General features: G+C 40.1%; 2 protein-coding genes across 2 annotated transcripts; both read left to right on the top strand.

Moving 5' to 3' along the window:
* Window positions 1–7437: 7437 nt before the first annotated feature.
* Window positions 7438–33357, top strand: FMO1 (flavin containing dimethylaniline monoxygenase 1). Its single transcript, XM_068537620.1, is given in 12 exon segments — window positions 7438–7746; window positions 8147–8284; window positions 18042–18154; window positions 18212–18305; window positions 21417–21579; window positions 21877–21886; window positions 24854–24986; window positions 28165–28364; window positions 30157–30512; window positions 31033–31105; window positions 33014–33098; window positions 33100–33357. Coding segments are annotated over 12 exon segments (1932 nt in total).
* Window positions 33358–46912: 13555 nt separating this feature from the next.
* Window positions 46913–81564, top strand: FMO4 (flavin containing dimethylaniline monoxygenase 4). Its single transcript, XM_068541234.1, is given in 10 exon segments — window positions 46913–47125; window positions 50433–50572; window positions 52777–52965; window positions 53594–53756; window positions 64035–64177; window positions 65068–65267; window positions 66340–66692; window positions 72452–72521; window positions 78640–78994; window positions 78996–81564. Coding segments are annotated over 9 exon segments (1677 nt in total). The 5' UTR covers window positions 46913–47125; window positions 50433–50440; the 3' UTR covers window positions 79068–81564.
* Window positions 81565–144179: the final 62615 nt, after the last annotated feature.

Consider the following 144179-nt stretch of genomic DNA (forward strand, 5'->3'; position numbering starts at 1 on the left):
AGTGTATATGTGTATGCTTCTGGGTGAGATTTTGTCTGCATAGCTTTGCTTTCACCATTAGTCCTAGGGTTAGGTCTGTCCGTTTTTGTTTTTTTTTTCTTTTTTTTACTTAAAAAAATTTTTTTTCCTAATAAATGTTTTCTTAATAATTTTTTCCTTGTTTTCTATTTTTAGAAATTAAAAAAAATTTTTTAATAAGTTTTTTCATATTTTTTATTTAAAAAAAATTTTTTTCTTAATAAATTTTTTCTTATTTTTTTTCTTATTTTTTATTATAAAAAATTAATAAATCTATTTTTTTAAAAAATTTTTCTTAATAAATAATAAATAATAAATTTATTCTTAATACTTTTTTTCTTATTTTTTATTATAATAGCTTTATTTTATTTTATTTTATCCTCTTTCTTTCTTTCTTTCTATTTTTTTCTCCCTTTTATTCTGAGCCGTGTGGATGAAAGGCTCTTGGTGCTCCAGCCAGGCGTCAGGGCTGTGCCTCTGAGGTGGGAGAGCCAAGTTCAGGACACTGGTCCACAAGAGACCTCCCAGCTCCACGTAATACCAAACGGCAAAAATCTCTCAGAGATCTCCATCTCAACATCAAGACCCAGCTTCATTCAACGACCAGCAAGCTACAGTGCTGGGCAGCCTATGCCAAACAACTAGCAAGACAGGAACACAGCCCCATCCATTAGCAGAGACGCTGCCTAAAATCATAATAAGGCCACAGACACCCCAAAACACACCACCAGACATGGACGTGCCCACCAGAAAGACAAGATCCAACCTCATCCACCAGAACACAGGCACTAGTCCCCTCCACCAGGAAGCCTACAAAACCCACTGAACGAACCTTAGCCACTGGGGACAGATACCAAAAACAACGGGAACTACGAACCTGCAGCCTGTGAAAAGGAGACCCCAAACACAGTAAGATAAGCAAAATGAGAAGACAAAAAAACACACAGCAGGTGAAGGAGCAGGGTCAAAACACACCAGACCTAACAAATGAAGAGGAAATAGGCAGTCTACCTGAAAAAGAATTCAGAATAATGATAGTAAAGATGATCCAAAATCTTGGAAATAGAATAGACAAAATGCAAGAAACATTTAACAAGGACGTAGAAGAACTAAAGAGGAACCAAGCAACGATGAAAAGCACAATAAATGAAATTAAAAATACTCTAGATGGGATCAGTAGCAGAATAACTGAGGCAGAAGAACGGATAAGTGACCTGGAAGATAAAATAGTGGAAATAACTACTGCAGAGCAGAATAAAGAAAAAAGAATGAAAAGAACTGAGGACAGTCTCAGAGACCTCTGGGACAACATTAAACGCACCAACATTCGAATTATAGGGGTCCCAGAAGAAGAAGAGAAAAAGAAAGGGACTGAGAAAATATTTGAAGAGATTATACTTGAAAACTTCCCTAATATGGGAAAGGAAATAGTTAATCAAGTCCTGGAAGCACAGAGAGTCCCATACAGGATAAGTCCAAGGAGAAACACGCCAAGACACAGATTAATCAAACTGTCAAAAATTAAATATAAAGAAAACATATTAAAAGCAGCAAGGGAAAAACAACAAATAACACACAAGGGAATCCCCATAAGGTTAACAGCTGATCTTTCAGCAGAAACTCTGCAAGCCAGAAGGGAGTGGCAGGATATACTTAAAGTGATGAAGGAGAAAAACCTACAACCAAGGTTACTCTACCCAGCAAGGATCTCATTCAGATGTGATGGAGAAATTAAAACCTTTACAGACAAGCAAAAGCTGAGAGAGTTCAGCACCACCAAACCAGCTTTACAACAAATGCTAAAGGAACTTCTCTAGGCAAGAAACACAAGAGAAGGAAAACACCTACAATAACAAACCCAAAATATTTAACAAAATGGGAATAGGAACATAATTATCGATAATTACCTTAAATGTAAATGGATTAAATGCTCCCACCAAAAGACACAGGCTGGCTGAATGGATACAAAAACAAGACCCATATATATGCTGTCTACAAGAGACCCACTTCAGACCTAGAGACACATACAGACTGAAAGTGAGGGGATGGAAAAAGATATTCCATGCAAATGGAAATCAAAAGAAAGCTGGAGTAGCAATTCTCATATCAGACAAAATAGACTTTAAAATAAAGACTATTACAAGAGACAAAGAAGGACACTATATAATGATCAAGGGATCGATCCAAGAGGAAGGTATAACAACTGTAAATATTTATGCACCCAACATAGGAGCACCTCAATACATAAGGCAAATACTAACAGCCATAAAAGGGGAAATTGACAGTAACACAATCATAGTAGGGGACTTTAACACCCCACTTTCACCAATGGACAGATCATCCAAAATGAAAATAAATGAGGAAACACAAGTTTTAAATGATACATTAAACAAGATGGACTTAATTGATATTTATAGGACATTCCACCCAAAAACAACAGAATACACATTTTTCTCAAGTGCTCATGGAACATTCTCCAGGATAGATCATATCTTGGGTCACAAATCAAGCCTTGGTAAATTTAAGAAAATTGAAATCGTATGAAGTATCTTTTCCAACCACAACGCTATGAGACTAGATATCAATTACAGGAAAAGATCTGTAAAAAATACAAACACATGGAGGCTACACAATACACTACTTAATAACGAAGTGATCACTGAAGAAATCAAAGGGGAAATCAAAAAATACCTAGAAACAAATGACAATGGAGACACGACGACCCAAAACCTATGGGACGCAGCAAAAGCAGTTCTAAGAGGGAAGTTTATAGCAATACAAGCCTACATCAAGAAACAGGAAACATCTCGAATAAACAACCTAACCTTGCACCTAAAGCAATTAGAGAAAGAAGAGCAAAAAAACCCCAAAGCTAGCAGAAGGAAAGAAATCATAAAGATCAGATCAGAAATAAATGAAAAAGAAATGAAGGAAACAATAGCAAAAATGAATGAAACTAAAAGCTGGTTCTTCGAGAAGATAAACAAAATTGATAAACCATTAGCCAGACTCATCAAGAGAAAAAGGGAGAAGACTCAAATCAATAGAATTAGAAATGAAAAAGGAGAAGTAACCACTGACACTGCAGAAATACAAACGATCATGAGAGATTACTACAAGCAACTCTATGCCAATAAAATGGACAACCTGGAAGAAATGGACAGATTCTTAGAAATCCACAACCTGCTGAGACTGAACCAGGAAGAAATAGAAAATATGAACAGACCAATCACAAGCACTGAAATTGAAACTGTGATTTAAAATCTTCCAACAAACAAAGGCCCAGGACCCGATGGCTTCACAGGCGAATTCTATCAAACATTTAGAGAAGAGCTAAAACCTATCCTTCTCAAACTCTTCCAAAATATTGCAGAGGGAGGAATACTCCCCAACTCATTCTACGAGGCCACCATCACCCTGATACAAAAACCAGACAAAGATGTCACAAAGAAAGAAAACTACAGGCCAATATCACTGATGCACATAGAGGCAAAAGTCCTCAACAAAATACTAGCAAACAGAATCCAACAGCACATTAAAAGGATTATACACCATGATCAAGTGGGGTTTATTCCAGGAATGCAAGGATTCTTCAATATACACAAATCAATCAACGTGATACATCATATTAACAAATTGAAGGAGAAAAACCATATGATCATCTCAATAGATGCAGCGAAAGCTTTGAACAAAATTCAACACCCATTTATGATAAAAGCCCTGCAGAAAGTAGGCATAGAGGGAACTTTCCTCAACATAATAAAGGCCATATATGACAAACCCACAGCCAACATTGTCCTCAATGGTGAAAAACTGAAACCATTTCCACTAAGATCAGGAACAAGACAAGGTTGTCCACTCTCACCACTATTATTCAACATAGTTTTGGAAGTGTTAGCCACAGCAATCAGAGAAGAAAAAGAAATAAAAGGAATCCAAATCGGAAAAGAAGAAGTAAAGCTGTCACTGTTTGCAGATTACATGATACTATACATAGAGAATCCTAAAGATGCTACCAGAAAACTACTAGAACTAATCAATGAATTTGGTAAAGTAGCAGGATACAAAATTAATGCACAGAAATCTCTAGCATTCCTATATACTAATGATGAAAAATCTGAAAGTGAAATTAAGAAAACACTCCCGTTTACCATTGCAACAAAAAGAATAAAATATCTAGGAATAAACCTACCTAAGGAGACAAAAGACCTGTATGCAGAAAATTATAGGACACTGATGAAAGAAATTAAAGATGATACAAATAGATGGAGAGATATACCATGTTCCTGGATTGGAAGAATCAACATTGTGAAAATGACTCTACTACCCAAAGCAATCTACAGATTCAATGCAATCCCTATCAAACTACCACTGGCAGTTTTCACAGAACTAGAACAAAAAATTTCACAATTTGTATGGAGACACCAAAGACCCCGAATAGCCAAAGCAATCTTGAGAATGAAAAATGGAGCTGGAGGAATCAGGCTCCCTGACTTCAGACTATATTACAAAGCTACAGTAATCAAGACAGTTTGGTACTGGCACAAAAACAGAAATATAGATCAATGGAACAGGATAGAAAGGCCAGAGATAAACCCACGCACATATGGTCACCTTATCTTTGATAAAGGAGGCAAGCATATACAGTGGAGAAAAGACAGCCTCTTCAATAAGTGGTGCTGGGAAAATTGGACAGGTACATGTAAAAGTATGAAATTAGAACACTCCCTGACACCATGCACAAAAATAAACTCAAAATGGATTAAAGACCTAAGTGTAAGGCCAGACACTATCAAACTCTTAGAGGAAAACATAGGCAGAACACTCTATGACATACATCACAGCAAGATCCTTTTTGACCCAGCCCCTAGAGAAATGGAAATAAAAACACAAATAAACAAATGGGACCTAATGAAACTTAAAAGCTTTTGCACAGCAAAGGAAACCATAAACAAGACCAAAAGACAACCCTCAGAATGGGAGAAAATATTTGCAAATGAAGCAACAGACAAAGGAGTAATCTCCAAGATTTACAAGCAGCTCATGCAGCTCAATAACAATAAAACAAACAACCCAATCCAAAAATGGGCAGAAGACCTAAATAGACATTTCTCCAAAGAAGATATACAGATGGCCAACAGACACATGAAAGAATGCTCAACATCATTAATCATTAGAGAAATGCAAATCAAAACTACAATGAGGTATCATCTCACACCAGTCAGAATGGCCATCATCAAAAAATCTAGAAACAATAAATGCTGGAGAGGGTGTGGAGAAAAGGGAACACTCTTGCACTGTTGGTGGGAATGTAAATTGATACAGCCACTATGGAGAACAGTATGGAGGTTCCTTAAAAAACTAAAAATAGAACTACCATATGACCCAGCAATCCCACTACTGGGCATATACCCTGAGAAAACCATAATTCAAAAAGAGTCATGTACCAAAATGTTCATTGCAGCTCTATTTACAATAGCCAGGACATGGAAGCAACCTAAGTGTCCATCATCGGATGAATGGATAAAGAAGATGTGGCACATATATACAATGGAATATTACTCAGCCATAAAAAGAAATGAAATGGAGGTATTTGTAATGAGGTGGATGGAGTTAGAGTCTGTCATGCAGAGTGAAGTAAGTCAGAAAGAGAAAAACAAATACAGTATGCTAACACATATATATGGAATCTAAGGAAAAGCAAAAAAAAAGGTCATGAAGAACTTAGTGGCAAGACGGGAATAAAGACACAGACCTACTAGAGAATGGACTTGAGGATATGGGGAGGGGGAGGGGTGAGATGTGACAGGGTGAAAGAGTGTCATGGACATATATACACTACCAAACGTAAAATAGATTGCTAGTGGGAAGCAGCCGCATAGCACAGGGAGATCAGCTCGGTGCTTTGTGACCACCTAGAGGGGTGGGATAGGGAGGGTCGGAGGGAGGGAGATGCAAGAGGGAAGAGATACGGGAATATATGTATATGTATGACTGATTCACTTTGTTATAAAGCAGAAACTGGCACACCATTGTAAAGCAATTATACTTCAATAAAGATGTTAAAAAAAAAAAAAAGAAGGCATCATGCCTAATTCATCTTTTGTTTCCTTGATACCTTGCCTAGGGCTTAGCAACACAGAAGCCCCTCATAGGTGTTTGAAGGCTAATTAACCAGAAGATGAATCATAGAATATGGCTTGATAAGACCCTATAGGGCATTTGATTCCCCTTTCTATATAACCTGTTAATTTCCTACTTACAAAGTCTCCAAAAAAATCATCTTACAGACTCTGCCTGTAAATATCAGAGCTTGAAATGCTGGAGAGTGCTTAAATTGACCTAAAATTTGCCTGAATATAACATCTTCGATTCCATGATTGGCCATAATTCTAATCTTTCTGTCCATGATGATTCTTCAAATGTTTAAAGGCAAATATATATGGTAGTGCATTGGCCTTTGGAGTAAGAGTCAGTACAGATATCCTCTTTTGCAAAGGAGCCCAAGGCAATTCTATCAGGATCCAGAGCATGACTGCTCGCAAAGGGAGGCTAGTAGCTCTTCCCTAGTAAATAAGATCCAGTTGCCACAGGGAAGCAACTGACTCTATAACACCTTTACATGACACCTGAAAAAAAATGGACCTTTTCATTTCATTCAAGAAATATTTATGGGTGTTGAGCTTCAGTTACATTATGTTCCAAGTGCAGCCCTAGACACTAGGGCCACAGCAGAGAACAAAGCAGAAGAAGTCTCTACAGTTGAACTACTTCTCTGTTTCCCAATCCTGGAAAACAAAAGATGTATATTCAGTTTTGTGGAGAGAGCTCATCTGTGAAACAAGAAAATGCAAATGTTCAGGAAAAAAATGCCTTTGCGGTACCTTTTGCATCTACTCTGTGACCCATGTGGTTTAAAAACTTACTAACTTGGGGAGAGAAAATTTTTCACAAAAAACTATTTGAGAACAACACCTAAAATCACATGATATAGTGTTAAAGGTGTACGTATTGACCTAAGTGCTATAGGAATTAAAAGAACAGAGGCTCATTGATGGGAAAGGCAGAAGAGGAAGCCAAGTTGGGGAAATGTTTTTATAGTTAACAATAGCTTCTATTTATTGAGCATTTTCTAAGTGCCAGGAGCACTGCTAAGCCAACTGTCATGTGTTGATTCACTTGATTCTCACAAAACACTGCAAGGAAACTCCTACTACTTTCTCCATTTTTATAATGCACAGAGGAGTTAAATAACTTGCCCAAGATCACAGAGCAGTAACTGACAGAACTGAGCTTTAACCCAGGGAATCTGGTCCAGAGTCTGGTTGCTTAACCTATACACTATATTGCCTCTCCGCATTCTTACAAGTTCATGTTAACTCATGGCCAGGAGCAGACAATCCTCCACGTGTGCCAGTGATGACACAGTGGTTTCCTAGAAGTGAATCAGGAGCCAATGGAGACAGGAGGGACGATTCTCCATGCCTACCTTTCCACCACACACCCTCTCTCTTCCACTGGCAGCAGGTAGAAGGATGGACAGCAGAGCCGGAGCCCTGGCAGGATGCTAGGGGCTGCGACTGGCCCAGGGCAGTGCTGCACAGCCCCCGTAGGGGCCGCAGTGTCTTGGCTCCTCATCCCAACTCCGCTCCACCAGCTGCTGTGCGGCCTCGTGTCCCATCACTACACCAATCTGAGCTTCAGCTTCCTATGTTTATGAAACACCATGTTTGACAGGGTGATCGTTTCCTGGTCTGCTGCTCTATGCCACTCTATGGGTAGTGGAGGGAGGCTAGAGGTAGAAGCACAGTCCAGAATGCAAAACTCCATCCACTAAAGGATCCGATTTCAGCCACTCTGCCAAAAGCTACAGTCTTGACAACAGTTGTACTACAGTTTAGAACCAGCTCCGAGTGAGGGGGTGGGAACATAACAAGCACGGGGTTAAACCAGTGACCTGAACATTTCTCTTCTCACATTCACAACACCAGAGACCAGCCTCAGAGGATTCGAGTGGAGCAAATCCCTTAATCTTTCAAATTCTTTTTCCTAATCTGCTAGAGCAGCCAAGGATGGGGTGGGGCTTTCACTTGTGCATAAATGGTTCTGCTTCACTGTCCCCACGCAGGAGAGCACGGCCAAGCGAGTTGCAACTGTGGGAGCTGGGGTCAGTGGCCTGGCCTCCATCAAGTGCTGTCTGGAGGAAGGACTAGAGCCCACCTGCTTCGAGAGGAGCGACGACCTTGGGGGGCTGTGGAGATTCACCGTAAGTGGGGCTTCGACAGCTTTGTTGTGTGCCTGTTGGAAAAGGGCTGGACTGGTGCAAAAAGAGATTGAATTTCTTCCACAAGGGCTGGCGCCCATAGGCGCCAGAAACATCTGCTGAACAGGGGGACAGAAAGGGTCATTGAAAATGATTTAAAAAAAAAAAAAAAAAGAAGCAGGGAATAGCCTGAATTTGGGTGGGAGGTGCATCAGCCACCTTGCAAACTTCATCCGGGGCCAAGAGGAATAAAGATGCCTACGAAGCGTAGAAGAGGATGGAGTGGCTGGGACAAGCCAGGAAAGCTCAGGACAAGCACGGCAGGAGCAGAACCTGGGGGTCAGAAGCAAGAGACTCCAGTGTTGGGGGCAAAGGTATAAACACAGCACAGGAATTTCTGCCTCTGCCTGAAAGACTGAGCTGCTTATACACGCTTCTTTTTCCAGCTCTGCTCTATCTGAAGCAAAGCGACACAAGACTCAGTGTAGGGTGAGTCCTATACTCAAGGTCTTGCTGTCCAGGCAATTCCAATCCATGTCAAGAACAATCAGAAGTGAAGGATGTGAGGAGTTTGGAGACTTTTTTGTTGCCTGAGCAAAAAATAATAATAATATTCTCAGGACTACAGTATGGATTGGAGAGGGAAAAGGGGTGAGGTAGGAGGAAAGGCAACTATAAAGACCACCCTTGATTGGCCTGGGCTCCAGGGAAACCACAGGGGTCCTGCTGGAGGCCACGGAAACCCTGTGAGCTCCACGGCTCAGCCAGGGAGTCATTTGCATCAGATCTCCCCAAACCTCCTATTTCCCTTCTTCTCAGGAGAGCAAGAACATATCCCGTGAGCTTTAAAGGTGCTAAGGAGAAAGCAGTCAGGAAGAGTGAAAAGGAGCAAGGTGTCAGATATCCTGGCCTCAGAGTCCTAAGGGACTAAGAGAAAGCAACACTTAGCATTCCCTTATTATAGAAGGGTAGAACTTGGAACAGGAATAAAGTAATTATTTTCTAATTCAGTGATCAAAGCTCCAGAGAGGCCAAGGTTCCTAGTTTAGTCCCAGCATAAACCAGCTTGTCACATAAAGAAGAACTGCATATCTTGAAATGTGTCCAACCACCAAATGTGACCATCAATGCACAGAGACCTCCCCAAGGGGCCTAGGGAAAAGAGAACATCTGTTCCCATGAGTCAAACCACATACATTCCGAAAGGGGAGCAGAAACCTGACACAAATGCCATAACTCTAGCCTCTCATGCCCATTGAAAACATTGCTAATCAAACACTATACCCTTCCCCTAATGAGCCTCAGAATCCTTCTTAACACAGTATTCCAGATAAGTACTACTACTCCATTGGGGTTGAGGGTTAGCTTCCAGGATAAAACTGCCAGAGTAGAGTTATTTGGTTAAAGTAATCTCAATCAAAGCAAAAAGTAAGCCCAGAGACCTTGGCATACCAGACAAAAATGCTCCTTATATAAATCACAGATACCCAATTATTAACACACACACAAAAAAAACTATTGATGTAAGAATCAAGAGAAATGAGTTCTAGATACAGCTGTGCCCAACTGGCTGTGTGATTGGGCAGGTCAAACACCTATGCACAAAGCGCTGTGAGGGACACAAAAATGAGAAACAGTCATCCTGCCTTAGGGAGCTGTCAGTCTGATGGGAAAAGGGCAGGATCTTGTAAGTCAGAAACAGTGCTATGGGTATTTAAGTGAGGTCAGGATTACATTCACTTGAGGGAAGCCAAGAAAGGCTTCATGGAGGAGATGGTGTGTGGTGGACTTTGAAGGATCTCAACAGGCAAATGAGATTGAATGGGAGATGCCAGGGAGGAAACCGTAAAGAAAAAGTACTGGGCATGCTTGGAAAATAAAAAGAGCTTATTGGTGTGTGTGGAACTTGTAAGAGAAATAATGAAAGGGGAGGACAGTGGCTGAATGTTTGGGTAAGGGATTCGTACTCAATTTAGAAAGCAACGGATTATGAGCAGAATTAAGATGTCTTTCTGTTGTTGTTGTGTTTGTTTTGTTTGCATGATAGCGAGGCCCATATATGTTTACAGGTAAAGAGAAAATATCTGTATGATAGGAAATGATTGAATATGTAAGCCCAAATTGAGACAAGATCCTGGCAGAAAAAGGAAGAAGTGGAATTGCAGGCCCAAGTGGAAGGATTAGCCCTGGAAAAGTGGAGAGGCACACTTTTCTCAGAGACAGGAGGGGAAGGAAAAAGAAAATTAGAGGCCCTTGTGAGGCACGTGATAGGACATCAAAAGGATGAGAAAGAGGGTGACCCAGCAGTAGCCTAAGTAAAATGGTACCCAATTAACAAGTTGTTTCAGTCCCCATTACCTTATCTGTAAAGTAAGAACACAGAGTCAGTTTAAAAAATAGATAAAAGCTAAATTACTGGGTCCTGGGAGGCAGGAAAAACCATCCCCACCTTCATTCAGCAGCCCTCTCTTGACACAGCAGCCTCTTTAAGACACCTCTGTACTACCTTGAGATTCCTCTAAAGCCTGATTGAAAATCTCTAAACTAAGTGACCTTAAAGGGGACTTCCAGCTCTAACATGCTATGACTCTCCTGGGTCTTTCTAGAGACATCCCTTCCCCCTTCTACCCCAGCAGATACACACACACACACACACACACACATGCACGCACGCACACACACACCACGAAAGATTGTTAGAGATGTCTTTGCAATCAAAGCAAGTGGCCCATTCAAAACCTGCAGAATTAGAGAGTCTGCTCAGGCAAGGGCTGTGCTTACCAGAAAATGTACAAGGGGGATCCTTAGTCCCTGTTCTGGGTGAAAGGGGCCATAATGCAAAAATAGACAGGCAAACTGCAGAAACCCAATAAAACACATATGGAGAAGGTTTCCATTTACAAATAGAGAGATGCCCCCAACATTACAGAGATTATAAACTACTGCACTTAATTCGATACTCACATGGGCATAACTCTGGACTCTTCCAGACCACAGTCTTAAACTAAGAGGAAGCAGACAAAGGTTGCAATGGAAAAGAAAGTCCATCCTGCATTGGGGGGGGGAGGGGTTGGCATTGTTTAAAAGGAAAAGGGATACATTGATAAAGAACCCACCTGTGACCACCAACTCAAGTGGCAGCAGGAGGTAAGTGTGGAACATCTGTTCCACAACCAACTCTCTCAGGCTCTTGAGAGGAAAGGGAGGCTTAGAAGAGTAATGCTATTGGCTGATTATCTCGACTGTAGAGGAATACTTGAAGAAATAAAATGTCAGGAATTGTTCTGTCACTCATAACTAATATTACTCTTAGAGAATTTTAGTATAGGAAGGAGCCTTGAGAAATAGCCTTAATGTAGAACCACACTGACATCCTCTAGAAGTAATTATACTATGCTGATAGAAACACATTCTGCTTCACCCATCACATCTCTGTAACAATAACCCTCCCTGGAATGACGTGCTTCCTTACGCGCATCGAGGTCTTTTCTTCTGCACATGTATCCTTTCACTTATTCCACATTTATTGAGCACCTACTATGCGCCTTATGCACCAGATATTTTTAGATTCAGTGAGGGCAATGATGAAGTGTAATACTTCACCCCCTTAAATCACTAAGGAATTCTTCTTCAGCTATTTCTTCTTTAGGCACGTTAAGCCTGATTCTTACAGGGGCTGAAATGATTTGTTAATTGGGTACCATTTTACTTCTTCTTAAAAGCCTTATTTCTAAAAGTTCAGTAATCTTAGTAGGTTTCCTTTTATTCATATATTAAACAAACATTTATTGAATTCATATTATCTTGGAGGGGATACACCTGACAGGCCCCTAACCTCTTGGGGGTTCCTCAAATCTCCTCTGAAGTTTCCACAGCTCTCCTGTGCTGTAGATCTGAAAACAGATCTACAGACTGTGGACAGATTGTAGACAGTCTGACTCTCCATAGGGAGAGGAAGTGCCAAAGTAAAATGTGTTCCGGCTGTTCAAAGGAGAAGAAAAGAAGGAAATAATTGTTCTTAAGAACAAGAGCTGAACTTCCCTGGTGGCACAGTGGTTAAGAATCCACCTGCCAGGACTTCCCTGGTGGTGCAGTGGTTAAGAATCCGCCTGCCAACGCAGGGGACACGGGTTCGATCCCTGGTCTGGGAAGATCCCACATGCCACGGAGCAACTAAGCCCGTGCGCCACAACTACTGAGCCCGCGCACCTAGAGCCTATGCTCTGCAACAAGAGAAGCCACTGCAAAAAGAAGCCCGTGCACCGCAACAAAGTAGCCCCCACTTGCCGCAACTAGAGAAAGCTCATGCGCAGCAACGAAGACCCAATGCAGCCAAAAATAAATAAATAAAATTTTAACAAGAATCCACCTGCCAGTGCAGGGGACATGGGTTCGAGCCCTGGTCCGGGAAGATCCCACATGTCACGGAGCAACAAAGCCCGTGCGCCACAACTACTAAGCCCTGCGTGCTGCAACTACTGAAGCCCACGCGCCTAGAGCCCGGGCTCCACAACAAGAGAAGCCACCGCAATGAGAAGCCCGCGCACCGCGACGAAAAGTAGCCCCCACTCGCCACAACCAGAGAAAGCCCTCTCCCAGCAACGAAGACCCAACGCAGCCAAAAAAAAAAAGAACAAGAGCTGCAAATGTCGTGCATTGAGAGAATGTCTCTATGTATCTATATAGGAGTGACTTTTATTATCATTTTACATCTATTTTTTAAATGAGAAAGGAGAAACCTCTGACCTGACAAAGGTTTCTTCCCATTGCCTATAATCCTCTCTGGAGGACACAAAGCTTGAGAAAGTAAATTTCCACGGTAATTGTAGAAGAAGAATATTACAAGTAACAGTTAACACTTTTTGAGAGCTTACCAGGCACTGTTCTAAATGCATTAGAACTATCATTTCATTTTATCCTAGGGGATATGTAGTATTGTTATTCCTATTTATAGAAGAGGGAACTGAGACACAGAGAGGTTAAGAAAATTCCCAAGGTCACCCAGCTAAAAATGTAGAGCTTGAATATGAACCCAGGCTGTCTGACACCGTGGTCTGTGCTAACAAGAACTATACTCCACGCATTTCCAGAGTCTGTGCCACAGCTCAGGAATAAGGGCAGGCAAATCCTGGACTGTCCATGGAATCCCATGAAGTATTCTAGTGAATATGATGTCTTTCCCATTGTACTGCAGGACCAAGTGGACCAGGAAGCCAGAAACCCCTCCATTCTTGCCTTTATTATTTTTCCCCTCTGTACAATCCATCTCCCTTCCCCTCTCATTCAGTTTTACCGTCAAGACAAAAATCTTTCCCTTAAGTGCCCCCATCAATTCTCAGGAAAAATGTGCTTCCACATACAGAGTGCCACACAGACGGTAATTGGCACACACACAGAGACAATGCCAAGAGTGCCTGCAGCCGGGGGTCCCAGCAGGGCCTGAGAATCACTGGGGCAGTTTGTTCACTGAGGTAAACACTGGAGGGGAGGGCTCGACCTGCAAACCCCATTCAAAAGTGGCATGGACTCGTACTCTCTGTATATATCTGAAACACTCCAGACCTTGTATTTTACCAGGAGAAACAATCAGTGGGAGGAAAGAGAGACAGAGCAAAGTGGTGTTGGATTCCATCCTAAAGGCCAGGTTTCCATGCTAAGCTACAGTTTCTCCTCAGCTGGCATCTGTGATACATTACTTCACATTAGGCTTCAGGGTTTCCTGGAAGGTTTTCTTCTTCCTGCCTTTACAATTATTTTCCAAAATTTTGCGCAGCAGAGTTGGTTTTTTTTTCTATTTTTGTTTGTGGGTTCATTTGTTTTAAGGTCCCCATGGTTCCCTGACTTATCCAATTCCAATGAGTCTCTACTACTCTTTGATTTTTAAACATGCCATTATAAAATGTTTTAAATTTTTTTGAACTACGTTTATGGAAATCTTTACAACATGATATTATGCACATCTCTACCCCCCTTTTAACAGTATGTATTCCAGATTGAGCCTTTTATTGTTGTTAACTAGAAATTGGCGCTCTTAACAAAGTATTATTTACAATGTGATGCTCTCAGATGCCAGAGAAAAGTGAGGGAGCTTTGGTCATACACAAACTGACCCCAGAATGTTTATAACTGATGTTTTTCTCCTTATACTATAGTTTCTTCCCCTTCTGTTTGCGCTCACTTCTCAATATTACAGCTCTTTAGAGCTATTCCCATTCTCTTTTTCCTATAACCCAGAGGAAACTTGATCGCTTTTAACTACACCAAACCAGCACTAAATTTAGTTCTAATACCCGGCTTCAAGTTTAAGGATGTTCTAAATCTGTGTTGTCCAATAAGGTAGCCACCAGCCACATGTAACTGTGGAATGCAGTTGATACGACTAAGGAACTGAATTTTTTATTTAATTTAGTTTTAATTCATTTTAATTTTAAAACCAATACTCAATTCAGTTACTGGAGCATTTTTAAGTGTATTTGTTAACAATTTGGGTATGTAAATCCACTTTTTCAAGTGAAAACTTAGCATTTGGATTCAGATGTGTAAAATATATACTAGATTTAGAAGACTTAATATGAGAAAAAAGTTTTAATACTTCATTAATAATTTTTATATTGATTACACGTTGAAATTATAAAATTTTGGATATATTGAGTAAACTAAAATATACCATTAAAATTAATTTCATCTGTTCCTTTTTACCTTTTTTAATGTGGCTGTTGGAAATTTTTAAAGTGCATGTGTGGCCTGCATCACATTCCTATCGGGCAAGACAGCTCTAAAGTCTTGTTACTCAAAGCGTGGTCCGTGACCCAGCAGCATCTGCATGGGAGCTTGTGAGAAATACAGAGTCTCAGGCTCACCCAGACCTACTAAGTCAGCATCTACATGTTAATAAGATTCCCCAAGCAATTCTTAACAAGATTTAGAAGCACAAATCTAGAGAGCTGTGCTTCTCAAACTGTGGAGAAGAATCAGGTTTGTTTTAATTTCCAAGAAATTATAGGCAATCATATTTTTAAAATACAATAAAATGAACTATTAGAAAGGTGAAAATGAAACAAAGGAAAATGTCAAAACATAAATTCAAACTCCTTTGAAAGTGTGCACAAGGCAAATACTATAGAGAATCTCTATTACGCTTGTAACTTTTTGCTAAACAAAACCATATGTGTGAAATACCAGTTCTCCGTGTTAAACACCTGTAGGCACACTTTCACTACACATTGAACATATTAATACTTAAGGTTTATAATGTGATAATTAAGCTTGCTTCTTGTTTGTCATTTTATCTAATCTGGGCTGGATGGATGAGAGCACTCCTCCCAAGAGATAACATATATCTAAACTGTTTCTAAATTTTGCTTAACAACACACATAGTAGAGAAATGAGGCCCACAGAATATAAGAATGGAATGGAAGAAAAGATTTTAAAGAAACCTCAGCAAGCTCAAGATATTCATTTTTTTAACTGCTATCCAAAATGAAGCAAGTAGTGCTGTATTTTTAAAATTTAACTTCAGTCCTTTATCAGTAGCCAGTTCTGATCATTTATTCTGTAAAATTATAAATGAATATCAATTATCTTTCAATGAAAGAAAATAATTATAGCTTTTATGCACTTTTGGAAAACAGTTTTCAAACTAACCTTAAAATGTTACACATTGGGGACTTCCCTGGTGGCGCAGTGGTTAAGAATCCGCCTGCCAATGCAGGGGACACGGGTTCAAGCCCTGGTCCGGGAAGATCCCATGTGCCGCGGAGCAACTAAGCCCATGCATCACAACTGCTGACCCTGTGCTCTAGAGCCCGCGAGCCACAACTACTGAGCCCGTGTGCCACAACTACTGAAGCCCACATGCCTAGAGTCCGTGCTCCGCAACAAGAGAAACCACCACAATGAGAAGCCCGCTCACGGCAACTAGAGAAAGCCCACACGCAGCAACGAAGACCCACACAGCCAAAAATAAATAAATAAATTTTTTTCAATTAATCAAAAAACAAAGTCGTACACTGTAATGTAGTCTTACCCGCATTACTAGTACTCAGTTCAAATCCCATACAACTCATCACGTGACTTAGACAAAACCAAGACTGATCTATGTCCCGTTCATCACGAAGGAGTCCACATGCCTGGATACTGAGCAATGTCAAATTATTGCTATAAAAGTTTCGAGATGCTTACTCTCACCTTCTGTACTTATATTTTCATAGACTGGTAATAAAAAGTTCATATCGGTCTGCCTCTGCTGACTACATCTTTGCTTCTTTATTTTTTTTTAATTTTTTTTTTTTAATTTGGTTGTGCCGGGTCTTAGTTGAGACGTGCGAACTCTTAGTTGTAGTTGTGGCATGCATGTGGGATCTAGTTCCCTGACAAGGGATCAAACAGGGCCCCCTGCATGGAGAGCTCAGAGTCTTAACCACTGAGCCACCAGGGAAGTCCCTACATCTTTGAGTAGCACTGCTTTAGATCTTCCTACAGAATGAAAGATCAGGATTTAAATAGTCATCTTTCTCAGAAGCCATTTAGATTCCAGTTTTCTAGATTTATTCTGGATAAATGGGACTGTCAGATGTGGAGTCACAAATAAGCAAGATAAGGTGAACTCATCAGTTGATGAGATCGGTATCATTAATTCAAACTACAAAGGTATGTTTATCATTTTATTTTCTGTTATCACTACATATTTCACGCAGATCTAGACTCAAACCTTTTGAGGGAACAAAGTAAGTCCTCTCCATATGTGAGGTTTATGTTCACATTTCTACTTGTTCACACAAATAAAATAATTTTTGTTTCACAGGAAAGAAGAACTATACATATACAAGATGGTAAACAATATTAAAATACTAAGGACTTTCCCACTGAAATTAGAACAATTCTTTATAATACATCTAAAAGACAGAGGCAATGTACATACCTAAATGAATAACTAAAACTGCCCACTCTTCAACCTTGTAGTAGTTGTCTGAGATGTTGCTATTTGTTAGTTACCCAAGTCAAAACTGGAGTGGGAAATTGTTTAGTGTTTTGCCATGCTCACAGTTGTCCAATCTGGAAACCTTTGACCTGCTTCCTCTCCCAAACCTTAAATCCAAACAGTTTCACAATCCTACGCATTCTACCTTTCTGCTACCTAACAAATCCCATCTCTCTCAGTTTCAACTGCCACTGTCTTTGCTCAGGCCCTCATTGGCAATCGCATGGATTTGTGTTTCAGGTTCTTAACTAGCCTCATTTCCTTCCTTTCCAGATCCCTCTAAGTTATCTGTTGCAGAACCAGAATTATCTTTTCAAAATTTAATATGAATCACTTCCATGAATTTCTATGAAATTCAAATTCCTTAACTTCAGACACAAAATCCTTCAAAATCTGAACCCCCTTTCTCCATAATCCTTTCAACAATGCCTCATGAAACCAAAGCAATCGTTCATCATCTAGATACTACTTCCTGGCTCTGGCGTATTTCCATATTCTCCTGTATTTTGCGGTGATACTGTGTGAATCTGGACAGGTGAGTTTATCCCAGGTTTGTTAGCATGTAATAAATGAAACTGTAATTCTGATCATGATATTCATAGTGGGGTCCAATATTCATCATCTTTCAAGTAAGTGCAGGATAGCAAATTCCATTAGAAAGTAGCAGGTAGCATACGTAAATTGTATGGTTCAACGTCTAAAAATTAACATCCATTTCATGTGTGTGCATGCACATGCACACATGCATACACACTCATGTGCATGCACTGTTTGTACAGGAACATGTTGAAGAAGGCAGAGCCAGCCTCTACAAGTCCGTGGTTTCCAACAGCTGCAAGGAGATGTCTTGTTACCCAGACTTTCCATTCCCAGAAGATTATCCAAACTATGTGTCAAATTCTGTATTCCTCCAATAAAGATGTTAAAAAAAAAAAAAAAGAATTCAAAGAAACAAATTATTAAAAAAAAAAAATTCTGTATTCCTGGAATATCTCAAAATGTATGCAAACCAGTTCAACCTTCTGAAATGCATTCAATTCAGGGTAAGAAAGGCACAAAACATCAGTTAGTAGTCAGGAAGTGTTTCCTACCTATTTTCTATTATCTCTCTCTACCCTAGGTTCTGTAGATGAGATAATGAACTGGCAAGATTGCTGACACCAGGTTGGATTCCTTTTCCCCTTTTACTTACAATCACCCTAAGTAAATCTGGAGATACTTTGTCTAAGGATTTGTATGTATAAACTTTTAGTTTGCAATGCTTACAACCAAGTATCCAAATGGACCTTAAAAATGTCAAACCAGATTTTCAGTTTGGGCCAAATGCCTATACACAGGGACATTGAGAACTTCCTATCAGCTCCTGGGTACTCTCTTTTTACTATCCCTTTATATGAATGGATGTGTGCACTGGCCTATACACAAGAGAATGTCACTACTTGAAGGAAATCTTTTCTAGATATCTTAGGGAATAGAAAAATCTTTGATATTTTCTTATTGGCCATACCCACCTTCCTTCCCATTTCAGAGGACAGAGACAGGAGGTAGGTAGAAGGACAAAGGCAAATAAATATATCCTCTTTCTCCTCTTTCTTTCTTCCTTTTTTCCTTCCTCTGCAAGAAACACATGAAAATCCATGTGTTTCCCTTCTATTACCCTCCCTATCAGAGATGGGGATGGTAAGGAATTCATGGAGAATTACAGAGAAAGTAACATGAATGGAAAGATTGACCAAAACAAGTACCATATAAGATTCACATTCACAACCTTAAAAGTACTCCTGATCAAAATGAAGTCACTATCTCGAAGAGATATCTGCACCTCCATGTTCATTACAGCATTATTTACAATGGCCAAGCCATGGAAACAACTGATGGATAAATGGATAACGAAAATGTGATAGATGATGGATAGATGGATAGATAGGAAAATGGAATATTATTCAGCCATGGTAAATAAAGAAGAAAATCCTGTCACTTGCAAACACATGGATGAACCTTTAGGACATTATGCTAAGTGGAATAAGTCAGACAGAGAAAGACAAATTCTGTATGATCTCACTTATATGTAGAATCAAAAAAACAAACAAACTCATAGAAACAGAGAACAGATTGATGGCCGCCAGAAGTAGACGGGGGATGCGGAAGGGAAATGGGTGAAGGTAGTCAAAAGTAATAGACTTCCAGTTATAAGATAAATGAGTTCTGGGGATGTAATATACAGTATAGTAACTACAGTTAACAGTACTGTATTGTATATTTGAAAGTTGCTAAGAGAGTAGACCTTAAAAGTTCTTATCACAAAAAAATAAATGATAACTATGTGGGGTGATGAATGTTAACTAAACTTATTGTGGTAATCATTTTACAATATACACATATGTCAAATCATTAGGTTGTACACTTTAAACTTATATGGTGTTATATGTCAATTATATCTCAATAAAACTGGAGAAAAATAAAAGTACTCCAGTTGTCCAAAGAATATTTCATCCCACTTCCTTATTTTCCAAGGGACAGAATAAAAATAAAACACTACCATAGTCAATGGATACAATCCACAAAAAATATATTTAATGCATCAGAATTTCTAAGTCTGAAGCATTTCCTTTACTACCTGTTTCCCAAGCCTGTTTTAAAATAACTTTAAAAAACTAGATGTTCACCAGAGTTTTAAGAAAGTACACACAGCAGCTGTCTGTAAGAGGTTTTGTTTTTCCTTCCTCTCTATACATTCCAAATTTTCAATGATGAACACACTATTTTCAAGATAAAAATAAATTTATTTTGAAAGTTGTTTAATTAACTGAAAGTTTATATTTTAAAAAGACAATTGCTAATACAAATGTAGAACCCAACAAGCACTTCAAATATTATAAACCAGACAGTGAACCGTTAGGAGGGACTTGAGAAGTCTGTCTTCTTTGAAAACTGAAGAGGAAAGCAAGGCAGCAAAATCTCTTGGTCAGTGGCTCATTTATGCTTTTAAACTTGACCTGTAAATTTCTTTTATATATTTTCTGAATCAGAATCTAGTACCCATGGATATACATGTACTCCATGAGAACAAAAATAGACCACAGTTGACCCTGGAGCAACACAGGGGTTTAGAGGCACCAACTCTGTACAGTGGAAAATTCCCATTTCCTCCATTTCCCAGGTGCCTCTGTATCCACAGTTCCACATCCCTAGATTCAACCAACTACAAATCCTGTTGTATTGTAATATTTACTGTTTTTAAAAATCCACGTATAAGTGGACCTCCGCAGTTCAAACCCATATTGTGCAAGAATCAACTGTAGGGCTTCCCTGGTGACGCAGTGGTTGAGAATCCGCCTGCCAATGCAGGGGACACGGGTTTGAGCCCTGGTCTGGGAAGATCCCACATGCCGCGGAGCAACTAGGCCCGTGAGCCACAACTACTGAGCCTGCGCGTCTGGAGCCTGTGGTCCGCAACAGGAGAGGCTGCGACAGTGAGAGGCCCGCGCACCGCGATGAAGAGTGGCCCCCGCTCGCCGCAACTAGAGAAAGCCCTCGCACAGAAACGAAGACCCAACACAGCCATAAATAAATAAATAAATAAATAAAATTTTAAAAAAAAGAATCAACTGTATTTGAAATTTAGACAACTCCCAACAAATTCAGCCATAAAGTTAGCACTTTTCAGTAGTTCTCTAGATCTGGGAAAACTTCAACATCATAGTCTATAAGACCTTTCATAAACTAAGATACTTGGGACCAAATTTATATTTTCAATTACATATTCAATATTATCCATGTTTCTATTAAAGGAGCTGTTGTAAAGGAACTGTTGTGTACGAGAACTATACATAACAGAAAAATAATTTTAAAAACATAGAAAGACCTAAGTCATAATCTTGGTTATATCACTCACTGTGAGAATTTGAGGAAATCACTTAAAAATTCTGGACCACACCACCTCTCTTAAATACCTCTCTACAACTCGAAGCTTAGAATACTTCCATCAGGAAATTACGATCAATCTGATAGTCCAATTTGATTTCTAGGGTTATGCTTATTAATTATGTTTCGTCTGTGCTCTAGAACATTTGAAATGTCAATTGGCACGTCAGCCAGCAGGCCCTTACTGGAACCTTGAAAACTATTAACCATGTCTATGATTCTTTTTTCAGACTAAAGTCTGCAGTGTAACAAAACGCCCAGATTTTTCTGTTACCGGCCAATGGGAGGTAGTCACTCTGCATGAAGGGAAGCAAGAGTCAGCCATCTTTGATGCTGTCATGGTCTGCCCTAGTTTTCTTACTAACCCATATTTGCCACTGGACTCCTTTCCAGGTATGGGCTTTTTTGCAACTGACCTTAGTTTGTCTCATGGGAGCCATCCTTAGACTGGATTGGTCTGGAAATAAATTCCTATTGATTCCTCCATTAAACAGTTAAAGTTGTGAGGTAAGAGGGTTTTTTCCCTAACCAGCACTATCTGGCCAGTTTTTGGCTTTCATCTGTTTCAAACAACTTATGAGTACCAAAGAGCAGAATGAATAACTACTAAGCAGTTTTAGGCTTCACTGAAGTTCAATGTCCCTCCCTAAGTGACTGGCAGCACTCAGAAAGTCTTCTAAGACTTGGGAGGCCTAGACAAGTTGTGAGCCTCAGCAGTGGTGCATTGACAAAAATGAGTGTAGAGGCCACAGAGGTCAATCGGTTAATAAAGGAAAAAGTAACTTGATTTTTGTTTGTTTCTATGAGTCATAGCAATTACCTAGATCAGAGGTTTATGGCACTGGATTAATAGTCAGTAGGGGCATGAGCCTTAGGAGGCAAGTTAAGACATCTTTGTGTCTCAGTTTCTTTATCTGGCTTTTGTAACCATGATTCATGGTAATCTATGTCAAATTTCAATTGGATTACAACTCAGAGGGAAAAGAAAATTCAATGGTTTGGTTTATTTCATCTGCAGTAAAGGATTCAAAAAGTTAAAACTTTAGGAAATTTTTCTCTGAATCATCTACATATGACTTGTAGTGATCCCAAGGCTTGGTTCACAATTAACCCATGTACCTCTGATGATCCTTTGTCTGCCCCCAGAGGTTACTCAAGTCAGGTCAAGTTAAGATAAAGCATATCCTGAAAACTGCCATAGACTATAATCATTGAATTGGAATGCAGTTCAGTCTTCTTCCTGGTGCAGGAAACTCTTCACCATCCCTGAGAAAGACTCAACAGCCTCTGCTTGAACACATTCAACAATGAACTCTTACCACCCTACCCTTTTCTTGCCTACAGAGAAAAATCCCTGAGCAGGCAAGGTACTCCAGACTCCCAGGAAGGAGTACCTGGTACAGGATCACTCCAAGAATCTGGAAAATTTCATAACATAGAGAGTACACTGCATTTATTAGGCACCTACAGTATACTGCACAAGATGCTAAGAATACAGAGGTGGATAAGACAACACATAGCCTGCATGAAAAGAGTTTTATAGGAGTCCAGTGGAGCAATCACATCTACACATGACCTGGAGTGATAGCAATGCTCATTTTACAACAAACTCATGTACCTCCAATGATCCTGGATCTGCCCCCTAGATGTTACTCAAGTCAGGTCAGATTAGGATAAAACGTACCTTGAAAGCAATGGAGTCAATGTACTCAGTTTAAATAGGATGAGCTTGGGACCCTGGAGGTATACATTCTAGGCTATACAATTAACAAGCTACACAATCTTGGGCTTTCCACTTAACCTTTCTAAGCCTCTGTTTTCTCTCCTAGGAACTGAGGGGTTTGGACCACCTTACCCAATAGCATACATCACAAATCAAGCAAAAAGAACTCTACAGTACTTGCCGTCCTTCTCAATATCCATCTTACCAGCCACTACCAATTGGTCACTTAAAATCCGTGGCTAAATTATTGTTAAGGAGCCTTTGAGTACTAAAATTTCATGACTTTAGACTTGAAATGGAGTCCTCCAAATCTCACCATCTCCCTCTCTGCCCCACAGCAGACTTGCTTAGTCTGTATATACTCCCTAGGGTCGTTGTTAACCATTACAAAAATTAAATTCATTGAAGTTATTCAAAAATGCATGTCGTGAGTTCTGGAGGCAATTCCATAAAAGGTGTTCCAAAATGTCTTAGTAAAAATAATAGGTATTACAGCTGGAATAAATATATAATTTCCCAAGGTAACTAATTTTATTAATTCAGATACCATATACATTCAGCTGTGTTTACTAACACAACCACTTCACCTCATAAAAGTTCTTGCTCTGTTCTCCTGTAATATAAGTGGGGAAAGTATTAGCCTGGTAGAAGACTCAGCTACAGAGTCTCATTTTTGTCCATTTGTGGTCCAAAACAGCCTGATCCAGTGAGAATCTAAGATAATCTAACATTCAGGGATAATTCTATTGTTCTCATTAAACTTGTCCGGCTCTCCCTTCCTGGCAGTTCTTGGATCCAGATTGGGTCCCTGTGCTGAGTTAATATTTAAACTTGGTTGCATCATTGTTAAATTCTAAATGATCTAGATTGTGGTTGGGCTCTAACTGAGATTCATGTTAGATTTCTAATGATTTAAGATGAAGTAAAGAGCTACTGGGCCTTGGTAAGGCTACGTGACACAGCATCCATACTCATCCCCTGAGAATCTAGATGTCTTATCACATTTTCTTTAAAAAAAAAAAAGGGTTCTTTGTACAGGATGTATTACTTTTGATTGTGTTACACAACCTTGAGTATTTTCCAAAACTCTCCAAACACACTTGATGTTTCAATGAGATTTGGCATCAACTGTTTGAGATATCTAGCTGGAACAGCGGCTCTAATCCCAGTGTAACTAACATAATCCCTTTTTCTCTGAGCCAAATCTGGCTGACTCAGCAAACCCAGTTTGAGTTACTGTCAGTCACCAAGATGAACCCACAAGGATCTTTTCGAATAGGAACCATATTTTTATTTATTTCCCATGTCATCTAGCACAGTGACAGGAACATAACAGGTATCCAGAAAAGCTTGCTGAATAGAGTGGAAGCACTGACTCATAGTTCCCTTTAATTTCTCTGCTCTTGCTCCTTACTTGTGAAAAGTTCTATATAGATCAAATATTAGTAAATAGAATATTTCTGTCCCGTTGATTTCTGTCAAACTTTGAAAGGTAATGACTTCTTACACTTTAGTTTAATAAGTTTTTATGCCATGATTTCTTTTTTTTTTTTTTTTTTTTTTTCTTGATTAGAGGAAGGTTTATTGCAGGGCAAAGCAAGGATAATGGGTGGCTTATGCTCCAAAACCTTGAACTCCACAATGGTTTGGGGGGAAAATTTTTTATAGTGCCATGATATTTTAACTTAGTAATCATCTAGTAAGTAAAACTAGAGGCCTATCTAGTGAGATGGAGTAAGTATTTCCATTAAATAAATAATCACCCATTAATTTCTGTACCTTGTAAAATTATGTATTCATGTTTCAGATTTTCTTAAAATTGAGTATGCTATGAAAACAACCTAAATCATCTGTCAAAAGGATGTTATTAACTGAATAACATGTATATTTCATTCACTAGTCTTATAAATTTTCTATTTGATTTCTTTTTTTTTTTTTCTATAGGTATAAAGGCCAGTACTTTCATAGCTGAGAGTATAAACATCCAGATATATTTAGAGACAAGAGAGTTCTTGTGATTGGAATGGGGAATTCTGGCACAGACATTGCTGTGGAGGCCAGCCACGTGGCAAAGAAGGTATCATTCTTGATGTTACCTAATGAGGAGCTTTATCTTAAGACACATGCCTCAGGCAAACAGTATTTGACACCATGATAACTGATGAAAGGAAAAAAATAACTCCTAAAACACACACACGTACACTAAACATATTTTTTTAGGTATGTTTTTCTTGAATGTTCATAAATATTACTGTGAATTCCAGGTGTCATTTTTCTCCCAAATCCAGCTTCTCTGACTTCCTATTTTTGTCATTTTCTCAGTCAAAAAGAGCCATAGGGGACATCTGTTTCTTACTCAGTCCCACAGGTCAGAAAATTCTGGCAATTTTTCTTGCTAAGATCTCCCATGTGCTCCTTCCTTTCCTTATTGATTGCTACCACCCTCATCAGGTCCATACCACCTCCCACTGAGTCTATTGCATTGTCCTCCTAATAATAATTATGGAAATAGTCAATATTTATTGGGCTTGCTTACTCTGTGCCAAAAATGGCACTAAATGCTTCACTGCATTACCTCAACCAATTATCAAAACAAGCCACAAAGTAGGTACTAGTATCCTTGACTACAGATGAAGAAACTGAGACTTAGAGAAGTTAAATAACCCGCCTAAAGGCGTACCACCAGCAGGTGGTAGAGCCAGTCCTCAAATCCTAGTCTCTTCCATTCAAAACCCCAGCTCCTAATTCTACCCTGAGCTGCACTCCTACCCCAGTCCAACCCCCCACACACAACAATCCATCCAGACCCCCAACCACCAACAATCAAATCCTCTGAAAAGATTGCTGTCATTATGACACTCACGTTAAAAAAACTAACTCCCCCTTACCTAAAAAAATAAAAATTACAATTTGCAGATGTATCAGCCCTGCATTATAGGGGTCTCCACAATCTGGTCCAAATCTGCTGTTTTAACTTTTTCCCACACTATTTTCCCACATGATCATCAACTGCACGCTGACAGGTCTACTCTGTGCCCTTTCCAGTTCCCAAGTCTCTCTTTTCCTCTTTGTTCACACCATACCCCTCCCTTCTGCAGTGCCCTTTTCTCTTTTATTACAATTTAATTTACATTCCCAGATACCTCAACCCAAGACAAAATGATCTCTCGCTAGTATGAATTTATGTAATAATTGTAATTTACACTCCTCGGTCAGCACTTTTAATTCTTACTATTGCTAATTACCTTTTTTTTAAATTAATTAATTTATTTATTTATAGCTGTGTTGGGTCTTCGTTTCTGTGCGAGGGCTTTCTCTAGTTGCGGTGAGCGGGGGCCACTCTTCATTGCGGTGCGCGGGCCTCTCACTATCGCGGCCTCTCTTCTTGCAGAGCACAAGCTCCAGACGCGCAGGCTCAGTAGTTGTGGCTCACGGGCCCAGCTGCTCCGCGGCATGTGGGATCTTCCCAGACCAGGGCTCGAACCCGTGTTCCCTGCATTGGCAGGCAGATTCTCAACCACTGCGCCACCAGGGAAGCCCTGCTAATTACCTTTTATGGTATGTATTTTCTTTCCAACTATGCTGTAAACTCATTGAGAGCCATTCAGCCAACAAATCAATATTTGTTGTTGAATTCCACTATACCGAATGTTATGCCAGGCATGGGGGATACACTGGAAAACAGAACAATCAAACAAGATTCCCTCTATCATAGAGCATATACTCATGGGGAAAACAGATGTCAAATAAATAAATATAAATAATTAGATCAATAATTGCAAGAGTGGAAATAGCTCTGAAGAAAAAGAATTGGGAGTGTGTTCCCTTCTGGAATTTTCAAAAAGGAACTCGATTGATTGATTGACTAACTGATTGATTTGGAGAGACTTAGCAATTTGGTGGAGTTATCCTAAAGGAAGGCAAAGGAGGTTCTGAAGCAAAAATTAACACAGGCCTATCCATGATGACCACCACATGTGGTCATGCTTCGGCACACATCATCTCTATATCGACAAAGAAATTCCCCTTGCTTCAGGATATAATTCATATCTACCAAAATGCCATATCTGATTCTGAATCATGACAAAGAGAGGCAGGTGCATACTGGAGAATGGACTTGAGGATATGGGGAGGGGGAGGGGTGAGATGTGACAGGGTGAGAGAGTGTCATGGACATATATACACTACCAAACGTAAAATAGATAGCTAGTGGGAAGCAGCCGCATAGCACAGGGAGATCAGCTGGGTGCTTTGTGACCACCTAGAGGGGTGGGATGGGGAGGGTGGGAGGGAGGGAGATGCAAGAGGGAAGAGATATGGGAACATATGTATATGTATAACTGATTCACTTTGTTATAAAGCAGAAACTAACACACCATTGTAAAGCAATTATACTTCAATAAAGATGTTTAAAAAAAAAAAAAAAAGAGGCAGGTGCAAATATGTCTAATGTCAGAATCACTGATGTGCTCATAGTTCTTGCCACCATACTGCTCCATCAGGTTATAAGGTCAAACAGGTGTATAATAAAAACACTAACACTGCAGCTGTGGTCACCCCACAGCTGTGGATACCCCAGTTTGTTGGGAGAAAAACCACGTATTAAATCAGTTGTTTTGTATCTGCAAAGCAACAGATTTTTGACTAATATTTTTTAATTTTTAATGTTATACAGACAACTCCTTATTGTATAGGTACCAGAACAACTATTAGCTTAGTGAACTCGGTCAGCAGGTAAACTCAAGTAGCCAGATAATCTGTCGAAAGAACAAAAACAAACAAAAAAACCCCACCAAAACTAGTTGTATTACTGAATTTTACTGTCAGTTCTAACAGTGGTTTGTGTCAAAACCCTTTGCGGACAACTTTCAATTGCATCCATGCCCTGTTCTCGTTTACAGTTATTAGCATACAAAGTTGTTATCACCTGTTCACTGTCTTCTCACATGAGATTCTAAGCCCACTACAGCCAGCCTCGATACATAATTCACCATGGTGTCTAGCACTGAGCCTGGCAGATAAAAAGTGCTCAATAATATGTTCTAAGGCATTTTAATACTCTAGATATTCAAACCATTATCTCAAAAGAATAACTTTAAAGTGGGAGTTAGAGGAGTCAAAACTGTCTTGTCAGGGATGTATTTTGAGGGTGGCTGACTTTTTGGTGCCTTTCAATTCACAAAACTTCTCGAATCTCTGGCAGAGCCAGCCCTGTTCACTGTGTCAAACTGAGTGACCTCTTTGATTGCTTCCAGGTGTTCCTCAGCACCACCGGAGGGGCGTGGGTGATCAGCCAGGTCTTTGACTCAGGCTACCCATGGGACATGGTGTTCGTGACGTGATTTCAGAACATGTTCAGAAATTCTCTCCCAACTCCAACTGTGAATTGGTTGATAGCAAGAAGGATGAACAGCTGGTTCAATCATGAAAATTATGGCTTAATACCAGAAGACAGGTAAATATGGACTGTCTGCTGAGAGCTATCAGGGAGAAGGGGCCTCGATCTTTCCAGTGGCGTATCCAAACCAGGCAATAATGTGACAACATGACTGAATGTGAAGGAAACTTTCATACAAATTACTTAATTTAATTAATTTAATAAATTTAATTACTTAATTTAATTACTTAATTTGCTTACTTAAATAACTTAATTTAAACAGTTAATAGCTAACTGTTTTTGAGTGCTTGGTAAGTGAAATTATGTAATACGTAATTGTCAACAGTCCTTTAAAGTAAGTAGTATAATCTCCCTTTCATGGTGGGTATGCTAAGGCTTAGGGAAGTTCAGTCACTTGCCGGAGCTCATTTAGTATTAAGTGGGCTCTGTGACCTTGGCAAGTTACATAAACCTCAGCTGCAGCAATCAAAAGGGAATAATTTGTCTATGACTCTTCTGACAAAAGCAACACACTTGCCTGTTTCACTGTGTTGGAAAAATTGAATCCTTCCCCATGTCTCTCTAAGGGCAGTGCCTTCTCCTTGTCAAGATGACCTTGATTTCAGTCTTGTTCTTTCAGTTACAACCCATGACTTATCCCATTAACAAGAACCTACAGTTTTACTTTCTCATTCATTGAGTCTGTACAATGACATTCCATTACCAGGGTGGCACCACAGCCTGGAGATCCTGTCTGATCTTCCTCCAGATTCCACTCTGCACCAGCAGGGATCAGGTGGTACCCAAGCCACAAGTGATGGCAGGCAGCCCCCTTCCTACTACATGTACTTCATTCCTCTGGTTCTCTTCATCCTTCTCTCGTATACCTTGCTCTCTCCCTGCATTTTTTCCTTCCTTTTTTATTCCTACCCTGTTCTACTTCTTAACTCCAGGCCTCTTAGGGGTTTAACTCTTTTCACCAGAGCTTTTTCTACCATAAGTTTTAGAATGGCAGCCTGAATGGCAGCTATAAAGAATTTTATTTACTCCCATAAACCCTAGAATATATAAAAGGAGCCTGAGGAATTGTAATCTCTTTCCTCTCAGATTTAGCTAATCCTTTATCATTTCCAAAGTTCTTAAATATATACGATTTCATATGTTCTTCATCCTACCCAATGAACTAAGGATGGCAAATGTTAGTGTCCCTATCTTACAGATGAATAAAAGAAAGCCTACAGGGACCCAATGACTTTCCCAAGCTCTAAGTATAAACATTTGGACACAAAGCCACCCTTACTACCTCCTGCTCCAATGCTCCTTCCGTTTTATCATATTGTCTATTTCTGTGCATTCACCATAAGCCAAAAATGGCTCGGCTTACTTAAAATCATCTTGCTAAGTGTTTGTTTTGTGATTCCAAAAGCATAGGCAGAAAAAGATAATTCTGCCCTTATTCCTCTTAAACACATGCAAGTTTTCCTTGTACAGTTGCTTCCTAGGAGGAGAGAGTTTCCGGCAGTTCTCAGCAGATATAGAAGTCCCCAGTCTCCCCTGTGGTCCTTCAGCATTCAGCTATCTCTAAAGTGACAGTGATAGCTGAATGCTGAAATTCAACAAGAGAAGCAGGAGTTAGAGAAAGCTCTGGCCGCTTTCTCCTCAGGCTTCTAAACTCTGGTAAATGGTAAGCATATCCCATCATCCTTCTTAGTCATTCATGAATCCACTCCCACAGAGGTAACTTCTCCCAAGACTGGCACCTCCTGCCTAATGGAGGGGAGAGTCCCAGAATGAAAAGAAGGGAAGGAGGAGGGAGGACTGGCTGCACTGGTCCCTGGCAGATCTCTTCCCCATCCATGTTTATGTCTAGGACACAGCTAAGAGAGCCTGTGCTAAATAATGAGCTCCCAGGCCGTATCGTCACTGGGAAAGTGCTCATCAAGCCAAGTGTAAAGGAGATGAAGGAAAACTCTGTTGTATTTAACAACAACCCAAAGGAAGAGCCCATTGATATCATTGTCTTTGCCACTGGATACACCTTTGCTTTCCTCTTCCTTGATGAGACTGTGGTGAAAGATGAAGATGGCCAAGCATCACTGAAAAAGTACATCTTCCCTGCACATCTGCAAAAGCCAACCCTGGCTGTTAGTAGCCTCATCAAACCCTTGGACTCAATCATAGCCACAGGGGAAACGCAAGCTCGATGGGCTGTTCGGGTCCTGAAAGGCAAGTGCATGAGCAATAGAAGGACGTATATGTTCAGTCTGCCATATTATTTTGGATACTGGAAATTTCGAGGCCTTCCCCAGGTTCTATCTAAAACCACAGAATTTTTAAAAGCAAAGTCATCTATTGTTCACCAAATTACACTATCACAGTGAATTTGTGTCGTGACCAGCACAAAAGATAAATCATGGATCAAAAAATATCAACCTGTTATTTTGCCTGAATCAACTGGTTCAATTAAAATTAAAAAGTTCAATCAATTGAATGACAAAATTCAGTCAAGCCAGTTGTGAGGGTCTGTCACATCAAATAAGTAGTGAGATGTTCTGATACTTATCTCTTCAGCTGATGGCTTTATCACCACAGCCATCCACTTAGGCTGCTAGTATTTCTGCAAGAAGAACAGATGACTAGCTGGGTACTAAAAATAAAATATGAGCGGTGGTAATGTATCTTTACCTGCTAAGTAACCACTGAAACCTAAAGTTAAATTGCATTTTTTATTTGTTTTGCTTTACAGGTGTTAATAAATTACCACCATCAAGTGTCATGATAGAGGAAGTTAATGCAAGAAAAAAAAACAAGCCCAGTGGGTAAGTTAAGTACTATGCATTCTTTTTGAATCATAACTAAAACTGGTAAAGTAATAGCAAAGAAAGGTGAGAGTTACATTGGAGAAAAAAGAAGCACCTGAGATTTAGAGAAGAAAAAAAAAAAAAAAAACTAGGCCTGTTTAAGGAGAGAGAAGAGAAAGGGAAATTGAGGTTTTAATGTCCCAGACTATCACTTTAGACCATGGTCATCTAGCACCACATGGAGTTTAGATTCTAAACCAAAATATAATTAATCTCATCTACCAGATACTATTCTATATCTCTATCCATAATCAGCAGGCAAGCTGTTGTGTTTATCCGCTCTGACACCAGAAAGTTCTGCTCATTCATTCATTTCAAAAAATCTGTGTTCAGCTCTATTGTTTTTTTTTTAATTTATTTTTATTTATTTATTTATTTATATATTTATTTATGGCTGTGTTGGGTCTTCGTTTCGTTGCGAGGGCTTTCTCTAGTTGCGGCAAGCGGGGGACACTCTTCATCGCAGTGCGCGGGCCCCTCACTATCTCGGCCTCTCTTGTTGCGGAGCACAGGCTCCAGACACGCAGGCTCAGCAACTGTGGCTCACGGGCCTAGTCGCTCCGCGGCATGTGGGATCTTCCCAGACCAGGGTTCGAACCCGTGTCCCTTGCATTGGCAGGCAGATTCTCAACCACTGCGCCACCAGGGAAGCCCAGCTCTATTGTTTTTATTCAGATGACTACTCTAGTGCAGGAGTCAAAATAGGGCCTACGGGCCAAATCTACCGACTATCTATTTTTCTCATTTACAATTTTAAATCATTGGAAAGAAGATTTCTTGATATGTGGAAATTATATGAAATTGAAATCTCGGTGACATAAGTAAAGTATTATTAGAACACAGCCACACTCATTAACTTACAAATTGTCTAAGGCTGCTTTCGTATTACAACAGCAGAGTTGAATAGTTGAGGTAGAGGCCCTAATATGGCCCTCAAAGCCTTAAGTATTTACCATCTAGAACCTTTTGCAGAATAAGCTTGTTGACACCTTCTCTAGAGGAGAGGTCTCCACTTGTGCTCTGCTCTTTGGCTACCACCAAGGGCCAGGGATAATGGAAGGGAGATGGCCAGCGAAGAGGGAGTCTTGCCCCTTCCCAACTCCTAATCCTAAAACATCTCTGGTTTTATCTGTTTTACTGTTTATCTGTTTCAGACTTTGATATAAATTTTCACTTAAAAAAAAAAAGGGTCTCTGTGGCAGAATAAAAAAATTTTTAAATCACTGCATTTAAGAAACATCACTTTTCTCATTCATACGTATTTCCAAACTTCAGTGTTGTTCTACCCTTGTCCAAGTGCTAAATACCAAAACAATAAAAGCACTTTAGGGGTCTCTTCTTCATCCTCAACCTGGGATATGACCTGATCTCCATTATGGAATTCTAGTATAACATAAATCATTAATTAGAACTATGTGATGTAAAAGCTTCTGTCACATAGGTCAGTCAATGATATTAGGGATTAATACCAGCATTACAGGGAATTCCACCCTATGATTTTTGTGGTTTTTCACATTATACAAATCAAGCAATAATTGAGTTCTAGAAAGATTTAGGAATAGTAAAATCATATAAAATCTTTTTTTCTAGAAATTGCTAATCATTTGACAACAGAACTAAAGTAATACGAGATCCATTATCAGCATTTGGAGCACCATATGTACAGAGTATATTTTCAAGGAATCCACCTTGTATTTAAATAATACTGTAAGACCATTAGACAGCTATGGGCATGGAGGGAAGAATACAGAAGCCAGTCCAAATTTTGTACCATCATTGTTTACTTCTGGCACTTTTACTTGTTCTAAGGTTATCATTATTTAATCTTTTTGTCTTCCCCTTTATCCCAATCCTCCTTTTATAAAGGTTTGGCTTGTGTTACTGCAAAGCTTTACAATCCGATTATATCCTATACATAGATGAACTCCTGACCTATATCGATACTAAAGCTCAACCTGTTCTCTCTGCTCCTGACGGATCCACACCTGGCTTTGACCATCTTCGTCGGCCCATGCACACCATACCAGTTCCGTCTGACTGGCCCAGGGAAATGGGAAGGAGCCAGAAATGCTATCATGACCCAGTGGGACTGAACATTCAAGGTCACAAAAACTAGAGTTGTACAAGAATCCCCTTCTCCCTTTGCAAGCTTACTTAAACTCTTCAGCTTTCTAGCTTTGCTTGTGGCCATTTTCCTGATTTTCCTATAAATAAAAGATTACCTAAATGGATTGTCAAATGCGCAGCGTAGATGGACAGTGCTTTGGTTCCCCCATTGCAACAGCATTGCCTTCACGGCTATAAACCATATCTGAGTAGTGAAGGCCACCCCCTGCCCTTCCCTGGCTGCCTGGAGGGCCACCGCTGGTATTCCTGAGGGTCTCCCAACTCCACCTGCTTCTAATGCTAGAGGAAGATAACCAAGGTTTCTGTGCATTTGAAGGCGGCTGGAAGGTTCAAGTTTCATTTTAGAAGAGAGAGTTGTCCCAGACAGCACTCTGAGCATTCAGACCTCTTTTCTATTTTCATAGATCTCAACTGAAACTCCCTATTTCACAAAAGATTTGGTTGTACTAAAATGGTGCTCTTATCAGCTGATTAAAAATAAAAAGAAAGAAACAGCCTAGAATTATTTCAAGCGGTCTTTTATTCTGTTTTTAAGAGTTGGGGGAAAGAGAGAAGGGGATGAGGAGCCTATTAATAAAGACCATAAAAGGATGGGAGGGTTCAATGACTTCGTTGGAGTGTTTGTAGAGGAATGTACTTGCCTGGGAGTACTCATTCCCCTAGAATGCACTCTGCAACAAAACTGGGCCTCCAGCTGGAGTAATAACAACCACAATCAGATCTACTCCACAGAAAACACCCACCTCCACCTGCTCTTGGAGCTGGCCTCCAGCACCCAAAGGAAAAACACCTCCTGCTCACATACACCTTTACAACTTTGCTTAAAGAGGCAAACAGCTGCCTCTACTCAGAGTCAATGAAATCCAACTGGAATTCATTACAGAAAAGACACAGCTAGGAAGTCTTTAATAGAGAGATAAGAAGAAGAAAGAAAAGACAGAAAATGAAGAGCAAAAGCAAACATGTCAAAAGCAGTTTTTGACCAAACTACACCAACCCTGGATTCTCTCTCACAGCTACACATGTGAGGATGTGACTCAGCCAGAAAAGGTTTTGCCTTCACTTCACCTCACTGCTGGGCTTTGATGGGAAACTTCACCTCACAGAGAGGTCCATGATTTGCATAACGGAGGGGATTCAAAAACTATGGAATCAGGAGAGAGTGAGCTCTGTAGGTAAGTGGAGATGCAGGTAACGACTCCTCCACTCAGATCTGCTCCTCAAGCTCCTCTGTTCTGTTCCATATTTTAACTTTCCCCATGACCTATTTCACTTCTTAACACTTGTGATATTGTGATTTATAATAACGATATATATTGATCTTCCTCCTCATTTCCAGCACAGAGCTCTTAAAACCCTTGAAATCTCCTAAGTGATGAGAATATAAAGGTGTCTTTTGTTAACGAGGAGACTTTTGGAAAACACCTAAGAATGGGGGCTGATCACCAGAAGAACAATCCATGTGATTTGAGGATTGGAACCTTCCCACCCCTTTGATCTCTGGGGAGGGGAGAGGCGGGCTGGAGGTTGAATCAGTCACCAATGGCCAATGATTTAATCGATCATGTCTATGTAATGAAACTTCTGTAAAAACTGGAAAGGATGGGGTTCAGAGAGCTTCCGAGTTGGTGAACACATAAAGGCTCAGGAAGAATGGTGCCCTTGGAAAGGACATGGAAACTCCACTCCCTTCCCGTCTACCTTGCCCTGTGCATCTCTTCCATCTGGCTATTCCTGAGTTATATCATCCTTTTATAATAAACTAGTAATCTAGTAAATAAAATGCTTCTCTGAGTTCTGTGAGCCAAATTAGTTCACAAAGCTACTGATTATTTTAGCAAATTAACTGAACCCAAGAAGGGGGATCATCGGAACTTCTGATCTATAGCTGGTTCTCAGAAGCACAGGTGACAACCTGGGCTCACAATTGACAACTGAATTGAGAGGGAAGGCAGTCTTGTAGGACTGAGCCCTTAACTTGTGGAATCTGATGCCATCTCTGGGTAGATAGTATCAGAATTGAGTTCAACTGTAGGACACCCAGCTGGTCTCCAAGAACTGCTCGACAGTGCGGGGGGAAAAGCCCACACACACGTTGGAATTGGGAGAACACTTAACATAGGAACTCGTAAGGAAAAACTGTTCCACTGAATATAATCTGAATGACTTCTTGAAATGCTTTTCTCTCCCGTGAAGCAGAACTGACACTTTAGTGGTCCTCACGAAGCTGGCTGGGGAGGTTCAGTGCCCAGGGTGAAACAAGGCAAGGTAAACTACCCAGGCAGCCACAGGGGCAAACCATGAGGACTCAAGCTGGAGCCTGAACCTAATCTCAAGTACTGAATATATTGTGCCAAGAGACTAAGTATACAAACAGACAATGGCCAAACCATCTACAACAATAGAACTCTGACCCGTAACCTCAGCAGCAATCAGATTAGAACACTCAGGACCAGGACTTGGTCAATGAGTGCCAGCTTCTCCAACTGTTGTCCCCACTCCAACCCAGGACCAACAAAGAAAATCAAATATACTCCCCAAACCAGTCACATGTGATGACTTGCTTCTCGTTAGCCCGCCTCCACCTTCCCCATGCCAACAACCTCCAATAAGAGTATAACCGAATCATTCCCCTTTTTTCACTCTTAAAAAGAAACTCCCCTGCCTGCCTTTAAATCTCTGCCAAATGCTAGTGATGGTAGCTGAGTTTCTTGCTATAGCAAGCTCCGTCCTCATGGGGAAGGCTGTACCACAAATTTAACAAACAAGAAACAGGCAAGGAAGTATCAGTTGATGAGTCCAAGGTAGAAGAGCCCATAAGTGGCCGAGTCAGGACATAGATCTGCAGAACATACATCCAGGGCTCTTAACTTCACCATTTAAGCCTGTGGTTTCCAATGTTCAAATAAATGACTTCAGAAGTCTTAATAGTGACATCATGAAAGTCATATTACAAGGATATTCCTCCATGAAAGCATCCGTGTGTCTCCCTTTCTCACTCTGCCTATGAGTGTGTATGGACCTGCCTCTCTATCCACACACATCTTTCCTGCTTTGTCTGGGATTTTGAAGCTCTCTTCCATCATGCAGACCACTAGTTTCGGAATCTCCACGTGCATCCTTTTCCGTGTTTATCCCTCCCTCTTCTCTGACCATGACTATTCTAGATGTACTCTGTGGCCATAGCGTAGAACAGATTCAATAGAAAAAAGGGGCTCTCATTCCTCACCTTGGAATTATTCCATAAATCATACTGGGAAACAGTTTTGTCCCATTCATAAAGATGAATGAATTTAGTTATGTCCCAGAAACCTGGCAAAAGAGAAAACATATCATACACTTCGGCCTCTTGTTCATCCTTTAAATCCGAAGGACTTCTAAGGCATTTCAACTTCAGAGTAATTTTACATTTTCAGAAATTCTTTTTAGTGTATACAAATAATACCACCTACTGGGCCTAACTTTTTTTACAGTCCAACACTCTGGATCTTTCAACATGCCCCGCTGTGGGGGTTGCATAGAGAGCTGAAACCAGGGCAGAAGTTCTGCCACTTACTAGCTGTGTGAACTTCAGCAAATTATGTACTTTTCCAAAGCTACAGTTTTCTTTTCTACTGCATAGAAGTTATAACACATCCTACCACGTAGGGTGTTATAAGGATTAAATAGTGTAATCCACATAAAGTACTTAGCATAATTCCTAGTAAGTATTTAATAACTGACAGCTATTATTACTATTAGTACCTAAGCAGGATGCGCGTTTTATTGCCTGCCTTATTTTTTCTGAGCCACAGACCTAGCGTCTCAATGCACATTTCAAACAGAATATGCCATGAGCTTCTCAAATGCAATATGTACAAAGTTAACCTCATTATCTTCCCCAAAAGCTCCCTTACTCAGTCCCTGATATCCTCCTTATCCTCTGCAGGGAAAAAAATGTGTTTCAATAAGTAATTATGTAAAATTGCACAGTTTAAAAATAAATGGTGTGTTTATTAATAAATATGTGTTTTCTTCTTTCATAGTCAAATAAATAAATAAATAAGCATTGTTGAGAGCACTCCTTTCGGGGTTATCTTATTTTGATTCTGAGAGCTATTTTGAAACTGTAAATTATAGACAATTAATAGCAATGCCAAATAATTCTTGTCTATAGACATGTAAATTATATCCAATAGAGGTTTAAGTGGCATTCCCCACCGTGGAAAACATTAGTTTTGCCTTCATTTGCATGTTCATTTTAATATTCCTGATCTGTAAATGTAAGCTTCTTTTGAACTAGTGGTAACATCTTACCAATTCCCTCTTTAACAGCAAGTTAAATAAAATCTTTAAACTGCGTTCTCTTTATATTTGTATAAGAGGTATGATTTTGCCTCCTTTGAAAATTATCTTTTAATACTTCTCTCAAGGAATAACAATACTATTCATCCACAGTTTTCCACTGAAACACAAAAGAAGTCACCTTGACGCTCTGACCCTCACACCCCACATCTAACAGTCAACAATTCGATCAAGTGTGTCTCTAGTTCAGAGAAGGGATCACGGGGAACTGCCTGTAAAGCATTTAGCCCAGTACCTAGTGTACAGTAAATACTCACCTAAAGGTAACTATTATTAAATCTCACAGACTTGTCTGTCTCTTACCCTCCCTCCTTCCTCACTGGCTAGTTCAGGCCCATTTCATTTCCTGTCTAGGTCACTGATTCCTGTTCCACTTGTTCCCCTGGCCCCATCTCCCCTCACTTCTCCATCCTCCCCCACAGAATAATGTGAGGGTCTTCCCATTCCCTGCAGTGGTCATTGTAAGAGGAGATAAGCTTAAGAGCTTCTATATTCTCCCAGTCCTAGGGCCCACTCCCAATCACCGCTTCCCAATTTAGAAAGTTTCACATGTAAGCTGTAGACAACCGAGAAAAACAACACCCTTTACAGTTGTCCTGTCCTTGATAAGATACATTATTATTTTCAGTCTCTAACTTCAGAACATTTTGATTTTTTTTTAAGTCTACACTTAGTTTGTTCTCTTCAGAAAAACTTGATTAGTGATTTTAAAATAGACCTAAAAACTCTAAGCCAAAAGGAAAAATATAATGAGACAATTAGCTTGTATCAATAGGATAAGACTATTGAGCACATTTTCCTACAGAGTAAAAGTTATACTATTTAACTATGCAACGTTTTTATTTCTGACATCTGTTTTCATGGAAGTGCCAGCAGCCTTTATAAAGAGTGTGACAGTGATTAGTTATGGCCAGGTTAGTAAACAGAGAAGGAGCTAGGGCAACATGTGGATGGAGAAAGAAACTAAGCCTCGACGTCAGCAGAGGAGAACCCATGTCACCAACACGCTACTCTACAAAATCAAGATATAAAAGGAGTCAAAGGGAGACATTCCAGAACATTAGAGAAGGAGGGTGGTGATTGTAGAAGGAAAATGTTACTAAACGCAGATTGGGGCAATTAGGTGGTGTTCACCAAAATGTTAAATGCACACATCCTCTGGCACAGCAGTGATACATCTTAGACTCTATCCTATAGAGATAGTTATGTGTACAAAGTTGTTTATTGCACTGCTTACAACAACAACAAAGGGAAATAGCGTTAGTAGTGGAATGGTTAAATAATTTGTGAAACATCCTAACTTTAAGAAACAGAAACTCAACGAACTGGCATAACAAGGAAACATTGTGGCTCATATAATTGGGAGTCCAGTGGTAAGATGGGCTTCGGGGTTGCCTAATCCAGTGGCTTCAGTGCCATTTCTCCACAGTTCCCTTGGATTTGCCCTTCTGCTGGGACCAATGTCATCCTCAGCTTGCAAAGAGAATAGTTGCTGCAATTCTAGGCTACAACCTGTAGAAAAAGAGAGAATCACTTCCAGAATTCTTCCAGAAGCAGATTATGGCAGACAGCAACTTGTATTTAAAAAGTCTGTTTACCCCTTCTTCCTGGTCACATGGCCACCTAGCTAGGGACAACATTTCCCAGTCTTTCTTGCAGCTGGTGTGGCCACGTGATCACTTTCTTGCGAACGGAATGTGAATGGAAATAATATGTGTAATTCCTCCTTCATTTACTTAAAAGGAAATTGCTTACTCTGGATTTCCTCACTTTCTCCTTTCTGCAAGCTGTATTGTGTTCATGGCAGCAACCCAGCTTCAACCATGCAGAGGACAAAGTCCTCAGAGATAACAGAGTAACAAGATAGAAGGAAAAATGTTCTCTGAGTGACCCAAGCAGGAAAGCTTCCTTACCAGCTTAGAGTGGTCAAATTGTTGCATGACAGAGAAATAAAATTTTGTCTTATTTGCTCCACTGTATTTAGGGGTCTCTGTCACATCAGCTTCCCTTTTACGCTAATAGAAATATCTTAAAATCTCCAGTGCATCTCCCCTCGTGTCTCAAGTCCTCATACATAAATTGAATCAAAGCCTGCTTCTAAGGCAGTCATGTGCTAGGGGGTTGGGATTCTCCTTTGACCAAAAGACCCACACATGGAGCTGGGGGTGGGGTCAGCTGTCTCTGAGAGGCTCAGAGCTGCATGGAGAAGGCATGAATCGACCTCTAAATCAATTTCTCTCTCTTCCCCATTACTCCTGTCATAATTCTCAGTGGTTTCTTTTTTTTTTTTTAAAGATAGATTTTATTCATTTTTAAATTTTATTTATTTATTTTTGGCTGCATTGGGTCTTCGTTGCTGCACACAGGCTTTCTCTAGTTGCGGCGAGCGGGGCCTACTCTTTGTTGCCGTGCGCCGGCTTCTCATTGTGGTGGCTTCTCATTGTGGTGGCTTCTCTTGTTGTGGAGCACAGGATCTAGGTACACAGGCTTCAGCAGTTGTGGCTCACAGGCTCTCAGTAGTGGTGGCGCACGGGCTTAGTTGCTCCGCAGCATGTGAGATCTTCCTGGACCAGGGCTCGAACCTGTGTCCCCTGCATTGGCAGGCGGATTCTTAACCACTGCGCCACCAGGGAAGCCCAATTCTCAGTGATTTCAAAATCAACTATACAATCCTTCCATATCATGTCCTCTCAGTTCCTTAGTCCGCTCTCTCTAATGATCTTATCCTCCACCTGTCTCATCCACCTACTACTATGTTCATATGCTAGACCAGTGCTGCCCCACAGAACCTTCTGCCATCATGGAAACATCCGATCTTCAGTCTCCAATGTGGTAGCCACTAGCCACGTGTGGCTGTTAAGCACTTGAAATGTGGCTAGTGCCAAAGAAGAAATGAATTTTTAACTTTATTTACCATTAAGTAATTTAAATCTAATTTTAAAAAGCTACATATGGCTAGTGGCTATTGCATTAGACAGTGCAGGTCTTGACTGTGTTATTCTCAACAAGTGTAATTCTCCACAATCTGAATTACAAACATCCTACTCTCCACCAACATCATCATATTCTTCCAGATAACTCTTCCAATGCAATATTCTCTTCAAACTCCTGGGACTTGCAATCCAAACAAACACTCTATCATCTTTCACTGTCCCACCTTCCTTTATTTCTCATCTCCCTCATTACCCAGCTTAGAGTTCATGATCTTATAACATCACATTTGCATACACTCTCAACTCCATTCATTCACACTTGGAAGGCAGGACTCCAACTCTGGCCAAAATCCAACTCTCCACCTACTTCAAACTCCACCTGAGCACTTAACCTTAGGTGGAGGAAAAACACTCAGCACCCTAACTGATCACTCTTCAACTCATGCTTACCCTACTGCCCCCCAAATCCTGCTAGATTTTTCTAATTCCTTCACGCCCCAATCTCATCTCCAAGATGACTATTCTATATCATCCCTTCTCACTACAAACCTCTACCATTTCCTTCTCACCTCTCTCTCAGATGAGAAAATAGTAGCAATTAGCAGATAACTTTGACGGATTTCCACCAACTTCTCTCTCAAATTGTTGAGTTTTCCCTTTCTATTGGATCATTCTCCACAGTACATAAAAATGCCTTACTATTCCTGTTTTTTAAAAACCCTCCCAAACCACACATCTCTTTCAGCAAACGCTTTTATACATCAGAGTAACATGATCTGATTTATGATTTAGAGAGATAGTTCTGGAGAATGGATTATAAGGGAGCAAATGCAAGTAAGAAACCTAATTAAAAGACTATTTCGGGACACTAGTTCCAGCAGTAGCAAACTCAATAATGTTGATCATTCTTAAACTGGACCCTTTGGAGGCTGGAAAACTATCACAGAATAGGACAAACTAAAGAGACCTAACAGCTAGATGCAATTTATAAACTTTGATTGGCTATTTTTTTAATGTTTATTTAGTTAGTTAGTTAGTTGCGCTGGGTCTTAGTTGCAGCAGGCGGGCTCCTAGGCTTGCGGGCTCCTTAGTTGTGGTTCACCAGCACCTTAGTTGCAGCATGTGAGCTCCTTAGTTGTGACACGTGGGCTCCTTAGTTGTGGTCCACCGGCTCCTTAGTTGCGGCATGCGAACTTTTAGTTGCAGCATTCATGTGGGATCTAATTCCCTGACCAGGGATCAAACTCAGGCCCCCTGCATTGGAAGCACAGAGTCTTAACCACTGCACCACCAGGGAAGTCCCTCAATTGGCTCTTTAATCAGGAGAAATATAACCATAAAGAATGGCGTGTGGTTCAATGTATGCAAATCAATTAATGTGATACACCACACTAACAAAATAAAGGATAAAAATCACATGACCATCTCAATAGATGCAGAAAAATCATTTGACAAAATTCAACACAGTTTCATGATTAAAACTCTCAACAAACTAGATGTAGGAGGAATTTACTTCAACATAATAAAGGTTATATATGGCAAGCCCACAGCTAACATCATACTCAGTTGTGAAAAACTGAAAGTTTTTCCTCTAAGATGAGGAACAAGACAAGAATGTTCACTCTTGCTACTTATATTCAATATAGTACTGAAAGTTCTAGCTAGAGCAATTAGGCAACAAAAAAAAATGAAAGTATTAAAATCAGAAAGGAAGAAGTAAAATTATCTGTTTGCAAATGACATGATTTACATATAGAAAACCTTAAAGACTCCACAAAAAATAAAATGTTAGAACTAATAAACAGAGCTATGGTGATTAGAACAGTATGGTACTGGCATAAAGACAGACATAGAGACCAATGTAACAGAATAGACAGCCCAGAAATAAACCCATACATATACAGTCAGTTGATATTTTACAAAGCTGTCAAGATCACACAAGAGGGTAAAGGGAGTCTCATCAACAAATGGTGTTGGGAAAATCAGATATCCACATGCAAAGTAATAAAACTGGACCCTTCTCTTATACCATGCCAAAAAATCAACTCAAAATGTATTAAAGTCTTAAATTTAAGAACTGCAACTATAAAACTCCCAAGAAATAACATATGGGAAAAATTTTTTGGCATTGTTCTTTTTTTTTTTTTTTTCACCTGCTTTTAATGCTAATCTTGTTAAATTAGGGAAGAAAATAATGTTAAAAATGCCGTGTTAGGAGAATGCAACTCGAAGTAGTTTCCTTCAAATCAGCTTAATTTTTTTTAACATCTTTATTAGAGTATAATTGTTTTACAATGGTGTGCTAGTTTATGCTTTATAACAAAGTCAATCACCTGTACATATCCATATATCCCCATATCTCCTCCCTCTTGCATCTCCCTCCCATACTCACTATCCCACCCCTCTAGGTGGTCACAAAGCACCGAGCTGATTTCCCTGTGCTATGCGGCTGCTTCCCATAAGCTATCTATTTTTCATTTGGTAGTGTATATATGTCCATGCCACTCTCTCACTTCATCCCACCTTACCTTTCCCCCTCCCCGTGTCCTCAAGTCCATTCTCTATGTCTGTGTCTTTATTCCTGTCCCGCCCCTAGGTTCTTCAGAACCTTTTTTTTTTTTTTTTTAGATTCCATATATTTGCGTTAGCATAAGGTATTTGTTTTTCTCTTTCTGACTTACTTCACTCTGTATGACAGACTCTAGGTTCATCCACCTCACTACAAATAACTCAATTTCGTTTCTTTTTATGGCTGAGTAATATTCCATTGCATATATGTGCCACATCTTCTTTATCCATTCATCTGTCAAGGGACACTTAGGTTGTTTCCATGTCTTGGTTATTGTAAATAGAGCTGCAATGAACACTGTGGTACATGACTCTTTTTGAATGATGGTTTTCTCAGGGTATATGCCCAGTAGTGGGATTGCTGCGTCGTATGGTAATCCTAGTTTTAGTTTTTTAAGCAGCTCATGCAGCTCAATATCAAAAAAACAAACAACCCAATCCAAAAATGGGCAGAAGACCTAAATAGACATTTCTCCAAAGAAGATATACAGACTGCCAACAAACACATGAAAGGATGCTCAACATCACTAATCATTAGAGAAATGCAAATCAAAACTACAATGAGATATCACCTCACACCAGTCAGAATGGTCATCATCAAAAAATCTACAAACAATAAATGCTGGAGAGGGTGTGGAGAAAAGGGAACCCTCTTTCACTGTTGGTGGGAATGTAAATTGATACAGCCACTATGGAGAACAGTATGGAGGTTCCTTGACATTGTTCTTAGCAATGATTTCTTGAATTTGACACCAAAGGCACAGGCAACATAAACAAAAATAGACAAGTGGGATTCATCAAACTAAAAGGCTTCTGCACAGCAAAGGAACCAACAGAATGAAAAGGCAACCTACAGAAAGGGAAAATGTTTGCAAACCATACATCTGATAAGGGGTTAACAACCAAAATACATAAGGGACTCCTACAACTCAATAGCAAAAAACAAATAACCCAATTTAAAAATGGGCAAAGAACTTGAATGGACATTTCTCTAAAGAAGACATACAAATGGCCAACAGGTATATTAAAAAGTACTCAATTTCACTAATTATCAAGGAAATGTGAATCAAGACCACAATGAGATATCACCTCACACCTGTTAAGATGGCTATTATCAAAAGCAAAATAAAAGATAAGTATTAGAGAGGATATGAAGAAATTAGAACCCTTCTACTTTGTTGGTGGGAATGTAAAATAGTACAGCTGCTGTGGAAAATAGTATGGAGGGTCCTCAAAAAATTAAAACTAATATGATATTGCTTATACGTGGAATCTAAAATAAGGGTACAAATGAACTTATTTACAAAACAGAAATAGAGTCACAGATGTAGAAAACAAACTTATGGTTACCAGGGGATTGGGGGGGGGAGTGATAAATTGGGAGATTGGGACTGACATATACACACTACTATATATATAATAAGAACCTGCTGTATATAGCACAGGGAACTCTACTCAATACCCTGTAATGGCCTATATGGGGAAAGAAACTTAAAAAAAAAAGAGTGGATATATGTATATGTATAACTGATTCACTTTGCTGTACACCTGAAACTAACACAACATTGTAAATCAACTATACTGCAAATAATTTTTTTTTTAAATTAAAACTAGAACCACCATATGATCCAGCAATCCTACTTCTGGGTATTTGTACAAAAGAATTGAATCAGGATCTCAAGAAGATATTTGCACTACCAGGTTCATCGCAGCATTATTGACAATAGCCAAGATATGGAAACAACCTAAATGTCCATGATGAATGAATAAAGAAAATGTGGTATATACATACAATGAAATATCATTCAGCCTTAAAAAAAAGGAAATCCTGCCATAGGTGACAACACTGATGAACCTGGAGACATTACTGTAAGTGAAATAAGCCAGTCACAAAAATACAAATCTGTATTATTCTATTTATATGAGGTATTCAAAATTGTTAAACTCATAGAAGCAGACAGTAGAATGGTGGTTGCCAGAGACTGGGGGGAGAGGGAAATGGAGAGTCCTTGTTCAATGGATATAAAGTTTCAGTTATGCAAGATGAATAAATTCTAGAGATCTTCTGTTCAACGTAGCGCCAGTAGTTAACAATATATTGTGCATTTTAAAAATTTATTAAGAGGGTATATCTCATGTCAAGTATTCTTACCAAAAACAAAGGGGCATGAGGAAACTTTTGGAGGTAATGAATGTGTTGATCACCTTGAGGGGTGATGGTTTCACAGATGTATGAATATGTCCAAGCTCATTAGATTATATATATTAAATATATGCAGATTTTTTGTATATCAATTATACCTCAATAAAGCCATTGAACCTAAAATGAGTGGTATATGGATAAATGTTTAAAAAATGGCTGGGGGTGTGGGAAGATCCCAGATTTGTAGTGTTTGCCAGTTTCCATGATGTAAATACCCCCACCATGAACAATGTCAAGGTATTGTGTAGAGCATTACTGTGTGTAATGCCAAGCTATCACTGAACTTAGAAGAGATGCATATTCTCACTCTGCAAGCCAGCTCCAGTACGCCACTAGATAAGAACATTTTGGGGACAATTGGAGAAATTTGAAAGTGGACTGTATGTTGGATGACGTTATTGAATTTATACTGACTTTCTTAGTATAGAAAGGGAGAATGCCCTTACTCTTGTGAAATATGTGCTGAAATATCCTGATGGCATCCTGATGTTTGAAGACTACTTTCAGATGTGTGTGTACAGGTGTGTGTGTGTGTGTGTGTGTACGTGTGGAGAAAGAGAAAGAGAGAGAGGGGAAGAAAATTTCAATGTGTCAAGTGGTTGCTAGTTGATGAAATGGGTGAAGGATACATTATTGTGCATTAATACAATTGTTCTTTCAACTTTTCTGTGGGCTTAATATTTTTCAAAAGAAAAATTAATTTGTTGCCAATAGAAGATTTTATATAAAAATCTGAATTTGCAGTTTCTACTGAAAGGAACCTAAAACCTTGCAATTTGGGGCTTATGCTCTCAAATTACACCATTTAGCTGAACCTAATAGATGGGGGATGTGCTTTCCAGTCAGATCTTATCCCGGCCCTCTTCCCTCATTTGGGTTACCTTCCTGACCCCTGTGGACATCTGCATTTGCTCCCCTGGTCTAGAAACTGTTCAATGAGCTTAAGATGGTATTTTATACTTGTTTCCAAGCACTCAATGGAGAAGGAAAAAAAAAAAAAAAAGATGTTGCCTATTATTATTATTCCAAGTGCTTGCTTCTGTAATTATTCCTCTTCTTAGATATTAGCCCTAGGCTAATACCTAAAACCAATTTTACACTTTTTCAAACAGGTTTACCAGTTCCCTCTGCTAACCCTTTCCGAAAGGATGAAACAGCTTAAATTCCTTAAAAGTTCTGAATTTTGAAATCACACTTCTGGGGTTAGGGAACTCTAGACTTGGGAGAACTTGATGACGTGATAGTCACCTAATTGACTTTCGCCTATGGACAGTTCCTATGATGGTTCAAGGGACTAATTCAAGAGTCAGAATTTAGTAAGTAGAACGTCTGTTTCACTGGGGATTGTGGTTTGGAATGACTTGGCGCCCTCTAAAGGCTACAATGAGAAGAGCAGTCGCTTACCACGTGCTCCCCTTTAAGTTTAGGGCTCCGTCGGAACTGTGACGTTTAGGAGGGTGGAGAAAGGGGCAGAAGTCGCTTGTGGCCTTCGAATCCGAAGGCTTTATTCTAACTCGTCATTTAGCCCTCCTTCGAGAACACGGAAGTATCAAGCTGGTGCCCTACACAACTTTTTTTCCTCGGTGAGTATACTTTCTGCTGTCACTAGCATGACAGGAAAAACGGATGGTTTTTGTTTTAAACCGAGAGCACTTTGATTAAAGTCAGCATTAGTTTATTTTTTATTTTTCTTTTAGAACAAAGAGTTTGTGTTTGGAATTTTTTATTTTTAAAGACAAACACTATCTTTGGCTTTGGGCTGTGAGAAATAATTTGTCAAAATATCTGCTCTATGCCAACAAGGTAAGTGTCCTGGATTTTTTTTTTTTTTTAATGGGGAAATGTTTCCAGAAGCTGCTTTCACAGAGGATGAATACTTTCCTTGGTGAGTACACTCCTTGAAAATGAATGTGATCTTCTCCTTCGAGAGCCTCTTGATTAGGGTTAAAGCAGCAGAATTAGAGAAAACCAGGAAGCAAAGGAACGTGCTAAGGAAACAAAGTTATATTGTAGGGGAAAACCACCCTGAAGGAAGGTGTGGGTGAGAATAACAGAATCATGGGACTGTCTGTGATTCCAGGCTCACTTCTGATTTCATCTTTTGGATGAGATGGAATTGTGAGGCACTGGGAAACACAAAATACTCCACAAGTGTTATGTTAGGAAATACCGTAGCAGAAGAAGAGCACTGGTAGAGTGATAATAAGAAATATAAATAGATCCAAGTCCAAACTCATATAAATCATAATCAGCTACATAATTTGCTAATCATCCAAGTCTCTCCATGTCTCAAAAATGATTCCTGCATTTTCTGGTCTGTCAGGTATGGGATGGGGTTTTCATGTTGTTCAGAAGTCCAGTTCAGTAGTTTAGGACTTCTTTTGATTAAGGAATTAAATGTCAGCAACCTTTGACCTACAATGGACCTTATGTTTATAGCCCACTTTACAGTTTACAAAGAGCTTAACACACCTTATGTCCTCCCGCCCCTTCAAGCCTGCAGTATTCTCCCCTGCCTTTCAATTCACATCTATTTTGGACACCAATTATTTGGCACTTAGACAGTCTCTAAGTCAGTCTGTAAAGGACAAGGTGTTTTTGCCCAGGAAAAATGCAGCCTACTATGTGTCTCTAACTAGGTCTCCAGGCATAGCTAAGCAGCCCAAGAGTGTCTGCAAGCATTTGTACCCAGAGCACACTGCTGTTACAGGATGTACCACATGATATCATGTGTGTCAGCCTCTCTCCATATAGTGGCATCTTCCTGTGGACAGTCACTGGGTCTATATTTATTACTATTATTTAAGTCACTGGCTCTTAATCATTTTGGGGGTCCCCACGCTTGGCTCAGTACCTGCCCTTAGAGGTACAGAGGGTGCATCTGTTGAGTGAATTAATTTGCTGCCAGTCTATTCACTGCAGCACATTTTGCATTTTAACCAGATCAGTTAACAACTATTTCTTTCATATTATTATTGCAAAAACACAGCACAGAGAGATCTGCCAATTCCAGACCTCTATCTAGTGCCCTGGAAGTTTAAGTGTTCATATTGGTGGAGGCCATTTATTTCTGATTAAAAGCCATCTAAACCTTTTACTCAATCCAAAGGAAGTCATAGGTATGTTTGCCTGTATGTTTCCAAACTTGTTGATAAATTTTATCAGCATGAGCTGTCTTTTCCAGGAAGAAGAGAGGAAAGGAGGGGGTCAGTTAGGGAGGTGGGAAATGAATGCTGAGTAAATATTTGGTGCTAGGCAGTTTTGTGTAATTATTATCACTGTTTAAGACCCAAACAATCCTTCAATATGGCTATTTTTCTTATTTGCAAACAGTAAACCTTAAGGTGTGTAAGTGGGTTGTTTGGGGTCACATGCCTAGTCAGTTGCAGAGACAGAGTTCAAACCCAGCTCTGCTGCCTCCAAAGTCCATTCTTATTGCAGCCTGCCCAACTCTTCCAAATCAAAAGAGACTCCTAAATAAACAAAAAGTCTCAGGGGGAAAAGTGTAAATTTTGCTATAAATAATGAAGCCAGGCGTGAAGGTCTCAACCTTACAAAGGGTAGGATGGCAGGTAAGATTTGGAAACAGGCAGCCCTGAGAAATCCCTCTGATCCTTATTGCAAGTCCCTGCCTAGATCCTCCTCTGGAACCAGGTGAGTCCGAAGGGTCCAAGGGCTCAGCAGTATTCTTCTGCCCTCTGTAAAGTCAGTAACTTCACTTTGGTTTTGTGCCTGGGGGTTCTGATCTGGCTAGGAGGCAAACTACAAAACCAAAAGGACAAAATCCCCCAAGCCCAACCAGAAGGTGTGGCAGCAAACCTGAGCTCAGGTGAGGGAAGAGGCTTAGTAGCAGGAATCACAGGACACTTCAGGCTCTCAGACCAATGAGATGTGCACATCCAGGCTCATACTCAGATACCCAAAGTCCCTCCAGACTCAACCTCTTATTAGCAGAGTGGCCTTAAGTCGTGTTCAATGATGATGCTATATGTTTTCCCATTTACTGGTAATCAGGGCTCAATAAATATGTTCTCCCTAGGTTCCTCAAGGCAAACACCACTATGGTAAGTGTCATGACACTACAAAAGTCACATAAGAGCTATACGGCAAGATCTCTCCTCAAAAAGTACCATGTCTTCATAGGCAAAGTCAAATCAGTTAAGTATATTTTATAAAGCAAATACTTTGAGGTCTCAACTACTCTTTGTGTGTTTCTCAGACTGGCCACGAGGGTTGAGGGAAAGGCAGCACTTGAGAGTAAGGACTCCTGACACTTCAAAGTCTTCCGTGTGACATAAACCTGATTTACTGAAATCAACTCAGTGGTTAGCCCATCTGATCAAAGCAAAAGCTATGCTGATGTTTGCAGAAGCCCAAAACATAAAATCAAGAAAAACTGGTTATAAATCCCCATGACACATTCACACTTCCTCCAATCTTTCCTGACAACATGGCATCCCCATTTCCATATGACCATATGACCACAGTTCTGTATTATGGTGAGTCAACCTTTCTCTGTGCAAAGAACCTCCCCTAAATGCATGTAATATCTTTTTTGCTGGCAGGACATGGCCCATGACTAGCTATTCTTTAGAACTTTAGATGCTTTGAATAAAAACTAACATTTTTGCTTGTTGCAATTCCTAGCATTTCAGAGGGACTAGGTGTTAGCAAAGAGTCCTTTTAATACTGAGAGGATCTAAAGTCTTAAGGGGATCAAGGTCCTGGCTACACTAGCTAATAATACGAGCAAAATTTAATTGAGCACTTACTATGTAGCAGACACACTTCTATAACCCTTCCAACATATCTCAGTCATTTAATTTCACAACAAATATTTTAAATAGGTATTATTATTTCCACTCCCATTGTGCTGATGAGAAAACTGAGGCACACAGAGGATAAACAACTAGCCTAAGGTCATACTGTAAATAAATGAAGCCAGGATTCAAACCAAACCAGTGTGATTTCAGAGCCCTCATCTTTAAACAAAATGTGATTCTGCCTCAGCTCAAAGATGAAAGGATCACTGTAAAAGTTGATTTCTATGACAAGGGCTCCCTTCTAGCCTTGTCATATAAAGAAGGTCTGCTCAACCTATCTCATACAGAACACACCATGGCCAAGCGAGTTGCAGTGATTGGAGCTGGTGTGAGTGGCCTGTCCTCCATCAAATGCTGCTTGGATGAGGACCTGGAGCCTACCTGCTTTGAAAGAAGTAATGACATCGGGGGACTGTGGAAGTTTACTGTGCGTAGTTCATACCCTCCCACTTCCACCAATCATAATCTGGCCGTTTGCTTTGTCCCTGCCCAGGCATGGTCGCTTTAGCCTACCTTGGTGATCATTACGGGAGCAGCTCACTGCAGTAGCACAAGTTTGTTATGGTGTTGTGCTGACCCCAGGCAGGATGCAGTCTGATAGGTGATGAACTTGGACAATTGGCAGGGTAGGGACAAGAGACAGTTGGAGGAGAGAGGAAGAAAGAGTTAAGTCTAATACACAAACATAGTATTGGAAGTTACGATGATTTCTGGAGCAGGGACATTGTAAGACAAAGTAGCAGAGTGTCACATTGGGTAAGCTGAATGGCACTGGTGAATATGGAGCAGATGACACTTTAGGAAGGACAGAAGTTGGCAGCAGGGAGTGGAGCCCCAGCCCCAAGGCATTGTTCAGGTCTTTGGGAAGAGAATTGGCAAGGGTGAGGCAAGAATCCAGACCTTGAAAGGTCTAGGGGGTATTTTTCACATTATCAGAAGAAGAAGAACACAGGCACTAATCCACCCTTCTTAGGAATGTAATATGCAGCCTAGTGGGGTATGCTCAAGGCTAGGCCAGCTATTAGATGACTTAAGCATCAGTAAGTGGGGCTGGAAATGACTAAATACCCCCTGCCTCTGACCAAAATTGGTCCTGGTTACTGGGAATAGCAGGGTCTTCAGAGGGAATAAAGGGGCCTGCCCCAGTGGTAGGGTATAAGGTGTCAGAAGACGGGAGGCCCAAGTACTAAATGCTTTGGTTGGGGAGAGAAGAGCAGCCTTTAGTGGGAGCTCAAGGTTGGGGAGGGTACTTCAAACTGGTATGAATGAGGGAAGCCTTCTTGGAGGAGGCAGCATTTGCCAGTCTTTGATGGATGGTGAAGAAAACAGAATAAGCAAATCATGTAAATGATCACAACCCTAGGATTATAGCATACTGAGGAAAAATAATTTTTTTCTGGTGTACTATGGGCCTCTTCAAGCCACCAAATGTCAATGTGGAAGAAAATATTAGGTCTGGTTTGTGTACCTTCTGCTGTTTGACCCCATGGTTGGTTTGTTTTCCTTCTCCTATTGTAAAGTGATATAGATTAATTTTAGAAAACAGTACTGAGTTAAACAAAAGAAAAATACAAATTAAATATAATATCAATACTCATGAGTCAGCACTATCAAAATTTTGATGTAATTTTTTCCAGTCATACAACTACTTTTTTTTTTTCAAAAATGCAATTGTAGTATTCATTTTCATTCATTCAACAAGTACTCGTGTTGTCCCTCTACCAGGACATATGGGAAACAAGATAGACAAGGACTCAGCCCTCCTTACTGTCTGGTGGGGAACAGAAACAGTAAACAGATCACTACAATGCAGTGTGATTGGTTCTGTGCTCAAAGTACAGTGTGCTGGGGCAGGGCACAATAGCTACCTTGTGAAGATCTGTTGGGTCATGGAAGGCTTCTTAGAGAACATGATGGTGAAGAAAGAGACTTGAAGAAGAAAACTTCGGCCACGAGAAGTTCACTGGTGCCTTTAATATAGATCTTTTTGTTTTGTTGTTTTGTTTTTGAGTGACAGAGATCGAGACAAGACAACGAGTTGAGGAGTCCAGGAGAAAACAGAGGCTGCCAGTATGTGATGATTCTTTCATGAAGACCTAGATAAGACAGAGAGAGACAAGGCTGGAAGGGGATACAGGTTGAAAGGGAGCTTTGTTTTGTTTTGAAAATTTGAGTCTTCAGTATTTTAAGTGTGGATGGGAAGGAGCCAATAAAAAGAGAGAGGTTGAAAATATACATAGACAATAAACAGAAAAATTAGTGAGGAGTTCCTTAAACAAAGGCAAGAGGAAGAGGTGCAGAGCATGAGTGGAGGGAATAATAATGGCAAGGGAAGAAGGAGAAGATAAGCAAGATAGACCATGGGCCTGTGTTCATGGAATTATTTAAGGGCAGTGTCATTCTTGGAGAGCCCTATTAAATGTTGTTAGCTTCTTTGTAGTTTGAGAAAGATATCGTATTTAACAATTCCAACCCCACCAATGATTTCTGATAACTATAGCATGGGGACCCAATGCTAACTTTTCCAGGAACTCTTTGGAATTACAAGTGGAACACTAACTGCTGATGGTCTCTTTCTCTTCCTCCTATCCCCACCACCACCCCATCAAGCTAACTGTGCTTTCACCACAGGAAACTTCTAAAGATGGGATAACCAGGGTCTACAAGTCATTAGTGACAAACGTCTGCAAAGAAATGTCATGTTACAGCGACTTCCCCTTCCAAGAAGATTATCCCAATTTCATGAAGCAAGAAAAATTTTGGGACTACCTCCAAGAGTTTGCTGAGCACTTTGACCTTCTGAAATACATTCAGTTTAGAGTAAGGTACCTTGGGTTATGGAAGGTTAATGAGTAGGGGCTGGCCCATTCACCAATCTGATGGAAATGGGATGCTTAAGTAAACTTCTTCCTGACTTTCTCTCTATATGAATAAGGCAGATAATAATCCTGCTGGTCATGTTTTACTCAAATAAGTCACTAAAATACTGAATTTCCTGGTTCTTCCTCTGAATCCAGACTCTCATTCAGGATAAAATTTAGAATGTTTTTGAGAGGAAAGGAAAAATGGATTTTGTTCATGAAACCCATTGGGAAGAAATGACTAGAAGTCTGAACCACAGATACTATAATGGGTCAAAACACATTTTCCTAAATTTTTTCAACATTCGGTATTTTAATTCATCTCCTTCTCACCAGGAGTAAAAACTGAATCTTTCTTCCTTGCAGTGAAGGCATTCAGATGTTTGGGGTCCTAATCTATATGACCACTTTTGAGACTTTGCACAGGTTATTTAACTTCTCTAGAGAAAAGATAAGCCAATGTTAACAGACCTCCTATCGTGGGACTGACTTGGCCCACTTGAAATAACAGACATGGTTACCATATGGTCATTGTATGAGGTCCCAAGATGACTGATGGAAAGCGAGTGTTTGTCTTTTGCTTTCAGACCACAGTGTGCAGCGTAACAAAGCGTCCTGACTTCTCCGAAACTGGTCAGTGGGATGTTGTCACAGAGACAGAGGGGAAGCTGGACAGAGCTATCTTTGATGCTGTCATGGTTTGCACTGGACACTTCCTGAATCCCCATTTACCTTTGGAGTCATTTCCTGGTGAGTCATTTCTACCTGAAACCATGCCTACTCTTCTGGGTTCTTCTAGAAGTTACTGATTTGTTATTGGAAATACTGCCTCATGACTGTAGACAACTTTATGTTTACCCTCAGAAATAATACATGCAAAATAACTTCGAAGGTTATAAAACACTATAGAGGCGTCAGATTTTATTATTTACTTATTAATATAAATGCTGATCTTATCATTTAAGTTTTATCATACCTGTCTGATTCAAGCTCAGTGATCACATAAGGCTCAAAACTATCAGATCGGTCATGAAAAAAAATAGGCTTCAAATTTTGTCATTAAATTACAGGTCATTTGAATCAAGGGTGACCTGTAATTCAATAACTTAAAGGGAGTGAGAATACAAGGAAACTTGACAGAATTTTTTTTAAGAAATAGACCAGAAATTATACATACAAAGGAATATTGTCACCCTTCAAAATAGTCATCACAATAATAATCCATCCACCTCTTAAAGCAGGGCTATCCACACAAAGGAGTTTTAGAAATTCCCCTTTGGAAATGCTTTTGATCCAATGGCACATTCTTTTTAATATACTCACAACTGGCAGATCTCCATCTTTTGAAGTCAAGTGAGGATTACTAAAATGTAGTAAAGCTACTCTTCTTCCGTTACTCATAAGTGGCCCTAAAGGCAATTGAGTATGAAGTTTTGAAACTTCTTTGAGGAATTAAAAGAACCTTTAAGAAACGAAGATGTGAAGAAGAAAGTTTGCAAACCTTAGACAATAATAAATGAAATATAAATCTTAAAACATAATCTCAAATTAACAAACTATTCTATTTTCAAAATGTGTTAGGGACCGAGGGAGAATTCAGTACATAATTTTACAAAGAAGCAATATTGTAAATGGTGGGTCAGCTTCAGGCTTGCTGCTCGTCTATGGGCTAAATACATAATCACATAGTACTAAAGGAATATATAACTGCCTCTTATAACAATGTTTCTATGAGGAAATGTGTCACAAGTGTCAAATGAGAGATGCTTTTGGAATTAAGTGTCTTGTCAGGTTTGAGGTGGCTAATCCTTTACTCCTAACTACCTTCAGTTCCACTGCAACTATAACTAAAGAACACTGCTGCAAAAGAGCAATCAAGAGCTGAGAGGTGATTATCTTTGTGGCAGCATGAAGTGTCCAGACTGGCAGAAGTGGTCCCAAGGAAAGAGACTGGCTAAACATAAACTAGAGTAGCAACATAGTTTCGGATCATCTTGAGAGCAGACATTTCTACATACTTTAATGACCTCAGGGAGGTGGGGGAGGAATAATTGTAGTAGAAATATTGAGGTGCCCCTTTCTTTTGCCCTAAAACCCAGATATTGGAGAAGGAAGAAACCCACACACGTAGATTTTAGAGACTCCTCCTGAGGGGGTCTTGGTTTATGACCAGACTTTAGAAGAATCTGTTATGGGGGACAGCAGGACAGATAATCCCAATTTCCTCTGTGTTTCCAGAGTGAGGTATCTTGGTGAGTGGATACGATGTAAGCTTTCCAGGAAGTTCTGGTCTGCTACAGTTCCCTGCAGGCAATGGCCCTGGATGAGTAGCATTTAGCATAATGGTTATGCACAAAGCTCTGGATCCATACCCTGTGCTAGTTGCTTAATCTTGGATGAACATAACCTCTCTAAGCCTCAGCAAAGTGGAAATATAAATTCCCATCTCAGAGTAGTGATGAGGATGAAATGAGATCATCCATGTAAAATACTTAGCATAGTACAGAGCACACAGTAAGCACTCTATAAACAATAGCTACTACTGTTATGAATCATGACCTTTTGGAAGCTATTATCCACCATCTGAGAATTGCTTGGAAGAACCTGCTTCCTCAGAAGCAGGTGCGTCCCCCAGACGAAGAAGTATTTCTCCCTCTTAGTTAAGTTACAACCCCAGTTATAAGCCTCAGCAGCCATTCCATCTCAGAGTGCTGGATCCTCCCAGAGCCCATACAGGAATCACGGGATGGGTAGCACAAAGTGCAGTTCTGCAGGTCACCCCTCTTCATTCTCCTCTCTCCCACACTCAGAAGTTGTGTAAGAGTGACTCTCTAAACACACATCAGTTGTAATCATTAGTTAACAGGTTAGTGGTCACAAATGCCTAATTATATTTGATCAATTATTAACAAATGTTCTTAAACTTTGTGAGCGTTGTGCATGGACTTCAAGCTCCTGGTCTTCCTTCTCCTAAGGTAGTTGCTAAGCATTTTCCAACACATAACAGTAGGGGAATAAGTATAAGATGAAGAAACCACAATAGCAAACTATTCCAGAGATATTTGCTGACAAGGCAAACTAGGCCCTGTGCCTCCTAGCAGACCGTTTTTTTTTCTGAATTAGTAGTTTTGATTTACCAAATAGATTCCTTTGGGGCAGGGGAAGGGGCAAGGCATTATTGACATAATCATTGATTCAGAACTACCTATGCATTCCATACTTTTTCTTGGGTCCCCTGCTCAAATATGCAATTATGGAGAACCTATTATTTGAAAACCATTGTGTTAGGTACATACAAAATCTATGAACCGAGGTTGAGCCCTCAGGAAGCTTCTCTCCAGCCAAACCTCAGTGAATGGGTTGAAGCCCCACTCTCTAATGCATTCGGGGCACGTGCTCTTCCCCCTTCTTGAAACCCTCTTAGGGCTTCCCTTTTCAAATTCCTAATCATCTTTCTAATGTCATTCTTTGAAAAAAAAAAAAAATCACCTCCTCCAGGATGACTTCCCTGGCTCAGTCTAGGCTGATGCCCCATTGAAGGCATCATAACACCTCCTGTTCTGGGGGGCAGCACAGTATCGTGCTTGACAGCTGAGCCCAGAGTCAGATGACCTGACTCCCCGTCGGGCTCTGCTACTTACTGTATGGCCTTGGGCAAGTTGCTTTACCTCTCTGTGCCTCCACTCTCAGCATTAGTAAAATTGCACTATAATATTGTTCACCCTATGGGGTTGTTGTGAGGTTTAAATTAATTCATATGTATAAAGTCCTTAGAAGAATGTCTGGGACTTGCTAGTAAGGTCTGAATAAGCGTTAGTTAGCTATTGTCTGTTTACCTATTTCTCACTCGAGGATGAACTCTTTAAGGGTAGAGACTGCCTTTTATTCTCACATCTCCTAAACCTAAAACCTGAAACAGTGCCTTGGGTTATACAATGTTGAAAGTACAGGTCATGTAATGTAGAGTTATTAACCAACTGTACTTTTTCTTGTAATGTCCCTGCAGGCCTCATCTGTGGGGCTTGTCCTTCTCCTGCCCTTGGTTGCAACTTCAGGCCATTCCCACCGCTTTTCTGCTCACTCTCAAATAATGAAAAGTCCTCCTCTGTCATCTTTTTTTTTTTTTGGCCGTGCCACGTAGCATGCAGGACCTTAGTTCCCTGACCAGGGATGGAACCCGTGCCCCCCTGCAGTGGAAGCACAGAGTCCTAACCACTGGACTGCCAGGGAATTCCCCCAACTTCTCATTTTTATAACTGAAATGTTCTGTCTCGTGTAATAGTAAAAACTGGCAATTACCTGTAATGATGAAGCTTCTCCCCTCCCCCAGCTGGCTCCTGCTTTGTGCTGACAGCCGCAGTGAGAAGACATGGTGCGCTTGGCTGCCCCCTTCCTCTGCCAGCTCCTCCTCCTGCAAACCTTTCACTCACCAGCTGCAGTCTCTGGCCCTTCCAGAACTGGAGTCAGGGCAAGGACAAGAAGAAGTAAGGGGGCAGGAAAAGTCTTTCTTGACTGGCACCAACCGGGTGCTAGTTCTCTCAGGCCTTGGGGGTGTTTAAGATCCATGCTTTGTGGGGTGCTTTCCTAGGCTCTGCTCCAGAGAGACGCCCCATGACTAGGGATCGTTCCGTGCAGCCCCTGTTGCTACAGACCAAGCACTCTCAGACTGGCCACTTTACAAGTCCCTAAACCCTAGCTCCTCCCCAGGTCATTTCCATAGACTATCTGTTAAGGTCTCATTGCCAGTCCAGATGGCTACCTTGTGCAAAGTCCCTTTAAATTGGCATCAGACAGGCTCTCTCCTGCGTGGCTTTCATCTGGTCCACATGAGACATGTATTCCACACCGTCAGCAGTAGATGAAAAACTCGCTACTGGTGCAGCCACCCCTCGCAGGCAGTTCAAGCGTGGGTCACACACCAGTCTCTGTGATCCATAGCCTCCAAGGGTCGAGGTCTCACAGGGGTCTCCCAGAAGCCCCTCGAATACGGCTTCGTGTCAAGGAGACAAAAAATGCAACAGCACTTTAAATCCTTTCCTGAAAGTCTCCAATTTCCAACCTCTGGCCACTTCGACTTCAATCCCTGAAAGTGAGAGGCAAAGGATCACAGAACTGGCCTGCATACACCTTCTTTGCAAATTCTGCCTGGTGGGTTTAGCACCTCCCTAGGAATGTGGCAACTATTTGTTGCCATATTTAGTGCATTCAGTTTGCAGCTTTGGGGGCCTCAGCAGGCAAAGACTCCTATTAAAACATTGTGTAATATATAGTAGCTCTTCAATAAATGTTATTGAGTAAATGAATGAAGCAGTGACTGTCTGGTAGGAGAATGATAGGTTCCAGGAGACAGTTTCATCTTTTTACATTAAAATTGCAGAAGTACTTGAAGTATTGGGGTGAGAGGCTGAGGAGCCCTCTAAAGTGCAGCGCCTCCCTTTCCGATTCACTGTCAGGGCTTCATCTCACCGGTCACGGGGTCTGAAGGTGGCCGGCCCCATCGCTGTTTCCTCTGCCACCTCTCATTGCTGAAGCTGTTACCACCGACCCTTTCGAGCTGGTCCCCAACGAGGGTCCTCCTGCCCGGTGCTGTTCGAGCCAAGAGACCAAATTTGGTTCAGAAGCAGAGGAAAGCTTTATTCTTTGATTAGAGAGTGGACAGGTGCGAGATCTGGCTCTAGAGAAGGCGCTCTCCAGGAGAGGACGCGGTGGGGCTGCGTTGCAGGGTTCTGTCCGCAGGGAGGGGGCAGAGTTCTCGCAAGACAGGCACAGGCGTACGGCGCACGCTCCAGATTGAGGTTTGGACCCAGAGACTCTGCACGAAGCCCGTCACCGCCACCGCCTTCAACTGAGGGTCACGCGCTGCGCTTCCGCACGCTCCCCCGAGCTGAGGCGTCAGCGCAGCCGTTTCACGCTAGGAACTCAGGTCTGAAGGGCCGGGAGCGAGGCCTCGGCACGCAGCACCCCGTGAGCAAGTGACCCTAGACTAAGCACAAAGGAAAAGACAAAAAGGTTAGACTTTATCTTATTACCCAGACTAGGCTCTGCTGGTGACAAATCCCTCCTCTCTTTTGTCCTGCTCCTCATCCTTGAGGGGCGCTAGGGGGCGCAGGTCCATCTTTTGTACCTCCCCCCACCCGGAAGAGGACCAGACTTCTTCCCAGATGCCTTTAGATGTGTTTGATGGTCACCAGGACTCAACCCTAACTGTTCGTATTGCTGAGCGACCATCGTTTGTCTAACCCTTTGGAGACAAAGGACACCAGATAATTTAAGATACATGGCCCAAATATTAGCAAGAGCAAGTTTTTCCTAAAAATGCACGTATCTAGGTCTTTTGCCTGTAGGCAAACGTGCCCTGATATGGAGGTTCACTGCAGTGGCCTAAGTATCCCTGGTCACACTTTGTTGTTTTTTTGGAAGAAAAGCTTCAGGTCAGAGAGAGGTTCGCATGAGTCAGGGTGGGGGGTCCATGGCCCCAGGTTGTCTCTCCAGAGGTTGGGGTTTAGGGTCCTCTTCACTCAAGGGTGATGTGGCCACAGAGCGATCCCTGCAACGTCAGGGCAGAGTAGGTGGTTAGGGTCACCAAGTGGGGTCCGTTCCCTTTAGGACTGAGCTGGTCTTGCAGGCTGCTGGCTTTCCAGGTTTTTAGGTGTCCCCAGTCTCCTGGCCAGAATGGGTGGAGGGCCAGGTTGGTGGGTGCAGGCAGCACCTGGTTACCATATTCCATGAAAGCTTTCATAGTTTCTCCTCCCTGGAGGGCACACTTGAGTTGTTCCATTTCAAGTTAAGGTGTCCCTTCTCTCGGGCTCAGGTAGTGGCTGTACCATAGATGAGTTCAAATGCACTTAACTTTCACTTATCCCTTGGGGCTAATCACATGCGGAGCAGGGCAATTGGAAGCAACTTAATCCAGTCTTCTTGAGTTTCTGGACATAGCTTGGCTAAGGCCCATTTCAAAGTCTGATTGGATCTTTCTACTGTCCCCAACAATTGAGGTCTCTAGGCTGAGTGCAAGGTCTGCCACAGTGCTCATTATCCCCTTCATCACTTGAGACACAAATGCTGGACCATTATTACTTTGTAGGGACCCTGGAAGCCCAAACCTGGGAAGTATTTCTGTTAGTAACGTTTCTATACACCCAGAAAAAGAGTCTACTAGCACCAAGAGATACCTGAAATTGCCAGGTACTCTCGCCATGCCAGTGAAATGAGTCTGCTAATCTTCCCCAGGATATATCCCTCTGGTCTGAATGGGCCTTACCTGGGGGCCTCTCGGGGGTCTGGTGTTGGAGTTGTTCATTGTGCAGATGGGGCATGTCTCAACTCTCCGACTGATTATACTTTTCATGCCAGGAGTTACCATGACCTCAACTAGCCAATTATATGCCTGTAGTGAGTTCCTTGATGAGCCTCCCTGATGGCTTGACAAGCTGCAGTTTGGGTGAAGAAGTATTGCCCGTGTTCATTAACTAGCCACGCATGGCCTCCTAGATCTCTATCGAAGCCCCATTTTCAGGCTCTGTTTAATTCTTCCTTTGTGCAGATTGAGGAATAATTGGATGGATCTGGCCTTTGAGGTATGAGGGGTAGTTGCCAAGTTACTGGTTCTAGGGCTGCCCTTTCAGCAGTTGCATTGGCCTTGTTGTTTCCCTTTATTACCTCTGCATCCTTCTCTTGGTGACCCCTACAATGAATCACTCACCTTTTTTGGAAGCTGTACTGCTTCTAAGAGCTTCAGTATATTTAAGCCATGTTTCACCTGTTTATTCTCCACAGCAGGCATACTTCTTTCCTTCCAAATAGCCCTGTGTGTGAAGGATGCCATATCCTGGGAACCTGTGTAAACATCTGTGTAAAATCTTCCCTGTCTAAGACTCAGGTGAAGACTATCAGCTAGGCCTTTTGGACAGAAGTCCCTGGGGGTAGGCTTCTTGCTTCTATGACTTAGGTCTGGGAGGTCACTGCCTATCCTGCCAGGCTTTTTCCTTCTCTCACAAAATTGCTCCCATCTGTGAATCATTCCTCTTCGGTGTTTGGGAGAGGCTCACTTCCTAGGTCAAGGCGACTGGAATAGATCGTGTCTATGGCTTCTATATAATCATGCTCCAAGGGCCCTATTTCTGTGGGTAGCAGGGTAGCAGGATTTAGCCTGTGACAGTTTTTTTATGGTAACCACTGGGTTGTCTAAAGGCATAGCCTGAACTTGAATCGACTTTCTGGGGGTTAGCCATTCTGTTCCCTTAGAACTTAACTGAAGCCTGAACCCAGTATGGAGTCCATATAGTGAATGGCTGACCAAATGTTAACTTTTGAGCCCCCTTTAGCAGGGTAGTAGTAACTGCTATTGCTGGTGGACAAGGAGGCCATCCCTTAGCAGTTTGATCTAATTGTTTGGAGAAATAAGCAACCACCTGAGTAAGGGGTCCCATTTTTTGAGCTAATACCCCAAGGGTGATTCCCTTTCTTTTATGAATGTAAAGGTCAAAGGGTTTAGCTAAATTTTGGAGGGCCAGGAGAGGAGTCTGAAGTAACTGCTTTTCCAGTTCTTGAAAGGCCCCTTCACATTCTGAATTCCATTCAAAAGGATCATTATCTTTTCTTTTCAACTTTTCATACAGAGTCCCAGCTATTAAACCATAGTTAGGGATCCAGATGTGGCAAAACCTGGCCATCCCCAGGAAACCTCTAAGCTGTCTTTTAGTTTTTAGGAGGGGTGAGGCAGCAAATGACTTCTTTCCTTTCCTGGCGTATGCTTCTCTTACCTTCTGTGAGAATGAAGCCTAGGTAGGTCACCCTAGTTTGTGGTGTTTGAAGCTTTTTCTTGGATACCTTATATCCTTTATCTGCTAGGTTGTTCAGGGTGGTTACAGTATTTTTGTCAGAGGCCTCCTTAGTAAGGCTGGCAATCAGAATTTCATCTACATGCTGGAGGAGGGTTCCCTCCTCCAGATGTAGATCTTTTAGGTCTTTAGCTAAAGTTTCCCCAGAGATGGTGGGAGAATTTTTGAACCCTTGAGGCAGGACTGTCCAGCAGTATTGTTGTTTTTGTTGCATGTTTGGGTCCTGCCACGCAAAAGCAAAAATTTCTTGTGGCTCTGTGGTTAATGGAATACAGAAGAAGACATCTTTTAAATCTGATACAGAGCCCCAGGTCCTGGTGGACGGTAGAGTGGCCAGCAGGGTGTAGGATTAGACACTACTGGGTGTATATCTTCAGTGGCTTCATTGACTGCCCTGAGGTCCTGTACCATCTGGTATTTCCCATTGGGTTTCTTTACGGGGGGAATGGAGGTATTACAGGCTGACTGACATGGTCTAATAAGGCCCTGGTCAGTTAGGCCCTGTGACATGGGCAGTTCCCAACAAGACCTCCCAGCAGAGTGGGTACTGTTTTCTATTGGTCCATGTACGTACAGATTTTAGATGGACTATCATGGGACTGGCTCCTACAGCTCATCCCACCCATCCCTGGGCCCAGACCTCGGCATTTATTCCAGGGAGATCAACTTGCTCTGTCTGGGGAGGTTTGTCCTCAGCCATTAACATTATCATCTTGTGCCCTTTGTCTAAGGGGACACCAGTCTCCAATTTGTCTCCCATTAGGTGTATAGTAGCCCCCAAGATATCTCTTCCTAGCAGAGGTACGGGGCACTCGGGAACATGCAGGAAGGAATGGGTGAGCCTATGCTTGTCCAGTTCACATTCTGATGGTTCTATGAATGCCCGTTCTTGGACCTTCCCTGAGACCCCCATAATTTTACAACTCTTGTGACTGAGTTTACCTGATCTGGTGTTCAGAACTAAGTGGCATGAGTGTCAACTAAGAATTCAACAGGCTTTCCCCCCATGTCCAATATTAGCTGGGGCTCCTAGGGGTCAATTGGTGTGCCAGCTTAGCAGCCCCCTGGCCCCATCATTCTTCATCTATCTGGCATTCCCTTCCAATGACTCAGGGTCAGTGGTAGTATAGATTCAGAGGCATTCCCTGAATGCACTTCTGCATGTGGTCTGCTGAGCTGAAGTGCCAGGCACAGCCATTTCACACTAGGATCTCTGGTCTGAAATGCTGGGTACAAGGCCTCTTCACATAGTATCCTATGAGCAGGTGAAACTAGACTAAGTACAAAGGAAAAGAAAAAGGTTAGACTTTATTACCCAGATTCTACTTTTATTTCTCGGGAATTGTTAATGGACTTTGCCAGTGACACAGCCAGCACTGTAAATAGCTCTGCTTCCACTGTTACTACCATTCTTAGTTTATATGAATCCATTGTTTAATGTCTGTTAGATATGTCAAGAAGATAATTACCAAAAAAAAAAAAAAATCAAGAGGAGAAATATTTGGTAGCCCTTTTCATATATAGTATATCAATATTGTAATAGTGATACTTCCATTGACAGAGTGTTAGGAGCTTGAAAGATCAGTCAGAAATACAAATATAAATAACAGAAGAATAAAGTATAAATAAGCATACAGTATAATAAGGCATTAAGCGTATAATAAGACACAAAGTAAAATAAGCATGAAGTAACAAGCCTAAATCAGAAGAATAATTACTTTATTTACATGAGAACATGCCACACAATTTCTTTTTGTAAAAAAGAAAATTTCTTAATTCAATTTGTAAACATGTTATATACATAAATCACATTCTGATAGAATATATCTATTGGGTAAAATAACATGCATCAACAATCTACTTCTTGTCTAGGATGTTCAGGTCATGCATGAGATGTTTCTTATTATTGTCTGCAGTAAGCTTGATTTCCCTAAGTAATTGCTTTAAAACGGAACACGCATGAAATATAAGTTCTCCTATGTTTTTAACAAGGCATGTTATACTAAATCAGTATCTGGGCTTACAGCATCCAGTGGGATAGGGGATGATATACTGGTTCTACTTCCTGCAATTGGGAGCAGGAGCAAAGGGCTGCCATATTTCTGGGACTTCCCTTTTCCCACAGACCCTATGCCTGCCAACTAAGGAGTTATAACTCTAGATATTTCTGATCCTTCTGTCCCTTCAGGAATCCATAAGTTTAAAGGCCAGATCCTGCACAGTCAAGAGTACAAGATCCCAGCAGGCTTTCAGGACAAACGCGTCTTAGTGATCGGTCTTGGGAACACTGGAGGGGACATTGCAGTGGAGCTCAGTCGAACCGCAGCTCAGGTATACCATCTCTGAATCTGCACTCCCACCCCCAGCGTCATTTCTGGTGTCTGGAGAGTGGTATTCAAGATTATAAAACACACCGGCCAATCGCTAAATTATGTGGACACTGGGTGAGTGAAAAAAAAATCTTGAAAATCCTTAAAGCCTCTCATAACGCACGCTTTACAGAACTGAACCATCTCCAAGAAGGGTCTAAGAAAATTGTGTGGATGCCAGATCACTAAGTATTTTTCAGACGTACTCCTGGAACAAGATCAAATGAGCAAATTGTTCTACCCATGCCAACTGTCTTTCTTTCACACTCTCTCTCTGTAATTCTGGAAAAACCCCCAAGTAAAAAGAGAAAGGGGAGGTTGTTTTCTGAACATCTCCAAGTTTTCAAAAGGAGTCAGATTTGTACTTCATTTTGAGGTAAAAGCACCCGTTACTTTGCCCAAGAAGTATGCATAATGATTTTAGAAATTCCAAGCATAGATTCACAAATTAGAAATCTATTCCACTTTATCATAAATTATAGGACAATGATTAGATTTAGAAATAATAGATTTTTATTTAATTTAGTTAAAATTGCTTTCTCAAAACCTCACTTTAAATCCTATATTATTTACATGTAAAAAATATCCAGCTCAATAGCACATGTCTACTAGTACTATAATTCTTTACTTTAAACATGATGAACATACTTAACCGATACATAGATCAGGTCAAAGTGATTTATGAAAATAATGACAGCAGTGGGAACAGCTAGTCATTTGTAGATCTAGGTACAACTTCACCAGTCCTCTGTTGTTATAAGGCCAGAATGTTATAAATCGTTTGAAACATAGTGAAGAAAAATACTACAAAAATGATGCACATGTATTTATCCTTCTTGCCTTACTTTTTAGGTTCTTCTCAGTACTAGAACTGGTACCTGGGTCATCAGCCGCTCTTCAGATGGGGGCTACCCATTTAATATGATGGGTACAAGACGACGCCATAATTTTACTGCACAAGTTCTGCCTTCATGTGTACTAAAGTGGAGTCAAGAGAGGGGCTTGAATAAAAGATTTGATCATACTAATTATGGACTAAATATTACTAAGGGGTACTTATATTTTTATTTAATGGTAAAGTTATTTAATCAATATTTCTCATTCTATTTTATTCAGAACTCAAAATGTTCAATAATTGTGACATTGCCTTTGTTTATCCTGTTCTAAGCTTATTCTTTTAAGACAATGTCTATCAGTACCACAGAAGTTCTTGAAATAGGAGTACTCTCTGTCTGGTAGCAAAATAGTAATTGATGAGGCTAGAAGAAAATGAAGGATGGAAACTTTATTTCCAGTTTGAAAATTAGGAAATTTAAACTGGCCTTGAGGGTTCACAGGATGGCTGCCATCCACAAATAGAATATTTGCAGCACCAGTGAGTGCAGATGGCCAGCTCTCACTAACCTTTAATAAATGTCTACTCTGGCTGAATGATTAGAGGTATGAACTGCCAATAGGAATTCCTAGAGTTATATATTTTAATACACATCTATATAGAGCTACACATTGGCAAGGAAAAGGAAAACTTTGAAATGCATGTAAAGTCATTAAATGTGATTTTTATTATATGCATGACCCAAATATTTTTTCTTTGGTAAGATGGCTTTCAACTTACGAAGAAAATGAATAACTACAAATGATTCAATACGTAAATTTTATAGACATTATGTCTGCTGCAATTAGGTAGAATGATGTTCATCATGAAAATATTTATTATGAAACTCTATCAATAGATTCAATTTTTTTAATCCAAAAATTTTTTTGTAATTTCCTCTTTGCCAAATGCCAATCCTTTCAGGCCTGGGTGATGTGGACCCAAAACTGATTATCAAATGGATTGTTGTGCACTTGATCCTGACATTGCTCCAGAAATTAGACCCAAGAGATAGAGAATTTTAAATCCCACAGGAAAGAGTAGGTTTAGTCATTTTCTACATGCCTTCTACTGAGAGCAGGAAAACAAAAGATGTTATAGAAACAGTAAGTCAGATAGACAACTTTGAACTAGACATTGGTCAATTTACTCCCTTGACGTGGCAGATATTTTGAATTGACTAAATAAATCATTTGCTGAGTGTCTTATAAATATAACCACAGTGAATAATTTTCTCCTCTATGTCAAAGGAAAAAACCAAAAATAATTGTGAATGATGAGCTGCCAACCTGTATCCTCTGTGGGACAGTCACTATGAAAACCAGCGTGAAGGAGTTTACAGAAACCTCTGCTCTCTTTGAAGACGGGACAGTGGAAGAAAACATCGATGTTGTGATCTTCACTACAGGATACACCTTTTCTTTTCCCTTTCTGGAAGAACCTCTCAAAAGCCTTTGCACAAAGAAGATATTCCTGTATAAGCTGGTCTTTCCCTCAAACCTAGAGAGGACAACACTGGCTATGATTGGCTTTATCAGCCTTACAGGATCCATCTTAGCAGGCACAGAGCTCCAGGCACGATGGGCCACAAGAGTATTCAAAGGTACCTGGACTCTATTTAAAGCCCTATGTGAACAACTGAGTCTTGAAACCAGTCCCCTGAGATTTAGCTAAAATCAAACAAACGTGAGCTAAAGTAACATAAAACATCCAAAAAAATTTTAGTGAAGAATTAATTTTATATATGTGTCATATTATGGTGGGTGTGCTTATGTCATTAATGTGACTGAGTGGAAAAAGAGGCTTTGACTCTGTGGATAGAATAAATTTGGACAACAAAATAAAATCACATTTCTCAGAGTAACTGAAAATATTAGAAGTTTCAGGATCCTGTTTTATCCTAGTCAAAGCAAGTCTAGTTTAGTCCATTTACTCCTAAGTCTTTCCATTTATGACTATCAGCAGAGTTTTATATTGCTTCCTAAGAAAGACACTGAAATAATATACACTGTGAATAAAGTTGGGGTCTAAGGAGATAGTGACTTTTAAGCAATGCCGACTTTTAAGCAATGCCCATAAAAACACTGTAGACACTGGACACAGATTGCTATCAGTTATCACTGTAAGAGCAGAGGTGATAGAGTCAGGGCTACTGGGGTCCAATCGCAACTCATTAGCTTTGCAACGCCCTCTTTAAATCTCAGTTCCTTTGTCTGTAAAATGAGGATAATAAAACCTGTTTCACAAAGGTTTTGTAAAATGAATAACATCTACAAAGCAATTAGCACAGTTCTTGGCATAGAGTAAATCTCATTAACTTATAGCTGTTGTTCTTACTATTGCTATTATTATCATACCTCTGTAAAGTAGGGCAAGTTTTAGATTCATAAGCATTTTAAATAATTCCATTTGTAATTGTATTATTGCATTTATAAAAATATAAACAGCAATCACAGTTGAGCCAACCAGCTGTCCTTTAGCAGAATTTTACCCTTAATGAATAAAAACAATCACCAATAATTTATAAATAGCATATAACACAATATTAAGTAGTATTGATTTCTGTCACACTGTAAAAATGTATTAGATATCAACCATACTTTAAAATGTTCTCCTACATTGACAAACATGATATTTTAATTGGGAGGGTGAGGAATGGAGGGGAGGAGAAGGTGATTAGGAAATCTCATTTATTTGTATTACAGAAAAAATTCCATGGCATTTGTGATTAAATTATCACAAATATTTACTTAAGGCTAATTAAAGTGCTTTCACAGCATTTTCTAATTATATTAAAACAACAGCAAAGATCAATAAAACTAAAAGCTGGTTCTTTGAGAAGATAAACAAAATTGATAAACTATTAGTCAGGCTCATCAGGAAAAAGAGGGAGAGGACTCAAATCAATAAAATTAGAAATGAAAAAGGAAAAGTTACAACGGACACCGCAAAAATACAAAGCATCATAAGAGATTACTACAAGCAACACTATACCAATAAAATGGACAACCTGGAAGAAATGGACAAATTCTTAGAAAGGTATAACCTTCCAAGACTGAACCAGGAAGAAATAGAAAATATGAACAGACCAAACACAAGTAATGAAATTGAAACTGTGATTAAAAATCTTCCAACAAACAAAAGTCCAGGACCAGATGGCTTCACAGGTGAATTCTATCAAACACTTAGAGAAGAGTTAACACCCATCCTTCTCAAACTCTTCCCAAAAATTGCAGAGGAAGGAGCACTCCCAAACTCATTCTATGAGGCCACCATCACCCTGATACCAAAACCAGACAAAGATACTACAAAAAAGGAAAATTACAGACCAATATCACTGATGAATATAGATGCAAAAATCCTCAACAAAATACTAGCAAACAGAATCCAACAACACATGAAAAGGATCATACACCATGATCAAGTGGGATTAATCCCAGGGATGCAAGGATTCTTCAATATACGCCAATCAATCAATGTGATACACCATATGAACAAACTGAAGAATAAAAACAACACAGTCATCTCAATAGATGCAGAAAAAGCTTTTGACAAAATTCAACACCTATTTATGATAAAAACTCTCCAGAAAGTGGGCATAGAGGGAACCTACCTCAACATAATAAAGGCCATGTATGACAAACCCACAGCAAACATCATTCTCAATGGTGAAAAAATGAAAACATTTCCTCTAAGATCAGGAACAAGACAAGGATGTCCATTCTCACCACTCTTACTCAACATAGTTTTGGAAGTCCTAGCCATGGCAATCAGAGAGGAAAAAGAAATAGAAGGAATACAAATTGGAAAAGAAGAAGTAAAACTGTCACTGTTTGCAGATGACATGATACTATACATAGAGAATCCTAAAGATGCCACCAGAAAACTACTAGAGCTAATCAATGAATTTGGTAAAGTTGCAGGATACAAAATTAATGCACAGAAATCTCTTGCATTCCTATACAGTAATAATGAAATACCAGAAAGAGAAATTAAGGAAACAATCCCATTCACCATTGCAACAAAAAGAATGAACTACCTAGGAATAAACCTACCTAAGGACATAAAAGCCCTGTACTCAGAAAACTATAAGACACTGATTAAAGAAATCAAAGACGACACAAACAGATGGAGAGATATACCACGTTCTTGGATTGGAATAATCAATATTTTGAAAATGACTATACTACTCAATGCAATCTACAGATTCAATGCAATCCCTATCAAATTACCAGTGGCATTTTTTACAGAACTAGAACAAAAAATCTTAAAATTTGTATGGTGACACAAAAGACCCCAAATAGCCCAAGCAGTCTTGAGGGAAATAAACAGAGCTGGAGGAATCAGACTCCCTGACTTCAGACTATACTACAAAGCTACAGTAATCAAGACAATATGGTACTGGCACAGAAAGAGAAATGTAGATCAATGGAACAGGATAGAAAGTCCAGAGATAAAGCCATGCACCTATGGTCAACTAATCTATGACAAAGGAGGCAAGGAAATACAACGGAGAAAAGACAGTCTCTTCAATAAACGGTGCTGGGAAAACTGGACAGCTACATGGAAAAGAATGAAATTAGAACACTCCCTAACACCATACACGAAAATAAACTCAAAATGGATTCGAGACCTAAATGTAAGACCAGACACTATAAAACTCTTAGAGGAAAACATAGGAAGAACACTCTTTGACATAAATCACAGCAAGATCTTTTTTGATCCACCTCCTAAAGTAATGCAAATAGAAACAAAAATAAACAAATGGGACCTAATGAAACTTAAAACCTTTCGCACAGCAAAGGAAACTACAAACAAGACAAAAAGACAACACTCAGAATGGGAGAAAATATTTGCAAACGAATCAACAGACAAAGGATTAACTTCCAAGATATATAAACAGCTCATGCAGCTCAATATTAAAAAAACAAACAACCCAATCAAAAAACGGGCAGAAGACCTAAATAGACATGTCTCCAAAGAAGACATACAGATGGCCAAGAGGTACGTGAAAAGCTGCTCAACATCACTAATTATTAGAGAAATGCAAGTCAAAACAACACTGAGGTATCACCTCACACCAGTTAGAATGGGCATCATTAGAAAATCTACAAACAACAAATGCTAGAGAGGGTGTGGAGAAAAGGGAACCCTCTTGCTCTGTTGGTGGGAATGCAAATTGATACAGCCACTATGAAGAACAGTATGGAGGTTCCTTAAAAAACTAAAAATAGAATTACCATATGACCCAGCAATCCCACTACTGGGCATATACCCAGAGAAAACCATAATTCAAAAAGACACATGCACCCCAATGTTCATTGCAGCACTATTTACAATAGCCAGGTCATGGAAGCAACCTAAATGCCCGGCGACAGAAGAATGGATAAAGAAGTTGTGGTACATATATACAATGGAATATTACTCAGCCATAAAAAAGAACGAAATTGGGTCATCTGTAGATACGTGGATGAATCTAGAGACTGTCATACGGAGTGAAGTAAGTCAGAAAGAGAAAAACAAATATCGTATATTAACGCATATATGTGAAACCTAGAAAAATGGTACAGATGAACCAGTCTGCAAGGCAGAAATTGAGACACAGATGTAGAGAACAAACTTATGGACACCAAGGGGAGAAAGTGGGGGCAGGGGGGAGGATGAATTGGGAGACTGGGATTGACATATCTACATTAATATGTTTGAAATAGATAACTAATTTTTAAAAAAAGGAAAAAAAGCCACAATGAAATATCGCCTCATACCTATAAGAATGGCTATTATCAAAAAAACAAAAGATCACATGTGTTGACAAGAATGTGGAAAAATTCGAACCCTTCTGCACTATTTGTGGGAATGCAATAGTGCAGCCACTATGGAAAATAGTATGGAGGTGGCTAAGAAATTAAAATTAGAGATACCATATGACCCAGCAATCTCACTCCTGGGTATATATCCAAAAGAATTGAACTCAGCATCACAAGGAGATATCTGCACTGCCATATTCATGGAAGCATTGTTCCCAATAGTCAAGATATGGAAACAACTTAACTGTCCATCAGTGAATAAATGGGTAAAGAATATACAGACAAGGAAATATTACTCAACCTTAAAAAAAAAAAAAGAAATCCTCCCATCTGTGACAACATAGATGAATCTGGAGAACATTATGCTAACTGAAATAAGCAGTCACAGAAGGACAAATGCTGCATGATCCCACTTATATGAGGAATCTGAAATAGTCAAACTCATAGAAGCAGAGAGTAGAATGGTGGTTAGCAGGGACTGCGGGAAGGGGAATGGGGAGTTGTTGTTCGATGAGTATAAAGTTTCAGTTATGCTAGATGAATATGCTCTACAGATCTGCTGTACAGCACAATGACTCTACTTAACAATACTGTATTACACACCAGAAATTTTGTTAAGAGGGCAGATCTCATGTTATGTTCAATAAAAAAAGAAGACAATCCCAAAACAAAAACAAAAACACAGAAGACTCTTAAGTACCTGGATTTTTTAAGTATTTTATAATGAGCTCAAAAATGCTTATCAGAATGACAGAGCTGAGAAAACAAAACTTGATTAGATCACACCATAGAAGTGATTGCAAGCCTCTCCAGAGAGCCTCCAAGAGGCAGTCTGGGAACCACCAAGTGAAGTCTTTCCAGCTTTATACAGGATAAAATGATCCCAGTGGCAGGTATACTACAGAGCTAAGTCAGACCTTTCTCATGTAGATTAGTAACCCCACACCCTGGGGTCAGCAATTTGGCAACTGACAGGGGCAGGACTGGCCAGAAGAGAGAGACTGTCCGTGTCTAGGTGGATTATTGAGAAGAAGCACATCCTCACAACAGCTCAAGCCAACAGAGCCTTTGTGAGACTGAGAGACTGCCAGGCCCCTTCCATGCCTGAGCCTCCCCATGTAACAAAATGAAGACATACCAAAGCAGGGTTATAAAAACGGGGTCATTTTAAGTGTTTACAGTTCACCAGCTAATAGTTTCAATGCACACACACAAATAGAATGTGGAGGTATATATACAATATAATATAAATAATATATGTCAATATATGTAAAGTGCAAGCAGATGAAGACGGGCAGGTTCTGATGACCAGTGCAGTGCAGGCTCGGCCACGGGGCATCTGTCCTCACAATTCCAGCAGTACAGTACCCTGCTTAAGTGAATTCAGAGGGGGAATTTACCTCCAAAAAATTACCCTCTGCACTCTAATTCCATTCTAAGCTTTGATGATCACATGTTTTGAGGTTGGAGCAGTCGGGGGCCAGAAATGAGGGGGAGGAGAACGCAAAGGAAGAGGCACATGTGACTTTAGTGTTGTTTCTGACTTTTCTTACAGGACTCTGTAAGATACCTCCATCTCAAAAATTGATGGCTGAGGCTACGAAAAAGGAGCAGCTCATTGAAAGGTATGAAATATAGCCTGCTACCAATATATTCCATTACAAAAAAAAAAAAGATTTTCAATATAAAACCCATTCCTAGAGAAGCAATGTGGCAGGATGGAAATAATTGCATTATGAGTCAGAAGAATATGTTTTCAGTCCTAACTCTTCCACCAACTAGATTTGTGGCCTTAGATGTGTCCGGTGGAGGCACCAGGTCACTCCACTGAGCCTGGCCCAGAACAGATGGCAATCCTTTGTTCACTTGCCCCCAAAGCCCTGTTCTCTTTGTTCTCCTCCTACTTCTCAGGCTGCTCTTTCTATGCATTGACAGGTGTCTCCCCTTCCTCACTCCTGAAACATGGTGAACCCCAACCTTCATCCTCAGACGTCTTCTCACTTCTATTAACACTCACTCCTGGGTGGCCTCACCAGGCCTGTGGCTTTAAATGCCATCATACACTCATGGCTCCCAAACTTGGATCTCTAGCCCAAATCTCTCCTCGGAGCTCCAACTCTTAATCCAACTCCCTCTAGATAGCTCCACTTAGATATGTAGTAGGTATTCGAAATTTAATATGTCTAAAAGCTAACCCTCGACCTCCACCTGCACATGGGCTGCTCTGAGACTTTCCCCTTCTCAGTCAATGGCTACTTATTCCAGTGGAACAGTCAAAAACTTTGGAGTGATCTTTTTTTCCTCTTTTTCTCTCACATCCTCAGCAAATACTGTCAACTCTTACCTTCAAATAAATTCAGTATCCAGATCCTTCTCACGACCCTGGCTGCTACCATCCCAGAACAGGCCACTATCATCTCTCACCAGGACACTTGCTGTCACCTCTTATCTGGTCTCTGTACCTCCCGTCTGCTATTCTACAGTCTAACCTTGACGCTGCACAAGAGTGACCAATGCTCACATTGCTCTTCTGTTGAAAACCCTCTGACTGCTTCCCATTTCACTCCCAGAAACGTCCCTGCAGCTCTGCACCCCTATAGGCAACCAGCTGCCTCTATGCCCTCATTGTCTCCTGTTCTCCCACCTCACCCATACTGCTCCAGTCACTCCAGACAGCTCCCTGCTCTTCAAATATGCCAAGCATAGCCCCCTCAGAACCTTTGCACTTACTGTTCCCTCTGCCTGGAATGTTCTGCCCCCACCCCATACCTGTAGGCTCACTCTGCTCAAATATCACCTCAGAAGAGAGAAGCCTTCTCTGAGAACACTGTATAAAATGGCAAACCACTCAGTCTCATCATTACCTCTTCCCCTTTACCCTCCTTTATATTTCTTCATAATTCCTATTACCACTTGATATATTCTATATCTATTTGGCTGGGTTTTTTTTTTTTTTACAGCCTGCTGATTTTCCCTGTTAGAATGTAAGTTCCTTGATAGCAAGGACTTTGTTTTACTCACTGTTGAACTCCCAGCACCTAGGATGGTGCCTGTCATGTGATACACACTTAAGATTGATTGATTAATTGAAGGAAAGAATGAATAAGTTAAAGAATGACATTGGCACATCATGAAGGTTTACTAACAACAGAAATGTGGGAATAGAGCCTTCATATACACTATACAGTTGACCCTTGAACAACACAGGTTTGAACTGCGTGGGTCCACTTACGCATAGGTTTTTTTCAATATATTGGAAAAATTGGGGGAGGTTTGTGACAATTTGAAAAAACTCGCAGATGAATCACAAAGCCTAGAAATACTGAAAAAATTAAGAAAAAGTTAGGTATGTCATGAATGTGCAAAATATATGTAGATACTAGTCTATTTTATTATTTACTACCATCAAATATACAAAAATCTATTTTAAAATTTATCAAAACTTGCACACATAAACACAGACCATACATGGCACCATTCGCAATCAAGAGAAATGTAAATAAATGTAAAGATGCAGTATTAAATCATAACAGCAGAAACTTAATTGTAGTATATACTGTACTACTGCAATAACTTTGTAGCCACCTCCTGTTACTATTGTGATGAGCTCAGGTGTTTCAACTATCTGCTTAATATGTCATGTGATGCTAATCATCTCTGCAAGAGCAGTTCATCTCTCCAGTAAATTTCGTGTCTCAGTAAAAAGTGATCTCTTGCAGTTCTCACATATTTTCCATCGTGTTTAGTAAACCTGAATAACACCACAGGACCCATACAAAAGTGTCACTAGTGATGCTGGAAATGCTCGCAAGGAGGAGAAAAAAGTCATGACATTATAAGAAAAAGTTGTTATGTACAATAGATTGAGGTCTGCTAGCTGCAGTTGCCTGTCTTTTCAAGATAAATGAATCCAGCATGAGGACTGTTATTTAAAAAAAGAAAATTTGTGAAGCCATTGCTGTAGCTATGCCAGCAGGCGTGAAAACCTTGCACTTTTTGTGAAATACCTTTTTATCTTGCATTGAAAATGCAGCTTTTATGTGTGTGCAGAATTGCTATAAGAAAGACACAGTTATAGACTAACATGACTTGAGAAAAAGTGAAGTCATTACACGACAACTTAAAGCAAAAGAAAAGTGAGGAAGATTGTAATGCCAGAGGATGGTTTGATAATTTTAGAAAGAGATTTGTCTTTTAAAATGTCAAAATAGGGACTTCTCTGGTGGCGCAGTGGTTAAGAATCCGCCTGCCAACACAGGGGACACGGGTTCAAGCCCTGGTCCGGGAAGATCCCACACGCCGTGGAGCAACTAAGCCTGCGCGCCACAACTACTGAGCCTGTGCTCTAGAGCCCGCGAGCCACAACTACTGAGCCTGCGTGCCACAACTACTGAAGCCTGCACACCTAGGGCCTGTGCTCTGCAACAAGAGAAGCCACCGCAATGAGAAGCCCGCACAGCACAACGAAGAGTAGCCCCCGCTCACCATTAACTAGAGAAAGCCCATGCGCAGCAACGAAGACCCAATGGAGCCAAAAATAAATTAATTAATTTTTTTTAAAAAAATGTCAAGATAATGGGAGGAGCAGCTTCTGCTGACCAAGAGGCAGCAGACAAAGTTCCAAGACACAATTAAGACAATCATTGAAGAGAAAGGATACCTGCTTGAACAGGTGTTTAATGCAAACAAAAGTGCCCTATTCTAGAGGGGAAAAAAAGGCCACAAAGGACATTTATTAGTAAAGAAGGGAATTGAGCACCAGAATTTAAGGCAGGAAGGCATAGGCTGACTCTACTGTTGTGTGTAAATGCAGTCAGGTTTATGATTAGGACTGCCCTTATCTATTAAGCTGCTAACCCCAAGCCTTGAAGGGAAAAGATAAATACCAGCTGCCAGTCTTTTGGCTGTACAACAAGAAGGCCTGGACAATGAGAACCCTTTTTCTGGATTGGTTCCTTCCACGCCTTGTCCCTAAAATCAGGAAGTTCCTTGCCAGTAAGGGACTGTCTTTTAAAGTTCTTTTGATATTGGATAATGCCCCTGGCCACCCAGAACCCATGATTTCAACACAAAGCACTGAAGTGCTCTATGGAAGGAATTGTCAGTGCTATGGAAGAAAATAAGAACATCAGGAAAGTCTGGAAGGATTACACCATTGAAGATGCCATTGTTGTTATAGGAAAAGCCGTGAAAGCCATCAAGCCTGAAACAATAAATTCCTGCTGGAGAAGACTGTGTCCAGATCTTGTGCGTGACTTCACAGGATTTACGACAGAGCCAATCAAGGAAATCATGAAAGAGATTGTGGATGTGGCAAAAAAATAAAAATAAAAAGTAGGGGGTGAAGGGTTTCAAGAGAAAGACCTTGGAGAAATTCAAGAGCTAATAGAGGGAGGGCTTCCCTGGTGGCGCAGTGGTTAAGAATCCGCCAGCCAATGCAGGGGACAAGGGTTCCAGCCCTGGTCCAGGAAGATCCCACATGCTGCCGAGCAACTAAACCCATCTGCCAGAACTACTGAGCCTCCACTCTAGAGCTCACGAGCCACAACTACTGAGCCTGCGTGCCACAACTACTGAAGCCCGCATACCTAGAGCCCTTGCTCCACAACAAGAGAAGCCACCGTAATGAGAAGCCTACGTACCGCAATGAAGAGTAGCACCCACTCGCCGCAACTAGAGGAAGACCCAACAAGCCAAAAAAAAAAAAAAAGAGCTTAACAGAGGGAATTCCCTGGCCATCCAGTGGTTAGGACTCTGTGCTTTCACTGCAGGGGGCAAAGGTTCGATCCCTGGTCTGGGAACTAAGACCCCACATGTCACGCACAGTGCGGCCATAAACACCCACACATGCACACAAAAGAGCTAATAGACACCACACCAGAGGAATTAACAGAAGACAACTTGATGGAGATGAGTGCTTCTGAACCAGTGCAAGATTATGAGGAAGAAGACATAGAAGAAGCAGTGCCAGAAAACAAAGTGACATTAGACAATCTGGCAGAAGGGTTCCAATTATTTAAGACTGATTTTGACTTATTTTATAACATGGACCCTTCTACGATACAGGCACTGAAACTAAAGCAAATGATGGAAGAAGAATTGGTACTGTATAGAAACATTTTTAGAGAAATGAAAAAGCAAAAAAGTCAGACAGAAATTACAATGTATTTCCATAAAGTCACACTACATGTACCTGCCTCTTCAGCCTCCCCTTCATCTCCTCCACCTCTTCTGCCTCTGCCACCCCCGAGACAGCAAGACCAAGCTTCCTCTTCCTCCACCTCCTCAGCCCACTCAATGTGAAGATGACGAGGATGAAGACCTTTATGATGATCCACTTCCCCTTAATGAATAGTAAATTATCATCATGCCCTACCGTCAATAGATTTATCTGTTGTGTGTGTGTGTGTCTTCGTGTGAAAATCTAAAAACTGCACAGCAAGAACTGTATGAGAAGTTTTTGTGTCATCATCATCATCATTGCTTAAGTACTTGTCATGTAGAACATCGTGTGTAAGACTTGTACTGAAGTGGATAGCCCATCCTTACATAGGTATAAAGTGAGTGATATTTACAGTAATATAAAATTAATAATGTGTTAGTTTTCTTACTATTTGCTAACTTTGCTTTCAAAGAATTACATTACTGTACAGTATGCCTCTTTCTCTCATATTTGGAGAAACTGTCTATCAGCCTGTCATCACAGGTAAGTGGGTTTTTTTAATGTAACAATGTTTCCAATACTGTACTATGAATATGACTGTAATGTTGTATACCATAAAAATTTTATAATGATTCATTCATAAGTATATAGGCTAGGTTCCATGAAATAATCATATTGCTGCTTCTTTTTCATTATCAATGTATGATTCATTATACTTGTAAATAAATATGAATTTCTTTTTCACATTATCTTTTCATTTTTGATGTCTAGTGTTAGGGATACAAATAACATCTACAATATTTTGTATCATAGAAGACAATATTGATGTAGTTACCAATAGACAGTTCATCTTACAAACAGATGACATAAACTTATGGTATTGATGAGTATAGTACAGTACCGTAAATATATTTTCTCTTCCTTATGATTTTCTTAATAACATTTTCTTTTCTCTAGCTTACTCACTCTATTATAAGAATACAGTGTAGAATCATACAACATACAAAATATGTGTTAATCTACTGTTTATGCTGTCAGTATGGCCTCCAGTTAACTACTAATAATTTATTAGTAGTTAAGTTTGAGGGGAATCAAAAGTTTCATGTGGATTTTCAGCTACATGGTGGGTTGGTGCCCATAACTCCCTCGTTGTTCAAGGGTCAACTGTACTTATATCTGTATCATGTTCAGTACTGCTACACCAATTACAGTCCCCTCAACTCACAATTAACATCAATAAAAATAATTTAGGTAGCTATATATGTGATGCTTTCTGATCATGTTTATTTATTCAACAACTATGATATTTGAACTGATCTGATTTTACCCTCCTATCAAATTCAAGAACCTAAAACATTATTTAAATCTCCTCTTCCAATTGCCTCCTTCTACCATCTCCTTTAACAAAATTAATTATGCTCACAAATACCCTATGCAAATAAACTCCTCTTATTTTTTTCTCTTCAACATAGAAAAACATTCCTGACATGGTTTGACTCCAATAGAAAGAAACAAAATGGTGGGAGGTGGGGTAACTCATAACTTGAAAATCAAAAGTGATCCATCTTCTTCCCTATCAGGGGTTTGATGAAAGATACCAGTGGAGACAAACTTGACTACATTTCCTACATGGATGACCTCGCTGCCTGCATAGGCACGAAGCCCAATGTCCCACTTCTGTTCCTCAAGGATCCCAGACTAGCTTGGGAAGTTTTCTTTGGACCATGTACTCCTTACCAGTATCGCCTAATGGGCCCTGGAAAATGGGATGGAGCCAGAAATGCCATCCTGACCCAGTGGGACAGGACACTGAAACCCTTAAAAACTCGAATAGTTCCCGATTCCTCCAAGCCTGCCTCCATGTCACATTATTTGAAAGCTTGGGGGGCACCTATCCTGCTCGCCTCCCTTCTACTGATCTGTAAATCTTCACTTTTTTTTGAAATTGGTGCCAGAAAAACTATGGGACAGAATTTCTCCTTACTTAATAAGTATTTGGCGAGGATAAATCTGCTTGGTTATGAGGGTTGTACCAAGTCATATTAATCCTATTCCCAAATATCTTGTGTTTTTCACTTCTCCTCTCCATCATAACTGTTATCATCCAAGGTTAGGTCTAATCATCTCTTATCTGAATTATTGTACTATCTTTCTCTCTAGTCTCAGTATCCCCCTTTTTTGCCTCCTTTACCTAAGCAATTATTCTAAAATAAAAAATATTGTCATTGTTTCCATCAAGATCCTGGCAGGAATAAGATAGAACTCAAATTAGGTAATTTAATATAAAGATTATGTCAAGTGGTTTGGGCAGAGTGTAGGGAAATCATAAGTAGAATGAAATTCTCCCAGACTAGTAACAGTGAGGTGCTTCTACCATCCGTAGGCCTAATGAGGCAAGGGGAGAAAACAATTATGAATGAGAGGGAGGGAGAGAGAGAGAGAGAGATTATGTAGAGAGGGCCACCTCTCAAGAACTATGACCTCCAGCTGACCAATGAAGGCAGTCCATGGTGACCCCAAAAGTACTAGGGAAATTAATTGCCGAATCTTAGGCTCTTCCCTCCCGCTGATCATCTGCCCATGCTCCCCAGTGGCCTAACCCAACCAAAATTTAGAGGGCAAGGTTACTGACTATTGTGGATTTAATTGCACCCCCCCCAACCAAAAGATATATTCAAGTCGTAACCCCTGTTATCTGTGAATGTGACCTTACTTGGAAGTAGGATCTTTGCAAATGTATATAAGTTAAGATGAGATCATACTGAAGTAGGGTGAGCTAGATCCAATATAAAAAGAGGATCCTTATAAAAAGAGGATAAGACACACAGAGACACAGTCACAGTGGAGAATGCCATGTGAAGACAGGCAGAGATTGGAGTGCTGTATCTACAAACTAAGGATCGCCAAGCAAGCAAACACTGGAAGGTAAGAGAGAGGCACAGATCAGATTCTCCCTCAAAAGCTCCAGAGGGAGCAACCCTGCCAACAATTCCAGACTCCTAGCCTCCAGAACTGTGAAAGAATAAGCCACCCACTCTGTGGTACTTTGCTATAGCAGTCCTAGGTTACCAATACACCAACTGATGTTTTCCATGGAGGTGAGCCTCCTAAGCCACAGAGCAAAGCAGAGATGATGGGGAGTGTGTAGGAAAAGGCAACCAGAAAGGATCCAGAGCAGACATGTTGCTTTCCAATGTAAAAGTCCTTCAAAGTTTGTCCCTTGATTAGAGATAATAAATTCCTTAGCCTGGAAGAGGAGACTCTTCATGACCTGAGTCCCTCTGCCCAGGTCACCAGAATCCTGTCCTACAGCTACCCCTCCACTTCAAACCCTGCCACCTAGTACTACCAGACTATGGACTCTGCTGTACCTCCTCACTTTGGCACAAGCTGTTGCCTCTTCCAGCCCCTCGAATCCATACCTGACTGTCTTTCTAGAGAGACCTTGATCATCTCCCTCTGTGAAGCCTTCCCTGAATCCCCAAAGCAGAGTTGACTGCCCCTTCGTAATGACTGTGCCTCATGTACTACTCTGTCATTGTTCTGTTCTTACTATAGTATAATTTTCTTTTTGTGTCTGTCTCTTAATGAATGGTGAGTTCTTGAGAGGAACCATGTCCTGTTCAGCTAAAACACGACCTGATAAAAAGACTGCAAAATAAATATGTGATGACTGAACGGTGACCTCACTGGCTGACGTTCCTTGTCTCTCCTCTTCTACCCACATTCTTTTCTTCTGCAACTTGATAAATTACCTCAGATTACCTCAGCTCTGCAAATGAACAAGGACAGTCCACCAACACCTATTTTACAGACAGTCTGTGTGGCAATCAGAATAAATAAAACTAACTAATCCATAACTGGGAGCCAGGTGTACTGGTTGAAAGTGCTAACTCTAGAATTCAACCTGGATTATAATCCCAGCTCTGCCATTAGCTGTAAGGCCGTGGCCGAGTTACTTAGCCTCTCTGAGCCTCAAGTGTCCTCAGCTGGAAAATGAGGAGAAAAGAACAGTATCACCCACCTCAAAAGTAAACATTAAGTGAGACAATATAGGGTGTTACTTACACGGTAAATTACCTATTAACAGCTGAGGAGTCTGAGGACATTTTTAATTCTCTGAATTAAAGGATTTGAAAACGATTGCCTGTTGCCTAATCAGAGAGTATGGCCTTTGCTCTCTGTGGATTGTCTGGTAGCACTTTCCAACTAGGATCACTCTTTTGTCCTTGTGCCCCACCCCCGCCCAAACCTTGAGGTCTGTTGCCACCACCATCACTGCCACTATCACTGCACCACCCTCATGCTTCTCAGATGGACCTTTCAGCATGCAGCAAGCAAATAATAGCGAAGGAAGAATTATTCTCAATCATTAAGAGTGGATGTCCTGTCAGAAGAACCTAGGGGCAAGACGGGAATAAAGATGCAGACCTACTAGAGAACGGACTTGAGGATACAGGGAGGGGGAAGGGTAAGCTGGGACAAAGTGAGAGAGTGGCATGGACATATATACACTACCAAACGTAAAATAGATAGCTAGTGGGAAGCAGCCGCATAGCACAGGGAGATCAGCTCGGTGCTTTGTGACCACCTAGAGGGGTGGGATAGGGAGGGTGGGAGGGAGGGAGATGCAAGGGGGAAGAGATATGGGGACATATGTACATGTATAATTGATTCACTTTGTTATAAAGCAGAAACTGACACACCATTGTAAAGCAATTATACTCTAATAAAGATGTTTAAAAAATAATAATAATAAAAAAAAAAGAGTGGACCTCCTGGGCTTCCCTGGTGGCGCAGTGGTTGAGAGTCTGCCTGCCAATGCAGGGGACGCGGGTTCGAGCCCTGGTCTGGGAAGATCCCACATGCCGCGGAGCACCTGGGCCCGTGAGCCAGAACTACTGAGCCTGTGCGTCTGGAGCCCGTGCTCCGCAACAAGAGGGGCCACGATAGCGAGAGGCCCGCGCACCACGATGAAGAGTGGCCCCCACTTGCCGCAACTAGGGAAAGCCCTCGCACAGGAACGAAGACCCAACACAGCCAAAAATAAATAAATAAATAAAGAGTGGACCTCCTGATATAACTTGTTGATGTGCCTCTAGATTTTTATTGGCAACAACCCCCAGTCAGAGAAGCACCTAATTCCAAATCTTCAACACCAACTAAAGCTGACCAACAGGAGCAGTGTTGCTGGAGGATGGAGGAAACAAGAAGTGCCCACCAAACTGAGAAGGCATCTTGAGACTGAAAAATAAGGCAGGCAGCTCCATATAATCAATGGATCAGTTTATTATAGGGTAACTTACTCACAGGGTGGGATCTGAATCAGGCAGACAACGATCCGGAAGCATTCACAGCTGCACTCCGTACCACCAAGGGGCCTTTGGAACAATTTTATAGTTTACCTAGGGTTATGGGGGGGGGGGTACGTGCTTAGATAAAGGACATGCATTCCTAAGCTAAGATTTATGAACAAGTTAACTAGTCTCATGAGCACCAGAATATGTCAGGGAAGGTTTTCATTATTGTTTGGGGACTAACGGAGCATAGAGGCCACCTGGTCCTAGTGATTATTAAACAATATCTATTAACTACAAAGCCCTTGACAACAGAGAAGTGATTCACTGCACAGTACAGTCCTGGGTAGGGTCAGTGAAAGGACAGCAGAAATTGTAAGGGCCCAAGATGACACCAGTTCTGGCTAACAGCCATACACGTATCATATTTAAGCTATCTATACCCAAGTTCTTGAAGGAGAAAACAAAACTTAGATGTCTTTATTACCTCATTATTTTTAGTGTTGCTATCTTTTTCCATGTAGTGATCTTTAGATGAGAAATCAAAGACTCATAGAAGTTAAGTAATTTGCCCTGATTCACACAGCAAGTAGAGCCAGAACAGGGATTTGAACCCATATAGATGTAACGCTAAAGCCCAGGCTGCCTCACTAGTTGCCTTGGGAAGCAACTCCTCTATTTGCCGCTTACCATCTCAATTTGCTTGTCGATGAAGCCCAAAGCTGGACACCTCCTCCTCCAGGAAGCCTTTGTCTTCCTGCTGTTTTCCTTCCTCTACACCTTGAATAGACTTCTAAACATTGTCCCAGTTCTCAAAGAACAACTGATACCAGGAAAAGGCTACTGCGTAGGAATCATTTTAACTGGGAATCAAATTTTCATGGTAAATAGTTGGGGAAATATCAGGTTTTATCAAAATATCAACTTGAGGGGCTTCCCTGGTGGCACAGTGGTTGGGAATCCACCTGCCAATGCAGGGGACACAGGTTCGATCCCTGGTCCGGGAAGATCCCACATGCCGCAGAGCAACTTAACCTGTGTGCCACAACTACTGAGCCTGCGTTCTAGAGTCCACGAGCCACAACTACTGAGCCTGTGTGCCACAACTACTGAAGCCCGCGTGCCTAGAGCCCATGCTCCACAACAAGAGAAGCCACCGCAATGAGAAGCCCGCGCACCGCAACGAAGAGTAGCCCCCACTCGCCGCAACTAGAGAAAGCCTGCGCGCAGCAACGAAGACCCGACGCAGCCAAAAATAAATAAATAAATTTATAAAAAAGAAAAAAGATATCAACTTGAGAAATGAAATAGATTATGAAAGTGTTTGCTTTGTCTTTTGTTGAAATTTTAATTATAATTGCAACTATGTACGAATGGGAATTACCTCATTATCTGAAAATTTACATAACAGCAAATAAAACATCCTCCACCTCATACATTCTCATAACAGTGTACATGGAATTTAATTTCAGGAATCCTCAAATCCTGATAGTGGAGATACTGGGATCTGCTTTAAGAAACTCAGCCCAGCTCTAGTCTGACCATTCCCGATCAAGTATTTCTGATCAGATCTCACACACAGGGAAGGACCGACCAATCAAGTGACTGACCTGTTGTGCTGCAGTTCAATGGGAGAGGTTGGAAAATCCAGCTAGGGCTCTGACTTGGGCCTTTAAAATGGTCATGGTTCCAGGTGACGCTGAAAGAGTCTCCCTCAGAAGGGGCAGCGCGGATTCTCTCCATCTCCTCGGTTGAGAATGAAACACAGGTCCCAAGGATGATTCATAATCCTATAACATTTAGAAATACTATTAAAGTCATTTTATCTTCTATCACTCATCATATAATTCAGTTTTTAAACATAAAATTATAATTTAAATGAAAACTACAGTATTGAGAAGCATTATGAGGCAAACCACATTTCACAAGTTCTTTCAAGGAAATTAAAAATAAACCAGCTATAAAAGACAAAAGTCTCTTGTTCAACAATAAAATGTGTTCAAAGCTCAGCATTACAATTAGATACTTCTGTTATGCAATTTCTGAAGATTTATCTCTCCAAAAGGAAATCTTTCAAGTGAACGGGGGAAGTCACTTTTAAAAAAGGACTAAGCTTCAGAGATTGCATTTTCTAGTTGAATAACAGTATGTACATATAATAACTTAAGATGAAATAAATAAGCTCAAAAACATTATTTTCTTGGACTCCTCTTATGCATACAAGTTCTAACACCCTCTCCACATTGAGCTCACTATAGCTCTTCAAGCCAACTCTTTGAGTCTCCATGGGAGTATTAATCAGAGCACCTACCATTCACTCTGTAGGACAGAAACAGAACTATATTCACACCCACACATCCATTACACTCATTTGACCTCACTTTACTTGTACCAGGCAATCTGGCCTCCCTCAGCCACCCTCAGTTAACTTTCAGGTACCTGGCAGGTGAAAAACAGGCAAAAAATCGGATGGAATGGTTCACTGGCAGCAGCCAAAACAATAACAGACAAAAGCAGAAAAGAGGAACAACCAAGAAGGAAGACAAAGAGAGGCAGGAGCTCCAACCAGAACAGCAGAGTTCTCTAGAGTAGTGTGGGAGAATTAAACCACTCCCAATAACCTTTATTGGCATTTTTGGAAATTTTGAGTTTTATTTTATTTACTTTTTTATACAGCAGGTTCTCATTAGTTATCCATTTTATACATATTAGTGTAAACATGTCAGTCCCAATCTCCCAATTCATCCCACCACCACCACCACCACCACCCCCCACTTTCCCCACTTGGTGTCCATACGCTTGTTCTCTACATCTGTGTCTCTATTTCTGCCCTGCAAACCAGTTCATCTGTACCATTTTTCTAGATTGCACATATATGCATTAATATAAAATATTTGTTTTTCTCTTTCTGACTTATTTCACTCTGTATGACAGTCTCTAGATCCATCCACGTCTCTACAAATGACCCAATTTTGTTCCTTTTTATGGCTGAGTAATATTCCATTGTATACATGTACCACATCTTTATCCATTCGTCGGTCGATGGGCATTTAGGTTGCTTCCGTGACCTGGCTATTGTAAATAGTGCTGCAATGAACAGTGGGGTGCATGTGTCTTTTTGAATTATGGTTTTCTCTGGGTATATGCCCAGTAGTGGGATTGCTGGGTCATATGGTAATTCTATTTTTAGTTTTTTAAGGAACCTCCATACTGTTCTCCATAGCGGCTGTATCAATTTGCATTCCCACCAACAGAGCAAGAGGGTTCCCTTTTCTCCACACCCTCTCCAGCATTTGTTGTTTGTAGATTTTCTGCACATGCCCATTCTAACTGGTGTGAGGTGATACCTCATTGTTGTTTTGATTTGCATTTCTCTAATAATTAGTGATGTTGAGCAGCTTTTCATGTGCTTCTTGGCCATCTCTATGTCTTCTTTGGAGAAATGTCTATTTAGGTCTTCTGCCCATTTTTTGATTGGGTTGTTTGTTTTTTTTAATATTGAGCTGCATGAGCTGTTTATATATTTTGGAAACTAATCCTTTGTCCATTGATTCGTTTGCAAATATTTTCTCCCATTCTGACGATGTCCTTTCGTCTTGTTTGTAGTTTCCTTTGCTTTGCAAAAGGTTTTAAGTTTCATTAGATCCCATTTGTTTATTTTTGTTTTCATTTCCATTACTCTAGAAGGTGGATCACAAAAGATCTTGCTGTGATTTATGTCAAAGAGTGTTCTTCCTATGTTTTCCTCTAAGAGTTTTATAGTGTCCATTCTCACATTTAGTTCTCTAATCCATTTTGAGTTTATTTTTGTGTATGGTGTTAGAGAGTGTTCTAATTTCATTCTTTTCCATGTAGCTGTCCGGTTTTCCCAGCACCACTTATTGAAGAGACTGTCTTTTCTCCATTGTATATCCTTGCCTCCTTTGTCATAGATTAGTTGACCATAGGTGCATGGCTTTATCTCTGGGCTTTCTATCCTGTTCCATTGATCTACATTTCTCTTTCTGTGCCAGTACCATATTGTCTTGATTACTGTAGCTTTGTAGTATAGTCTGAAGACAGGGAGTCTGATTCCTCCAGCTCTTTTTATTTCCCTCAAGACTGCTTGGGCTATTTGGGGTCTTTTGTGTCACCATACAAATTTTAAGATTTTTTGTTCTAGTTCTGTAAAAAATGCCACTGGTAATTTAATAGGGATTGCACTGAATCTGTAGATTGTTTTGGGGAGTATAGTCATTTTCACAATATTGATTCTTCCAATCCAAGAACATGATATATCTCTCCATCTGTTTGTGTCGTCTTTGATTTCTTTCATCAGTGTCTTATCGTTTTCTGAATACAGGGCTTTTACCTCCTTAGGTAGGTTTATTCCTAGGTAGTTCATTCCTTTTGTTGCAATGGTGAATGGGATTGTTTCCTTAATTTCTCTTTTGGGTATTTCGTTGTTAGTGTATAGGAATGCAAGAGATTTCTCTACACTAATTTTGTATCCTGCAACTTTTCCAAATTCATTGATTAGCTCTAGTAGTTTTCTGGTGGCATCTTTAGGATTCTCTATGTATAGTATCATGTCATCTGCAAACAGTGACAGTTTTACTTCTTCTTTTCCAATTTGTATTCCTTTTATTTCTTTTTCTTCTCTGACTGCCATGGCTAGGACTTCCAAAACTATGTTGAATAAGAGTGGTGAGAGTGGACATCCTTGTCTTGTTCCTGATCTTAGAGGAAATGTTTTCAGTTTTTCACCATTGAGAATGATGTTTGCTGTGGGTTTGTCATATATGACCTTTATTATGTTCAGGTAGGTTCCTTCTATGCCCACTTTCTGGAGAGTTTTTATCATAAATGGGTGTTGAATTTTGTCAAAAGGTTTTTCTGCGTCTATTGAGATTATCTTATGTTAATATGGTGTATCACATTGATTGATTTGCATATATTGAAGAATCCTTGCATCCCTGGGACAAATCCCACTTGATCATTGTATATGATCCTTTTAATGTGTTGTTGGATTCTGTCTGCTAATGTTTCATTGAGGATTTTTCCATCTATATTCATGAGTGATATTGGTCTGTAATTTTCTTTTTTTGTAGTATCTTTGTCTGATTTTGGTATCAGGTGATGGTAGTCTCATAGAATGAGTTTGGAAGAGTTCCTTCCTCTGCAACTGTTTTGAAGAGTTTGAGAAAGATGGGTGTTACCTCTTCTCTAAATGTTTGATAGAATTCACCTGTGAAGCCATCTGGTCCTGGACTTTTGTTTGTTGGAAGATTTTTAATCACAGTTTCAATTTCATTACTTGTGATTGGTCTGTTCATATTTTCTATTTCTTCCTGGTTCAGTCTTGGAAGGTTATACCTTTCTAAGAATTTGTCCATTTCTTCCAGGTTGTCATAGTGTTGCTTGTAGTAGTCTCTTATGATGCTTTGTATTTCTGCAGTGTAACTTCTCCTTTTTCATTTCTAATTTTATTGATTTGAGTCCTCTCCCTCTTTTTCTTGATGAGTCTGGTTAAATGTTTATCGGTTTTGTTTATCTTCTCAAAGAACCAGCTTTTAGTTTTATTGATCTTTGCTATTGTTTTCTTTGTTTCTATTTCAATTATTTCTGCTCTGATCTTTATGATTTCTTTCCTTCTACTAACTTTGGGTTTTATTTGTTCTTCTTTCTCTAGTTCCTTTAGGTGTAAGATTAGATTTGAGATTTTTCTTGTTTCTTGAGGTAGGCTTGTATTGCTATAAACTTCTCTCTTAGAACTGCTTTTGCTGCATCCCATAGGTTTTGGATCGTCGTGTATTCATTGTAATTTGTCTCTAGGTATTTTTTGATTTCCTCTTTGATTTCTTCAGTGATCTCTTGGCTATTTAGTAACGTGTTATTTAGCATCCATGTGTTTGTGTTTTTTACGTATTTTTCCCTGTAATCTCATAGTGTTGTGGTCGGAAAAGATGCTTGATATGATTTCAATTTTCTTAAACTTACTGAGGCTTGATTTGTGACCCAAGATGTGATCTGTCCTGGAGAATGTTCCATGTGCATTTGAGAAGAAAGTGAAATCTGCTGTTTTTGGATGGAATGTTCTATAAATATCAATTAAATCTATCTAGTCTATTGTGTCATTAAAAGCTTGTGTTTCCTTATTAATTTTCTGTCTGGATGATCTGTCCATTGGTGTAAGTGAGGTGTTAAATTCCCCCACTATTATTGTGTTACTGTTGATTTCCTCTTTTATAGCTGTTAGCAGTTGCCTTATGTATTGAGGTGCTCCTATGTTGGGTGCATATATATTTATAATTGTTATATCTTCTTCTTGGATTGATCCCTTAATCATTATGTAGGGTCCTTCCTTGTCTCTTGTAATATTCTTTGTTTTAAAGTCCATTTTATCTGATATGAGTATTGCTACTCCAGCTTTCTTTTGATTTCCATTTGCATGGAGTATCTTTTTCCATCCCCTCACTTTCAGTCTGTATGTGTCCCTAGGTCTGAAGTGGGTCTCTTGTAGATAGCATGTATATGGGTCTTGTTTTTGTATCCATTCAGCGAGCCTGTGTCTTTTGGTTGGAACATTTAATCCATTCACGTTTAAGGTAATTATTGATATGTATGTTCCTATTACCATTTTCTTAATTGTTTTGGGTTTGTTTTTGTAGGTCCTTTTCTTCTCTTGTGTTTCCCCCTTAGAGAAGTTCCTTTAGCATTTGTTGTAGAGCTGGTTTGGTGGTGCTGAATTCTCTTAGCTTTTGCTTGTCTGTAAAACTTTTGATTTCTCCATTGAATCTGAATGAGATCCTTGCTTGGTACAGTAATCTTGGTTGTAGGTTCTTCCCTTTCATGACTTTAAGTATATCATGCCACTCCCTTCTGGCTTGTAGAGTTTCTGCTGAGAAATCAGCTGTTAACCTTATGGGAGTTCCCTTATATGTAATTTGTCATTCTTCCCTTGCTGCTTTCAATAATTTTTCTTTGTCTTTAATTTTTGCCAATTTGATTACTATGTGTCTCAGTGTGTTTCTCCTTGGGTTTATCCTGTATAGGACTCTCTGCGCTTCCTAGACTTGAGTGGCTATTTCCTTTCCCATGTTAGGGAAGTTTTTGACTATAATGTCTTCAAATATTTTCTCGGGTCCTTTCTCTCTTCTCCTTCTGGGGCCCCTGTAATGCGAATGTTGTTGTGTTTAATGTTGTCCCAGATGTCTCTTAGGCTGTCTTCATTTGTTTTCATTCTTTTTTCTTTATTCTGTTCTGCAGCAGTGAATTCCACCATTCTGTCTTCCAGGTCACTTATCCATTCTTCTGCCTCAGTTATTCTGCTATTGATTCCTTCTAGTGTATTTTTCATTTCAGTTATTGTATCATTCGTCTCTGTTTGTTTGTTCTTTAATTCTTCTAGGTGTTTGTTCTTTAATTCTTCTGGTCTTTGTTAAACATTTCTTGCATGTTCTCGATCTTTGCCTCCATTCTTTTTCCAAGGTCCTGGATCATCTTCACTATCATTATTCTGAATTCTTTTTCTGGAAGTTTGCCTATCTCCACTTCATTTAGTTTTTTTTCTGGGGTTTTATTTTGTTCCTTCATCTGATACAAAGTCCTCTGCCTTTTCATTTTGTCTACCTTTCTGTGAATGTCCACTCCCAATAACCTTTGAGAACACCACTAACTTGAAAGAGAGAAAACCAGTCAACCACAGTAACACAGCTTTCTGGGTCCAATCAGCCAATGGTGCCCGAGTCTCTCCAGCAGTGGTTTGGGAGGAACACACTGAATTACAGCCTGGATTGTACTCAAGCCTAAATCATCTTTTTTTTTTTTTTGGTTGGGGGGTGTTTTGTTTTGTTTTTTGGCCTCGCTGCATGGCTTGTGGGATGTTAGTTCCCTGACCAGGGGTCAAACCCTGGCCCTGGCAGTGAAAACACTGAGTCCTAACCCCTGGGCCGTCAAGGAATTCCTGCATTAAATCATCTTTTGCCTTTTGAGAGGAAATTTGGTTTCTGGAAGCAGCTAAAAATCATTTAGAACTCAATATGGGTGTATGAGATGTAAAGACAAACTGAGAAATTTCATTTTGATTGAAAACAAAACATGATATAAATAATGAATCTGATTTGCTTTTGTTATTCCAAACAATGTGTCTGAAAAATGGAGAAAGAGCAAAAGAATGAAGAATGAAAACCTAAAAAGTGACCAGAACAGGAAGCTTTTATACTTCTTAGACAAAGAAAAAATAAATTTGTGAAGAGTTGACAAGGCAGAGGGGTTTGGGCTAGGGGTAGTAAATGGTGAAAAAGTAACCAGGAAGACAAGGGTTAGTTTGACATGGTTTGTAAGGTTTCTCAGCCCCAAATTTCCTATTTATGGTGATAAGAACGTCTTCCTTCCTCTTGGTACAGGGAGGGTACCTTTCACATGGAAGTTTTATGATCTGTTTCAGGGGAGAACTTAGGGTTGGGGGGTGTCATAGTGACTTTCCTGCTCCTGCTGTTGTCTCAAACTCTTTCAGCTTAAGATATTCAATATGCCAAGGTGCCATATTTTGGGGTAGCGTGCCCTGAACTCTGTCATCACATTTTGTGCCACGCATTAGTTAGAACACCACAGGTACACAGGATAGAATGAAAGTTTCCTGCTCACACTTCTTAAGAAAAATCACACAAAACACAGTAATGAGGCCAAGATGATACCTGCCTGCCCTTTCACTGTCACACTGAAGCATTGTTTAACAATCCTCTCCAGGATTATTTTATTTTCTAAGAGAAGTTACCATTTCCTGAATTTTCTATTTACTATTTCTTTAATATTTCTTTATTATTTTATTATTTATTTTTTTATTTTGGCTGCACCAGGTCTTAGTTGCAGCATGCGGGCTTCTTAGTTGTGACCTGTGGGATCTAGTTCCCTCACCAGGGATCGAACCTGGGCCCCCTGCATTCGAAGGCGAAGTCTTAACCACTGGACCACCAGGGAAGTCCCCTCGATTTACTGTTAATTAGGGACTCAGATTCTGTGAAGTTATGTTAACTTATAGATTTATGTCCAATAAAGTTACAAATGATTTCTCTCTAGTAGAAGAGATAATCCCAAAGGTTGTAGTCTAATGCCCTGTTAAACATGAATCAGTTTTGTTTCTAACGTAGATAATTTATTCTAACCATTCTTTATTAAACTGCCTATAAATACTCAGTTCCTTAAATGCTCTTTGAACCGGCTTTACATACTGATTCCCTCACTAATTAATGAGATGATTAAATCTTTGAAATGGGTTCAGTTTATGTTTGCAAAAAAGAGTTATGTTTTTAACTTCTGAAAATCACACTTTCACACTCTAGAAGTGAGTGAACCATTTACAAGAACTCATCTAAATAAGTCTTTTTCACAGTGAAATCTGGTAAGAAGTGCTTTCTTGGCACCTGCTACTGCTTAAGTCATGAGCAGCATGATATGAGGGAAAGGACGTGGACTTCAAAGCCAGATAGACCTGGGTTCAAATATGAACATGTCCACGTTCTAGCTCAACAATCTGGGGAAATTCACTCTTTTTCTCTAAGTTCTACTCTATGTCCATGAAATGAGAATAAATATTTCCTCTACAAAAGGTTATTGTAAGTGTTAAATAAAATAATACATCCAGCATTTAATATAGTGTCTGAGTCCTAGTAGGTGATTAGTACATACATAACCTTCCCCTTCTCCCAAGGGGATGCTGGTAAATGTCTACAGAAAGTGCAGTGTTTGTAGATTCTCACAGTGTAAACACCCCCACCATGGCAATTTCAACCCATCAATCTGAACACAGAATTGGAAATATACATCCAATTGCCCCTTGTACCCCAGTTCTCCACCTCTGTAATTCCTCCTCCTCTTTCATAGCTCAACTCAAACACCTCTTCGTCAGAGGAGATGCCCTGATCCCCAGGTTAGGTCAAGTCTCCTATTATTTTTTCTTTTTCTTTTTTTTTTTTTTAATTTTATTTATTTATTTATTTATTTATTTATTTATTTATTTATTTATTTATTTATTTATGGCTGCTTCGGGTCTTCGTTTCTGTGCGAGGGCTTTCTCTAGTTGCGGCAAGTGGGGGCCACTCTTCATCGCGGTGCGCGGGCCTCTCACCATCGCGGCCTCTCCTGTTGCGGAGCACAGGCTCCAGACGCGCAGGCTCAGTAATTGTGGCTCACGGGCCTAGTTGCTCCGCGGCATGCGGGATCTTCCCTGACCAGGGCTCGAACCCGTGTCCCCTGCATTGGCAGGCAGATTCTCAACCACTGCGCCACCAGGGAAGCCCTATTTTTTCTTATAGTATTGTGTGCCTTTGCTTCAGAACCCTTCTCACAATTTGTAATTACACATTTATAACCAGTTAATTAACCTTTATCACATCCATTAGAGTGTAAGTGCCAGAAAGACAGATACCATATCTGTTTTGCCCGCCATTATGTCCCCAGCACCTAGCTCAAATCTGGTACAAAAAAAGGGGCTCAATAAATATATGTTGAATTAATCAAGCAACCAAACAACTGAAGATGGATAGGTGGATGGGTGGATAGACGGATGAATGGAACTGAATTTTTGTCCCTCGTCCAAATTGTACACAGTTAGTTCCCCTCTAATTGGTGCTCAGCCCCCCTCTGAATACTTTTGCACAAAGTTGCTCAAATCAGTCCTCTTGGGAAGTAAAGCATTTTCTGATGGTTAGAGAGCAGCAGTACGGTGGCAAACTTCCTGAATGGCAGTCATCTGACTACCTGACACCTCTGTAATTGAGACAGTTCTCCAGAGTCCACTTTGGAACTTGAGTCCACATCCAATTTCCTTCTCTTCTGCATATGTTTCCGTAAAAAGAAAAAATTAATAAATAGAAACCTCAGTTAAATAGATTTGGGAAACCAGGAAGGGGAGCTCTCTTGTCCTTAGCAGAGCCCAACAGGAAGAAGAAAGACTCTTCTTTCCTGGTAAGGACTCAGCCAATGAAAAGCCATGGACTCTTTTTTACTAAAGCCCTCCCAGCTTCCTTTTCCCCACTATAAAAGTGTTCTCCTTCCCTTGCCATGTGGGGACTTTCACATGGCTTGCCATGGTTGCAGACCCGGAATTGCCATTTTCTGCTGACCCCAACAAACTCATCTTTGCTGGAGAAATATCTGGCAGTCTATTTGCTTTAGGTCAACATTTCTTACCACTACTCATACATAATGCCTTCTATCCAAGTTTCAGATTAAGATCAACATTTACTCAGCTTGACTCTTCCAGAGAAATAATTTTCATTCATAACTAGAAGTATTTTTCCATATTCAGAATTATCTTCTCCACTATTCAAAGGCAGCTTGGTTAAACTAAGTAGACTATCCCTCAAGAAAAGAAACATCCATTCTGAAGTATTTTCTAGTATGTTGTATAAAAAATAAGTCTTATTAAAACTTCTGGTTAAACATGGCAGATAGAACACATGATTATTTTTATTTAATCTCTTTAAAACAATAGTAAAGGGGGAAAAAGACAACAACAGATGGGCAATGTCATCACATTTTCAGTAGATAAAAAGCATATGGAAGGTAAGTAACTGGCTAACAAAGTAGAGAAAGTTTTACAGCCTAAATTAACATAGACATAAATATCATAAAAAGCCACAGAACCTTAGGAAAGCTCAGGATCTAGAGGCATCCAGCATGGCAAAGGGCAGGGATGGGGCAAGTAGATAAAACCAGGAGAGTTAAAGTCTCCATTCTGAAGGATGAGCCACAGATCCCTTCTCCCTGCCCTGCATCCAGAATATCAGCAGCCAGGCATAAGAGTGGCACTTCTCTGGAAAATCTGATTGGCTCTAGAGAAAAACTTCTGGATTCTAACTTTTAGGGGACCCCAGCAAAAAAAGTGGAGAGCCTAAAATCCCAGCCTGATTACGTCATGATCAATCCCACTGGCAGAAAAGTCCTGCACAAGCATACAAAGTCACAAATCAACAGTTTGGCACTGTGCTCTGAAATGTGAACAAAAAGACAAGGGTGAACATATGTTTCAGGAAATCATCTCATACAGAAGGCAGGGACCAAAACAAACACAGAAGAAAAGAAGTTGGAGGAATAAAAATAATGCGTGAATTAACATCCAAAGAAATATAATTCAGGGAATTAATGTCAAAAGAATTATAATCCAGTGGTTAGGACTCGGTGCTCTCACTGCTGAGGGCGTGGGTTCAATCCCTGGTCAGGGAACTAACATCCCACAAGCCGCACAGCACAGCCAAAAACAAACAAACAAACAAAAAAGAATTATAATTCATGTCCTCTGAGAGATAAAAGATAGTGTTGGGTCCATAAAACAAGAACAGAATATTATTGTAAGAGGAACAATAGAACAAGAAGGAGCTTGTAGAAATCAAAAAAAAAAAAAAAAATGAATGGAAGATAAAGTTCAGGAATTCTCACAGAAAGTGGGACCAAAAAATAAAATGATGGGCTTCCCTGGTGGCGCAGTGGTTGAGAATCTGCCTGCCAATGCAGGGGACACGGGTTCGAGCCCTGGTCTGGGAAGATCCCACATGCCGCAGAGCAACTAGGCCCGTGAGCCACAACTACTGAGCCTGGGCGTCTGGAGCCTGTGCTCCGCAACGGGAGAGGCCGCGACAGTGAGAGGCCCGCGCACCGCGATGAAGAGTGGCCCCCGTTTGCCCCAACTAGAGAAAGCCCTCGCACAGAAACGAAGACCCAACACAGCCAAAAATAAAAATAAATAAATAAATAACAAAAAATAAAATGATGGACAATACCAAAGCAAAGAAAATTTAAGGACCCATCTAGGAAATTTAACATCTGAATAACAGGACTTTCAGAAGAAGAGAGTAAGCATGATAAAATTATTGTAGAGAAGCAAAATTTGCCAGCTCAAAATGTATCTCTTTGGCATGAGGATTATTTTAGGTTGATTATTTTTAAGAAACAGAAGTCTCAGGAAGTCTTTCTTTTTACCTCCCCCTTAGTTGCCTAAAGAATAGATAAAGGGTCTGTTCCTGGAATAGCGCTATTACCAGAGATGTATACAAAAAATATGGGCTAGGTGTGCTGGGGGAGACTTGGCAGGACCTAGAGATCAGAGTCCCCTCTGTGTCCCATTGTCTCTCTATGGCCCAGCAAACACCTGTTTACCAAACATTTTCTTTTCCATCTCCATGTGAATTGCCTTCCTCCCCTTTAAAGTTCCAAACTACTACCCCAATATCCTGTTTGGTCTTCAGCTGAAGATGATATTTAATGTGAGGGCTTCGGCCATTTTGGTGAGTTACTCAGTTTTCCTGGGTCTCTCCCATGCATATGTTATTAAACTTTTGTTTGATTTTCGTCTGTTAATCTGTCTCACGTCAGTTTAATTCTCAGACCAGCCAGGAGAACCTAAAGGAGTAGAGGAAATCCACGCCCCGCCTCCGCCAACTGAAGATTCAGTGGAAATGCCCACTGAGCATGCAGCACAATGAATGAAAAAAGCCTCAAAGTGAGGCATGGTGGAGTTGTTTTAGACACGTGAGGTTTGAGCAGCAGTTACAAATACCAGTGAAAATATCACATAAATAGTTCGATACAGGAGTCCAGAGCTCAGGGGAGAAGTCAGGGTTGTGATGAAAATTAGAATGCATTAGCTTGTAAAAAGTATTTGAAGCCAAAACATTGAATAAAATAACCTACGGAGAGTTAAATAGAAAAGGGGGGGGGGGGGGCACTTCCCTGGTGGCACAGTGGTTGAGAATCCGCCGGCCAGTGCAGGGGACAAGGGTTCAAACCCTGGTCCGGGAAGATCCCACATGCCGCGGAGCAACTAAGCCCTTGAGCCACAACTACTGAGCCTGTGCTCTAGAGCCCACGTCCCACAACTACTGAAGCCCGCGTGTGAGCACGTGCTCCACAACAAGAGAAGCCACCGCAATGAGAAGCCCACACACCGCAACAAAGAGTAGCCCTGCCTCCCCGCAACTAGAGAAAGCCCGCGCGTAGCCAAAAATAAATAAATTAATTAATTAATTTTAAAAAAGAAAAAGGAGAGAGGGGGAAAGGAGAAACAGAAAAGAGAGAAGGGAAGAGATTAGGGCTCAGAGCAGAGTCCTGCAGAGGAGATAAATGCTATGTCTCAGGGAACCGGAGAAAAGAGTACTTCAGAAGGTGAACAAGATCAACTGTATCAAAGGCAACCAGGATGGAGGGAAATAGGAGTACAGAGGAGATTTGATTGTTGGATTTACTGAGTTGGAGAGCACAAGTGACCTTAGTAAGAACTGCACACCTTTTAGAAGCATTAATTTTTTCAAGGAGTATAGTGGGATAGAGAAAGATGTGGGATATTAATAATTTAAGTGCCAAATAATGGAAAACACTGTTTTAGTATTAAAATAAATGTGGACAATTTATGGAACAGAATACAGTATTTGCATTAATTTTTGAGATAAATCAGGAGACTTCAAAGAAATTGGGCCATGTGAGGGCTTTGCTGCCATATGTTCCTTCTCTCCCAAACCTCACGGTAGTATTTTGCTCAGTGCCCAGGGCTGCCCAGGCTTAGTAATATTAAAGTATTAATATTATACTTCTGTGGGAAACTTTGAGAAGTCCCACCCAAAACATGAATACATTAACAAAGAGCTCCCCCTTGTGACTCAATTTTTAGAGAAGCCTTCAAAAGCCACACTGCTATATTTAAAATAGATAACCAACAAGGACCTACTGTATAGCACAGGGAATGCTGCTCAATATTCTGTAATAACCTAAATGGGAAAAGAATTTGAGAATGAATAGATACATATATATTTATAATTGAATCATTTGCTGTACACCTGAAACTAACACAACATTGTTAATCAACTATGCTCCAATATAAAATAAAAATTCAAAAAAAAAAAAAAAAGAAAAGAATATTTGGGGTGAAATATAAAAAAGTCACATCTTTGGAAGAAACAAAAAAAGCCACCCTTCGGGAGACAAGATTGATAAACAAGCCGGAGCACATTTGGTGAATCCTCATGCAGCACTGATGGGTCCAACTCACATACTGCTAATCTTGGGCAGCTTCCTGTCACTGTAGGCTGTATTAATGTCTGCTAAGTATTTGAGGAAATTTTCCCATATAGCTTTCTGAGAAGTCATTTACTATGTTTACATTCAATTAAATGAATCGTATGCCTGTTTTTCAGTGGGGGTCACAACAATGAAGGCATTGGACTAGATCAGTGGTTTTTAACTTCGCTGTTATCTACTTCAGGGGATCAAAGATAATTGAGTGGGAGGAAAAAACTAAAGCATGGCTTCCCCTCAACCCAATCCACACCGCTGCTTTTTTATCTGTTTTACATATTGGGGTACCCACTAATATTTTATTGAGGGAAAATTATACCCTGCTAAAAATTTAGAGGCCAGTCATTCCTACTAACTCTAATAGAAGAGGATTCTATGTGTAAATGTTATACTCGGTCATGTCACTCTCATCCCTGGTTCTGCATCCAAGTGGAGATGCCCAGGAGGTAGCTGGATATTCAGGTCTGAAGCGCCTGAAGGACAGTGGGTTCTCATAAAAAAACAAGGGCTGGATAATATAGAACACTGCATTTCTGTGATAAATTCAGGAGGAGCATTTCTTATAATGTTGCTCTGTGTATTAAATGATGTTATACGTCACTAAAAGCAATTTTAGGAGGGACCAAAATAGCCAAGTACAAGTAAGCAGGTATCTGATATTCTGGAAGGACTACATATCCTTTAGAAATCTTCCCTGAATATTATTCCTCTCAGATGAGCTTTTGGCAATGGTTCAGCTCCCTACAGATACATGGCCAATTAAGGGAGTATCTCTCTGCACTTTGACAGTCAACTTTGCCAAAGTATATAGAAACATTTGCACAACTATGAGGACTCAAACCTCTATACTATAGAGCTTGCCTGCAATAGCTTTAGCCTGAAAAAAATCCTATGCTCCAATATAAAATGAAAATGTTACCAATTGCCCAACTGGTAAAAAGAAAACTCAATGAAATATTTTAATTTTAATTTTAGCAGTGCATTTTGCAGTGAACCCTTCAAGATATTATAGTTGAAATATGTAATCCTGGGTAATTAAATGAATTAATCTGTTTGTTTATTTTATTTTATTTTTAAAGAATTGGACTTTTTATTATTTTTTATTTTATTTATTTGTTTTTGGCTGTGTTGGGTCTTTGTTGCTGCGTGCGAGCTTTCTCCAGTTGTGGCGAGTGGGGAGTACTCTTCGTTGCAGTGCACGTGCTTCTAATTGTGGTGGCTTCTCTTGCTGTGGAGCAGGTGCGAGGGCTTCAGTAGTTGTGGCACAAGGGCTCAGTAGTTGTGGCACACAGGCTTAGTTGCTCCACGGCATGTGGGATCTTCCCGGACCAGGGCTCAAACCTGTGTCCCCTGCATTGACAGGTGGATTCTTAACCACTGCGCCACCATGGAAGTCCCTGCTTGTTTATTTTATATGAATCAATTTAACATTAGAGCATACTTCCTGAAAATGATATATAAAATAGGTATAGTGCCTGCCCTTTTAGAGCTTACATTCAAGTGGAAAGATAGAAATTAAATCATCACAAGTAAATATGTGATTACAGACTGAAAAATGCTTTGAAGGAGCAGTCCAGTAAGAGAGAATGACAGAGTGACCTAATTTAAACTGTGAAGGGATTTTATCAGGGAATCTCTCTGAGGAAGTGACATTTAAACTAAGATGTAAAAGATTAGTAAAAGCTATCCAGCTAGAGTGGAAGACGAAAGGTATCTCAGGCAGAGGACAGCAGTAGGAAGTCCTTGAGGCAGAAGATAGTATAGCACTGCTGGAAATCAGTGAGCAAGGTAATTGGGCAGGGAGGCAAAACCAAACAAGCCAAATAAAGCAAGACCTTATAGGCCATGGGAAGGGTGTCTGCTTTTACCAAGATAATTGTTGTAAACAAAAAGTACCACAAAGGTTTTCTTAACAGCCTTATTAAGGTATAATTGACCTACCATACAATTAATCCATTGTAAGCCTACAGTTTGATGAGTTTTATTACATTTATACAGTTGTGCAGTGGTCATTACAATCACCCAAAAAGTTCATTTGTGCCCGTTTGCACCTATTTGTTCCCACCCCTACATGAGACAACAACAAATCTGATGTTGTTACTGAACCTAAATTTTGCACAGCAAAGGCAATCTACTGACGCAGGATTGTGGTGAAGGAAAGCACAACGTTATTGCAGGGGACCAAGCAAGGAGGGGCTTTTGTACCCAGGAGGGTCCCAAAGGGTCCTGCTCAGTTTCAATGTCTGTCTCCACAGTTCTCTCTTTTTTAGAAATTTCATAAAAATAGAATCATATACTATATAGACTTTTGTGTCTGGCTTGTCTCATTTAGCACAATGTTCTTGAGATTCATCAATGTCATTGTAGTTTTGAAACAGGAAGGAAGGGTCACGGGACAACCTTTAAAAGAATGACATAGCCCGAGGACACGACATAAACTCATTAGAACCAAATAGGTCCAGGACGGCAGATGAGTCAACTTCCACTAGACCTTGAGCCTCAGTACATACTCATTGTAACACATCAGCAAGCTAAATGACTCACCCACAGGTGCTATGACAGTTCCAAGGCCAACCACAAAGGTCAAAAAGTGGGTGGCGGCCCAATTCCTGGAAATCCCCGTCCCTTCCCCAAAATAGCTGGAACACTCCTCCCACTCATTAGCCTATGAAATTACCCACCCCTATAAAAACTGACAACCCCATACCCTGGTGCCACTCTTGCCTTCTGATATGGCCAACACTCTGTGGAGTGTGTTTCTCTCTAAATAAATCCACTTTTTTTTTTTTTAATATTTTTCTTATTTATTTACTTATTTATTTTTAGCTGTGTTGGTCTTCGTTGCTGTGCACAGGCTCTCTCCAGTTGCAGCGAGCGGGGGCTACTCTTCGTTGCTGTGCGTGGGCTTCTCATTGCAGTAGCTTCTCTTGTTGCGGAGCAGGGGCTCTAGGCACGAGGGCTTCAGTAGTTGTGGCATGCGGGCTCAGTAGTTGTGGCTCACAGGCTCTAGAGTGCAGGCTCAGTAGTTGTGGTGCACGGGCTTAGTTGCTCCACGGCATGTGGGATCTTCCCAGACCAGGGTTCGAACCCGTGTCCCTTGCATTGGAAGGCAGACTCTTAACAACTGTGCCACCACAGAAGTCCAATAAATCCACTTCTTACCTATAACTTTTTCTCTCACTGAATTCATTCTGCAATGAGACATCAAGAACCTGAGCTTCATTAAGTCCTGAGACCAGGTGTGTGATCTCAGTTAAAAGATCATGGGTTCAAATCCTAATCTGAGTTACAGTTTCAGTTTGTTCCTTTTTATTGCTGAGTAGCACTTGAAGGTGTGCATATAACACACATTTATCCATTCACCAGTCAACGGACATTTGGATTGTTTTCAGGTGGTGTCTATTATGAATATGGATGCTATTAACATTCATCTACAAGTCTTGGTGTGGATATTGTTTTATTTCTCTGGGGTAGAGAAGTGGAATTGCAAGGTCCTATGGTAAGTTCCTGTTTAACTTTTAAAGAAACTGCAAAGTGGCTGTGTGATTTTACATTCCCACCAGAAATACATGAGACTTCCAGTTTCTTTATATCCTCATCAATACTTGTTATTGTCTGATGAAATAAAATCCATATTTTATAGCAAGATGAGAAAAATTTAAACTTAAAATTTTTCTTTGCCATTTCAGCCTCCTGCCTCCCCTTTAGTAGGTATTGTGCCTCTGCATTAACCAGGACTCTTTAGGAGATAACATTCCTTCTTAATCTCAGCAAGGGTCAAAACTCCTTAGGAGATAACAACATTCCCTGATCTTAAGAGGCCACTGACTACTTTGTACCTGTAGATCTGAATTGTGCAAACTGTCAATAATACGTCATTTAATGTACAGCCCTCTGTCTCAAAAACTTATATAACTGTGCTTTGACCTTTAATGGGCAGAACAGTCCTCAGCTTTCTGAAAGACTTCTTCCTGGGTTATTATCCTCAATTTGGCTCAAATAAAATTTTCCATTTCTTTCTTAGATCGACTGATTAATTTTTTCATGGACAGTCTGACTTTTTTATCTTATTTTAGTGGGTGTGTAATAGTATCTCTTTGTGGTTTTAATTTGCATTTCCCTAATGAATAATAATGTTGAGCATCTTTTTTATTTATTTATTTTTAATTTAGCTGTAGTTGAGTTAAAATATTGTGTTAGTTTCAGGTATACAGCTTCAGATTCTTTTCCACTATTGGTTATTACAAGATATTGAATATAGTTTCCTGTGTTTTACTGTAAATCCTTGTTGTTTGCCCATTTTATATATAGCACCGTGTATCTACTAGTCCCATACTCCTAATTTATCTTTCCCCCTCCCCTTTCCCCTTTGGTAACCATAAGTTTCTTTTCTATGTCTGTGAATTTGCTTCTGTTTGTAAATTTGTATTATTATTTTAGATTCCACATATAAGTGGTATCTTATAATATTTGTCTTTGTCTAACTTATTTCACTTAGTATAATAATCTCTAGGTCCATCCATGTTGCTGCAAATGGCAATATATCATTCTTTTTATGGTGAGTGATATTCCATTGTATATATATACCACATCTGTATCCATTCATCTGTCGATGGACATTTAGGTTGCTTCCATATCTTGGCTATTGTGAATAGTGCTGCTATGAACATTGGGGTGCATGTATCTTTTTGAATTATAGTTTTGTCTGGATATATTCCCAGGAGTGGGATTACTGGCAACTCCACTTGTAGTTTTTTGAGGAACCTCCATACTGTTCTCCATAGTGGCTGCACCAATTTACATTAACAACAGTGTAGGAGGGTTCCCTTTTCTCCACACCCTCTCCAGCATTTGTTATTTGCAGACATTTTTTTTTTTTGGCCATGCTGTGCAGCTTGCAGTATCTTAGTTCTCTGACCAGGGATCAAATCTATGCTCCCTGTAGTGGAAGCAGACACACAGAGTCCTAACCACTGGACTGCCAGGGAATTCCCATTTGTAGACTTTAATGATGGCCATTCTGACCAGTGCGAGGTGGTACCTCATTGTAGTTTTGATTTGCATTTCTCTAATAAGTAGCGATGTGGAGTATCTTTTCATGTGCCTGTTGGCAATCAGATATATTTTTTGTAATAGGGAAGAACAAGTCTGACTCCATATTGGATCTGTTTCTTTTACTTTAACTTTTGTATTCTATCGCCTTGCAGCAAGTTAATCACTAAAGGAAGGTTGCCTATAGCTTAAAATATACGTTAGGATTCATCTCCAGGAACCCTGCCCCCATGCCTGAATGTTAAGCTAAAACACTTTTGTTTAGCTCACAGAAAATATCCTGACCAGACCCACCTGTAAATGGCTGCAGGAAAGAATATTAACACATCTCCTCTGGAGTCTGGTCAGAACCAGGAAATAACTGCAGTAGCTTATTGCCTTTTTTACTTTACCTCCTCACCTCCCCATCTCTGTACTGTAAAAGAAACTAGCACTGAAACCCAGACAAGATGTTTCTTTAGAACATTAGTCTGCTATACAGATCTTGGTCTGCTGGTTTTCTGAATAAAGTCACTATTCTTCGCCCCAACACCCTATCTCTTCATTGATTGGCCTGTCATGTGATGGGCCATACAAGCTTGAACTCTGTAACATTGAAGGAGCAGGTGTTTTTGGTTTTGTTTTTTCATATTTATTTACTTATTTAATTATTTGGCTGTGCCAGGTCTTAGTTGTGGCATGAGGGCAGGATCTAGTTCCCTGACCAGAGATCAAACCTGGGTGCCCTGTATTGGAAGCATGGAGTCTTAACCACTGGACCACCAGGGAAGTCCTGGAGCAGGTGTTTTAATTCTGATTTTCTGGCATGAAAATAGATTCAATAGAGACACCATTTTCTGATACAGAGCAGATACGATAAAAATCAGATTTGAGAATGGGAAATTAGGGGTTCAGTTTAAGTACTTTTGAGATGTTTGTGAATTTTTATTCACAAAATTCACAAAAATTATTTAAATTATTATGAAAAATAAATTTAAAAGATAGATTCTTAGAAGTAAAATTGCTGGGCCAATAGATAAAACTGATAGACACTACCAAACACTTTTCAGTGTCCTTTCCCGCAAGCCCTTGTTAAATCTAGATAGTATCAATCTTTTTTTATTGGCCCTTTTATATAATGTCTATATCCTATACTTTAATTTATAAATTAAAATGAAAAACCAAATTTTGATTCACATTTCCCTGATTCTTGGTTGAACAACTGTGATATTATGATTTATAGGAAATATATATTTGGTCTCTCAGGGAAGAAAAAATTTTCCTCTACCTTTCTAGGTTTTTCTGGATGGTCTAAAAATTAAATTGACATGAGACACATTAACAGGAGAAAATCAAACAAAATTTAATAACATGTATACATGAGGTAGACCCAGAAAAACTGAGTAACTCGCTAAAGTGGCTGAAACCCTCACCTTAATACCATCCTCAGCTAAAGAGAAAAGTGAATGTTGGGGGTGGTGGTTTAAGACCTCAAAGGGGAGGAAGACAACTGATATGGAGATGGAAACAGAGAAGAATTTAACAAACTTTGCTAGGTTCCTCCGTGTCTACACACCAAGTTTATACGATAATTGTCTATGGTGATAGCTCCCTTCCTGGAAGAGGCCCTCTATCTAAATTATTTAGACAGTTAGAGGAAAAGTCAAAGTTTCTTCCTGAGTCTTCTTGGTCTTGATTGTTTTCAATTCGAAATAATCTTCATGCCAAGGAGACATTTGGGGGTGGCAGATTTTGCTCCCCTACAGGTCATTCAGATGACCAAAATATATTTCTCATATAGTATATTTGGTCTTCATCCATGACTCCTGGCTCACAGCTGCCAAAACCCTTGGGATTTCCTGAGCAATAACTGGAAGCAACTTTTGTCATAATATTTGGTGTCCTGTCCTCAGCTCCTGAAACTGCTTCAGACCATGAAGGTGAAATGGGTGTCTTGTTACTCATAACAAGACCTTTTCCACCACAACTGGGTTTATGTTAACGTGGTTATTACCTGAAAACTGGGATCACCTCTTGGTGGGTGTCAAGCCAAAAGACACAACTGTAAGTAGATAGGGTAGGGGGTCCCTGGAAAAAGAGAACCAGGCATGGCTTACCTGACATAAGAGAAGCCATTTTTTGGCCTAAGCCATTTTGTGGTCTAAGCTTGACCACAATGCTCGCCCTTGAGCAGGTCTCAGTAATTAATGACCTTAAGGGAATGAAAGAATGCAGAAACAAAACTGTTACCAGGCAAGAGAAGTAACAAAATATATCTCAGTTTTGTTCCAAAGGTAAAGATTAGCCTGAAGTGCTCAACCAGCAGATCAACTGGAACCTAAGTGATGATGACGTTGACATTTTCTGACCCTCATGACTTCAGTCAACTAAAGCTTGGTCTCTGTGGACCTCTGCCCCAATTCTAAGCTGAATTCTCCTCTCTCAAGCCCCTTCATGAATATGTGTGTACGCTTAGCTTAAAACTTCCCCAGTTTTGCTGTTGGGGAGACATGGCTTTGGGAAAGATCCCCAGTGTTCTCTTTACCTGCTGAAAGTAATAAATCCTTCCTTCTTTCAATCCCTGGCTTGGTTTTGTCTTTTGACACCCACCAAGAGACAAACGCAGGTTTTGGGTAACACAACCAAGCCAAAGAACAGGATAAGGAAGGATTTATTACTTGCATTAAGTAAGGAGAACACGAGGGATATTTCCCAAAGCAGCATCTGCTTTTTTCTTTTTCCACCACATCCCAGTTACTGAAAACCCTAAAGCCCACTTCAATCAGTCGGGAAGTGTAGGTGGTAGGTCCTACTGCAATCTTTTGAAGATTTAGAATCCTGAAGGCTGATCAGGGATGCATGATCATGAAAGGCCTCAGTGAGACAATCGGTGTCTCTCTTCCTGATTTTGACTCTCATTGGGGGGTCCTGGTAACCTGAATTATTTGTAGAGGTGAAACCGTGCACCTCAGATTGGGACTTGAACACATGTGCTGGGACTCGAACCCAGCCAAAACCCTGATTGGGATTTGAACCCCTGTGGCCAGGACTCAAATCCAGCCGAAACTCAGACTGGGACTCGAACCCACACGGCCGGGACTCGAACATGGCCAAAACCTACGGTCTTCCAACTGAGATCACACACCTGGTCTCAGGACTTAATGAAGCTCAAGTTCTTGATGTCTCATCACAGAAAGAATTCAGTGAGACACAAAGTGATAGGTGAGAAGTGGATTTATTTAGAGAGAAACACACTCCACAGACAGTGTGCACCATCTCAGAAGGTGAGAAAGGCACCAGGGTTTGGGGTTGTCAGTTTTTAGAGGGGTGGGTAATTTCATAGGCTAATGAGTGGGAGGAGTATTCCAGCTATTTTGGGAAGGGGCAGGGATTTCCAGGAATTGGGACACCACCCACTTTTTGATCCTTATGGTGACCTTAGAACTGTCATGGCACTGGTGGGTGTGTCATTTAGCTTGCTAATGTGTTACAGTGGGCATATACTGAGGCTCAAGGTCTAGTGGAAGTCTAATTGTCCGCCATCTTGGACCAGTTTTGTTCTAATCAGTTTATGTCATGTCCTCAGGATATGTCATTCTTTCAAAGGCTGTGCCCTGCCCCCTTTCCTCCTGTTTCAGAGGGGTGCCACTTTGGTATACCTGGACAACTTGAGTGTGCACTTTTAAACTATCTATTGGCAGAACTTAACAACTCTCTAGGGAAGGAAATTTTCAGTGGCTGAGAATAGCTGAATTTTTGTCTCCACCAGCCTTTATCTTAGACCCTCATGATAGCTGGAGAGAAAACCTCAACTGAGGATATGGGAAACCAGATATCAGTCCCCTCCGACAGCCTGTTAGGGTGCCTTCTGAGTCATTGGAAACTCTGTGTCTATACCACAATTACAAAAAAACCATTTATTTTCTTTTGTAATACAGTCTGGCTACAATACCAACTTGGCGACTGGGAGAAACGGCCAGAGACTGGCTCATTAAATTATAACAACATTTGAAATGTTTTCCAAAAGGAAAGGATAAAAAAAAAAAAACCTGCTTTTTTGGAGAGGATTAGAGAACACCTTTGGCAATACACTACAGCGGACCCTGAGCATCCAAGAAGTGCAGTAGTAATAAACACCTATTTCATGTCTCAGAGTGAGATACTTGCTACAAACTTCAAAAGGTTGCGGTAGGACTTACCACCCACACCTCCCAACTGGCTGAGGCGGCCTTTAGGTTTTTCAATAACTGGGATGTGGAAGGAAAAAGAAAAAGAGACACTGCTTTAGGAAGGATCCCAGGTGTTCTCCTTACTTGCTGCAAGTAATAAATCCTTCCTTCTCCTGCTCTTTGACTTGGTTGTGCCTTTTGGCTTGACACCCACCAGAAGATGAACCTGGTTTTCAGGTAACAAGATGACATTTGGAAATCACCTAAGGATGGAGGCTTGATGCCAAGGGAACCAACCTTGAATAGAGGGCTGGAAATTTCAGTCCCACCCCCTAATTTCCAGGGAGAATAGAGGAGCTAGAGGTTGAATCAGTCACCAATGGTCAATGATGTAATCAAGCATGCCTATGTAATAAGGCCTCCATAAAACCATAAAGATGTGGTTTGGAGAGCTTCCAGGTTGGTGAACATGTGGAGATTCAGGGAGAGTAGCTCACCCGGAAAGGACATGGACACTCCACGCCCTTCCCACATACCTTGCCCTATGAATCTCTTCCATGCGGCTGTTCCTGAGTTATATCCTTTTATAATAAACTGATAATCTAGTAAGTAAAATGTTTCTCTGAGTTCTGTGAGCAAATTAATCAAACCTAAGGAGGGGGTCTGTGGGAACATCTGATTTATATGATTTATAGCCAGTTGGTCAGACAGACAGCAACCTGGGACTTGTGACTGGCATCTGAAGTGGGCGGTAGTCTTATGGGACTGAGCCCTTAACCTGTGGGATCTGATGTTGTCTCTGGGTAGACAGTGTCAGACTGAATTGCATTTTACACCCAGCTGGTGTCAGAGAATTGCTAGTTGGTGCTGGTGTGGAAAACCCCATCTGCATACACATTGGAATTGGTCCCACATATTGTAATTGGGTGCAGAAACTTTAGCAACTTTTTAAGTAAATGAGCTATTTGCATTTCTCCCTTTGTTGTTTCACAATTTCTATTGTTCCACTTTTTTTTAAATTAATGATTACAGGAACTCTTTGTTTTATGAGTATTATCCCCTTGTCTGTTACATACATTGCACATATTTTCTCCCAGTTTTCTTTTATCTTTTATTTTGTTTATGATAACTTTCATCATGAAAACACTTAATTTTGCAAGAGAACTTCTGTTTATCTGTTTCTTTGTGGCTTCTAGGTTTGGTGTCTTGCTTGTGTCTTTCTCTCCCCCAAATTACTAAGATAATCTTTGTTTTGTTTGAGCACATCATAGTAGAGTTTCTTATGCTTAATCCTCTAAACATTTTGAAATTTATTTTATGGCATGCTGTGAGATAAAAATAAACATTTTTTTCTTTTTTCTAAATAATGACTGATATTCTCAATGGCTTTTATTCAATACTCATTATTCCCCTTTGATTTGAAATACCACCTTTAATATGCTAAATTTTCATAAATACACAAGTGAAACCAGATTCTCTAAAGTTGACCTAAGACTTTTTTACAGTAAGAATTACAGTTATTCCTGATAATAAAATCATGGTATCAGCATATAAATGTGCTTATCTCCTTAGCAAGCAAGGGATCATACACCCAGCTCAGAGAGATAGGATGTTAAGCCATTATGGAAAAACTGCTTTAAAAGGAGGGTGTGGAGATTGGTTCAAGATGGCAGAGTAGAAGGACCTGCTCTCACTCCCTCTTGCGAGAGCACCGGAATCACAACTAACTGCTGAACAATCATCAACAGGAAGACACAGGAACTCACCAAAAAAGATACCCCACATCCAAGCACAAAGGAGAAGCCACAGTGAGATGGCAGGAGTGGCGCAAACAAAATAAAATCAAATCCCATAACTGCTGGGTGGGTGACTCACAAACTGGAGAACACTTATATCACAGAAGTCCACTCACTGGAGTGAAGGTTCTGAGCCCCACGTCAGGCTTCCCAACCTGGAGGACCGGCAACGGGAGGAGGAATTCCTAGAGAATCAGACTTTGAATGCTAGCGGGATTTGACTGCAGGACTTCCACAGGACTGGGGGAAACAGAGACTCCACTCTTGGAGGGCACACACAAATCAGTGTGCACATCAAGACCCAGGGGAAGGAGCAGTGACCCCAGGGTAGACTGAACCACACCTACCTGCTAGTGTCGGAGGGTGTCCTGCAGAGGCAGGGGGTGGCTGTGGCTCACTGTGAGGACAAGGACACTGGCAGCAGAAGTTCTGGGAAGCACTCCTTGGCGTGAGCCCTCCCAGAGTCTGCCATTAGCCCCACCAAAGAGCCTGGGTAGGCTCCAGTGTTGGGTCGCCTCAGGCCAAACAACCAACAGGGAGGGAACCCAGCCCCACCCATCAGCAGACAAGCGGATTAAAGTTTTACTGAACTCTGCCCACCAGAGCAACAGCCAGTTCTACCTACCACCAGTCTCTCCCATCAGGAAACTTGCACAGCCTCTTAGATAGCCTCACCCACCAGAGGGCACACAGCAGAAGCAAGAAAAACTAAAATCCTGCAGCCTGTAAAACAAAAACCACATTCACAGAAAGATAGACAAGATGAAAAGGCAGAGGGCTTGTACCAGATGAAAGAACAAGATAAACCCCAGAAAAACAACTAAATAAAGTGGAGATAGGCAACCTTCCAGAAAAAGAATTCAGAATAATGATAGTGAAGATGATCCACGACTGAGGAAAAAGAATGGAGGCAAAGATCGAGAAGGTGCAGGAAATGTATAACAAAGACCTAGAAGAATTAAAGAACAAACAAACAGAGATGAACAATGCAATAACTGAAATGAAAACTACACTAGAAGGAATCAATAGCAGAATAACTGAGGCAGAAGAACGGATAAGTGACCTGGAAGACAGAAAGGTGGAATTCACTGCTGCGGAACAGAATAAAGAAAAAAGAATGAAAAGAAATGAAGACAGCCTAAGTGACCTCTGGAACAACATTAAAAGCAACAACATTCGCATTATAGGGGTCCCAGAAGGAGAAGAGAGAGAGAAAGGATCAGAGAAAATATTTGAAGAGATTATAGTTGAAAACTTCCCTAACATGGGAAAGGAAATAGCCACCCAAGTCCAGGAAGTGCAGAGTCCCACACAGGATAAACCCAAGGAAAAACACGCCAAGAAACATAGTAATCAAACTGGCAAAAATTAAAGACAAAGAAAAATTATTGAAAGCAGCAAGGGAAAAATGACAAATTATATACAAGGGGACTCCCGTAAGGTTAACAGCTGATTTCTCAGCAGAAACTCTATAAGCCAGAAGGGAGTGGAACAACATATTTAAAGTGATGAAAGGGAAGAACCTACAACCAAGATTACTCTACCCAGCAAGGATCTCATTCAGATTCGATGGATAAATGAAAAGCTTTACAGAAAGCAAAAGCTAAAAGATTTCAGCACCAACAAACCAGCTCTAAAACAAATGCTAAAGGAACTTCTCCAAGTGGGAAACACAAAAGAAAGGACTTACAAAAACAAACCCAGGGCTTCCCTGGTGGTGCAGTGGTTGAGAATCTGCCTGCTAATGCAGGCGACACAGGTTCGAGCCCTGGTCTGGGAAGATCCCACATGCCACGGAGCAACTAGGCCAGTGAGCCACGGCTACTGAGCCTGCGTGTCTGGAGCCTGTGCTCCGCAACAAGAGAGGCCACGATAGTGAGAGGCCCTTGCACCGCGATGAAGAGTGGCCCCCGCTTGCCACAACTAGAGAAAGCCCTAGCACAGAAACGAAGACCCAACATAGCAATCAATCAATCAATAAATCAATAAATAAATCTTTTAAAAAAAAAAACAAACAAACCCAAAACAATTAAGAAAATGGTAATAGGAACATACATATTAATAATTACCTTAAACGTGAATGGATTAAATACTCCAACCAAAAGACACAGGCTGACTGAATGGATACAAAAACAAGACCCATTAATATGCTGTCTAAAAGTGACCCACTTCAGATCTAGGGACACATACAGACTGAAAGTGAAGGGATGGAAAAAGAATTTCCATGCAAATGGAAATCAAAAGAAAGCTTGGAGGAGCAATACTCGTATCAGATAAAATAGACATTAAAATAAAGAATGTTACAAGAGACAAGGAAGGACACTACATAATGATTAAGGGATCAATCCAAGAAGAAGATATAACAATTATAAAAATATATGCACCCAAATAGGAGCACCTCAATACATAAGGCAACTGCTAACAGCTATAAAAGAGGAAATCGACAGTAACACAATAATAGTGGGGGCCTTTAACACCTCACACCAATGGACAGATCATGCAGACAGAAAATTAATATGGAAACAGAAGCTTTAAATGGCACAATACACCAGATAGATTTAACTGATATTTATAGGACATTCCATCCAAAAACAGCAGATTACACTTTCTTCTCAAGTGTGCATGGAACATTCTCCAAGATAGATCACGTCTTGAGTCACAAATCAAGCCTAGGTAAGTTTAAGAAAATTGAAACCATATCAAGCATCTTTTCTGACCAAAACACTATGAGATTAGAAACCAATTACAGGGAAAAAAACGTAAAAAACACAAACACATGAAGGCTAAACAATATGTTACTAAATAACCAAGAGATCACTGAAGAATCAAAGAGGAAATCAAAAAATACTTACAGAGAAATTACAATGAAAACAGGAAGATCCAGAACTTATGGGAGCTGTTCCAAGAGGGAAGTTTATAGCAATACAAGCCTACATCAAGAAACAAGAAAAATCTCAAATAAACAATCTAATCTTACACCTCAAGTAACTAGAGAAAGAAGAACAAATAAAACCCAAAGTTAGTAGAAGGAAAGGAATCTTAAAGATCAGAGCAGAAATAAATGAAATAGAAAAAAAGAAAACAATAGCAAAGATCAATAAAACTAAAAGCTGGTTCTTTGAGAAGATAAACAAAACCGATAAACCATTAGCCATACTCACCAAGAAAAAGAGGGAGAGGACTCAAATCAATAAAATTAGAAATGAAAAAGGAGAAGTTACAACGGACACTGCAGAAATACAAAGCATCATAAGAGACTACTATAAGCAACACTATTTCAATAAAATGGACAACCTGGAAGAAATGGACAAATTCTTAGAAAGGTATAACCTTCCAAGACTGAACCAGGAAGAAATAGAAAACATGAACAGATCAATCACAAGTAATGAAATTGAAACTCTGATTAAAAATCTTCCAACAGGGCTTCCCTGGTGGTGCAGTGGTGGAGAATCTGCCTGCCAATGCAGGGGACACAGGTTCCAGCCCTGGTCTGGGAAGATCCCACATGCCACAGAGCAACTGGGCCCATGAGCCACAACTACTAAGCCTGCGCATCTGGAGCCTGTGCTCCGCAACAAGAGAGGCCACGACAGTGAGAGGCCCGCGCACCACGAAGAAGAATGGTCCCCGCTTGCCGCAACTAGAGAAAGCCCTCGCACAGAAACGAAGACCCAACACAGCCAAAAATAAATAAATAAATAAATTTTAAAAACAACAACAACAACAAAAATTTAAAAAAAATAAATCTTCCCACAAACAAAAGTCCAGGACCAGGTGGCTTCACAGGTGAATTCTATCAAACATTTAGAGAACAGCTAACACCCATCCTTCTCAAACTCTTCAAAACAGTTGCAGAGGAAGAAACACTTCCAAACTCATTCTACAAGGCCACCATCACCCTGATACCAAAACCAGACAAAGATACTACAAAAAAAGAAAATTACAGACCAATATCACTCACGAATATAGATGCAAAAATCCTCAACAAAATATTAGCACATAGAATCCAACAACTCATTAAAAGATAAATACCATGATCAAGTGGGATTTGTCCCAGGGATGCAAGGATTCTTCAATATATGCAAATCAATCAATGCGATACACCATATTAACAAATTGAAGGAGAAAACCATATGATCACCTCAATAGATGCAGAAAAAGCTTTTGACAAAATTCAACACCCATTTATGATCAAAACTCTCCAGAAAGTGGGCATAGAGGGAACCTACCTCAACATAATAAAGGCCATATATGACAAACCCACAGCAAACATCATTCTCAGTGGTGAAAAACTGAAAGCATTTCCTCTAAGATCAGGAACAAGACAAGGATGTCCACTCTCACCACTCTTATTCAACATAGTTTTGGAAGTCCTAGCCATGGCAATCAGAGAAGAAAAAGAAATAAAAGAATACAAATTGGAAAAGAAGAAGTAAAACTGTCACTGTTTGCAGATGACATGATACTATACATAGAGAATCCTAAAAATGCCACCAGAAAACTACTAGAGCTAATCAATGAATTTGGTAAAGTTGCAGGATACAAAATTAATGCACAGAAATGTCTTGCACTCCTATACACTAATGATGAAAAATCTGCAAGAGAAATTAAGGAAACACTCCCATTTACCATTGCAACAAAAAGAATAAAATACCTATGAATAAACCTACCCAGGGAGACAAAAGACCTGTACTGTATGCAGAAAACTATAAGACACTGATGAAAGAAATTAAAGATGATACCAACAGATGGAGAGATATACCATGTTCTTGGATTGGAAGAATTAATATTGTGAAATTGACTATACTACTCAAAGCAATCTACAGATTCAATGCAATCCCTATCAAATTACCAATGGCATTTTTCACAGAACTAGAACAAAAAAACCTCAATATTTTTATGGAGACACAAAAGACCCCAAATAGCCAAAGCAGTCTTGAGGGGAAAAAACGGAGCTGGAGGGCTTCCCTGGTGGCGCAGTTGTTGGAAATCCACCTGCCAATGCAGGGGACACGGGTTCAAGCCCTGGTCCAGGAAGATCCCACATGTCGCGGAGCAACTAGGCCCGTGTGCCACAACTACTGAGCCTGCAAGCCACAACTACTGAAGCCCGCGCACCTAGAGCCAGTGTTCCACAACAAGAGAAGTCACCGCAATGAGAAGCCCACGCACCCCAACGAAGAGTAGCCCCTGCTTGCCACAACTAGAAAAAGCTCGCATGCAGCAACAAAGACCCAATGCAGCCAAAAATTAAAAAAAAAAAACGGAGCTGGAGGAATCAGACTCCCTGACTTCAGACTATACTACAAAGCTACAGTAATCAAGACAGTATGGTACTGGCACAAAAACAGAAATATAGATCAATGGAACAGGATAGAAAGCCCAGAGATAAACCCACGCACATATGGTCAACTTCTCTATGACAAAGGAGGCAAGGATATACAATGGAGAAAAGACAGTCTCTTCAATAAATGGCGCTGGGAAAACTGGACAGCTACATGTAAAAGAATGAAATTAGAACACTCCCTAACACCATACACAAAAATAAACTCAAAATGGATTCGAGACCTAAATGCAAGACCAGACACTATAAAACTCTTAGAGGAAAACATAGGAAGAACACTCTTTGACATAAATCACAGCAAGGGACTTCCCTGGTGGCTCAGTGGTTAAGAATCTGCCTGCCAATGCAGAGGACACGGGTTCGAGCCCTGGTCCGGGAAGATCCCACATGCCACGGAGCAACTAAGCCTGTGTGCCACAACTACTGAGCCTGCGTTCTGGAGCCCGCGAGCCACAACTACTGAGCTCACGTGCCACAACTACTGAAGTCCGTGTGCCTACAGCCCATGCTCTGCAACAAGGGAAGCCACCATGATGAAAAGCCTGCTCACTGCAACAAAGACCCAACACAGCCATAAATAAATAAATAAATAAATAAATAAATAAATAAATCACAGCAAGATCTTTTCTGACCCACCTCCTAGAGTAATGGAAATAAAAACAAAAATAAACAAATGGGACCTAATGAAACTTAAAAGCTTTTGAAAAACGAAACTACAAACAAGACAAAAAGACGGCCCTCAGAATGGGAGAAAATATTTGCAAACGAATCAACGGACAAAGGATTAATCTCCATAATATATAAACCGCTCATGCAGCTCAATATTAAAAAACAAACAACCCAATCCAAAAATGGGCAGAAGACCTGAATAGACATTTCTCCAAAGAAGACATACAGATGGCCAAGAAGCACATGAAAAGCTCCTCAACATCACTAATCATTAGAGAAATGCAAATCAAAACTACAATGAAGTATCACCTCACACCAGTTAGAATGGGCATCATTAGAAAATCTACAAACAACAAATGCTGGAGAGGGTGTGGAGAAAAGGGAATCCTCTTGCACTGTTGGTGGGAATGCAAATTGATACAGCCACTATAGAGAACAGCATGGAGGTTCCTTTAAAAACTAAAAATAGAATTACCATATGACCCAGCAATCCCACTACTGGGCATATACCCAGAGAAAACCATAATTCAAAAAGACACATGCACCCCAATGTTCATTGCAGCACTATTTACAATAGCCAGGTCGTGGAAGCAACCTCGATGCCCATCGACAGATGAATGGATAAAGACGATGTGTTACATATATACAATGGAATATTACTCAGCCATAAAAAGGAACAAAACTGGGTCATTTGTAGAGACGTGGATGGATCTAGAGACTGTCATACAGAGTGAAGTAAGTCAGAAATAGAAAAACAAATATATTAACGCGTATATGTGGAACCTAGAAGAATGGTACAGATGAACCAGTTTGCAGGGCAGAAATTGAGACACAGATGTAGAGAACAAACCTATGGACACCAAGGGGGGAAAACGGCTGGGGGGTGGTGGTGGTGGTGTGATGAACTGGGAGATTGGGATTGACATGTATACCCTGATGTGTGTAAAATTGATGACTAATAAGAACCTGCTGTATAAAAAAATATATAAAATAAAATTCAAAAATTCAAAAAAAAACCCTTCAATGCCTTCCCATTTCACATAATGCCCTCGACCAGTATTTTGGAATGAGTACATGGAGCAGGGAATCTGACATGATCAAGGTAGAGGGTCCCTAAAGATAAATGAGTTTATGGGAACACTGTTTGCAGGGAGGACAAACCACCCCCTCACAAGTTACAACCTGGGATTTTCTCATTTCCTCTCAAAACCCTCACATTTCCTCCTCCCTTCCCATTTTCCATGCCCAAGGGAACTTGAACTTCTCAGGGCAAAGCTAGCCCGAACTGTTGAGTCAGTCCCAGTTCCTCTTCTTTCCCACCTCAATGAAAACCTGTGTCCCAGGCCAGAGTGCCTTCTATGAAAGCTCACCTGAGGCAGGATGTGTACAGAAGGATCCCTTTATTCTACAAGCACTAAGGAAGCAATAGAGCCCAGTGGCTAGGAGCACAGTCTTCAGAGACCCATAGGTCAGCACTGGAGTCTTGCCTTAACCACTTCCAAGCTGTTAATATCTTTCTGAACCTTGGTTTCTCATCTGTAAAAGGATATAGGAGTACCTACTTGAGTTGCTGTGATTTTTTTTTTTTCCACACTGCAGGGTATATGGGATCTTAGTTCCCTGACCAGGGATCAAACCCGTGCCCCCTGCAGTGGAAGCGTGGAGTCCTAACCACTGGACCACCAGGGAATTCCCAGAGTTGCTGTGATAATTAAATGTGGTATCTGACAATAGTGATGGCTCAATACTAGTATTAAAGCCTTAATTCTAGAAGCTAGAAGTAAACCTCCTTCCTCCCCTCTCCCATACAAGGGAGTGAGCACAAACCTCATGTTATTCTATTAGCCATGAAAAAATTCTAGATACAAATTAGATCTAAATATAACAATAACCGTAATTCCCTACTGTTCTAGTTTGTGACTGTGTAACACTGTACTTTCTGCTGGGCCACAACAACCTGTGGAAACAGTGGGGAGGACAGGGTTTCTGCTGCCTCTACCACTCCTACCCCCACTCTTTTTTTTTTTTTTTTCTTCTGTGTACCGCCTTTTGTTTAACAAGGCCACTCTTTTTTTTTTTTTTAACATCTTTATTGGAGTATAATTGCTTTACAATGGTGTGTTAGTTTCTGTTGTATAACAAAGTGAATCAGCTACATATACATACATCCCCATATCTCCTCCCTCTTGCATCTCCCTTCCCTCCCCCCAATCCCACCCCTCTAGGTGGTCACAAAGCCCCGAGCTGATCTCCCTGTGCTATGTGGCTGCTTCCCACTAGCTATCTATTTTATATTTGGTAGTGTATATGTGTCCATGCCACTCCCTCACTTCGTCCCAGCTTCCCCTTCCCCTTCCCCATGTCCTCAAGTCCATTCTTTATGTCAGGGTCTTTATTCCTGTCCTGCCCCTAGGTTCTTCAGAACCTTTTTTTTTTTTTTTTAGATTCCATATATATGTGTTAACATACAATATCTGTTTTTCTCTTTCTGACCTACTTCACTTTGTGTGACCGACTCTAGGTTCATCCACCTCAGTACAAATAACTCAATTTCGTTTCTTTTTATGGCATTCCATTGTATATATGTACCACATCTTCTTTATCCATTCATCTGTCAGTGGACACTTAGGTTGCTTCCATGTCCTGGCTATTGTAAATAGAGCTGCAATGAACACTGTGGTACATGATTCTTTTTGAATGATGGTTTTCTCAGGGTATATGCCCAGTAGTTACCCCCCGCCCTTCATTCAGTCCCTGAACCCTTCCTTCCACACTGGGAACATCCAGCCTAGTCCAAGCCCCTTGCTCTCTTGGAATCTTTAGGAGATGGTGGTAGCTCCCACCTTGTGCCCTACCAAGATTGTCGTGCAGTTTCTCAGTCACTAAAAATGGCCTCAACCTCCTGACTCATATGCATACACTTGGCTCCCTCCCGCCATGGATCACCCCCTCCCCCCAGCCACTGCTTCACAGGAACCTGACACCCCTACCCAAGTTGATTTTCTGCTTCCTTCCCTTCTGTCCCCCTCATGTCACTAGTCGTTTTCATCACTGTTGGTGTCTGGCAGGGTGCTGGTCTTGCCTCCATTTTTCAGGCAGAGTCTAAGCCATTTCTCAGAGTTCTTCTCAGGAGTCTCAGTCTGGACCAGCTGCAGAGAATCCACTTCCTTCCCTCCTCCTGAGGTCCCAGGAAACCCACAAGTCACTTTGGCCCCTCAAACAAAATGAATGACCTCATCACATTTTCTCTAAGTGCCTGATGCACAGAAGCATAGACACCACCCATTTGGGCTTTCCAAAGCAGTGTTAAGCAATAGTGTATAACCAAATTCAACTTATTCTTCGCAGACTTTTTATATACATAAGTTCAAAATTAAAGAAAAATATTTTTGGTCAAAGTATCTATCTTGATTTTGGGTCCCATACCTAGAAGAAACTATGTTGATTTCTGAGTGTGGGGCATGAATCGGGAACTGGAGAAGAGGGAAACAAGGATAAATATGAAAGATTGTTGTCTATAACAGAGTATATTGGCATTCACACACTTACTGAGAACCTAATAGGTTCAAGAACATGCTAAGAGATGGTTGTAGATATTATACTTTTGAATATAAGAGGCTCCCTGGCATCTGAGAACTCATAAAATAATAAAGAAGACAGGTTACACAAATATCTGTAGTATACAGCTGGCCATGAGAAGTGCTACAATTATGCCAATTTTTGTGAGTGATTAGAGAGGAAAGGGTTCCAATTCATTCTCCACACTGCCATTAAAATGAACTTTTTAAAATGGAAATTTCATCATGTCATTTTCTGGCTTTAAAAATCTCCAGTGACTCACCAAAACCCTCACAAAAAAGAACAGATTTGGCTCACAGGGCATCTGTCTCATTTCCAAACTCTTTTAGCTGTCAGCCATATCAACCACATCACTCTCAACTACTTACAAACATGCCCATTCTTTGAAGCCTCCAGGCCTTTGCACTTTCATTTTGCTCACGGTCTCCATTTCCTCTTCTTCTTCAACTACCAGCATCTCCACTCTACCCAGCTTGGCCTAAATACAAATCATCTCTTGAGTCCAAATGAAGACCTGGTCAGGAAGCGTTCCTTGATCTTCTCAAACAGGGTTAAGTGCCCTTCCCGTGCATTCCCCTGCAGGTTCCACTAGATGTTCACTTATCATACTCTTACACTAAACTTTTTACATACACAAAGACCATGATCCTGTCTTATTCATCTCTATGTCCTAAGTATCTTACCTTGCCTAGAACATAGTTATTCAATAATCACCTGTCAGAAAGCTGAGTATGGAAATTCTTCATGATGAAATTCACTTAGCAGGCTTCAGCCCGCATCAGCCTAAAATTTCTAAGAAGTAAGGTGCACAACTAACCATCTCAGGCCTTCAAATGCACAAGGCTCAGCATCCAGACCTCACCTCTGAACTTGAGACTCAGGGACTATGTAACTCAGAGTTGCAATGGAGCAATTCTACAGTTGTTCAATCATACTAGGCATCAAACAGTTGGCTAAATTGGCTGGCTACCAAAATATAGTTCCCCCAATACCCTCATTCCCATATTGCTCCACTGCTTCTTTCGCTACCATACCTGTAGCCTCTCTGTACCCTAACTCATAGAATGCTTCCTCAATCCCTTAGTCATAATTAAGACCTGACTCTGGTCCAAGACCACCAATTTCCTGCTGCATAGCTGAGGTGGTTGGCCATTTTCCCACCCTACATACCTAAAGGTGGGTAAGTGAGGTTAAGATCTTCCTCACTCCCAATTGCACTTCCAGGCCTTCACTGTCCTTGAAGTATCACTGGTCCTGTGACAGTTGTTCTATCTCTGACATCTGCTTACTTTACATGCTCACATTCTTGAAATGCCTGATAAATTGGCACTGTCTTGGAAGGCCTACATGTCCATTTGGATAATCCTTCTAATATTCTAGTTCTGTAGCATCTTGATACCTCAGTAATGACTGTTTTTACTTCATTCAGCTTTCCATCCTTGTGATCATACCTGGACCTTGTTACCACCTGGAATTGTTCCATTGATTAAATTTTTAGCTATAATAATTCACTATCTGACTGTGGACTCCCATCTTTTAAGCACCATTATTTCTTACTCTCACTAGACAGCCCTACCTTTTGACCTTCCATTTCTCTGAATCAGCCTTTTCCCCTTCTGAACACAGGATACTCATGTAATTGATCATATGCACAATTCTTTCATGAAATCATCAATTCCAAGGCACACCTATCTTTACATTCTGGATTATCTTCTATGCCTATGATTATCTTCCTTGCTACAACATTGGGACAATCGGCAAAACTGGATAGAATGATACACATTATACAGATGGAACCACTGTAAAAATTAATGATTTTCAGCCTCAACTGGGCCTTTTGTGATTTCTCTTATTTCCCCCTAAATATTATTCTAAACCTTAGCAAACTTTATCAATTCTCCTTTCCCCTCACTTCCAGCAATTGATGTTTATCAGATTCCAACCAATTGGCACATCTACAATTTTACCTAGATTCATTCTAATCCTAACTTCCTTCCAATTTCAGAAGATGAGATATCCTTTCTTAACTGCATTCCCTCTTGCTTCAGGCAGAATGCTACCTCTTTCCTATATTACTAACCTCTTTATCACAGCTGACTCCTGGCCAGGGCAGAGGACAGCAAACTCTTTATCACAGCTGACTCCTGGCCAGGGCAGAGGACAGCAAACTTTTTCTGTAAAGGACTAGATAGTAAATATTCTAGGTTTTGCAGGCCATATGGTCTCTGTCACAACTACTCAACTCTGCTCTTGTAGCATGAAAGCAACAATAGACAATACAAAATGAAAAAGCAGGGCTGGGTTCCAATAAAACTTTATTTATGGACAATGAAATTTGAATTTCACATGAAATATTATTCTTCTTTGGATTTTTTTCAACCATTTAAAAATGTAAAAACCACTGTTAGCTCATGCGAGGTACAGAAAACAGGAGGTAGGCCATATTTTGCCAACCTCTGCCTTAGCCTATATATAACAGTGGTTCTTAGAGTGTGGGCAGAACAGCCATGAGCATCTCATGGGAATTTGTTAAAAATGCAAATTTTCCTGCTCCACCCCAGACCTACTGAATCAGAAACTGTGAGTACAACCTGCAATCTGTGGTTTAACAAGCCCTCCAGGTGATTCTGATACACACTCAAGTTTGAGAACTACTAACCTATAAACAAACTCTCTGTTTATATAAACAAGTCTCTCCTTCCAAAAAAAAAAAAAAGTTCCCTGACTCTGCACCTCAAGCTCTTTTTCTCCTCTTTTCATACAAAATTCCAAAGTGATCTGTCAATCCTTGTTGTCTCCATTTTCTCATACATTTATAAAATGAGGGTAAGAATACCACCAAGTAGTTTTAAGAACTACTGAAGATGATTGTTAGAGGTCATTCCACATTTCCATGGTGGGGGAAGGTGGGGAGGATTTCAACTTCACATCCCAGGAGAGAGAAGTATGGAAGAAACATCGCCTGTGTCCCCAAACCCCCTCACTCACTCCACGTGGAAGAAGAGAGTAAACTTACAGGTGAATCTGGGAGAGGGAATGAAGCCAGCTCTGCTCACATGGCCAGGTGGAACCTATATATCTCCTTTCCGCAAAGTCCAAAAAGGCATCTCCACAGGCGAGCACAGCCCTGGGGAGCAAAGCTTGGTGACTGGAAGGTACCCTGTGGGAATTAGAATAAGACACACCTTCTCCAGGTGGACGGAGCCCAGGACAGGGTCCCGAGGGCCACCCCCAAGCCCTGTTTGTTCAGCTCCTGATGGATTCATTCTTTTCAGTCTCTAAGTTATCAAGATCTGTTGATTCTTCAAGCCTCTATAAATATCCCCTCAGACTCAATGAAATCAGACAATCTTGATAGAAATTTTTAAATGGTCATAGGTGGCCAGTGGGGCCCTGTACTAGCCCAGGACTGCCAGGACAACTTTCCCTATTCTTCCTATCTGCTGACCAACATCACAAGGGAAAATGTGTTATGGGGTGTGTTGTTCTAAAACATAGGTGCTTAAATTTCCATCTTTCCTGGCTCCTAAGATGAGAAATGCAATATTTAATGCAGACAACAATCTTGCCTCCATCTTTGCTTTTGGAAAGAATTTTGCTTTTAAGAAAACAAGGAGACACGAAGAATGTGCCAAGTCTGAGCTTTATTTAAAGTGCTGGTGAAGTGTCAGGGGAAGTAAGAGGATCATGGAAGTCCTCCCAGATCCGTGAGAAATAAGTAGCATTTTTATAGGTGGATAAGGAGGGAAAGGAATCCTAAGTGAGGGAACAGTATGAGAAAAGTGAAAAAAGTGTGGAGTGCCTGGAGCATAGAAGAATTGAGAGTTAGCACAAAAGGTAGGCCTGAAATTCTGGCAAATTCTTGATCTTTATATGCCATGCTAAGCCCCTTCAGGGCTAAAGCTATTTAACTCATCCCTTTTCTTTAATGGTTCTAATAGAGTGCTTTGCGCATAGCAGCAGATTATTAAATATTTGTTACATGAAAAAGCAAATGTGTGAAATTACATTTACTCATGCTTAGCTGAGTCAGGTGGCCTAACAAAGTATGAGGAGTCCCAGAAGATGGAGCAAGCTGAGAGTCAAGCTAGGAAATTTGCATACGAGTTATCCTTTCTTACTTGATGAGCTCATCAAATGAGTCAGAAACCATTTTCCCAATGTTCCTCTACAGTCAGATGGCAAATGCAAACCTTATTTGCTTCCAATAGCTTTTTTAAAAAAAACAAAAAGAACAGTTATTGCAAAAATAAATCATGTTCATTTTCAAAAATTTGGGACATACCCAAAAATATATAATAAAGACAATTTAAATCCCTGTAATCTCACCAACTAATGATGTAATATTTTAGTAAGAACATTTTCTCATGTCATTAAAGATTCTTTGAAAGTATGGCTTTTATCAATATAATTTTCTATGAATGCACACATCAAAATATTTTCAATTTATTTAACCATTCCTCTATTATTGAACATGTAGTTTTCAAATATTTATTGCACTTGTGTAAATATATCTTTAAATACATCTCTAATGATTTCCATACCCAAGAGTCCTAAAAATAATCTTACAAACCCTATTAAAGCATAAAAGAAGGCCAGAAAAGAAAGAATATCACATTCATGCTGAATAGTTTACCAGTAAAAATGTATAGTTTCTTCTAAAAGTAACATATACATTTAACATATTTTCAGTCAAAACTTCCAGCACAATTTTGAAAGGAATGTGACAAATTGATTCTAAAAAAGTATAAAGGAATGAAAAGTACAAAGAATAGCTAAGGCACAGGTAGTTAAGGCAATTTTGAAAAAGAACAAAGATGGAGGACTTTTCTTACCAGATATTAAGACATACCACAAAGCCACAGCAACAAAAATAATTTAATACTGGCATAAGAATAGACAAATGGATCAATGGAATAAAACAGGAATCCAGAAACAGACCCACATGTATATGGAAACTTTCTATATGATAGAAGTGATATCTCTAATCAACAAAGATAGGTTATTTAGGAAATGATGTTAGGAGAGCTGACTCACTACATGGAGAAAAATACAGTTGGATTCCTACCTCATACTACATAGAAATGTTAACTGTAGTAGACTTTAGATACTTTAATCTGAAATGGAAACCAATAAAGATCAGAAAGTATAGAAAAATATTTTTCTGACCTTGAAATTAAGAAGGAGTTAGTAAGGAAAGCCTAAAAACCACAAATCATCAGGGATGGGGGGAGAATTTGTGGATTTCAGTATATTAAAAAAAAGGATTTCTTTTCAAAGAAGGACAACATAGGCAAAGTTAACAGACAAATGACAGCCTAGAAGAATATATTTGCCACCTCTAAAACTCAAGGAGGGCTTCCCTGGTGGTGCACTGGTTGACAATCTGCCTGCCAATGCGGGGGACACGGGTTCGAGCCCTGGTCTGGGAAGATCCCACATGCCACGGAGCAACTGGGCCCGTGAGCCACAATTACTGAGCCTGCGCGTCTGGAGCCCGTGCTCCGCAACAAGAGAGGCCGCGATGGTGAGAGGCCCGCGCACCACGATGAAGAGTGGTCCCCACTTGCCGCAACTAGAGAAAGCCCTCGCACAGAAACGAAGACTCAACACAGTCATAAATAAATAAATAAATAAATAAAAGAACGTGAATTTCTTTAAAAAAAAAAAAAAACTCAAGGAATTAGTATGTATAATATACAGAGAACTTCTGTATATCAACAAGTAAGAAGCACGAAATTCAATAGAAAATTGGACAAGGAATTAGAATAGGCAAATCACAGAGGGAGGAATCTGAATGTCTAAAAAATCTATGAAAAGATGCTCAAACTCTCTATTAATCCAATAATGCAAGTTAAAATAACGAGATAGCACTTTATAAAAATTTTAAAGTTTCGTATCAAGAATTGATAAGAATGGGACTTCCTGGTGGCGCAGTGGTTAAGAATCCGCCTGTCAATGCAGGGAACACGGGTTCGAGCCCTGGTCCGGGAAGATCCCACATGCCGCGGAGCAACTAAGCCCGTGTGCCACAACTACTGAGCCTGTGCTCTAGAGCCCGTGAGCCACAACTACTGAGCCCGCGTGCCCCAACTACTGAAGCCCACGTGCCCAGAGCCTGTGCTCCGCAGCAAGACAAGCCACTGCAATGAGAAACCAGTGCACTCGGGGCTTCCCTGGTGGCGCAGTGGTTGGGAATCTGCCTGCCAATGCAGGGGACACGGGTTCGAGCCCTGGTCTGGGAAGATCCCACATGCTGCGGAGCAGCTAGGCCCGTGAGCCACAACTACTGAGCCTGCGCGTCTGGAGCCTGTGCTCCGCAACAAGAGAGGCCGCGATAGTGAGTGGCCCCCACTTGCCGCAACTGGAGAAAGCCCTCGCACAGAAACGAAGACCCAGCACAGCCAAAAATAAATAAATAAATAAATAAATAAATAAATAATTTTTTTTAAAAAAGAAACCAGTGCACTGAAACGAAGAGTAGCCCCCGCTTGCCTCAACTAGAGAAAGCACGCACAACAAAGACCCAAAGCAGCCAAAAATAAATAAATAAAATAAATAAATTTATTAAAAAAAAAAAAAAGAATTGATAAGAATGTGGGGGAAGGTTACTCTCACATGCTATTGGTCTGCAACTATTAACTGATGCAGCCACACTGGAGAGTGAATTTACAGTAGTTATACAGCTAAGTATGTCCCAGCATTCACACTCCTAGGAAGATACCCCACAGGAACATGCATGCAGGTCTTTATGTGGGAATCTGTAAGAGGATGTGCATCTCAGCATTGTTTGCAACGTCAGGGAGTGGGAAGCCACCTGGGGGCTAGTAGACAGGGATATAGCTATCAGGTGTGCTGTATGGCAGCAGTCAGAATTAATGAACAAGGTATACATTTAGAGCTACGGTTAGCTCTTAAGACATAGTATCAATTGGGAAAAATGTAAGAAACAAAATAAAATTGATAGAACTGTAACAATGTAAATTTAAAACACTCTAAATAATATTTAAGTCTCAAGCATACTGGTGGATGCCTATGAGAGACAATAGAAGTAATGAGAATGGGGAGCAGGAATAAGGAGGAAAAAAGAAGGCCTGGTGTAGACCTAAGATAACAGAGTGTGATTGATGCTATTCTTTCCGTTGCTTAGGGAAAAAACAAACAATACAAACTTGGAACTGTTAAAATAATCAAACAAAAAGGCCATTAGACTGAGGTGGCTCCAGTGTCCCCATAGCCTAGGTAAGCAAACCTAAACCAGAGTCAATCCTGTGAATGCCTCAAGGTTAAGAAGAACAACCAATCACAAACAGCCAACTAGGCTTTCCCAAATAACGCATCCCTTAAGTTAAACCCGTTCAAATAATTTCCTTGCTTCGCTTCCTTGTTTCCTCTATAAAAGCTTTGCCCCTAGTTCCTGCCAGTGGAGTGCTCTTAACCACTTCCAGTTTGACATTGCCTGATTAAAATCAATGTCTGCTCAGATAAACATAAATATTTTAATATGCCACAGTTTATCTTTTAACAGAACTATCCCTGATTTCTTTCTTTCTCTCACACCCCCACAACCAATCCTTTAATAAATCCTTTATCTTCCAAATATATGTAGAATTCAATCATTTGTCATTCTTTCCATCAATATCACCCTGGGCTTAGTCACCATCACCTCTGGCCTACTTTTGGTAACAGTCTCTTAACCAGTTTCTTTGCTTTTGCGTCTGCCAGCCTTTGGTCTACTTTCACCACAGCAACCAGAATGATCCAATTAAACAAGTCAGAACACATCAATTTCTGCTCTAGGTCTTCTGGTTTTCTGTCTCACTCAGAGTAAAAAAAAAAAGCAAAGTCCTAATGATCCACAAGGTCACATGAGCTGGACACGGCCCCACTCACACACACCTGCCTCTCTGGCCTTATCTCTTAATATCTCCCCTTGGCCACTCCCTCATGCCACACTGGCCTCCTGCTATTCTAGAACATACCAAGCACACCCTTTATTTAGGGCCTTTGCAGGTAGGTGTTTATACTGCTTCCTGGAATGCTCTTTCCTTAGAGTTACAAACAACTCGTTCCCTCATCTCTTTCAGATCTTTGTTTAGAAGTCTTAGTGAGACCTTCTCCAACAACACTATTTACAATTGCAACCCTCAAGTGGACAAAAGATCTGAACAAAGTGGGCAAAAGATCTGAACAGATACCTTTCCAAAGAAGATATGCAAATGGCAAGTAAGTACATGAAAAAATGCTCAACATCATATGTCATTAAGGAAATGCAAATTAAAACAATAAGATACCATGACATACCTAGAATGGCTAAAATCCTAAAAAACTAACAGCACCAAGTGCTAGTGAGGATCAGGAACTCTCATTAATTGCTGGTGGTAATGCAAGATGGTACAGCCACTTTGGAAGACAGTTTGGCAGTTCCTTACAAAGCTAAACATAGACTTAAACAATACCAGCAATTGCACTCCTAGGGATTTACCCAAATGAATGAATAAGTTGAAAACTTTTGTCCACACAAAAACCTGCAGATGGATACTTATAACAGCTTTATTCATAATTGCCAAAAACTGGAAGCAACCAAGATATTCTTCAATAGGTGAGTGGGTAAACTGTGGTATATCTGTACTGTGGTATATCTGTACAATGGAATAGTATTCAATGAAAAAAAGAAATGAGATATCAAACCACAAAAAGTCATGAAGGATATTTAAATGCATATTTCTAAGTGAAAGAAGCTAGTTTGAAAAGACTACATATGGTATAATTCCAACCATATGACATTCTTTAAAAGGCAAATGATCTGTAGTTGTCAGAGGTTAAAAGGTAGGAAGAGTGGGTAAGTGGAGAACGGGATTTTTAAGGCAGTAAAACTATTCTGTTTGATACTGTAATGGTGGACCCGTGACATTATGCATTTGACAAAACCCAGAAACCCATGCAACATAAAGAGTGAACCCTAATGTAAATTATGGACTTCAGTTAATAATAATGCATTAATATTGGTTTATCAATTGTAAAAATGTATCACACTAATGAAAGATGTTAATAGGGGAAACTATTGGAGGAGAGGACTTATATGGGAACACTGTACTTTCTGCTCAGTTTTTCTGTAAACCTAAAACTGCTCTAAAAGGGGACTTCCCTGGTGGCACAGTGGTTAAGAATCCACCTGGCAATGCAGGGGACACGGGTTCGAGCCCTGGTCCAGGAAGATCCCACATGCCGCAGAGCAACTAAGCCCGTGCGCCACAACTACTGAGCCCATGTGCTGCAACTACTGAAGCCCGCGCGTCTACAGCCCATGCGCCGCAACAAGAGAAGCCACTGCAAAGAGAAGCCCATGCACAGCAATTAGAGAAAGCTCGCGCAGAGCAACGAAGACCCAAAGCAGCCAAAAATTAAAAAAAAAAAAAAGCTCTAAAAAATAAAGTCTATTAATTAAAGAAAAATTGCAACTATCTGCACAGGCACTCCCTATGACTCTTCCCTGCTTTACTTTTCTCTGTAGAACTTATCACCTTCTAATATAATAAATTTTTTACTGATTTATTTTGTTACTATCTGTCTGACACAACACCCCACCTCACCCACCCACTTACACACAAAGGTAAATTCCACTAGGCCAGGACATATTTTTAATGTTTTATTTTGACATAATTTAAATTTACAGAAAAGTTGCAAGAATAGATTGAGAGGGGCTTCCCTGGTGGCGCAGTGGTTGAGAACCTGCCTGCTGATGCAGGGGACACGGGTTCGAGCCCTGGTCTGGGAAGATCCTACATGCCGCGGAGCAATTAGGCCCGTGAGCCACAACTACTGAGCCTGCGCGTCTGGAGCCTGTGCTCCGCAACAAGAGAGGCCACAATAGTGAGAGGCCCGCGCACCACAATGAAGAGTGGCCCCCGCTTGCCGCAACTAGAGAAAGCCCTCGTACAGAAATGAAGACCCAACACAGCCAAAAATAAATAAATAAATAAATAAAAATTAAAAAAAAATAGATTGAGAAATTCCAATATATTTATTTACCTAAATTCATCAGTTGTTTACATCTATCTCTTTGAACCTATTGTCTTTATCTTTCTTTTGCTCTTGCTCACTCATGTGTGTGTGTCTATATAAATGGTTATATATACATATATAATATCTATAATATTTAAAGAATATACACAGTATGATATATAGAAAATATATGATAAACATATATTTAGATATATATTATGTGTTCATTATATATATTTTATACATATCTAATTATAATATGTATAATTACCCAAATCTCAAAATTAAGCATTTATACAATACTATTATCTAATTCACAGTACATATTCAAGTAACATCAATTGTTCCAGTAGTGCCTTCTATAGATTTTTTTTTTTTCCTAATCCAGGGCACAATCCAGGATTATGCATTGCATTTAGTAGTCATGTATCTTTAGTCTCCTTTAATCTGGAACAGCTACTCAGTCTTTTTTTTTCTCTTTTTGGTCTTTCTTCACTTTGACATCTCTTAAGACCAGTTATTTTGTAGCTGTCCCTCAATTTGGGTTCGTCTAGTTCCTCATGATCAGATTCAGATTATGGGATTTTTGGCAGGAACACTGCAGAAGTGATGTGTCCTCAGAGACACAAGATGTTGGTCTGTCCCAAGGTTAGTGATGTTATCTCTTGCTTAAGGTGGCGTCCATCAAGTTTTTCCAAAAAGGGAATTTTGTAAGTTTCATTCACTGCTATATTTCCAAAGCCTAAAATGGTGCCTGGCACATAGGCACTCAAAAAGAATATGTTGAGGGCTTCCCTGGTGGCGCACTGGTTAAGAATTCGCCTGCTAATGCAGGGGACACGGGTTCAAGCCCTGGTCCGGGAAGATCCCACATGCCGCGGAGCAACTAAAGCCTGTGCGCCACAACTACTGAGCCTGTGCTCTAGAGCCCATGCGCCACAACTACTAAAGCCCGCGTGCCTAGAGCCCCTGCTCTGCAACAAGAGAAGCCACCACAATGAGAAGCCCGCGCACCGCAACGAAGAGTAACCCCCGCTCGCCGCAACTAGAGAAAGCCCACGCACAGCAACAAAGACCCAAGCAGCCAAAAATAAAAAAAAAAATTAAAAAAAAAAAAAAAATGAATGACTAAATGACTTCAACTCTGTGGAGTTGAAAAGACAAACACGAGGAAGTGGAAGAGAAAGGAAGAGGAGGAAGAGAAGGAGGAGGAGGGGAAAGCAGTACACTTACGGAGTAGATCATCAGTATGCACATTTTAGGTTCATAATTATTCAAAGGATTTCCAGGACATTTGTATTAATAATAATACCATCAATATTATGAAGTTTCCAGACCTATTATACTCCTGCTAGTATACCAAACACATTTTCTTTTTTTTAAAGAGTAATTATTGCTATTTATTTATTTATTTTAGATTTTTTGATGTGGACCATTTTTAAAGCCTTTATTGAATTTGTTACAATATTGCTTCTGGTATATGTTTTTTTGTTTTTTTGGCCCCAAGGCATGTGGGATCTTAGTTCCCGACCAAAAAATCGAACTTGCACCCCCTGCATTGGAAGGCAAAGTCTTAACCACTGGACTGCCAGGGAAGTCCCCAAACATATTTTCTAATGTACTTCTTAATGATATAGATTTGTCCCCAGTAATTACTCATTTTAAGAATATCCTAATTCTAAAAGTATTCTCAACTCTTCCAGGAGGAAAATCTCCTAAATAATATAGTAGAGAAGCCGCAGAAGCCTATTTCATAGATTATCAAATTTTATTACAGTAAGCAATCTATCTCTTCTGTAAATATAATTTACACTTTACCTCAAGTCACCTCTAATTTGGTTTATTGTCTTGCAATTATAAAACAAGCAGTGTAAAAAAAAAAGGTCACATGTTCAAGCAATATGCTAAGTATTGAAGGACATGAAAACACTATTCTAAAAAAGTTAATTTTATCAATTTTTATTGACTAAACAAGCAAAAGTCAGTTTTGATCAGCTCAATGTCCATAAACACTTACAAATAAGTGAAACAAAACTGTGTGAACCATTTTGTTTTAAATCATATTTTAAAAGCAATGTTGAAAGTGAAAATTTTAAGCTTGATTTTTAACTATCAACATAATAGATTTTAGCCTGCATAAAGAAGGATTTTTTTCTCTTCTGATTTTTAAAAAAATTTACTGAAAAACTTAAATCATCTCTGCTGTTAACAAGTTTTCCCCAGCTCCCCACAATGAGGGGTGCGGGGAAGCCCTTATAAACAAGTCTGTGAAGTAGAGACTCTTTGAAAGTCAATCCTTCTAAAGAACAGTTTCCAGGCTAATTGCTTCGGTCCCTCAGGGTTAGAAAATTTGTGTGCAGTTATTTCCCATATACCTTTGGGACTTTATTATATAAACAGATAATGACACACTCACCAGACAATACTTAACTGAATCATGGGTATGTTTTCTCTTATTTGTAAGTTCTTTCATAAGAAAAATGCAATTCTCTTTGTTTGACATAAATTTGAACACCAGAAAAATGAAGTCTATTTGATAATTGGATTAAAAATTTGGGGGACTTCCCTGGTGGCGCAGTGGTTAAGAATCCGCCTGCCAATGCAGGAGACACAGGTTCGAGCCCTGGTCCGGGAAGATCTCACATGCCGCGGAGCAACTAAGCCCGTGCGCCACAACTACTGAGCCTGCACTCTAGAGCTCGCGAGTCACAACTACTGAGCCCACATGCCACAACTACTGAAGCCCACACACCTAGAGCCCGTGCTCTGCAACAAGAGAAGCCACCTCAATGAGAAGCCCGTGCATCGCAACAAAGAGTAGCCCCCGCTTGCTGCAACTAAAGAAAGCCTGCACACAGCAACAGAGACCCAACGCAGCCAAATATTAATTAATTAATTAATTAATTTTTAAAAAAAATTTGGACCTAGTTCCCTATTTTCTAAATGTTTCTTCATAACTCTTCAAATAAATTAATATTTAACAGGCAAAGTTATTTGTACCTAATATGATTAGAAAGGGAGTAAACTTGGAAGTGACACATCTACTAAAAAAAAATTAAAATTCCAAATATTTATGTGTGGGCATGATTAAAAGAGGAATTTCATTCGTGTTCAAACATCATCTAGAGAAAAAAAATTATCTGTACATGAATAGTTTATACTCAATGGTGACATCTCACCTAAATGAACGGTTTTACTCCCACCAAATACTCTTTGATATACACCAATTTAATCTCTTATGCTTCTAATCTGTAGTGTTGAGTCCGTTTCTAACCTTTCAGGCAGTGTTCCTTTTTCTGTAATTAATCATTTTTTCAACCTAAATATTTCAGGAAAGTAATTTGTGCAGAATTATGAAAAGGAAGTGAAACACATTCAGAGCCAGAATGACTAATGTTTCACTTCTGAAGGGGTTTTTCAAATCCCAGAGCAGCATCATGGTTTTCCACTAAAGGGTATGGACATTCGAGGCACTCTAATATCCAGGGCTCTTCCTTTCTACATTTTCCTGAACAAAAAAAAAAAAAGAAAAGAGGAAAAAAAAAAAAATTCAACCACTGCCATCCCAGTTAGACACAACAAGCACTAGTCTAACAATTTCAGCATGCCATTTTTACATACATGCAGCCCACAGGGAGCAGCACATAATAACATCCTTCTCCTCCGCTCACCTCCCACTCCCTTCTGAGGGATGAAACACTGGAGAAAGTGAACAAGTGGATAAGCCAATTTAAGATATTGTGGGTGAAGTTAGAAACCTGCTTGAGGATGCAAAAGCTTCCAAACTGTGAGACTCCAAAACCACGGAAAACCTTGGCTCTTATCTGAAATGTCATGGCACTTAGAATCTGTACTAGCCAGTTTGCACTTAACCATATTAGTAACTGATATTGTTAGTTCTCTTTACATATAAATCTTCACATTTTCTCAGTCATTAAGAAAGAGGGGGCTTCCCTGGTGGCGCAGTGGTTGAGAGTCTGCCTGCCAATGCAGGGGACACGGGTTCAAGCCCTGGTCTGGGAAGATCCCACATGCCGCGGAGCGGCTGGGCCCGTGAGCCACAATTACTGAGCCTGTGCGTCTGGAGCCTGTGTTCCGCAACAGGGGAGGCCGCAATGGTGAGAGGCCCGCGCACCGCGATGAAGAGTGGCCCCCGCTTGCCACAACTAGAGAAAGCCCTCGCACAGAAACGAAGACCCAACACAGCCATAAATAAATAATATTAAAAAAAAAAAAAAAGAGGAAGATGTCACTTTGCAAAGTAATTTTTTTTCAGGAACATTTGTTTGTAAATTATATTTTCATAGATAAAACATAATTGAAATAAACCATTGGACCTAACAATTTAAGGATTCTTGCAATACCTTTAATCATTCACTATTAAGTATTTAATTAGGTCCACTTGGTGCTTCGTACTCTGGTGTCTGAAAACCTCTTTATATTTGTTCACTTGTTTATTATCTGTTTCCCACACCAAAATAAAAGCTCAGTAACTTAAGGAACATTTTTTAGTCTTTTCCTCTGCTTTATCTACCGCACCTAGAACATAATAGGAGCTCAATAAATATTTATGGAGTGAACATGTGCCAGCACCTAGTGAAATGTTTTTTCTCCCTCTAGAAAGCCACCTGAGTGTCTCTCTGCCAGCCATAAAATCCCAAACTGCTGTTACCCGAGTCACTGTCACACTGCTTTATGGAATTTGAACAGCAGTTCACTAACAAACTGCCTCAAAGATAACTCCCAAGACTACAATTTGCTTATGTCATCAAGGTTCTCCCTTGAGGTACTCATATCATTCCCTTGGTGCAAATCTGAGATACACAAGAATGAGTTTAGACTAGATGCTCACTCTTGGAAACTTTTACAAATTTTTAAATTTTGATGTTAAAACCGAGAACCAACAGTTACTCTGACATAGATTGGGTTACCTCCAGTCCAAAATGTGAGCATCAGCGGATGCACGGGGGAAGTGCTGAGCTAAGCTTGGAATTCTTCAAAGCAGAGCCAAATAGGGATTTTCCATAGGTACAGTCAACCCGGAAATGGAATTAGGCAATGTTAACCCATCTATCTCACCCTCTCTCTGCTTGCATAGAGACTCACAGAAGCAGGAGCTGCTCTGGCAGACAGTGATTAACGGAACAATTGGTTCTTCTGTATGTAACCTGTTCAGAAGCACCTATCCTCTCTCTTGCCATCCATGTTTCTCCTGCTCCCAACCTTACCCAGATTTCTGGGGGCTCCTTCTCTTCTCAGAGACTATCCCTGATATTATTTTGACTTGATTTCATTCAGAGGGAAATGGTGAAAAGTGTTTTCCAAACCTGTCTGATCATAAGAATATCTGGAATATTTATTTTTAAATGTAGCTTCCAAGGGACTTCCAGAATAATCATAGCTGTGTAAATCAACATCGTAAACCTCCTGGAAAGTATACAAAACAACAAGGAAAACAATAATAAAACATAAAAACAGGGGCTTCCCTGGTGACGCAGTGGTTGAGAATCTGCCTGCTAATGCAGGGGACACGGGTTCGAGCCCTGGTCTGGGAAGATCCCACATGCCGCGGAGCAACTAGGCCCGTGAGCCACAACTACTGAGCCTGCGCGTCTGGAGCCTGTGCTCCGCAACAAGAGAGGCCATGATAGTGAGAGGCCCGCGCACCGCGATGAAGAGTGGCCCCCGCTCGCTGCAACTAGAGAGAGCTCTTGCACAGAAACGAAGACCCAACACAGCCAAAAATAAATTAATTAATTAATTAATTAATTTAAAAAAAAAACTGGGGGAAAGTAGGACAGTTCTCCCTCAAAAGGAGGTTTAAAAAAAATTTATAAAAAAAAAAAACATAAAAACAAATATATAATTTGTGTACGCAAATGTTCATAGCAGCATTATTCACATAGCCCAAAAGTGGAAACGACCCAAATGTCCACTAAAGAATGAATGGATAAACAGAATGTGGCATAATATAAAATGAAATATTATTCAGCCTTAAAAAGGAATGAAATTGATACATGCTACAACATGGCTGAAACAAGCCAGTCACAAAAGAACAAATATTGTATGATTCCACTTATATGAGTTACCTAGAGTAGTCAAATTTATAGAGACAGAAATTAGAACAGTAGGACATCTTCCTTTGGGGTGAGAGGAAGATGGAGAGTTAGTGCTGAATGGGTTAATAGAGTTTCAGCTTGGGATGATGAAAAAGTTCTGCAGATGGATAGTGGTGATTGTTGTACAACAATGTGACTGTACATAATGTCACTAAAATGTACATTTTAAAATGGTTAAAATGTTAAATTTTATGTGATATATATTTACCACAATTAAAAACCCAAACAAATACATAAAAACACTCCATTTTTAGTGAGACCAGGTAACAGATATAATCTGCAAATTCCAAAACATGTCAGGGCAGCTAAAAGCAGTTGGGAATGGACAAAATCCATGTGAGAGGAAGTAAAGAAGAGAAATTTGAAGGGTGGTGAAAAACCCTTATATTAGAGCTCAGAAAATAGCAGGAAAAATAATTCACTTTCTGAGGTGAAGAGCTCACTTTCAGCTAAAAGGCAATATCATTTCTTTGCAAAAACTGTTGTGGAAATTTGGGTGAGCAAGGCTCTAACAAGAAGCCTTCCTGGACACGGTATGGTCCAGAAAAGAAGTATGGGTGGAGGCACTACCCAAAGAATCACACAGCTTATTCAAATCTTTAGGAGTAGTATGCTTCTGTAGCAACAGAGAAGAGAGAACCTTTGGGCTATAAAGCATCAAAAGCCACCTTCACCCACCTCTCTTGCTGTGCATAATCTGCAAGAAGGTGGTTTATGAAAATCTAACTCATTCATTATTAGGCAATAAAAAAAAGGTTCTGGCACTCCTGGGTTTCAGCACCAAAAGAAAAAAAAAAAGGTAAAAAGTTCTGGCACAGAATGATACATATATACTTTTTTTTTTAATGTGGAAACATTACAAACTTATCAATGGGCAAATCATACTGACCAGGAGAAAAACAGCTATCAAGAAACATGAAATTTTAACCAAAATTTTCATCATGAATTCAAGAAATCTTAATGAAGTAATTGCATCTCTGGAAGACACCCACAAAGTGGAAAGACAAGAATTCTGGAAAGAGATGATGAGACTATAATAGGAGATAAAATGTGAACAGAAAGAAGTACAGGAAAAAAGCAAACCCAACAGAGAAGAGGACGATACGGAGGGAACACAGGGAGAATAGACACAGAAGGAAAACACAGTAAGGATCGTAGAGTATAAAAATAAGAAAAGTGATATAAAGATTTTAAAGGAGAGAGCACTATACAGGAAACAAGTAAAGAAGCGCCAACACATGCATAATTTAAATCCTTGAAGAAGAAACCCCAAATAATGTCATAACAAATAGTTAAAGATATCCAAGAAAACTTTCCTGAAATAAATGAGGACGTGAATATACACTTTGGAAGAACATACTAAGTACCAAAGAAAATTCACCCAAAAAAGCTGTCGATGAAAAATTAATCAGTTGATCTAAAAAAGAAACGGAAAATTTTATTCGAGCCAAATTTGAGGAATATAACCCAGGAAGAGCATTTCAGAAAGCTCTGTGAACTGTTTTGCCCATCAGAAGTCAAGGCACAGTTATACAAGTTTTTTGAGACAGGGGGCTATACGTCAAATGACGTATTATTGACAGTTTACATAATCCAGATCTAAGCGCCATGGAAGGAATGTTATCTTTAAGGAGTCGTCTTGTTGATGCTAGGAGAATATTGCTCTTTATGGTTGAGCAGGTATTTTTGCCAATGGGGAAGTTTGGTTGATGCATAATGCAGATACATAATGCACAGTGGGGGAAGAGAGGAGGACAAAAGGCAGAGAAATTTTTTATTTAAATTTTTCTTGTCTTGCCATAAAATATGAATTTTATTTCACAAGCATATCCTAGGAAAGTTATTGGACTGAAAATATAAATAAAGAATACTTTGGACAGCCAGGCAAAAGACTAAATCATTTATAAAGGAGAAAAAAATCAGGATTGCCCCAGATTTCCCCACAGCAATGTTCAATTCCAAAAGACGTTGGAGGTTTGATTGGAGCCAGATTTCTCTATCGTTTTTCTTTTTTTTAAATCTATAGGTAACATGGTACTGAATTTTTTTTTTAATATTTATTTTATTTATTTATTTGGTTGCACCAGGTCTTAGTTGCGGCCGGTGGGTTCCTTAGTTGTGGCATGCGAACTTTTAGTTGCGGCATGCATGTGGGATCTAGTTCCCTGACCAGGGATCGAATCCAGGCCCCCTACATTGGGAGCAGGGAGTCTTAACCACTGCGTCACCAGGAGAGTCCCCCAGATTTCAATTCTTAAGGTTGTGGCTGGATTTGATAATTCACTGATTAATTACTTAATTCAACAAACATTTAGAAACCATTCAATAAATGTTTGTATATTTGGACAATAGACGTATCATCTGACAACCTATAATTTTCCTGAGGATTAAAATCACATTCTAGGGACGTCCCTGGCAGTCCAGCGGTTGGGACTCTGGGCTTCCACTGCAGTGGGTGCGGGTTCAATCCCTGGTAGGGGAAGTAAGATCCTGCATGCTGCACTGTGCTGCCAAAAAAAAACCAAAAGACATTCTATTAGTTTATATGCCCTTGGGAATTTTAGAAGCTCACAGACTAATAGGAAAGACAAACAAGTAAACAAATTATCACAATACAATTTGATAAGGGTCAAAACTCATGACAGGAACAATAGGAAAGTTGTGTTCAGATGGCAAGAATTTCAGGGAGAGGTGGAAGATGGCCTACTTTAGGGCCAGTTCATTATGAAATTTGACCTTAAATTATAGGTGACAGAAAGTCAATGAAGGGTTTTAACTTTGGGAGTAATAAGGAGAAAGTGTGTGTCTCTCTGTGCTGTGTGTTCACATGTGTAGGGATAGGATTCTTATTGGACCTCAGATGCACAGGGATGAGTTAATCACTTGATAGGTCATGGCATATTATCATTTTTTTTGGTCCTTTTATTTATTCTCTTTTTATCCTCATATTCTTTTTCATTTCCCTTAACTCCTACCATATGTAATCATATTATGTTTAATGATATTTTTTGTTTTATGTGTTCTTACAAAATGTACACGTACTTTTAATTTCTGTAAATGATAGTTTCTCACACAGTTCATCTCTTTAGCGTTTTTTTTTCTTTTTTTGGTTGTCATTTCTTTTTAGTTTTTTTTAAAGGGCCCTTTTAAAATTTTTATTTATTTACTTTTGGCTGCATTGGGTCTCCGTTACTGCGCGCCAGCTTTCTCTAGTTGCAGCGAGCGGGGTCTATTCTTTGTTGCGGTGCATGGGCTTCTCATTGCGGTGGCTTCTCTTGTTGCGGAGCAGGGGCTCTAGGTGCACGGGCTTCAATAGCTGTGGCACGCGGGCTCAGCAGCTGTGGCATGCAGGCTCTAGAGCACAGGCTCATTAGTTGTGGTGCACGGGCTTAGTTGCTCCACGGCATGTGGGATCATCCCGGACCAGGGCTTGAACCCATGTCCCCTGCATTGGCAGGCGGATTCTTAACAACTGTGCTGCCAGGGAAGTCCTTTAGCATTTTTTTATGTTTATTTATTTTTGGCTGTGTCGGGTCTTAGTTGAGGCACGTGGGATCTTTCATTGTGGCTCCCAGGCTCTCCACTGAGGCATGCGGGCTTCTCTCTAGTTATGACGTGCAGGCTTAGTTGCCCCTCGGCATGTGGGATCCTAGTTTCCTGACCAGGGATGGAACAGCGTCCCCTGCATTGGAAGGTGGATTCTTAACCACTGGACCACCAGAGAAGTCCCTTTAGCATTTTTTTTTTTAACTAAACATTATGGTTTTAAAGTATATCTGTATGGCTCTGTGTATATCTAATCTGTTTATTGTAATTGCTATATAAGGGTGTGCATTCATCACATTTTAGTATCCACTCTCCAAATGATGAATGCTCAACTCCTCACTGCCATACCAAAAAAAAAAAAAGCTACAGTGAACATCCTCTTATGTGTCCTGTTATACATCTGTATGAGAATTCTTAATTTGACTAAATCATGCCAGGCTGCCCTCCAAAGCAGCTACACAGGTCTACATTTTCACCAGTAATGCGTGAGGGTAAATTCCCTCACCTTGCTTAAACTTTCTAATATTTGCCAGTTTACTTGGTATAAACTATTTCATTGCTGTTCTTATTTGCATTTCTCTGATTACCAATGACCAGCTTCTACTCATAAACTCATTAGCTTTTCAAGTTTCCTCTTCTGTAAACATCTTTGGCCCATTTTTTTTCTTTTTATCCTTAGCCCATTTTTTCATTGGGGTTGCTGTCTTTTGTAAGAATATTTTAAAATATTCTATATATTAATCCTCAGGTAGGTTTAGACATTACAAATTCTTTTTCCTATTCTTTCCTTTGTTAACATCATTTACAGAAATACTCAGTTTTGATATAATTGCCTTTGTCAATTTTTTTCCTTACAGTTGAGGCTTTTGTTTTAAGAAGTCCTCTCTGACCCAAAATCACAAATATATTCTCCTACGTGTTCTTCTATTAACTTTGTCATTTAGCCTTTCACTTTTAGATCTTTAATCCATCCATAGCCCACTCTTCTATATGGTGTTAGATGGGAAGTAGGTTTTAATTTTCTCCATATAGTGAGCCAATTTCCCAAAAATTATCTTTTTAATAATCCATTCTTTCTCTCTATTGATTTGGGAGCAAATTTGTTTTTTTGTTTTTGTTTTTTTTCTTGGAAGTTAACTGACTGGCAGTTCTGCAGAGAAGAAAGATTAGAAATAGGGATGCCAGGTAAGATATACTGCTACAATCCAGATAGAAATAAGACCTTGACCAAAGACAGTAGCATGAGGGTTGGGGGAATGGATAGAGAGGAGTATCAGATCTGAGAGATATTTCTGGGTTGGAAATGTGGGAAGAAGGAGAGAAAGGAGTCAGAAACAACTTCAGTTTTGAACCCAGCACATTCTGTGGCTAGAGATGCCGCTACTGAGGTAAGGACAGGAATGTGAACAGGTTTTGAAGAGATGAACACAGTTGCAGAGGTGTTGAGGCTGGGGTGCCTGTAGACATGCTTTGGCTCTCACATTATTTAAAAAATAATGTGTTAATTAAATAACATCATTTAATAACTGGGAGGTTTTATTTTTTAAAAAATCTATATTCAGCTTCCTTCAAAAGATCAGGACCGCCGTAACACCAAAACTGCTTCTCTGTTTGGCTTCAGCTGAATGTAGCAGGAGCTCCACAGCTCTCCACAGTCTGCACTGGACCCTCAGTTCCAATAGACATTTGGGATTGGGATCCTGGTATATGCGAAGTGATGAGGTGGCACAAAAGTGTGGATGTTTTCCATAAACAGACAATTTGAATCCAGGGTTCAGCCATTTACTTAACTGCTCTAAACCCGTATCTTCTTATAAAAAAACGGGCAGAGTACCCATCTTACACGGGTTTCTTAAGAGAGTTTAAAGATAGAATGCATATAAAGCTTAATAGTAATTGTTAGCAAATGATAGCTAGAAAAAAATCCAATTAAAAATTGGAAATGCAGGCTTCCTTGGTGGCGCAGTGGTTGAGAATCTGCCTGCCAATGCAGGGGACACGGGCTCGAGCCCTGGTCTGGGAAGATCCCACGTGCCGCAGAGCAACTAGGCCCGTGAGCCACAATTACTGAGCCTGCGCGTCTGGAGCCTGTGCTCTGCAACAAGAGAGGCCGCGATAGTGAGAGGCCCGCGCACCGCGTGAAGAGTGGCCCCCGCTTGCCGCAACTAGAGAAAGCCCTTGCACAGAAACGAAGACCCAACACAGCCAAAAATAAATAAATAAATAAATAAATTTAAATTATTAAAAAAAAAAAAAAATTGGAAATGCAATTCCATATCTGAGGAGAGAATCAGAGCTATGAGCCATGGATTGGAAAGGCAGTTGTGTACGGCTCTGTCCTACAATCTACAAATCATGACGTGTTTTGTTTTTTTTTGTTTTTGGCCATGCTGCAGGGGCATGCGGAATCTTAGTTCCCCAACCAGGGATCGAACCTGTGCCCCCTGCAGTGGAAGGACAGAGTCTTAACCACTGGACCGCCAGGGAAGTACCATGACTTTCTTGATGATTGGAATGTCAGAACCTCTTCTCTATCACAACCCCATCTTCACTTCTTTAAATCCCTAAAAGTTGACACATAGAAAGAATTTCATAAACATTTGTGAAAAGAAGGGAGAGAGGAAGAATAGGTGAAGGATCTGGAAAAAAAAAAAAAAAGGCCTTTTCTTTCATTTGTAAAACAGAAGAAAAATCGAAGTTACCAACTTACCTACGTTTATTCCTGCCAGCCCAGCCCCACCTCCCAGCAAATAAAAATGTTAACTAAGGCGTACAGTTGCATTCTGAACTCCCAGTTCCCAGGAAAAGATTGCAAAAAGACACACAATTAGTCATGTTGGCTGAAAAATATATCTCTAAGCCTCCCTGAGTAAAATACTATTTGGACAGTATTTTAAAATTATTTCTTATATGTAATTAATAATACCAACAGAACCCAAAGAATACAAAGACATAACAATTAAGATTTAGTGAAGAAAGCTTCAAAGAAAAGATTGTGGGAGTTGTTTTATCTTTTTCTGTTGTGACAAATATATATATTATATATATATTTATATAATATATATATAGTTCTGAATTCTCCACAGCAACATTCAACTCTGTAAACACATTTTGCTCATGCTTCTGCTAAACAACCACAGTTACTTTGAATTCATTTCTTCAGGATACCCTGGTATTTGTTCTTTTTATAGTATGTAAAATTGCACTGTTAGTGTGGTCCTGATTTTACTCTCTGTAGCTAAGGAAAATAACCATGTTAAGTTTGAGAATGTGTTAACTCCCGTGGGGGGGGTGGCGAAAAAAAAACTAGGCTAAATTAAATTATAAAGTTTTAATATGATTTTATTTTGGCTGCGCTGGGTCTTAGTTGCAGCATGTGGGATCTTTGTTGAGGCATGCGAGATCATTTAGTTGCAGCGTGCAGACTTCTTAGGTGCCGCATGTGGACTCTTAGTTGTGGCATGCAGGCAGGATCTAGTTCCCCAACTAGGGATCAAACCCAGGCCCCCTGCATTAGAAGCATGGAGCCTTACCCACTGGACCACCAGGGAAGCCCCTAATATATTTTAGAATGTCATGAATTTTCGAAGCTAGAGTATAAATTATCTGACAACAACTAGGTCATCTTCCACTATAAATAAACATTATTGCCAGCTAATTCCAAAGATTCACCTAACATAAAAACTGTAGGGTAGGTTCTTTTTTTTTTTTTTTTTTTTTTCACACACACACACTGTATTTTATTTTTACAAGAGATAAATAGACTGACACCAAGCATTGTACATGGATGACCACAACAAAAGCAACAATGATTGCAATTACCAAACATGAAACACACTCATACTATGTCATAATATTGACATTCAGTTAGGGTAGGTTCTTGAATGCAATGATTTGGCTGGAAAACCCAGATTATCCTTGGAAAGAAATGAGCACCAGCAGAGAAAATAAAGGGTGATTGGCTAGTAAAGGAGTGCTATGAAGGGTATCCTATCATCAGATGAAGGAACAGGCATTTAGTGCCAAATCACCTGTTATTATATGCAGATGTATATAAAGTCCAATTGTTTTACATTGTCTCAACCAAAAGATCATTATGGTCATTATTCCCAAGGAGCTAGATTCAAAGACAGTTAGAACTGGAATGGGATTATTGAGATCATACAGTTTAGTTTGCTCATTTTCCAATAAGGAAACTGAAGATCAGAAATGTGACTTGCTCTCAGTAACCAGATCATGTGCTCCTTTTGAACCCCCTTGCTTCAACAGCAACTGCACCAAGCATAAGTTATTCAGTAAATGGTGCTAAATTTGTATTCATGAACAAAGCATGGGAAGGGTCATTTTCATGGTGCTTATATTCTAGCTGTGCTTTTGGAAGAAGGTTTGTCAACAGAAAGATTTCTAAAACAGAGAGAAGTAAGAATATGATGTAGAATGTGTCACTGAGAAAAACCTTTAAAAAATTTTTATTGTGGAAATTTTAAAAAATTAATGAAAAGAGAATACAATGTATCCCTAACCACCTTAAACAATTATTGACATTCTGCCATTCTTATTACATATGCATTTCCTCCATTTGTTTTTTCTTTTTGCTTTGTTTTGTTTGGCTAGAATATTTTTAAAGCAAAACTGAGACATTGTATCATTGTACCTATAAATATTTCTATATGTATCTCTAGGAGATGAGGATTTTTAAACAACATAACCACAGTAACATTATCATACCCTTAAACAGGCTAACATCCAGTCCAGGAGAACTTTAGTTCTATGACAGTATTCAAGAATGGATCAAGATCTCAAGTCTTTCAATAAGGCTAAGAATGAATTCAAAAGAAGAGAACTTCAAAACTAAAGATTGCAATCTCATTTTTTCTTGTATTGCTCTGCAAATACAAATCTGGATACTCAGATTCCAGAAGAAGATAAAAATAGTCTATGAATCAAAACCACTAATCATATCCTGTTATTTTTAGTTATGTTTCTTCCTGATATTTTAATTCAAAATCAGTTTAATATATTTAATCACACTTCTTTTTCAGGGAAAAAGTATTTTAGGTTGAAGCAGAAAATTTTGACCAAACGATAAATTTAAAGCTAAATTAGGGTGGTTGTCAGAGCCTATATCCATGACCTTGGATGAGGTGCTTACTTACTGACTTGGAAAGTCCCGTGTTAATAGTCTGTTCTATGACTCAACTATCTGCCTCATAGAGATAGTACAAAAACACCCTCAAAAAACTCACACCTGGAAATGTAAAAAATCACACAAAATATATAAATGGTAATTGGGTGATAGGTCACATTACCCTCCATACTAAAAGCAGACACTAATAACAGGAATGTTGAGATAGCTTGTAAAAACATCTGGCTCTGAGTAAACTTAGAGTCAAAGTAAAGTACCAGAGTTTTACTTCTGTTGGAATGTTTAGAAAGACCCCTCCATACACAGTAGATGCTCAATAATATTCGCTGACTGGATTTAATGCTGGAACCAAACTTTTGCAACATAGCAACTATTAAATTCCTGATTACGTAAAATGCAATGGATATGTATTATTCTACATCCTGGAACTGAATAGGAGAAAACATTTTTTTTATACATGCTTTTGCTCTGCACTCAGCACTTTTTCTGCTGTCCCAAACCTATACGTTCATATTCAGGGTTCATGCTGAATTTGTGTTTGTGTGGATGGAGACATCCAGCATCTCTACTTCACCCCCATCCCCAAATTTCAGGGAAGCCAGAGGACTGTCCACAGGGTGAGTGATAATGGGGGCATTTTCTGGGCATTGATAGAAAGGTACTTACCAACACTTTATTTTTATACTAATTCTTCAGGATAGCCTACTTGGTAAGGATATCAGACCTCTCCAGACAATTCTATTTCATCTTTTCCTGACCTAGAATTCACTAGACCTAAGTAGACTTTATATTATCATGTATGCTTCTAATTACATACCAGCTTATATATAAACACATTCTATCAGTCCACATATTTGTCTACCAGCACACTTTTACTCCCAACAGTAACATGAAAAAAACAATAGCACTTGGCCTGTCTGTGAAGCCTTAGGCTGTATTTTGCAGGACGGATGATATGGACAAATAAATTTGTATTACCTAGAGCCAAAATCAAACCAACAAACAAAAACAACAACAAAAACTGATGTGGCTTGACTAAGTTTTCCTTATTAGCTATGCTCCTCTCCCAATCATCTCTGTGAATAGGAACAGTGCCTTCAGTATATTTGCTTTCTTAGAAGAGTCCATCAGAATCACATAAAGAATTTTTTAAAAACATGAGTCCCCAGGACCTTGCAGCCCTTTACTACAAATCCCAGAGTGTGAGACCCAAGAATTTATGATCTTAACAATTCCTCAGGTGTTTTTCTGTGGCCAGCACCAAGAGTGTGTGAGAATCACTGCCCAGAATACCTAGAACAGCACTCTACATATAGTTATTTTATATAAATGTTTGATAAATGAACGAATGAATAAGTCAAGATTGTGGAA

The sequence above is a fragment of the Eschrichtius robustus genome, chromosome 3, assembly GCF_028021215.1.
Source record: "Eschrichtius robustus isolate mEscRob2 chromosome 3, mEscRob2.pri, whole genome shotgun sequence".
Taxonomy (NCBI): domain Eukaryota; kingdom Metazoa; phylum Chordata; class Mammalia; order Artiodactyla; family Eschrichtiidae; genus Eschrichtius; species Eschrichtius robustus.